The sequence below is a fragment of the Stenella coeruleoalba genome, assembly GCF_951394435.1.
Source record: "Stenella coeruleoalba genome assembly, chromosome: 2".
In the NCBI taxonomy this organism is placed as follows: domain Eukaryota; kingdom Metazoa; phylum Chordata; class Mammalia; order Artiodactyla; family Delphinidae; genus Stenella; species Stenella coeruleoalba.
In genome coordinates, this window is record NC_137147.1 from 73,374,716 (window position 1) to 73,512,939 (window position 138,224).

General features: G+C 52.1%; 6 protein-coding genes across 13 annotated transcripts in view; 4 read left to right on the plus strand and 2 right to left on the minus strand.

Annotated features, from left to right (window-relative positions):
• The first annotated feature begins 12,006 nt into the window (after positions 1 to 12,006).
• JPH4 (junctophilin 4) lies at positions 12,007 to 19,192 on the plus strand. Its single transcript, XM_079913468.1, has 5 exons — positions 12,007 to 12,537; positions 13,281 to 14,052; positions 17,121 to 17,239; positions 17,595 to 18,127; positions 19,054 to 19,192. The coding sequence occupies exons 1-5, from the start codon at positions 12,159 to 12,161 to the stop codon at positions 19,135 to 19,137; spliced, it is 1,887 nt and encodes a 628-aa protein (XP_079769594.1). The 5' UTR covers positions 12,007 to 12,158; the 3' UTR covers positions 19,138 to 19,192.
• A 1,807-nt stretch (positions 19,193 to 20,999) lies between these two features.
• AP1G2 (adaptor related protein complex 1 subunit gamma 2) lies at positions 21,000 to 29,833 on the plus strand. Of its 5 annotated transcripts, XM_079913240.1 has the most exons (22): positions 21,000 to 21,064; positions 21,501 to 21,711; positions 22,128 to 22,252; positions 22,396 to 22,537; positions 22,662 to 22,758; positions 22,932 to 23,008; positions 23,127 to 23,222; positions 23,628 to 23,708; positions 24,002 to 24,100; positions 24,276 to 24,331; positions 24,502 to 24,615; positions 24,801 to 24,941; positions 25,026 to 25,080; positions 25,161 to 25,283; positions 26,876 to 26,965; positions 27,055 to 27,182; positions 27,666 to 27,770; positions 28,099 to 28,222; positions 28,304 to 28,439; positions 29,127 to 29,290; positions 29,515 to 29,613; positions 29,700 to 29,833. In XM_079913240.1, the coding sequence occupies exons 2-22, from the start codon at positions 21,502 to 21,504 to the stop codon at positions 29,799 to 29,801; spliced, it is 2,364 nt and encodes a 787-aa protein (XP_079769366.1). In that variant the 5' UTR covers positions 21,000 to 21,064; position 21,501; the 3' UTR covers positions 29,802 to 29,833. The 5 variants fall into 5 exon arrangements, with proteins under 5 accessions (XP_079769366.1, XP_079769367.1, XP_079769370.1 ...); XM_079913241.1 differs by lacking the exon at positions 23,628 to 23,708; XM_079913244.1 differs by lacking the exons at positions 21,000 to 21,064; positions 21,501 to 21,711; positions 22,128 to 22,252; ... (3 more) ...; positions 23,628 to 23,708; positions 24,276 to 24,331 and having other exon boundaries at positions 23,148 to 23,222.
• Positions 29,834 to 30,680: 847 nt separating this feature from the next.
• On the minus strand, positions 30,681 to 33,987 carry THTPA (thiamine triphosphatase). Of its 2 annotated transcripts, XM_079913247.1 has the most exons (3): positions 32,851 to 33,987; positions 31,931 to 32,482; positions 30,681 to 30,818 (listed from the first exon to the last, which is right to left on the minus strand). In XM_079913247.1, exons 2-3 carry the CDS (start codon positions 32,475 to 32,477, stop codon positions 30,706 to 30,708), a joined length of 660 nt encoding a protein of 219 aa, XP_079769373.1. In that variant the 5' UTR covers positions 32,478 to 32,482; positions 32,851 to 33,987; the 3' UTR covers positions 30,681 to 30,705. The 2 variants fall into 2 exon arrangements, with proteins under 2 accessions (XP_079769373.1, XP_079769372.1); XM_079913246.1 differs by lacking the exon at positions 30,681 to 30,818 and having other exon boundaries at positions 30,835 to 32,482.
• A 16,606-nt stretch (positions 33,988 to 50,593) lies between these two features.
• ZFHX2 (zinc finger homeobox 2) lies at positions 50,594 to 63,309 on the plus strand. Its single transcript, XM_079913987.1, has 9 exons — positions 50,594 to 52,702; positions 52,890 to 53,407; positions 53,966 to 54,206; positions 55,561 to 55,635; positions 56,062 to 56,120; positions 57,580 to 57,780; positions 58,210 to 58,336; positions 58,510 to 61,965; positions 62,226 to 63,309. The coding sequence occupies exons 1-9, from the start codon at positions 50,668 to 50,670 to the stop codon at positions 63,203 to 63,205; spliced, it is 7,692 nt and encodes a 2,563-aa protein (XP_079770113.1). The 5' UTR covers positions 50,594 to 50,667; the 3' UTR covers positions 63,206 to 63,309.
• Positions 63,310 to 63,318: 9 nt separating this feature from the next.
• NGDN (neuroguidin) lies at positions 63,319 to 103,177 on the minus strand (the record flags this gene model as incomplete). 3 transcript variants are annotated; one of them, XM_079913988.1, is made up of 11 exons in its annotated part: positions 103,129 to 103,149; positions 102,716 to 102,775; positions 102,023 to 102,094; positions 98,359 to 98,496; positions 98,025 to 98,109; positions 97,888 to 97,940; positions 97,513 to 97,636; positions 97,262 to 97,430; positions 96,333 to 96,489; positions 96,134 to 96,191; positions 63,319 to 70,656 (listed from the first exon to the last, which is right to left on the minus strand). In XM_079913988.1, the coding sequence occupies exons 1-11, from the start codon at positions 103,138 to 103,140 to the stop codon at positions 70,379 to 70,381; spliced, it is 1,206 nt and encodes a 401-aa protein (XP_079770114.1). In that variant the 5' UTR covers positions 103,141 to 103,149. The 3 variants fall into 3 exon arrangements, with proteins under 3 accessions (XP_079770114.1, XP_079770115.1, XP_079770116.1); XM_079913989.1 differs by lacking the exon at positions 63,319 to 70,656 and adding an exon at positions 93,282 to 95,680; XM_079913990.1 differs by lacking the exon at positions 63,319 to 70,656 and having other exon boundaries at positions 96,129 to 96,191; positions 103,129 to 103,177.
• A 20,969-nt stretch (positions 103,178 to 124,146) lies between these two features.
• Positions 124,147 to 138,224, plus strand: part of LOC307182857 (myosin-7) — a gene marked incomplete at its 5' end in the record, with an annotated part of 21,145 nt that continues 7,067 nt past the window's right edge. The window contains 27 exons of the mRNA XM_079914483.1: positions 124,147 to 124,347; positions 124,606 to 124,749; positions 125,040 to 125,196; positions 125,371 to 125,398; positions 126,024 to 126,132; positions 126,215 to 126,307; positions 126,411 to 126,474; positions 126,892 to 126,990; positions 127,221 to 127,324; positions 127,987 to 128,125; positions 128,232 to 128,350; positions 128,459 to 128,608; positions 128,887 to 129,057; positions 129,648 to 129,957; positions 130,228 to 130,295; positions 130,630 to 130,717; positions 131,351 to 131,468; positions 131,614 to 131,737; positions 132,020 to 132,156; positions 132,404 to 132,659; positions 133,288 to 133,530; positions 133,680 to 133,856; positions 134,700 to 134,845; positions 136,189 to 136,279; positions 136,983 to 137,372; positions 137,604 to 137,730; positions 137,889 to 138,007. Of these exons, the coding sequence (XP_079770609.1) occupies positions 124,147 to 124,347; positions 124,606 to 124,749; positions 125,040 to 125,196; positions 125,371 to 125,398; positions 126,024 to 126,132; positions 126,215 to 126,307; positions 126,411 to 126,474; positions 126,892 to 126,990; positions 127,221 to 127,324; positions 127,987 to 128,125; positions 128,232 to 128,350; positions 128,459 to 128,608; positions 128,887 to 129,057; positions 129,648 to 129,957; positions 130,228 to 130,295; positions 130,630 to 130,717; positions 131,351 to 131,468; positions 131,614 to 131,737; positions 132,020 to 132,156; positions 132,404 to 132,659; positions 133,288 to 133,530; positions 133,680 to 133,856; positions 134,700 to 134,845; positions 136,189 to 136,279; positions 136,983 to 137,372; positions 137,604 to 137,730; positions 137,889 to 138,007 (3,972 nt within the window). The remainder of the gene's footprint in view (positions 124,348 to 124,605; positions 124,750 to 125,039; positions 125,197 to 125,370; positions 125,399 to 126,023; positions 126,133 to 126,214; positions 126,308 to 126,410; positions 126,475 to 126,891; positions 126,991 to 127,220; positions 127,325 to 127,986; positions 128,126 to 128,231; positions 128,351 to 128,458; positions 128,609 to 128,886; positions 129,058 to 129,647; positions 129,958 to 130,227; positions 130,296 to 130,629; positions 130,718 to 131,350; positions 131,469 to 131,613; positions 131,738 to 132,019; positions 132,157 to 132,403; positions 132,660 to 133,287; positions 133,531 to 133,679; positions 133,857 to 134,699; positions 134,846 to 136,188; positions 136,280 to 136,982; positions 137,373 to 137,603; positions 137,731 to 137,888; positions 138,008 to 138,224) is intronic.

The following is a 138,224-nucleotide window of genomic DNA, read 5'->3' on the forward strand; positions in this document are numbered from 1 at the left end:
ATCATTATGCTGTACCCCTTAAACTTATACAGTGCTGTATGTCAAGTACATCTCAATAACACTGGAAGAAAAAAAAACTTTTTAAAAAGTATATACCTTAAAAAAAAAAAGTATATACCTTAATTTAAAAATACTTTATTGCTGGAACTTCCCTGGCGGTCCAATGGTTAAGAATCCACGCTTCCAATGCAGGGGGCATGGGTTCAATCCCCGGTCAGGGAACTAAGATCCCACATGCCCTGCAGCAGCACAACCTATATATATATATATATATATATATATATATATATATAGTTGCTAAAAATTGCTAACCATCATCTGAGCCTTCAACGAGTCATAACTTTTTGCTGGCGGAGGGTCTTGCCTCAGTGTTGATGGCTGCTGTCTGATCAGGGTGGTGGTGGCCGCTGAAGGCTGGGGTGACTGTGACAATTTCTTAAAATAAGATAACAATGAAGTTTGCCGCATCCATTGACTCTTTTACAGACCATTTCTCTGTAGCGTGCAATGCTGTTTGATACCCACAGCAGAACTGCTCTCAGAATTGGAGTCAATCCTCTCAGACCCTGCCGCTGCTTTGTCAACTAACTTTGTGTCGTATTCTAAGTCTTTTGTTGTCATTTCAACAATCGATTAAGTTCACTGTCTTAACTGGGCCCAGTTCATGTTGCCCCAGAACAATTACAATAGTAGCATCGAAGATCGCTGATCAGAGATCACTACAACAAAATAATGATTAAAAAGTTCAAAATATTGCAAGAATTACCAAAATGTGACACAGAGACACAAAGTGAGCCAATGTTGTTGGAAACGTGGTACCGATAGAACTGCTCAATGCCGGGTTGCCACAAATCCTCAGTTTGTAAAAAATGCAATACCTGTGAAGCACGATAAACGCGAAGTGCACTAAAACGAGGTAGGCCTGTAAACGGAAGAGTTGGGATTTAAACCCATTCTCTCCATCACAGGAATCTTCTGCCCCTGGAGACATTAGTATTATTTTCACACTCTAGATAACGAAACTGAAGATCACAGAGCTTAAGTGATTGGACATGACAAAAGTAGAATTCTTGATTCCCACCCACACCAAAACCTGGCTTTCCATATCTCCCCATCTCAGAAAGGAGTTCCAGCCAAATGCATGAGAGCTGCCTTTGAGTTTTCTCTGCACCTGAACTCCCACAGCCAATCCATCAGCCATGGGCTTCCCTGCTGGCGCAGTGGTTGAGAGTCTGCCTGCCGATGCAGGGGATGCGGGTTCGTGCCCCGGTCCGGGAAGATCCCACATGCCGCGGAGCGGCTGGGCCCGTGAGCCATGGCCGCTGAGCCTGCGCGTCCGGAGCACAGGCTCCGCAACGGGAGAGGCCACAAAAAAAAAAACCAAAAATAAACAATCCATCAGCCAGTCCTGTTGATTTCACGTCCAAAACAGTTCAAATCCTCTCTTCCTCTCCACCTCTACTGTCATCTCTGGTCTATACTATGAATGCAGTGCCCCTAACTGACCTCCTTCATTCTCTCCTAAACCCTCATAAGCCATTCTCCCTCCACCCTGCAACTAGAGTTTTTTAGTTTTTAATTTAAAAATTTTTTTATTTACTTACTTATTTATCTATTTGTTTATTTATGACCACACATGGCGTGGCTTGTGGGATCTTAGTTCCCCAACCAGGGATTGAAACTGGGCCCTCGGCAGTGAAAGCACAGAGTCCTAACCACTGGACCACCAGGGAATTCCCTAGAGTTATCTTCTCAAACATAAATCTCCACTGTTTAAAACTCTTCAGTGGCTTCCCATTGCACCTAGAATCCACTTAGAATCAAAACTTAAATCCTTTCCCTGACTCACAAAGCCGTGCAGCCCCCGGCTCCTGCGTATCTCTCAGAGCACCTCATCCGCATTGTCCCTCACCCCCGTGCTTCTTTCTGCCCCAAACCTGCCCTCACCGTCTTTGCATCTGCTATTCCTTGAAAGCTCTTCCCACAAACATTTTATGGTCGATAAACGTCACCTCCTCATAGAGACTTTCCCTAACCACCTGGTACAAGGGGACCCTCGGCAGCAGTCTCTCCCACCATTCTCTTTTATTTTCTTCATAGCACGTGTCACTGCCTCACATTTTTTTCTTGTTTATTAGTTTACTACCTCCGCTACTGGAGCGTAAGCTCCCTAAGCAAATAATAATAACACTTATGTAGCTCTTATTTTATACCAGGTACTGTTCAAAGCACTTTTACACAGGTAAATTCATTTAATCCTCACCACAATCCTAAAAAGTTGCACTATAAACATCTCCTTGTTTCAGAGTACTCAAGAACAGAGAGGCAGAGCAACTTGCCCACAGTCACACAGCTTGTAAAGGGTGAAGCTGGAAGGCAAGCCCAGGCAGTCTGGCTGTGGAATGTGTGCTCCTAACTCTCCTACTTTATGGCCCTCGTAAGAGTCCCATGTTCTGCTTGGAGAGCCGTCCAGAAACTTGTAAGAGTGTGACAGACAGGGCTGTTCAAGGGTAAAGCTCATAGAGACAAAGGCCCAGAAATCAAATCTGAACCAAGGCAAAGACAGAGGGCCTGGTGTGTCATCAGCCAAAATGAAAACTGTCAGACTCTCCTGAGTTGTTCAGGGCTCTCCTGGGAAGGGTTTGGGGCCACAAATCCTTTAACCATCCTTCCCGTCCGCAGCCTGAGGTCACCACTGTCACTAGTGTCTGAAGGCCAGAAATAGAAAAGAGACACTTGGCCTTCTAATGTGCTTAATCTAATGCCTGATTTATTAAAGATGAGACAGTGGCCTTTTGCAGTGGGAGCCTTACTAGGCACTGGAGCTGCCGGATGTGGCATCTGGGTCCCAATATTCACGTTGTCCCTGCGTGATGCTTTCTGCTATACTACAAGGTCACGCTACTCCCTCACTCCCACCCCAGGACTTTGCTCTGATCGGGGAGAGGTACCAGGATCACCACTAAATACTAGCAATAAAAGCCAACTTAGTCTGCTTTTCCTGTAGCTTATCAGCACAGGGACACAGTGGCGGGTAAGGTGAAGGGTAGCCCAGCTCCAAGGATGGGATTATGACCTTAGACATTTTCCCAGTGATGAATGTCCAGTCACTCTGAACATATTCAGGTCAGCCCCGGCCCTACCTTACACACAGCGCTCACTCAAGCAGGAGGGGACCTGCCAAGAGTCCAGTGAGCAGGAGGTCAGCACAAGAGAGGTCTGGCCACCAGGGACGCCGGGGAAGGGTCCTCGGTCCCTAGGTGGTCTGGAGCATGAAGTCACAAGGACAGACCTGGAAGCACAAAGGAACAACAGGATCACGGCAACACCAGCCACCGCGTGGCCTTGAAGCCAAGTTAGCCAATGAGCACCATCGCTCCTCCCATCTGCAGCGTAGGACCAGGATGGTTCCCAGAACTGAGAGCAGAGGAGAGGGTGGAGTCGTGCTGTTAGGCAGATATTCCCAACAGGGTGACGGAGCCACAAGGAAAAAGAGCTGGGAGGCTGGGACAGGTCTTTCCAGATGGGGAGAAAGCTATGGGTGTGATGAGGGAGATTAGAGAGAGGCTGACTGCCCTCCTCACCCAGTGCGTGCCCCCCCAAGGGCAGGGTTTCGGGGGAATCTTCATGGAAAAGTCTGCTATGAGGCAGTGTGTGCAGTGGCTAAAAAACTCAGGCTTTAGGGAATTCCCTGGCGGTCCAGTGGTTAGGACTTCGTGCTTTCACTGCCGGGGTCCAGATTCGATCCCTGGTCAGGGAACTAGGATCCCGCAAGCTGTGCGGTGCGACCTAAACAAAAAACAAACAAAAAAACCCCACAGTCTTTAGAAACCAAAGAAACTGCTCTAAAGCCATGACTCTACACTCAGGAGCTGTAAGGCCTAGGGCAGTGGTTCTCAAAGTGTGCTCCTTGGTCCAGTAGCATTAGCCTTACCGGGGAACTCAGGAGAAATGCAAATTCTTGGGTCCCACCGCAGCCTTCTGGATCACACTCCGGGGGTGAGGTCCCACACGCTATGTTTGATCAAGCACTCTGGCTGATTCTGCTGCGTACCAGAGTTTGAGAACCGCTAACCTAGGACAGAACTATCTGTTAGTTAGTACTGGTTAGTACTAACTGGTTAGTACCAACCGGTTAGTACTAACCGGTTAGTACTGGTTACTACTAACCGGTTAGTACTATCATCTCCCACCTGGTCTGAGAAACAAAAAGAATCCGGATCCTAATGTTGCCCTCTTCCTGGGTCACCTAGTCAGTGTCACTTTCAAGCAGCCAGTGCTAACAGGAAGATACCTAATGCACCTCTCTCTCAGGGGGGTGCTCACCGCGTATCGAGGGAGGGGAAGGGGCTGGGAGGTGCCCTGGTTCAGGCCCCAGCTCGAGAGCTACCAGCTGTGTGAAGCTGTCAGGTGTGAAGCTTCCCTTTGTACCTCCCACACCACGGAACCAGGGACACACTGGCTGCTCAGTCCTCACTGAAGGGTGAAATCGACCTCAACTTCTCCATGTCTCACATCATGATCAGCCTGCACCACCACCTCTTCCGGAGTTGCTGGAAAGCCATGACTCAAATTACAGATTGAATAGGTAAAGGTGCCTGTGCAGAGACACTGTTAGGCAAAGCGGAGGGGGGGAGGCTAAACTAATGGTGTGAATGCCCTTGCTCTCCCACCTAAGGCTACTACAAGGGCACATTCTACTCTCTATGGTTCCCAAGAACAGCCTGGTCCAGGAGGACCAGAGCGTAAACAGCAGGGACTGAGCCTGTGGTTGTCACGTCTGGAAGGAGGCATCGCACAAGGGCAAAGGGAGGAAAGGGTGGCGTACCTTTCTGCCAGCTCCAAGGGGCAGAAGGAGAAACCTCTTTACCTGAAAATGAATTTCACGGAGAGGCATATCTCCCTGCATTTATGCCTGCCACACGGTGTTTTGAATCGTCGTTCCCGTTTTATTTCGAAGATGTCACTTTTAAAATATATTTTCCATTTTTCTATTTTCATCAGAGAGAAAGAGTCAACTAGATGTTAATCTGTCTTTCACACATGCTAATTTCCCATTTAATGAGGAAATTCTGTGGGAAATAGCAGTTGCAGCTGCAAGAGGTGAAATTCCACCCTGGAGGATAAGATGAGGGGGCAACTGAGTGCGGAGTGAACATCAGATACTGAGGCGCCCGAAGCAGAAGGCCGTGTATTCACACCCGTGTGATAATTGTGGTTTAGCCACGAGGTCTCTACTGGCTGCCTCCTCCTCTGCTGCCAGAAAGGGATGTGGGTAATGATCATGATTTGCTGTATCCTCAGGTTACCTTTATGTACAAATATAAACCATTATTATGAGATAAACCAGGGTATTCGTGTGGGATTTAGGAATGCTCAGGGTTTTCTTCATATCTGATGTGCTGGATGACTCTAGCCTTGACTCTCAGCCTCTCCAAGCCCCCAGCTCCTCCCTCTGTGGTAGAGCCAGCCTGCACTGCTCTGGGGATCTTGGGGGTCCTAACCCCATCTCCCATCCACACATGTACAGGGGCTAGGACTTCGAGCAAGTTGTGATGAAATAAGACACAGAGCAGTGCCCTGGTGGAATGTCACCCGGCTGGTTTCTCTACCTCTTGGGCATCTTACCCTTGCCGCCACCCATGGCTCAGAGGTACAGGCTCCAAGACCAATGGCCTGGGTGATCCCAGGCCTTGCTTCCCCTGATCCTTTGCTCCCCGCACAGATCACTTAAAGCATACAATCATATGCCCCTCAGTGTGAGGCATGGTACCTAATGTGCACCCAAATCCAATTCAGTCCCAGTGACTGCCCGTCTCCCTTTGTCCTCCCCATCCCACCCCAGGGAAAATTCAGACTCTTTCTCTCAGCTCCATTGGATGATGTAGAAGGCTCAACCCCGTAGCATAACCCCCAGGACTACGTCTCTTTCCAATACCAGGCTGCTCCCTTCACAGCCACCATAGGAAACAAATGGGCTTAGGACGGATGAGGGGGGTACCAGAAGATGCTGGACTTTGCTGGGCATGGATGCCCCTTTCAGAATCTCATGAAAGCTATTATCCTCTCCCCAGAGGGGAAAAAATGGATATCCATGCTCCATTTGCTCATTTTCAGAGGGTTCACAGTCCCCAAGGCCCATCCTTGGGTCCCTCAGTTCATAGACCTTGGGTTAAAAATCCCTGCTCCGTAGAGAACCCAGTCCCACAGAGAGTGTGGAGAAAGAAGCAGAAACGAGTTCTCAAACACCCTTTCCCTTCTCAGCAAGCCAAAACCGGGAGCGATGAGAGGCAGGGGTGGTCACGCAGGGAAGAACATTCTGGAACCATGATCTGATAGGCAGAGGGGAGCTGTGTGTCCTGCCAGCAGTGGCCAAATAGAGGAAATGCAGTGTCTGGCCACGCAGGCCACTCTTACCCTCTCTCCCACCATGGGGATCTCTGGCCCCACCCTGACCCCTGGTGGCTGCCGGTGGGATGAGGTGGGAGAGCTTCCCAAGTTCCTCCCTGCCCTGCGGGGGAGAGGGGGCAGCTCAATTGGAAGATGAACCCTCAAGCCTACAGGCCCTGGCTGGGGTCCCCACGAGGTATCAGCATGTTTCTAAGGGTCCTTCAGGGAGTTCACTCCACTGCAGTGCCTTCTCAGTCTAAGCCTGGCAATCAAACAGATGTGCATGAAAAAAAGCACTTTTCACCTGTCAAGTTGGCAGAAGGGGTGTGTGTGTGTGTGTGTGTGTGAAATACAGGTCAGGGTGCAATATGCAATAATACCAGCACTCTCACTGGGGAGAGTACAAATTTGTACAACCTTTCTGGAAGCGATTCTAGCAAAATAAATCCAAAATCTTACAAAGTGTTTCTATCCTCTCACCCAGCAATTCTGGGTCTGTTAATACTGTTAGAATCCAACTTCAAGAAACCACAGACTGAAATAACATGATACCTAAGTTTTGAAATAAATGGCAGAAGAGAAAATAAGATTAGCCAAAAGTGATAACTGCTGAAGTTGAAGGATGGGCACATGGGAGTTTTTATTCTACTTTTGTCTATCTTGGTATATCTTTGAAATTTTCCATGATAAAGCATTTTTATTTTTATTTTTATTTTGGCTGGGCCGCACAGCTTATGGGATCTTAGTTCCCCCACCAGGGATTGAACTTGGGCCACCACAGTGAAAGTGCCAAGTCTTAACCACTGGACCCCCAGGGAACTGCCAGAAATTAACATCTTTTATACAAATCTTTGTATCTCTGATGCTTTCTTTTAAAAATGCTTTGGGAATCTCCTGGCAGTCCAGTGGCTGGGAACCTGCACTTCCACTGCCGAGGGCATGGGTTCAATCCCTGTTTAGGATCCCGCAAGCCCTGCTGCGCAGCCCAAAAACAAAGATGTTAATTTTTAATAGCAAAAACTGTGCAAATGGCATAAAAGTGCTATGCTAGAATGGTTAAACAAATTATGCTGCATCCAAACAGTGGAATATTATGCGGCCATTAAAAATTCAAGGGTGTTTTAATGACATGAAAAAATGCTTACAGTGTAATGCAAAGCAAATAAGTAGGATACAAAATTGTCTATGAATCATTTAGCTGATTATGTTAAATAAAAAATGCGTCAAAGAGAAGACGATATGAAAATACGCTCAAGTGTTTGTCAGGCGGTGAGACTATGCGTGATTTTTACCCTTGACATTGTGCTTTATTTTCCTATTTCTACAATCAGCATGTTTTACTTTTAGAAATAGGCCCCCAAATTGCATTTGTTAAAATAATACTGACTTGGGAGTCTGTTAGATGTTCAACTCCAAACACTGCCATATATTAGCTGTGCAACATTGAGCAAATTAACCTCTGGGTCCCAGATTCCTCACCTATAAGACTGGCATAATGCCACCTATTTTTCAAGCCCCATTTACTGGGCATTTACTATGTACAAGGCACTAGACCAGGTGCTTTTCCCTCTATATATAATCACACGTGCTATTCCTACATGATCATTTCAATCCTCACCATAAGCTGGGGGATAGGTTAGGGTGTTCCCATTTTAGAGATACACAAACTGCAGCTCAGAAAAGTTAGAGAATGTGCTCAGGTTTACCCAGCTAGCAGGCAGTAGAGTCAGGATTCAGACTGAGGTCTGTCCATCTTTGCAAGCCCAGCTCTTGGCCTCCAGCCTGGGCTGCTCACAGCTAGGTTTTGTTGTGAGGATTGAATGAAGGAATGCAGGTGGAGGACCACCCACAGTGCAGCTCCAAGACCAGAGCTGCTTCACTTCATGTTGCTTTCCTTTTCTATGACCCCCAGGCATTGGTAAATTGTGGCAGAACAAACCAGTGCATCCTCTGAAAGGAAAAAAAAAAAAAAAAAAAGCATCTTTACCCTAAAAGAAGGGATTATAGGACCTGTAGGGACAGACCAGAGAGTGGTTGGAAAACTGCCTCTCTCAGGGCAATATGGGGGGGCTAAGACTTGTGAGCCCCACAAGTGCCAGGGTAGTTTTGCCAGTGACTTCTTCAGGGTGTCATCAGACCTATACCTTGATTTGCAGCTTAGAATTCAGTACCGACTCACCCTACCAACAAGCATCGCTCCCCACCTTCCACTTACCCTGCCATCCTTCTTCCCTAAAGAACAGGGCACACATCTCCTCAGGTCCATAGCTTTGTTTTTCTTTTCTCGTTTCCTCACAGCCCCCCCTCCCCCCACCCCCACTCTGTCTTTTTGGAGAAAAGGGGAATCTTAGGGTCTGAATAGTACAAGGCACTGTGTGGAGAAGAAAGGCCTGAATATCTAGGGGTGAGTGATGCGATGCAGCTGGGCCTGCCCCAGTACTCCTTCTGGATTCCTCTTCAATGCTTCTTTCCCTAGGGAGCCAGCCGAAGTTAGGTTCCATCCCTATTCTCTATTTCTACCCCTGTCGTAACACAAACTACTCTAGAGTTGCTTGTTAGTTGTCTGTCTTCTCTACTAGACAGTGAGCTCCACGAGAGCAGGCACTGCAGTGTTCACCGCTAGATCTGTAGCCCAGGGCAATGTGCCTGGTACACAGTCAACTATATAAATGTTTGATGAATGGAGAAAGGAAGGAAGGAAGGGAAGGAGGAAGGAAGAACCTCTCCACCACCACCCTTGTCCCAAGTAGACCCACAGTTGCCCTGTTCCATGCTAGGACATGTTCCATGTGCTGGGACCACATCCTTAGAAGATGTGGTCCCAGCCCTAAAGGCTTAAAATTTACATGTTTCTCAAACCTCATATCCACCTTTAGAAAAACAAAGTGCAAGGGAAATTCCTGTTTATTCCAAACCTCATGCTCTTTATTTTACCACCATAATCAAAAATAGATCTCCTGAGTTTAAGAGAGGTTCCCAAGTACAAGGAATTCTGGGAAGAATTACAGGGTTCAAAAGGTCTGAAGTCTGTTCTAATCCTAGCTCTGCCACCTCTACTGTGTGACCTCGGGTGAGTGATCTCCCCTCCTGGGCCTCAGTTCTCTTCCAGTAAAATGATGGGGTGGACCAGACCTTGTATGAAAATAAACACACTTCAGAGAATTCCTTGGCAGTCCAGTGGTTAGGACTCGGCACTCTCACCGCTGGGGCCCTGGGTTCAATCCCTGGTCTGGGAACTGAGATCCTGCAAGCGGCCAAAAAAGAAAGAAATAAAGAGAGAGAGAAAAAGAAACAAAGAAATGAAGAGGGGGGGAGAGAGAGAGAGAGAGAGAGAGAGAGAGAGAGAGAGAGAGAGAGAAGAAGGAAAGGAAGGAAGAAAGAAAGAAAAGGACCTGAGTGCATTTGACTACCTACCCTGTTGTAATTGGATGGTGTCCTCCTTCCTAAATGCTTAGGGGCAGGGTAGATGCAGCATCTAAGTAAGCTGAGGGGAGGGAAGACAGTATGTGCCTACTTCTGTCTGTAAACGGGAAGGCCCAGGATGTGCTGCCCCTCGGGTGAATGGTCAGGCAGCGGTGGAAGGCTGAAGAGGGCCTTGCCACGATAAGGCCCTCCCCAGATGTGTCTTTGCCTCTAGGTTTGCAAAAGAGACGACTCCAAAGCCCCAGCATCTTGATGGCGCTGCCAAACATGACCCCCTGTTCCCCATTCAAACCCAATACACCCCCTCATGTCTGCCCACCTCCGTCAGAGGGAGAACCCAAGGAGAAAGAGCTGGTGGGGGGCAGAAGGTGGTGCAGCCTGGAAAAGCACTGTGGGTCCGGGCTTCCTGGAAGGGTCCCATTTCAAGCTTGCTCAGAAAGCACAAGTGGGGAGCCTCCTGGTCCCCTGCAGCAGTTTCTTAGGGAGGACAGTGGACTTGGTGGACACAGGCGTCCAGGCCCAAAGGCTTCCTGGCTTCAGTCCAAGCAGCTGGCAGGTTCATCCTTCTCCCCAGGGCCCCGGAAACACCACTTCCGGCCCTCCAGCCCCTGCTTGGGCTCTTCCTGGCTAGATGTCTCTGCCCAAGCCCGCCTTCCCTGTGCAGAGCTTTCTCCCTCCCTCACAACCCTTATTTTGCTCTCTCAGTCTCCATATCTATTTCTTCTCCCTCCTTCTCCTCCTCCCCTGCCTCTCTTCTCCTTGCCATCCCTCACCAGCCCCAGAATGGGTCTCCCTCCCTTTCTCCCTCTCCAACAGTATCTCCCCCTGCCTTAGCTCTCACCCCTGCACCTCTTTCTTTGTATTCCTCTCGCCCTCTCCCGGCCTCGCCAGCATCTCTCCTCCCCCCGCTGGCTTCGACCTCCCCCAGCCTCCCCATCTTCAGCTCAGTCTCCTCCCCCTGGCTCCTCTCCCCTCCCCTCAGCCTCACCCCACTCCCTGCCAGCATCCCAGGGTTTCTTTCCACCCTGGGGGTCTCTGTGCCTCTCATCCTCCTCTCTACTTGCCTCCTCCCTCATCGCAGGTTGAGCAGGCACCCATCCTTTTCTGCCCAGGCATCCCCGCCCCCCAACGCTATCACCGCCACTGTCTCTTCCTCCTCGTCTTCTCCTCTCCCCACCCTCTCCTTCTCCCTGCCCCTTTAAATCTGCCTGGCCCAGCCTCCCCCGTGATGCTGGGATGGAGCAAACATTGATTTGCGCTGGGATGGAATCAGAATTTTGATTTTTTTTTCCTCTCCCAACCATAAGAAGAAGAAAATAATAAAAACACCCCCTCTTGATAGCCCCCTCTCTCTTCCCATCCAGCTCCCAGCTCCTTTTCCTGACCTCCATCCAAGGCAGATTTTTTTTCCCTACACTATTCTCATCTCCCCCTACCCCTGCCACCACCTCGCGCGCCCCCCACTGCCTGCTCCTCCGGCTGGGGAGAGAGGGGACTCTCTCCTGCGGCTCCCCCACCTGGGCTCTCCGGGTTGGAGCAGTCTCTCCGGAAGGGGAGGGGGCTTGTCTTGCCTGGGCGAGGTGGGAGTGGAGGTGTCCTGCCATGGATGCTGTGCCTGGGAGGCAGCCTGAGCCCCAGTCCACATGGTGAGTAACCTGCCCCCTCCCTTCTGCCCGTCTGCCCATCCGCACCCTCGCCTTTCCCCTGCAGAGCCTCCCCCATTCTCTCCCCCACCAAATCCTCTGCCCACCTTGCTCCGATCTCCCCCCTATGTTTTCAACCCACCCACACCCCCGACCTTTGCCAGGGAAGCCAAAGAACCGGGGTAGAGGGGTCCTGACAGCAGCCAGGGAAGCGGGTGGCTTACGATTCTGCCCAGCCCCCTCCCAGGACCCCCCCCCCCGCAACTGTCATCCTCACTCGATGCTTTGGGGTTCCAGGTTGGAGAAGTGGCACTCCTGCTTGGGGTTAGGACCCCAAGCCCTGGGAGGGGCCCTCTACAAGAACGGAGGATGGGGGAGCCCCGTGCCTCCAAAGCTTAGGAGCTGCTGGAAGATGCTGCTGAAGGGTGGGGGGTTGGGGGGCGGTGCTGAGGCTCCGGAGCCACTGGGCCAGGGAGCGACGGGCAAAGAGGAGGGGCCTCGCTCGCCACTTCCCCCCTCTTTCTCCGCAGCCACTCAGGATGAGGGTCCGGCCCTGCCTGCCCGCGCTGGGCGCCCCCTGCCTGGCCCCGGTCTAACTGCCCCCGCCCCCAGGCCTCGCCCGGCTCCCAGGCCCCCAGCCGGCTTCTCCAGCCCCAGGATGCGCTGAGCCACCGGGGGGCTGAGGCCGCGCCAACTACATGCATGTCCCCCGGGGGCAAGTTCGACTTTGACGACGGGGGCTGCTACGTGGGGGGCTGGGAGGCGGGGCGGGCACATGGCTACGGCGTGTGCACGGGGCCCGGCGCCCAGGGCGAGTACAGCGGCTGCTGGGCGCAGGGCTTCGAGTCACTGGGCGTCTTCACGGGGCCCGGCGGACACAGCTACCAGGGCCACTGGCAGCAGGGCAAGCGCGAAGGGCTGGGCGTGGAGCGCAAGAGCCGCTGGACGTACCGCGGCGAGTGGCTGGGCGGGCTGAAGGGGCGCAGCGGTGTGTGGGAGAGCGTGTCCGGCCTGCGCTACGCCGGGCTCTGGAAGGACGGCTTCCAGGACGGCTACGGCACCGAGACCTACTCCGACGGAGGTGCGGGGCCCTGCCCACTACTGTCTGTCTGCTCGTCCGCGTGCGCCTCCCCGCTGGCCTGCCCCGCGTATGCCTTCCCCAGCCATACAACCCCCGGTGCCCCGCTGTTATCCTACACGCCTTCCCTATCAATATGCGCCCCTGCGCCCATCTTTCTGCCCTCTCCTCCCATCATCACACACGCCTTCCTTATTTGTCGGTCCCCTGCCTGATTTTCCCTCTCCCCAATCTGCCTGCCCTCACCCCTTCCCTGTCTGCCTGAGCCTCACACCCCGCATCTACCTAACCCTCACACACACCCTGTCTGCCTGTCCCACACACCTCCCCTCTCCACCTGCCTGTCCCTAACACCTCTGCTCTGCCTGTCCCCTCACATTTCCTCAGTCAGCCCCTGACAGTTCTCTTTGCTTGTCATATGCCATCGATACACCCCCGTCAACCTGTCCCTCACACCCTCTGGACTGTCTGTCCTTCACACACCCCAGCCTGTCTGTCCCTCCCCCTTTCCCCTGTCTACCTGCACGGCCCTAATCCACGGATCTCCCACTCCCTGCCTGTCTTCCCTCTGCTCTTCCACACCTTCCGACCCCACCTGGCCTGTCCCCGGCTCCTAGTGCCCTTCCCCGACCTCCACGCCAGTTGCTCCCACCCGACTCTTAGGCTTCCAGGGGCGCATGGGGCTGGGGGTGGCAAGGAGCGGCGGGTCCTGACTCTTTCTCTCCCTCCTACCCCGCCCCGCGCAGGCACCTACCAGGGCCAGTGGCAGGCTGGGAAGCGCCACGGCTACGGGGTGCGCCAGAGTGTGCCCTACCATCAGGCGGCGCTGCTGCGCTCGCCCCGCCGCACCTCCCTGGACTCGGGCCACAGCGATCCCCCGACGCCGCCCCCGCCCCTGCCCCTGACCGGCGACGAAGGAGGCAGCCCGGCCTCCGGCTCCCGGGGAGGCTTCGTGCTGGCCGGGCCTGGGGATGCTGACAGCGCGGCCTGCCGAAAGCGCACCCCCGCGGCCGGCGGGTTCTTCCGCCGCTCGCTGCTGCTCAGCGGGCTTCGGGCGGGCGGGCGCCGAAGCTCCTTGGGCAGCAAGAGGGGCTCCCTGCGCAGCGAGGTGAGCAGCGAGGTGGGCAGCACGGGACCCCCAGGCTCCGAGGCCAGCGGGCCCCCGGCCCCGGCGCCGCCCGCCCTCATCGAGGGCTCGGCCACTGAGGTGTATGCGGGCGAATGGCGCGCCGACCGGCGCAGCGGCTACGGCGTGAGCCAGCGCTCCAACGGGCTGCGCTACGAGGGCGAGTGGCTGGGCAACCGGCGGCACGGCTACGGGCGCACCACCCGCCCCGACGGCTCCCGCGAGGAGGGCAAGTACAAGCGCAACCGGCTGGTGCACGGGGGGCGCGTGCGCAGCCTTCTTCCTCTGGCCCTTCGGCGGGGCAAAGTCAAGGAGAAGGTGGACAGGGCCGTCGAGGGCGCCCGTCGAGCCGTGAGTGCTGCCCGCCAGCGCCAGGAGATCGCCGCTGCCAGGTGGGCACCCGGTGCAGAGGCCGTAGCGGGGTTAAGGGGAGAAGGTACCCTGGGGATAAGGAAGGGGGCGATGCCTAAAGGAGGACCAAGACACAAGGCCTAGGGCCCGGTGGGGAAGAGCAGGCCTAGGGCCAGGCATTTGTAGCCCTGGGTATTTGAGGTGTTTATATCTGAGGCTACAGGTGGACGTGGGTGTAACTGTGGGTGGCTGGGTATTTGAGGAAAGCCCTGTTAGACTGTAAGCGTGTCTCAGTGTCTTTTGTGGGGATGTGTGTCGTTGTGTGTGGGAGTAGCAATGAGCGCTGCCTTGTGCCGGCCCAGGAAACCTCTTGGAACTCAGACATGTCGCTAGTCTTCCTCTTCTTGTAGCTGATCCGGCCTCCAGGACTCTGCTGCTGGGAGCAGCAGCCCCCAGCAGAGAGACAGGGAGCGTACATTAGTAACCACATCCAAGCCAGCCCACAGTCTGCTATCATTTCAGCCTTAGGCCTTGGGAAGGTCTAGTTTGTACAGCTGATCTATCCACCTGAAAAGATAGTCCCTCTCAGCTTTGTCTCTTCTGCCTCCCTTAACCCAACGGATAAAGGTTGAAGGGGAGGAGACTTGCCTATAAATGAAATTTTCTTTCTGCAAATCAGATTACATTTCATGCATCAGGAACCTCATTATCTAAAGCAGTGCAGTCCAGTAGGAATATAATGTAAGCCTAGTACATAATTTTGAATCTTCTAGTAGCTGTATGAAAAAATTACAAAGAAACAAATGAAATTAATTTAAATAATATATTTTTATTTAACCCAATATATCCAAAATATTATCATTTCAACCTAAAATCAATATGAAATAATTAAGGAGAGATTTTACATCCCCCCCCCCCCATTTTTCTTAAGTCTTTGAAATCTAATATGTATTTTGCACTTAGAGTACATCATTCAATTTAGACTCGCCACATTTTAAGTGCTTAATAGCTGCATATGGCTTGTGACTAAAGAAAACCAAAAATCTATTTGTAAGGAGTTCATAAGCCCCTGATTTATACAATTTACACATAGGAATTTTTAGATATTGGTTTTTCTTTAAAAGGGAGGGCACAGTTGAAGGATCTTGTTTGAATTTGAGAGTGTTTCAGAGGATGAAAAGTCAAGATATGTCCAAATATGCTTCAGTGAGTTTGTAAAATGGGTGACAAGGGGTGTGTGTGTGTGTGTGTGTGTGTGTATGTGAGTGAGTAAACAGGTCATATCCAGAGTAGATGCCTGAACCAGAGAATGTCTATCTGTAGATATATCCGAGTGTCTGGATGGTTAGAGTCCAGGGCCTTAAGCCAGGCAAGGGGGAGGGCAGAGCACCAGGGAGCACTTCAGGCTAGATGGGGAGTGGGCATGTGCAGGAAAAACTGATCTCAGTAGCCAGAAAGATCAGGCAGTGGGAGGAGGCTGGTTGGTCTCCCCAGCAACAGGCCTGGCAAACCTGATTGGCTGCTGGTTGCCATGGAAACAGCAGGGCCCCAGCAGTAGGTGCCTCTGCCAGGTAGCCTGAGCCTGGCCTGATGCCTGAGCACTGACTGGGTCTACTGGCTAGGATTTGAGCAACCATACCCTCCAAAGTCAAAAATACAGGACCTTGTCAATGTTGCAGTTTCTTGGCTGCCAACAGAACTCAATGCAACCCAAAACTGTGATCCTCATCCCCTGCCTTAAGCTCTGAGACCAGCTCAGTTTCAGGACAGGGCTAGGCATATAGATCCTGAAAGCCCTAAGACAGAAGGGCAGGGTTATCTGAGATCCCTCCATGCAGGTTCTAAAGGTCTTGACCCACCAGGTTTGAGGGGAGGAGGCTGACCATATCTCCCAAGGTATATAGAGAGGAAGTAGACCTAAGATGACAGGGGACACCATGACCCTTCTCCCTACCCCCATACCCAGATTGGTTTCTTAGACCAGATACAACAGGCCCAGGGCCAGAGGGAGTCATGGGTCTTGATGCATTCAAGCCCCTGGCAAGTATAGCTGACTACCTCTACCTCTGATCCTTTACGCCCCACCTTCAGTCAAGATTACAGAACTAATTTAGTAATTACAAGGCATCGGGGTGGGATAGGGAGGGTTGGAGGGAGACGCAAGAGGGAGGCGATATGGGGATATGTATATGTATAGCTGATTCACTTTGTGATACAGCAGAAACTAACGCACCATTGTAAAGCAATTATACTCCAATAAAGATGTTAAATAATAATAGTAATTACAAGGCATCTATGATTAACAGCAGAAGGTAAAAGGGAAGGGAAAATTGAGGAAACATCTGACATCAGATGGAGAATTGAGAAAAACCAGAGGGGAAAGGATTGATAATGCTTCAAGGTTACCTGTAACTAAGGAGCAGAGCAGGGTTGAAGGGGGGTTGTGGAAGGGAGATGAAGAGCTCACCTCTTAGAAGGTGTAATCACAATGGTGAGAAAGCATGCATGTTAGCAGGGAGAGGGAATAGGTAGTAGCAGAAAGGGGAGACCCACCCTTACTCCAGTTCCAGAGCTCAGAAATGAGGAAATGGGGCGGGGGGCAGTGGCAGTGATCGGGGGCAGGGAGAACGATGTGATAACAGAAGTGGCTGAAGAAAACAAGATGTAAAATTCTCATAACAAGAGGTAGCAACACAGCAAAGAGGCATAGCTTGTGAGCACCAAGCAGGTGCAGCCGCAGAGAGATGTGCTAAGAGAGTGAGGCCTCATTTGTCACTGGGAGGGAGCAGGACAGGGATGGAATAACAGAGTTGAGGGCAGTGGGGAGGGCCTGGCCCTGCAGCTGGAGGAAGGGAAGTGTTACTACTGGATGGAATGGTGGAGGGAGTGAGAGAGGAGCAGGAAGGTGTGATGACAGCAAGCGTGGCCCAGATCTAGGGGAGGAAACCGAAGGCCGGCTGCCCTGCCGGGGAAGGGGAGCAGCTGGCAGAGTGTGAGCAAGGGTGAGGAGTCCAGAGGTGAGCTCAGATCTGGGGGGTGTGATGCAGTGGGGACCTGGGCCAAGGGACTGGAGTAGGTCTGTTAAGACAGTGTCCCTGGAACCCAACAGGGCAGCAGACGCCCTTCTAAAGGCAGTGGCAGCCAGCAGTGTCGCCGAGAAGGCTGTGGAGGCAGCTCGAATGGCCAAACTGATAGCCCAGGACCTGCAGCCCATGTTGGAGGCCCCAGGTGAGGCGTGGGCAGCCTGGGGCGGGGCCGGGGGAGGGGGTGGCTTCCTGGGGAGCTGGGGGGCCTGGGCATGGAGAAAGGGGAAGGGAATCCCTGCAGGGGACGGGGGCGGGAAAGGCCAGGGTATGAGGATCTACGGGGACAGGGGGTGGGGACCAGGCCCAGCTGTTTGAGGAGCGAAGTAGGAATTTATGAAATAGGGTCATAGGACTAGGGGGTTGGGGTCTGGCAATGAGAGGCTGTAAACCTGGGGGTACCAGAGTCCTGGGAGGTGCCCAGGCAGGGGGATACAGCTGTAGCTTCTGCAGCCCAAGGCCAGTTCGTCCCCTCTGATTCTTAGCTATCCCTGCCCCAGGCCGCAGACCCAGGCAGGACTCAGAAGGTTCTGACACAGAGCCCTTGGATGAGGACAGCCCTGGGGTGTACGAGAATGGACTGACCCCCTCAGAGGGCTCCCCTGAACTGCCCAGCAGCCCTGCCTCCTCCCGCCAACCCTGGCGACCCCCTGCCTGCCGGAGCCCACTGCCTTCTGGAGGGGACCGAGGTCCCTTCTCCAGCCCCAAAGCTTGGCCTGAGGAGTGGGGGGGCCCCGGTGAGCAGGCAGAAGAACTAGCTGGCTATGAGGCAGAGGATGAGGCTGGGCTGCAGGGACCAGAGCCCAGAGATGGCTCCCCACTCCTCGGAGGCTGCAGCGACAGTTCCGGAAGTCTTCGAGAGGAGGAAGGGGAGGATGAAGAGCCCTTGCTCCAGATGAGGACCCCAGGGCGCTCGGAGCCGGAGCCCACAGCCTTGCCAGTCCTGAGGGGCCTGTCCTCGAGGGGTCCTGAAGCCGGGTGCCTGATGGAAGAGGCTGAGGAGGCTGCTGCGTCCGAGAGGCCCGCCCAGCCGGTGAGAGACCCTCCCCTCCCCGACTCTGCCCTGTGCCCTCTGAGTCTCCCATCCTTCCTGGTCCCTCTTATCAAAGCCTGGCCTCTCATCCTTTCCAGACTTCTCTCTGATCCCCTGAGGGGCTTTGATTTGCACTTAGCTTCCTTTTTGCCTGCCCAGTCTTGGACTATATCCCACCTCAAAAAAATAGAGAATTTGCAAGCTGGAAGGAACCTTAGAGACCTTCACGTCCAACTCCCTCATTTGACACACGGGAGGACTGAGGCACTTACAGTAACTCACCAAGGTTACGAATAATTAACAGTACAGCCAGAACATCTTTGCCTGCTCTCCTTTCATATCATTTCCGGCTCCTGGTTTCCTACTCCACCTCCACCCCCACCTCCACACTTTCTCTCTTTGGTGCCCAGAAATAAAAAAGGAAAAGCTTGTTCCCTCCCTACCCTGACTCTCCCTCCCTCTCCTGGGAAGAAGAGAAATAGGGAAGAAGGCAGAAAACAGGGAGGGGTGGAGTTTCCCCAGTACCCTCCACTCTGATTGGACTCCAGGCCTTCTCCTGTCTCCTAGCAACCACATCCTCACCCCTTCATCCCCTCTCTGCTTCACTGCAGTAAAGGCTGCTGCTGCCAACGTCTGATACTAAGGCCAGGCACCTTCTGCCTGGGCCACGTGCTGCAGGGAGGGGAGTGGAAGGAGAAGGGAGGATGGGCTGACTTGAGGGAGCCAGAGGGAAGGTGGGGCCCTGCCTGGGAGCAGAGGAATGTTTTGCCATCCAAAGCAAAGGTTGGAGATTTCCCTGCTCTGGCCTCTGAGGAGAGGTGCCTGGGACCCTTCTGCTTTGCCACCTCAGCCAGGGCAGGAAGGTGGGACCCGTCGCTGGACCCGGTCCTCAGGCACTGAGACTGCATTTCCCCCCATCTCTCTAGGGAGCTGCCAACCCGTTGGTGGTGGGAGCCGTGGCCCTCCTGGACCTCAGCCTGGCATTCCTGTTCTCCCAGCTCCTCACCTGAGGCTCCTGCCTGGCCTAGTTCTGGCTTTGGTTTGCTGCCTCTTCACTCCTCTGACCTGCCTTTTTCTCTTTTCTTCCTCCTGGTTGTTTTTTCTCTTTTCTTTCTCTTCTCGCTTCCCTTTCTTTTCTGTCCCCCTCTGGTTTTCTCTCTTGTTTTTTCTTTCCCTCTCTCCTTTCAGATTCTCTCATCCCTCCTGGCTCTGTCTCCGTCCTCCTCACTCCCTTCCCCACCCACCCCTTCTCTCTCCCTTCTCTCCTCTCTCTAGATTGTTTACATATGAAGGGCTTTTCTCGCTCAGAGTCGCTCTCTTCTCTGAGACACACAATTCTAAGTCAGACCATTGCCCCACACCCTCCCTGCCTTTTCTTTAGACCTGAACTTGGATGAGGGTTGGGGTTTGGTGTCCTGAGGAGTCTCCCAGAAGCTGAGCAGAAAGGAAGGAGAAAATGGAGAAGGGGTATACTCTAGACGGGAGAAGACTGTATCCTGGGCGAGGCACTGGCCGTGCTGCTGTGACTCCCTGACCCAAGGGGCCTGGCGTCCCTCTGAGGCCTAGTGATAAAGCTGGAGGGGGTGCAGCCTCCATCTCTGACGTTGGAGGATCCTACCTCACCTCCAAGCACTGAGCTAGGTTCTTCCCGAGCTCCATCCTTCCCTGAAGGAGATGAGGGGAAGGAAAAGTAGGATGGCTCCCCAGCATCTTCTCCCTCTTTCTTTCCTCAACAGCCAGCCCCTCATCCAACCCCCTAGGGTGGCATGCCACGTCAAGAGCAACGTGTAAAGGAAAGAGAATGTCCAATGCGGCCAAGCCCACCCTCTCCCACCTTTCTCTCTCCCCCTAAAAGTTTGTTTGGTTGGTCTGGACTCACGTGTGGCCTTTGATTAAATTTCTAAGGGACCTGAAGGAGGCATTTCTACTGCAGAGGGTTAGAGGCACCTGAGCAAGGACCCCACTCCCCAACTCTGGCAGTAGTGGCTGGGAAGGCATTTCTGGAGAACAAACCAGACAAGCTAATAAGAAATCACAGGGCAGCAGAAGCTGTTTAGTAGTCCCTAAGTGGGTTATATCCCTTCCCCCATCATATCAGAATCTTGTGAAATGGGAAACCAACAGAAGGAGGGGATCAAAGGAAGCCAGTCTCTCACACACTTTCCAGGCACAGCAGAGGTGAGAGTCAAACCCGGGCGAGAGGTGGGTGGAGAGCCCTGTTTGAGGTTGTGGCTGATCCCTGGTACTAGCTTTTCCCCTGGGGGCAGGAAGCCCTAGGAAGAGGGTACTGTAGGGTCCCCAGAGGATCTTTCCTCCCTCCCCTGCATGAGGCAGAGGCAAGCTGCCTGCCAACCCCCTCCCTCAAGGAATGGCCTTGCCTGGGAATGCCCACCACACACAAACTCTTCTTTTTTTCTAGTCAAACTCTGTTTACTCCTTGGCCTGCCTCCCTCTTCCTCCCCTCTCAACCTTTACTTCTAATTTGTATTTCATGGAATTTGGGATTGAAGTTAAACTACAACAGTGCCACCAACACCAAGTCTTGCAGGAAAAAAAATATACAAAGAAATTTAACAAAAAAAAATATATTAATAAAAAATTTCAAAAAAAGGGGGGGGAAATTGTCCTCTCCTTTGGGTGTGATGGCTTCAAACCAAGCTCTCAGAGGCTCTCCGGGTAAAGGAGCCCTCTTGGGGACCCCCAGGCCTGTTATTACACTCTCGCCGGCCCTAAATAGTTAAGAGTTCCTTCCGCTCAACTCCAAACCAGGAAGGCCTGAGCTAGAGGATTCAAGACTGCTCTGCCGGTCGGCTCAGGAGGGGCGGGGTCCCGTGATGGGGGCGGGGAGAGGGAAGGACCAGACCAAGTCCCAACGCTCGACGGGGCTAGTACCAGGAAGCGCTGTGGGGAGAGGAGCGGAGTTGAGACTGAAGCCAGGTGAGGCTGGCGTTAGGGCTGGCGTCCTGGTGTGGGGAAGCTGAGGCCGCCTGAGAAGTGAACGGCGGTTCCGGAGGAAGAAATAGCGCTGGGCTCTAGAAGGAAGGGAATGGCTAACCTAGAGATGGGAAACCAGGTGTACACTGAGGGAAAAGAGGTGGGGCGGGGGGGGGGGGGTGGAAATAGGCGGGGTTCCGGCGCATGCTCGGTAGCAACGGGCGTGGAGTGGGGCGGGGACGCATGCGTAGTGGAGGTCTCCTCCCGCGGTGAGGAGGGGGCGGAATTTGGGGACCCGCGTGGGGAAAGGGCTCAGTTTTAAGGTAGCGGTGGGACCCAAGCCTTCAGGAACTTGGCACAGGGCAAGCCTGTGCAGAAAGGCCAGACGCTTCCAGCCAGAGGGTTAAAGCCCTCTCCGCTCCCGGGCTTTGCCCCCCAGGATGGTGGCGTCCTCGTCCTTGCTGAAGCTTCAGGATCTAATCCAGGAGATTCGTGAGGCCAAGACCCAGGCCCAGGAGCGGGAGGTGATCCAAAAGGAGTGCGCCCACATCCGGGCCTCCTTCCGCGATGGGGACCCTCTGCACAGGCACCGCCAGCTGGCCAAACTGCTCTACGTCCACCTGTTAGGCTACCCCGCCCACTTTGGACAGGTACCGGGCAGGGATGCCTCCCTTCTAAGTTTGATGAGAGAAGCTAGTGGAGCACCGTCTCGGACCCCCTCACCTATTTGTGTCCCGATTTCTTTATTCTACAAAGCTTCTGAGCCCTCACAGTATGCACCACAGACCTCCTTCCGCAGTATAACCCCAACTGGTCATCAGCTGGGCTGAACCCTTCATTCTCTGGCCAGCGCCATTCAGGGCACTTCCTCCTCTCTTCCCATCCTCCTGTTTCCTTGAAACTACCCACTAACTGAATCTCCTAGACCTCTCTTCTTGTTGACGGGAGGGTCATGGGATATGCTGCCCTCACAGATTAATCTGGTGTAAAGGAGGAAGATGGAAAAGGGACGTTAGTGCCTCTGGTTTCACCCCTGCCCCTTCCTGGTCTGCCCCCTTCCCTGTAGATGGAGTGCCTGAAACTGATCGCCTCCCCCAGGTTCACAGACAAGAGGTTGGGCTACCTGGGGGCCATGCTTCTACTGGATGAGAGGCAGGATGCCCACCTGCTCATTACCAACAGCATCAAGAAGTGAGAGAGTTCTGGGAAGCGCTTGGAATCAGGGAGATGGGAGAGTGGGGAACTGGGAAATCCCAGGGGGTTGCCTGCTGTAGGTACTGGGAAGGGCTGGGTTTTTCAGAGGCTTGACTGACCATCCTCCCAAAACTGTGCAGTGACCTGAGCCAAGGGATTCAGGCTGTACAAGGCCTGGCCCTGTGCACTCTGAGTGCCACGGGCTCTGCTGAGATGTGCCGGGACTTGGCCACTGAGGTGGAGAAACTGCTCCTGCAGCCTAGCGCCTATGTGCGCAAGAAGGTGAGATGGCAGGTTCTAGGCACTTGCGCCTCCAGAAACTGTCCCGTCTGCCACGTGGCAGAGGTGTGGAGGGCAGTCCATCCCAGAAGACCCCTGCCCCTTCTGAGACCCCTGACCTCTGCAGGCTGTTCTGACTGCAGTGCACATGATCCGGAAGGTCCCTGAGCTCTCCAACATCTTCCTCCCACCCTGTGCCCAACTGCTTCATGAGCACCACCACGGTAAGGCCGTGGGGCTCCTCGTCCCCTGCCTCAGCTCTGGCTGTGGACAGAAGGGAGACGTGGGATGGGAACAGCAGCTCCTGGGAGAAGGGTAGCACGTGCACACAAACACATGCACGCAGTAGACTCCCCTGTACTCCGGCCCACCACTCACTTCCCCCACCCTGACCCAGGCATCCTGCTGGGCACCATCACGCTGATCACGGAACTCTGCGAACGAAGCCCTGCGGCCCTCAAGCACTTCCGAAAGGTGGGCTGGTGAAGGGGCGGGCCCCGGGCCGGGAAGAAAAGGGCAGTAGGGTTGGAATGGGGCTGAAGATCGAGAGGATTAGGAAGGATGCTCAGACCAGGCACTGCCCTCTCTCCAGATGGTGCCCCAGCTGGTGCACATCCTCCGGACTCTGGTGACGACGGGATACTCCACAGAACACAGCATATCTGGAGTCAGCGACCCCTTCCTGCAGGTGGGCTGACCCTTCCCTGCTATATCCCTAGAACAAAGAGCTTAGTAAGCCCATGGCTAGTGGTCGCTTCCCAGAGAACACTTGGGCTCAGTCAGTGTCTTGGGCGGGAGGGTGGCAGGCACCAGGTTCTCCCAGGACCATTGTGGGGAGGGGGATGCCTGAAGGCCAGAAAATCCAGTTTGGTAACAATATGTTTAAAAAGCCTGTCCTCAAATCCCCTGGCCTCACACACCTCTGAACCCCTCCCAGGGCCCAAGGGACCAGTGGAGGTGGGGGGAGGGCCAGGGAGGTTCTCGGGAACCAGCCAAACCCCTCACAACGCTCTCCTCAGTGCTGGACTTTTCTCCTCAGCCCCACGACTCCTTCCCCTAAGAACCCCCCCCGCAACCTTTAACCCAATTTCAGGTCCAGATACTTCGTCTGCTTCGGATTCTGGGCCGGAACCACGAGGAGAGCAGTGAGACCATGAATGACTTGCTGGCCCAGGTGGGGGTGGGGTTGCCAGTTAAGTGTGTTGCTCTGTGATCCCACTGGCCCTGCGCATCCCTCACATGACCACTCACCATGCGGTGGCCATATGATAACGTCTCCATTTCCCTCTGGACCGGGATCTCCCTGAGGACAGGGACACAGTCTGTCTCAGTGCAGTAGCCCCTGGCACATAGCGGGAGCTCAGGGAACCTTGTTAGCTGTTTGAGGGGTGATATGATGGAGACCTTTCAGAGACCTGAGGAGAGGACGGAGCCCCTTAGAATGCATCTTCTCTCGCATCCACACAGGTAGCCACGAACACAGACACCAGCCGAAATGCGGGCAACGCGGTCCTGTTTGAGACGGTGCTCACCATCATGGACATTCGCTCTGCAGCAGGCCTGCGGGTACCCTTCCGTGTGCCCCTCCCCCCTGGGGCCCCTCCCACCCGCCCCAGCCAGGCAGAAAGGTCCTGTTCACTGGTTTCTCCTCCCCACCCTGGTCATCCTGTGCCACGCAGTCCCCACTCCTGAATGAGCAGGTTGCTCCTTCCCTGACTGTCCCCAACCTCTGCCTCCGTAGGTTCTAGCTGTCAACATTCTTGGCCGCTTCCTGCTCAACAGTGACAGGAACATTAGGTAATAGGCCCAGGTGTCTGGCTGGGCTGTGTCACTGAGCCCTGGGTCCTCTGCCCTCCTTCTTCCAGAGTCTCCGGATTCACCAGCCTCTTATTCCTATACCCAGGGCAGGACGGGGTGGGGGAGGGCTGACGGTCATGGCATGACAGGGCCTCTCCTGCTCTGGCCAGGTACGTAGCCCTGACGTCCTTGCTGAGGCTGGTGCAGTCTGATCACAGTGCTGTGCAGCGGCACCGCCCCACCGTGGTGGAATGTCTACGGGAACCTGATGTGTCCCTCAGCCGGTGAGCAGGACAGAGGAACGAGAGGGCGGGGCAGAGGGCCCAGCACCTGGTGGCCAAGACCCAGGCCAGCTCAGAGCAGCTGGAGAAAGGGGACTAAGGAGACAGGTGCCTGGGGAAGCGGGGGCCTGAGGCATGTCATAGGGTGACCTGGGTTACCTTGTATAAACACACCTCTCTCCTGCCAGGCGGGCCTTGGAACTGAGCCTGGCTCTGGTGAATAGCTCCAACGTGCAAGCCATGACACAGGAGCTGCAGGGTTTTCTGGAGTCCTGCCCCCCTGATCTACAGGCCGACTGTGCCTCAGGCATCCTGCTGGCAGCAGAGAGGTGAGGGGATGGGTGCCCAGGAGGCAGAGAGGGTGGAATCCAGGGACCGTCAGCACCAGGACTGAAGAGCCGTATGTCCCCTAGGTTTGCCCCAACCAAGCGGTGGCACATAGACACCACCCTACGTGTGCTGATGACGGTGAGGCGGGGGCTGGACTGAGAGCTGGGCGGGAGCATGCAGGGTTCACCACACTGACTCAGCCACGTTCACCCCTCCAGGCAGGCACCCATGTGCGCGATGACGCAGTGGCCAACCTGACCCAGCTGATTGGGGGCGCCCAGGAGCTCCATGCCTACTCTGTGCGCCGTCTCTACAGCGCCCTGGCTGAGGACATCTCCCAGGTACTGCTCCCACCACCAGGCCTGGGGCTGCCCAGCCCTTCCTGGGCCACCTGCTCCATATATCTGATTCCCAACTGTTTTTCCCTCAGGGTCACAGCTCTCTACTTAGCAGAGGAGACACTCAAAGACAGAGCCCTGTTTGTAGTTAGAACACCTGGACTTCTGTCCTGGCTCTGACACCTACTGTCTGTGCAACCACAGATGACTCATTTACCTTCGTGCTAGGTCCACTCCGCATTCTACCCTGCCTATCTCCCGGAGCTGCCTTGATCAAATGAGATAGATAAAAGCTCTTTCTGCATGTATTAGGTTTTTTTTTTTTTTTTAATGTGGGATCTTAGTTCCCAACCAGGGATCGAACCCGTGCCCCCTGCATTGGAAGCATGGCATCTTAACCACTGGACTGCCAGGGAAGTCCCCCATAGGTATTTTTTGGGCTGCGTTGGGTCTTTGTTGCTGCGCGTGGGCTTTCTCTCTAGTTGCAGCGAGCGGGGGCTACTCTTCGTTGCGGTGTGCGGCTTCTCATTGCAGTGGCTTCTCTTGTTGTGGAGCAGGGCTCTAGGGCACACAGGCTTCCGTAGTTGTGGCATGCGGGCTCAGTAGTTGTGGTTCATGGACTCTAGAGCACAGGCTCAGTAGTTGTGGCGCACGGGCTCAGTTGCTCCGCGGCATGTGGGATCTTCCCGGGCCAGGGCTCGAGCCCATGTCCCCTACATTGGCATGCAGATTCTTAACCGGTGTGCCCCGGTTTTATTATTACCTTGAATGCTGAGTGAATTCACAGATGCCAACCAGTATAGCCCCCTTTCCATATTACTTTAGTAGGCTAGGCAGAAACCACCCACCCCTTTCTCAAGGGAGGACCCCCCGTCACTTCTCCCCATCCTTGCTGCACCCCTTGTGGTTAGGCCATGTAGGTTTGTTTTTGTTTTTGCATTACTTTCTGAATTTTATTCTAGGATACTTTTTTTAATTGAAATATAGTTGATTTACAATATTGTGTTAGTTTTGGGTGTACAACAAAGTGATTCAGTTATACATACATATTTTAAGATTACTTTCCATTATAGGTTATTACAAGATATTGAATATAGTTCCCTGTGCTATACAGTAAATCCTGGCTTATTTATTTTACATATAGTAGTTTGTATCTGTTAACCCCATACTCCTTATTTATCCTTCCCACTCCCCCTTCCCCTTTGGTAACCATAAGTTTGTTTTCTATGTCTGTGAGTCTGTTTCTGTTTTGTATATAGATTCATTTTTATTACTTTTTAGATTCCACATACAAGTGATATCATACAATGTTTGTCTTTCTATGTCTGGCTTAATTTAGTACGATAATCTGTAGGTCCATCCTAGGCCATGTAGTTCTGAAACTTGGCCACCAGAGGGCAGAGGAAGCCCAGGAGCCAGGACAGAGCTGGGAGCGAATTAACAAAACTGCTCATAACTGCTCCCTGTGCTGAGGCCCCTCCCTTTCCCCACCCCTCCAAACTCCACCATCTCTGCACTGCCTAAAGGATGCCATGGGGTCTGGAAGTGAGGAGGGGACATAGACACAGGCCCATCATGTTTCTCATCCCATGCAGCAACCGCTGGTGCAGGTGGCAACCTGGTGCATCGGGGAATATGGGGACCTCCTGCTGGAAGGGAGCTGTGAGGAAACTGAGCCCCTGCAGGTAGGTCCTGCATTGAGGATACACTGAGGAGGGACATACCAGGGGAGGCAGGGCTGGCCCCAGGGTCACTCCCTGTGTCCCCCTGGAAGGTGGAGGAAGAGGAGGTGTTGGCACTGCTGGAAAGGGTGCTGCAGTCCCATATGTCCCTGCCGGCCACCCGAGGATATGCCCTCACAGCCCTCGTGAAGCTCAGCACCCGGCTCCGTGGGGACAACAAGTAAGAGTGGGTCCCAACCCCTCCCACAGAGCCTCTTCTTGGTGCCTCCATTGAGAGATGTCCCTTCACTGTGCCCCCCAGTTTCTGAGTTTCTGTCCAGGCCCACACCCCGATCCCCACTCCTCCGTCCTTAGCTTCTTCCTTTTTTTTTTCCTTTTTGCAATATGCGGGCCTTTCACTGTTGTGGCCTTTCCCGCTGCGGAGCACAGGCTCCGGACGCGCAGGCCCAGCGGCCATGGCCCACGGGCCCAGCTGCTCCGCGGCATGCGGGATCCTCCCGGACCGGGGCACGAACCCGCGTCCCCTGCATTGGCAGGCGTACTCTCAACCACTGCGCCACCAGGGAAGCCCAGCTTCTTCCTTTTGAGCCAAGAATCATGGGTATCTCCGTGGTCTGTGGGGCCTCTTCCTTTCTTGCCGCATCCTGAAGGTGAAGGGCATGGCAGACGAGCCTTCCCACTCACGCACCACCCTGCGGCCCAGCCGCATCCGCCAGGTTGTGTCCATCTACAGCAGCTGCCTGGACGTGGAGTTGCAGCAGCGGGCGGTGGAGTATAACACCCTCTTCCGGAAGTATGACCACATGAGGTGTGTGCGCCACTCTGCCGCAGTGTGGGACCCAACCCCTGGCCCGCTCCCCGCTGTCCCTTTCTGGGTGGAGGGGTCTCATCCTCACCTGTGTCCTTCCTCATCCAGTCAGAGCCTCCTACTCACAGTTCACTGAAGCTAAGTGGGCTTCCCACCATCCTTGTTCATCTGAAGGCCAGCAAGACTGTGCCACCTTAGGAAATCAGAGGGGCACTTCTGACCCACCATGTGCCCAGGACTCCCTGTGTTCTTACCCCTCCTCCCACGTGCCTCTTGCGCAAAGCCCAGGGTCTACCCAGAGGGATACACCTGCATTCCATCCTCCCAGGGCTGCCATCCTGGAAAAGATACCTCTTGTGGAGCGAGGTAGCTCTCAGGTTGATGAGGAAGCAAAGGAAAGCAAAGAAACAGCCCAGCTTTCGGAAGCAGCCCCTGTCCCCACAGAACCCGAGGTGAGGAGGCCGGGAGTCCCAGGGGGAAGAGCATGGTCCAGCTTCCATACCCAGCCCTGACACTTCTGCCCTCTCCCCTAGGCCTCAAAGCTCTTGGATCTGTTAGATCTCCTGGATGGCCCTTCTGGGGACGCCCAGCACCCTCCCCCTCTGGATCCCACCCCAGGAGGCGCTTTGATACACCTCCTCAACCTTCCCTGTGCTCCCCCACCCCCTGGTAAGCCTCAGCAAAGGGGAGATGTCTTAAAGAAGGGGCGGTGGAAACAGGCTGCTTCCCCTTCTAAGCCAAGGACAGGTTGATACCCTCTTCCCTGCTGTGTACCCCCATCACATCCCCATCTTAGTAAAAGGCTTCATTACATCATGCCAGTCTCCTCCTGGACACCCTCCAGTATCTTCCCTTTGTTCCAGACTTCTTACCCTGGCCTGCGGGCCCTGCTTCCTCCCTGCCCACCTCACATGCTTTCCCACTACCCGCTCCACTGGCCCCCTCTCAGCTCCTCAGGCCCTCTCACCTCAAGCCCTTGGCGTTCCTATTCTTTTCACATGGAATGTCCTTTCCCCAGCACATCAAAATGACTGGCTCATTCTCAACCTTCAGGCCTCAGCTAAACTGTCAGATGCCTTCCCCTACCTCTCCTATTTCAGTTAGTTCCCCCCAGTTATCCTGGCATAGTTTGCTTCCTTCAGAGCACCAATTACAGTCTGTGATTGTCTTTCTTGTTTATTGTTTCTCTCCCCCCGACTAGGCTGTTAGCTCCATCAGAGGCCGCATCTTCTCCACTCTGTCACTAGCATCTCGAGCAGGGCCCTGCACCCAATGGGTGCTCGTTTAATTTTTATTGAATGAGTGAACCGTTATCTTCAGCCCATACGCTGAGCCACTTCTTTCTCCCTGCTGTAGCTCCCATCCCACATCTCAGAGTGTTTGAGCGCGAAGGACTACAGCTGGATCTTTCTTTCGTTCGACCCCCTGGAACCCCTACTTTGCTGTTGATCACTGTCACTGCCACCAACACCTCAGGGGGTGATGTCACCCACTTCATCTGCCAGGCCGCTGTGCCCAAGGTTTGTAGAAGACTGGGATTCAGAGGTGGCCTCGGTACTCTAGGAGAAAAGGCCACTAAGTAGAGGAGGTGGGTGGGGGAGAGGATGAGATGAGAAGGGAGTGACTTGCAGAGACAGGCACGTGGGGAGTTATGGGAAGAGGGTTGAAAACTGTTGGGTGTGGAGGGGTTACCTGAGCCCAGCCAGCTCCCTGCGGTGTGCTCCATCCAACCTCCTGTGTTCAGAGTTTCCAGCTGCAGCTACAGGCTCCCAGTGGGGACACAGTTCCAGCTCAGGGTGGCCTTCCGATGACCCAGCTCCTCAGAATCCTCAATCCTAAGAAGGTGAGCTCCAGGAGCCCCTCGAGGCTAAGACCCAGTGAAGGGGGAGTCACTGGCGCTTACCCTGGTCTCTGCTCTCCTATTCCTAGGCCCCCTTGCGGCTGAAGCTGCGCCTCACCTACAACCACTTTGGCCAGTCGGTGCAGGAAATCTTTGAGGTGAACAACTTGCCTGTGGAGACGTGGCAGTAACTCGGCCTCCACTCACAGCCTGAAACCCTCCTGCGTCCCCAAGCCCAGGGGAGCCGCTATCTGAGGACAGCCAGCAGGTGGCACTCTGGTCCTGTACTTGCCACTGGGGTGGGGGGGCTGCCCCCAACCCTACAAATAGTGAAAGCCCAATAAAGCCTGAGGGGGGAAGCCATATTTGAGGTAGAAAACGTGTGTGAAGCACAGCCAGGGAAGAGCCTTCTTACACAGGAAGTAGGTATCTTGCCCTAAGCCTTTGGAACTGGTTTCAACAAAGAAAGGTTTTCTTTTTACCCCTTTCCAGGCTGGGGGGCAAATGTGCCCCTAAACTTCCACAGGAGGCACTCTACCCTCTGGGCCAGAGCAGGGCACAGGGGCAACATCAAACCAGAATTTCTAGATTTCTAACAGGGAGTCCCACCCATTTCCCCAGCCTTCTGCTATTCCCCATGCCCCAGGGCAGGGAAATCCCTGCTGCCTCCCCTCATCTCTAACTCAGCTGTAAGGCGGTTTAGGAGCCGCTGGCAGAATCAATGGCATCGACCAAGGGAGGGAGGGTGGCAAGGGATTTTCCTGTGCTTAACTACTGATCACGGCTAAGTGGAAATCCTATAAACACGAGCGGAAATCAATGGAGGCTGCTTAGCGGCCAGGGGAGAGGGGCGGCCCACAGATTGCATCTGACGGATGAGGGAGAGGGGGCAGCCAGGGAGGGCTCCAGGAAGGATAGCTGAGGGTAGGGGGAAGGAACAGGCGGAGCTGGAGAGAGAGGAGTCACCGTGGGAAGGGGAGCCAGAGAGGAAGAGGCACAGTGAGCCCAGGAATGAACCTCATTCGACCCGGAGCTTTCTTCCCCATCGGGCAAGTGACACCCTAGCCCAGTGTCACGTCTGGATCTTCCAGTCCCCTAAGGCTTCTCTGTGGAGCTGTACACTTCTAGCAGGCGCTGATAGTCCTGAGGCCGGAAGCGCTGTAGGTACACAATCAGCTTGGCAGGTGCCGTCTCCTGCGCCAGCACACCTACAGGCAAAAGGAGAATGAGCAGAGAACCAGACAGAGCCGAAAATGCTTTGACTCTCCCTGCCCACGCAGCTGGACCCCAAAGTTGTTTCCAAGGCAGCACTGGGATTCCGAACACCGTCCAACCAGCTTCTCTAACTTGCCAGCCCACTCCCTGATTAGCCTAGGGAAGCGGGGCCTAAGAGGGCCACTTGAGGCAGCAGTGGGCCTGGGAAGCCAAGCATGAGCCTCTCCTCCAGCAAGAAGTGGTGAAAGGCACCCAGGCACCATGAAGACAGAGGGTGCCTCAATAGCGACTCATTTCAATTACTGCGTCTGCCCCCCAATCAAGATTAAAGCCTATCCAGCCAGGCCAAAGCTCATTAGCTTGGTAATGAAGCACATGCAGAGATGCACACAGAGAGAGAAACCAAGGGATGTAGGAAGAAGAGACGCAGCTACAGCCATGGGCTGGGATTCACGGGGAATTCTAGCCTGTGTGCTGTGGAGTCACAATAAGCCAGTGTCTGAATGTTAGTGCCTGGCAGCATGCCGGGCAGATAGCAGGGAACTCGCTGTGGGTTTGCTGGGGAGGCAAGAGCAGCGTTCCAGGGCTGTAAGGCCCGACGGCATGCACGACACTATACTCCTGTGGATGAACTGTGTACAAGGGAGCTAAGCCTGGGAATGGAAAAACTAATCTGCTAACGTTTGCCCCACAGTCACATAGACACAACGTTCTCGCCTTTTACTCAAGCCAATAGGACAAATTAAATGAGGATTTAGTTGTAAAAGTGAGAGGACAGGAGTTGGGGGAAGGAAGGATGGATGGAAAGATGGAAGAGGAGAACTGACAAAGAGAACTGAAGGACACTTGCAGTGACTAGAGGTATGAGAACTACATGAGACAACGACTGGGATGGATTAGAGACACATGGAAGGATTCAATCCAGGTTAGACAACTACTGCAAAAGAAGAAACCGGATTTGATAGAGCCCTAAGCAAACCGGGTCCTCTAGAAAATTGCTGAAGTAATTCCCCAGAAATAGCCTCGAGACCCTCCCCACTAACTGGCCCAGCGGGTACACCCAGAAGAGGAGCAAGGGAAGCACAGAAGGGCCTGTCTCCCTCACCAAGCATGCTGCTGAGGCTGTTGATCTTCTCCAGGGCAGCTGGGACTTCGGCCTCCTCTTGCACCAGGGCCTCTACCTCACCCACAGCGTAGCCAAAGTCAGCTGTATCCAGGTCCACCCTGAGCGGCCGCTCCTCTTCATCAGCTCCGCGCGGCACCAGTTTCCAGGCACTACGCTTAGTCACAAAACTAGCTACTTCCTGCAGCCCCAGCGGGCCCAGCACAGCAGCCACGCCTCCAGCCCCCGGGACTTCAGCCCTCAGCACCTCACAGAGCTGGGCCACAACTGCAGGCTCAGCTGTGAGTTCCATGTACTTAGTGTGGGGTCCTGAAACACTTAATGCTCCGGGACATTTGAGCTCCCATCCACTGCCCTCTCGCTGTCGGAGCCAGTAGTCAGCCCGCATGAGGCTCAGCTCAGGGGTGTCATAGTAGCTGTCTCGGAAAGTGACTCGGCGCTCCAGGGTACCCCCCAATTCCTGCAGCCGCTCCTCTGTGCCAGGGCTGGGAACGAACTTTCGCTCCACTTCAATCAGGCCCTGGGCCATGCTACCTGCAATCAGTCAATCAACAAACATTGGCTGAGCTCCCAAAGACCCCTACCCCCGGAAGAAGTTAGGAAGCGCACACACTGTCACAGGGCTCTCTGTTGGGGGCCCTTCCTCCCTGCCTCTGTGATGGATGGCCCCTTCTTGTCTCTGATGTTCTAAGGTTCAGCAATAGGGATAAGTCTCCAGTTAGACCCCTTCCACTGCTGAAAATGCCCTCAATCCAAAGGGCTCTCTAGAAAGCAGGTGTAGCGGGTGTCCTTTCAACGCGCCCGCTAGACACCATGCTACCCCGGGAGGACGGCGGCTCACTGCCGGTGGCGACCCCGCCCGATCCCCCCACAGCAACGGCCAGCGGAGCCTCGGGTCTCACCTCAAAGCCCCAGGATCTCCCTCTCGCGGGACCTGGAGAAGGGGGAAGGGAGCCCACGCCACGCCCGCGAGGAATGCCGGGAGCAGTTCCTGGCCCCGGACCTCGGCCCGGTTCTCTGCACACCCGGGAGATCCCGGCACAAGCGGCCATATTAGGCCCGCTGTGGCGAAGCCGACGGCAGGCCGGGGCCCGAGAAGCCTGCTAGCTTATGGGAGGCCGCAACCTCCGCGGTGGGCCGAGAGAGAGGCCATCTCCCTGCGCTCTGCTTCTCTTCCCAGACCCCTGCCGCTCTCGGGGGTGGGAGCGGCCCGGCTCTCAGGCCGCCGGCTGAGTCGGCACCCTGCGGCCCGGGTGCATGATGGGAGTTGTAGTTCCAAAGGGAGACTTTGCTTTCTTGCCCCACCCGTCGCTATGGTGACAGGAAAGCTGCGATTAACGCCAGCGGGACTCGACCTAAAGTTGAGAGAGTCGGATGGAAAAGGAGCTGAGGCCCCAGTCCTGTCTCCAACCCCCTCACCCCGTTGGCCGATGGGCCTGGAATACAAGCCACTCACTCAGACGCTGTCCAGCAAATATTTTATTAACTAGTATGCTGTCCCACTGAATGCAGGCCAGTGGGAATGAGCTAGGGGAAAAAAAAAAAGGATAACTAAGACCAGTACAGCTATTCTAGACTCTGGAGTTTTAAAGGGGAGTTAATACATCCCCATGAATGTTCAGGAGAAGGGTGGATGGGAGACTTTCTGTAAGAGGAGGAAGTGATATTTTGGATGAAAACTAAAGACATGATGGAATTTCAACGGTTGGAGACCAAGATGGTGACAGGAACAGCATGAGCAAAGGCTCAGAAGATGGAGAGCACCTGGCCCATGTGTAAGAGGAAAGAAATGAATCTAGAAATACACTTGAGGGCAGGCTGGAAAAGGTTTTGAGTGTCAGACTGAGGAGTTTGTCCAGCGGCCCCTGAGCAGGCTTTGTCAGGAATAGGAGAAATACTTATGTTCATTTAAAATATAGGAAGACATGAGAATGGCCCTTTGCTTTGGGAGACAAAATAGAGAAGGCTTCTTCTCCTTACTCCCTCCCAGGGCTATGATTAGCTGGAGGCATCAACTGCATGTCTGATTCTTTGAGTAAGGTAGCTTGCTGAAGAACAGTGGCTCTTGTCAGCTCCTGGGCCTGCTCCTAGGATGGGTGCGAAGTGCTAGGTTCTCAATACCTGTCCTCTCCCCAGTATGTTTCTGGAAACACGTGACCCATGGGAGGTACTGTGGAGAGGACACTGGTTTACAGACATGGCATCCTGAACTTGGGATCTCTTTAAGGCGTACCCCGCCACATCCTATGACAGGTACCAATGTGCAGAGAGGGGAGGGACCCCAGCCCCTAATTCCTTTCACTGGCCTGCTTTTCATCTGTCCTTTGCTTATCAGTTTTGTTGCCCAGAGGAAGAAGACTTAATCTCTTCTGTGAGTTATAAAGTCCAGTCCAGTAGGGCCAAGGCAGCAGTTTAAGGAAAAGGAAAGACCAGACTCCAAAGCTAGACAGACCTGGAGTTGAGTCCCATCTTCACTTTACTGGTGTTTGGCATTGGGCTAGCAACTCCACCTCCCTAAACCTCTGTTTTCTCTTTGGTAAAATGTGGACTGTCTCACAGTTAAGTGTGAGGAATTCAGTGACAAACTGTCACATCACAGAGATTCAAAATGTTAGTTTCTTTCTCCTTCCTTTTTTCCTGTGAACTCCAGGATTTTTTTCTTTTAAGAGAAGTAGGCTATAGCAGCTAGTGTGAGGTCTGCAGTCAGACTATCAGGATTTGAATCCTGGAGAGGTCACTTATTGGCCGTGTGACCTTGGGCCAGTTAATTAACTTGTTTGTGCCCTGGTTTCCTCAACTGTAAAATGAGACTAGTTGTGAGGATTGAATAAGTTAATATATGTAAAAGTGCTTGGAACTGTCCCTATGCGGTCAATTAATTTTAGCAGCTATTGTTATTAGAATATAGGAGAGCTTATAGGAGCTGATAAACTGAAGATGAGGATGGGGAGCCAGAACCTCCGCTCCCCCCACCCAACTCTGGGGACTCTGTGACCACGTGGAGGAGACAGAAGCTCCCAGGGACCAAGACTAATTGCTGTGGAAGATAAGGTTCTAGTGCCCAATTGGAAGGGACAGGAACTAATAAAGCAAGAAGAAGGGAGTGAAGAAAGAGAGATAGGCCTCGAGTGGCTCCGGGAAGCTGGCAGAAGCCAGGACTTGCTCTAGAGCTGATTTAAAACAAAATTACAAAACACGTGTGCGATTTCTGCAGGCAGAAGGAAGAGGAGGAGAAGACAGGAAAGTGTTTAAAGGAGCCTGCCCTCTTTGCAGGCACCGGCTTGGACCTGGCCCCACAGTCAAGCAGGTGGCCAGGACCGCTATCCGCCTGTCCTCGGGCCTCGGGTCCCGCCCACAGTCCAGCCAAGCAGGCGGACACAAGCTCTAGAAACGGGGGGCCGGGGCGGGGGCGGGCGGACTACAACTCCCGGCATACTCCGCGGCGGGCGGGCCGCTGCACCTGCTCAGTGGGGCCGCCCCGGGCGCCTGGGTATTGATTATTCCATTGTGTGGGACGCCTCGGCTCCAGCCAGTGAATGAGGCGGAGGAGTGAGGGCGAGGAGGAGGAGGAGGAGGAGGAGGGCGAGGAGGAGGAGGAGGAGGGCGAGGAGGAGGAGGAGGAGGCAGGGAGCGAGCGAGTGCCCAGGGTGAATCAATGGAAACCCCCTCACGAAGCCGGGAAAACACTTCAGCCGCAGCCAAATAGCATTGATTATTTTCCTTCACTTCCCTCACCGCCGTGAATTTATTTATTTATTTTTTCCATCTCCGTCCCCGACGCCCCGGAGTGAGCGCTGGAGGGAGGGAGGAGGAGGGGAAAAAAAGGAATCAACACATCGGAGAAGTCCCTTCCAAGAGCCACCCCCTCCCCTCCCCGCCTCGCGCTGCTGGGCGGCCGCGGTTCGACTCCCGTCCCTGCTTCCAGCTGAGGTGTAAGTGCATCGATTTCCGATGCTGCTGGGTTGGTTTTTTTTCTCCTCTCCCTCTCTCTTCTTCCCTTCCTTGCTCTTTGGAAGCTTGAGACGGAGGGGAGAGGAGGCGCTCGGAGACTGCCGCTGGAGGGCACGGAGAGGGACGGGAAGGGACTGGGGGAGGGGACCCGGACGGACAGACGGACACACCGAGAGCCTGAGGAGAAGGAGGGACAGGGGTATGGGAGGGAAGGAGAGGGCCTGCGAGCGAGAATGGGGCGAAGAGAGAGATGCCGGGGTGGAGGTAGAGACGGGGAAGGGAAAGGTTTCGAGGCTGGACCAGGAGCCAGCCGGACAGATGGAGGGTAACGAGAGCCTAGACGGGCCGCGCCGAGCTGTGCAGGGAGCGGGGGTCCCGGAGGGAAGGGGAGGCCGGGGAGTGCGGGGGCTCGGAGCTGTCAGTCTGGAGGCGCCTGGGTCTCGGTGGCCCCCCGCCGGCCGCAGGATGGGGGAGGAACGGCGGCTAGCAGGCAGGCAGATGGATGGGCAAGCGCGCTGGGGGGGTGGGAGGGTGGGAGAGGACGTGGATACCCTTAATCTTCGATCTTAGGTTTTGCCAGAAGTTGAGTTGTTTGTTGGTTTGGGGGGGTTGGGTTTTGTTTGTTTTGTTTTGTTTTGGAAAGGTGTGAGTAGTAGGTGAGGGGAGGCCTCTACTCCTATTCAAGGTGAAGTGTGTCTCTCCTGGCCCCCAGCTCTCCATCTGCTCTTGTCTGTCCCTCTCTCTGAATAGCCCTATCAACGAGAACTCGACCACGCGTTTTGCTGCTCCTGTTGCCCCGCTGGTCTCTGTCCATGTGTCCCTACCTCTGGATTTTGACATTCTACACCTCATTCATTCTCCCCACCCATCCATCTCCGAGTCTGTCTGTGTGTCACTATCTCCGGATGTGACCTCCTACCCGGGTGATCCTTTCCCTGTGTGTCCCTGTCACTGTGTGTTACACCTTGGCTGCCTGACTGTTCTACCCACCTAGGACTCCATGCCCTTTCCTTCAGGGTCTGAATGGATATCTCTGGCCTTTTCAGGCCGCTTTGGAGTTTGCTTATCAGTCATGACTGATGTTTGTGGTAGTCACTGGTCAGAGGCCTGGAAGAGTGGAGGGATGGAGCAGATGTGTCTCCCCCAAGGATTCGAGTGCCCTTTCAGCATGGCCAGGATGGCCTCCTCTTCCATCTTCACCCAGGGAGCTTTGGAACTTCCTAGCATTGTTGACTGTCCCCTTTGCCATGTGCCTGTGTCCCCCATCAGGACCTCACCTCTGGTCTCCTGTGTGTCATCTGCCTCTCCAGGAGCTTCCCACCACAAACCTCTTCCTTTCTGACTTGGTTTTCCTCCCTTCCCTCACTTTACCATTATATATCATTTCATTTCCCCATTTTGTTTCACCCCCTTTTTTCCCCATCCCTGTCTCCCATGATCTCCTTTGCCTCTTCTTCACCCTTGTTCCCACAATCTGCACTCCTCCTACCGTTTATCCTTGGTCACCCTAAGTTTCTTGTATTCCTTACCTTCTCACCCAGCATTTTAACTGCAGCAGCGAATGTACCAGAGAGCAAAGGGGCTGGGGGAGTTGGGAAGTATGGTTTGTGAAAGCACATAAACAGGCCAAGAAATCAACTTACTGGACTTCCAGGGGCATAGAACCCCTTCATCAGTCAGGGCCATTATGTTCATTCACTGTCAACTTTGATTTTGTAAAGGGACGTTCTCTGGGATTCTAAGCTCCACCCTGCTTGGTTGCCCCTTATCTTTCAGTTCATTCTAGACATCTGTGGCTCTTTCTCTACCTTCTAATTCATCTTTTTCCTGGGTCCTCACTCTTTATCATATTTGGATTCAGCATGATTCTTTACGAGGCAGTTTTCATTAGTGTGACGGAAGCGATTGATATCTTATGCAAGGGGCCAGGTTCATTCAGCCTGAAGAATGGGAAAGGTGGATAAAGAGTCTGGAGAGTTTACCTTGTTTTACGCCCATTATTGTTTTTCCAGACTTCAGGAGCTTGAAGGGTAAAAGGAGGAGGTAGATATGGGCAGAAAATGGAAAATTTCAGAGGTGAATAGAGTGACAGAAAGGAAAGGGAGGCCGGGTGCAATAAATGCATGGGGTAGAGAAATGCATGACATGAGGAACGCGCAAAGGAAGGGATGAAAATACATGTGGAATGGGGGGGCAGGGGAGGAACCAAGGGGTGATTAATGAAAATTGGGAGAATGAAATAAAACATGAATTAATAGTGATACAGAAGGAGAGAGGGAGAGAAAGGATAGATTATTTCTCAAGAGGAAGGTCATCAGAAAAAGCAATATGAACTGAATAAATACAGTGGTAAAATGGGGGAAAGGAGGAATGGAAGAATAAGATGAGGTGGGAAAAGAGTATGGTACAAAGAAGGGAAATGGAAGGCAAAGGGAGGAGTGCTGAAGCAGATCAGAGCTGCACAGAGCTTGGTAGGGGGAGAGAGGAGAGATGAGATATCAAAGGAAACAAATGCCTCTGGTGTGAGAAGGACACAGCATGATGGATGCAAAGAGAGCACAGCAGGAGGGGCGATTTGGAAAAAAGGCAGAGCAGAAATACCACTGGGCAAAGCCCCAAAAGAGGGAGATGCCAAAGGAGAGGAGAGAGAGCGCAGAGATATCTGGTGAAGAGAAGGAGAGATTTGGCTCGTTCCATTGGCCAAATTCCTCACTACCCCCCCGGAGGCCTTTGCTTTTCAACCCCAAGCCAGGGCAACGTGAGCAAAGACATGAAAAAGTAGAATTCCCATTTACTTTAGCTGATAGGAACTGGAATCTTTCTAGCCCCCTGAGCACCAAAGACCTCCAGCCTCTGATGTCATAAACTGCTGGTGTTGCCTTGGCAACCTGACAGGGGTCCTCCCTCCATGATGTCAGAGCAGCCGGTGTTACCTTAAGACCCATAGAGGAGCAACTTGCTGCTTTGCTGGGGAGCTGCACACATATGGGGCTGGGGCCAGAGTCAAATCTGTAGGATTCCTGCATCTGGTAGCTTGACCTTGCCGCCCTGGAGCTGTTCTTAGCTCCAAATGAAGTCTTGTTTGTGAGCACCTGAGGTTCACTAGAGCCTGCAGGAGCAAGGGAAAGGGACCTCAGGAGACAGGGGCATTGAGGACGGGATGGTGGGACTGAAAAGCAGGAAAGAAGGAAGAGAGCTGGAAATGGCATTTACAGAATGTGAAAGGAGAAGGGCTCTGTGAGCAGGGAGGGGAGTCCCTGAAAATGTAAGATGAACCTTGCTTTGGGTTTAGGAATGGAGCCGGAAGCTGGAAATGCAGATTAGAGGGGATAGGAGCTGTGTGAGAGCTGTGTGAAGCAGGGATACAGAATAGGGAAGGATTCTGAAATGCCAGAGGGCATGGTGGAACTTGGCTGTGGAGGGAGGGGAAAAAAAAGGGGGGACTCTGAGAGAAGCTGTCAGGTGAGAGATCCAGGGTGAGTCCTGTTGGCCATATGAGCAGGGGCTGCATCTGTCTAGTTTCCCATCGTTTTCCAGGACCTAGCACAATGTCTGTCACACAGAGGATGCTTAATATCTATTGATCAAGAGGTCAAATTAATAGGGAGAGGCTAAGGAAAAGACTTGCCCACCTTCCTTTCACCCCGCCCCTCAGGCCTAAGTCTGCATAAATGGGCAAGCTGGGAAAGCAGACACTGAAGGAAAAGGCTGGAGGGGAGCAACTGTGAGATCTGAGGCAGAGAGAGGAGAGACTGGGTTAGGGGCCCACTTGGAAGCATCCAGGGCTGACTCTAGGGGCTGATCTGGGGAGTCTTTGCAGAGATAATGGGAGGAAAACATGAATGAACAGTCTTAGGAGCCCAGAAGGAAGATATGGAGGAGGCTAGAGAAAGGAGGTGGTTTCCAGAAAAGGTTGAGAGTTGTTTCTAAAGATAGAGTCGGAGATTTTGAATTGGAAGTAGCATCCTTACCCCACCCCATTCCCAATCGTGAAACCACAATTGAATCTGCCATATATAAATTAAGTACACACACACACACACACACACACACGTGCGCACGCACGTGCTGATCACAAAGAGTTCATAAATCAATTCCAGGCCCATCCTAAACACCCTGTCCAAATCCAGACAATTACAAGGAAGTCAGCATTGGCCAAGTGGGCCAAAAGGCAGAAAGAGGCACAGACTTGGATGTAAGAAACCCTGTGAGGGATGGCCTTGACATCTGACTACGCAATGCGTTGCTGGAGTCGAGAGACATAAAGTAAAAGAGGGAGAGGCAGGAGATGCGGAGCTCATCACAGCTCTGAGGTCTGAAGGGCGGGGAGTCTAAACACGGAAGCCATAGAGGAGAAAGATGCACCCAATCAGGAATTATAACTTAACCTGTTCCTGTGGCAAATGGATCAAAGGAATCTAGGAAAGAAGCTTGGGATGAGAGGAAGCGAGCTGGGAGCCCTGGGGGAGAGTCTAGCTATAATAAGAAAGGCCAGGGCAGCTGGAGAAGGGGCCAGTGGGCGGGGGCCTGCAGGGAGGACAGCGGCGGCTGGATGCACTGTCAGCCACCGCCATGGACTTGGGCAGCACATATTTTGCAGCAGGCGACAGGCTGTCGACACGGCGGTCCTTTACCTCACTGTTAGAAACTCATTTCATTGATTTTTCCATCTTTCTTCTCTGGCTTCTCAGTCATCCCACCCCTCACTTTTCTAGAGCCCCTTGCCTCACTGTGGAAAGCCCCAGGGGACTGCCTGCCCACCCGTCCTCCCCCCCGCCAGGCTGGTGAGACAGGGTGAAGGATTTAGAGGTGCCTTTCAGCACCCTGAGGTAATCCCATTGGCTCTCAGTATCCCCCTCTTATAAGCACTCGTGCAGACCAGGGCCTCTGTGTCCAGTTGTCTAGGGTGCCCAGTTAAGGGGTAACAGGGCTGAGATCCACCTGCTCTCCTGTCACCGAGCTGCACCACTGCCGTGCACCTGGAAGAAGACACCTTTTCCTAATCCCTCCCAAGACAGCTCGGCACCCCTCAAAATCTCTCTTTCAAAGTCAAATGAGAGAACAGGAGCTGCCTCTGTATTGGGGCAGGAATATGGTATTACACTGAAGCCAGGGTTCCAGCCTTGGAATCACAGCAGGGCCACCCAGTGGTACAGTGTTGGCACAGGGGCCTGTGAAATTAGAGGGCCATAAGTAGCAAGCACTCTCTGTGGAGAGAAGAGGGCATTCATATGCTGTGTCTGGTCCTCTGTGGCATTTTGATGTGCAGAGTAGGTGGGACAGGGGTGGGTGAAGAAACGTTTACTTCACGTGTGGACATTTCCCTGGTGCCTCCTCCAGTTACAGCCAACTACCCTCAGCCTCTCCCTTTGGGGCTGGCATTGGGCTAAAGGTCAAGAGTCAGTTGCCAATCATTTGGCTTCTCAGTGAAGGAGGGCAGAGGGTGGGACAGGGGTGTTAGGTTGTGTTTCCCTGAGGAACTGATGGGGTAAACGCCATTTCCATCCTCAGATTTTTCACTCCTTGTTTTGTTGGTGATGCACCCCTACCCCACCCCAGCCCCCAGTCTCAAGCCCAAGGCCCTCTGGCCCACCCTCCTTTTTCTCTGGTCTTGGCAAGGTTGTTTCTCTGGGGCCCAGTGTGTCTTGAGTCTCAAGTGTCTGAGTCTAGATTCTGCTGCTTGCTTTGACTCGTGTGCCTGTCACGCCCCCCCCCCCATCACAGTTGTCTTCCTTTCTATCCAGCCATTTCCACGTTCTGTACCACTTTTCCTGCTTGGACCACAAACTGCTCCTTCCTCCCATCCCCAGCTTCATCAGGCTATGTGGTTTTCAAAACCTAGAGATAAATCCCGGTGATTTAGGGAAAGGAGTGTGCTTGAGGTTAGGAAGAGGGAAGACCAAGATACTGGTTCAGGATGGACGGGGCAGGGAGGAGTGGGAAAAGCGGAAGCAGGCTGAATAGGACGAGAAAGAGGGAGTCAAAGGTAAAAACCATGTGACTTGGAGCCGGGAGAGAGGTGGAGAGAAGGCCACGGCTTAAATGAAAAAGGAAGGAAGGCGGTAGGCTGAGGCTGCGAGGACTAAGAAACGGAAGAGAAAAAACCCGGAGCCTGACCCCCTGCAGAGAAATGACGGCCGAGAGGAGGAGGGAGGCCGAGCGGTTGTGGAAGAGGCTTAAGGCGGAAAAGGCAGGCGGCCGGCTCAGCCCCCGCGTCAGTCCTGAGTTCAAGCCGTGCCGGCTTTGACCCTTGTGGGAGGAACTGAAGTGGCAAATTAACGACGATAATGAAGTCACTGCACCTTGTTTGTCTTTGCTGGTTTCCCCTTGAGATTTGTCCTTTGGCCAGACGGGGCACCGTGGGGGAGGGGAGGGCCAGCAGCAGGGAAGGGCGGGGGAGGGGCGCGGAGAAGAGGGCGCGGAGGACAGACGGACCCGGGGAAAAAAGAGGGAGGGGGATGAGGAAAGGGGAGAGGAAGCCAGGAATGGAGGAGAGGAGGGACGGGGGACGAGGGAAGAGGAGGGCAGGGGAGAGAAGCGCGGAAAGACGGGAAGGGAAGAGAACAATGGGGAACGGGAGAGGGAAGCCTGGAAGGAGGAGCAGAGGACCGGGAGGGAGAGGAGCGGTGGCACGGGGAAATGGCGAGCCGGAGGGAAAGGATGTGGCCGGGGTGCGGGAGCTGCAGCTGGCGGGGCCGGGGGCGGGGCCTCATCTCCATCTCTAACGGCTGTGAAATGAGGTTAGCTCCATTAGAGGCGGTGAGAGTGTAACGAGATCACACTCATTAGGGCTGGGCCATCCCAGTAATTACCACCACCCCAAACACGCCCGCGCCAGCCGGGCCACCGAGCACAAACAGGCACGCCAGGCACGTGGCAGCACACCCGCACAGGACACCACTTCTCGCTGAACGGGAAGCCCAGGGCCCACGCGGGTGTAACCGAGAGCCTCGGGGAGACCCTTCACTAACCCCGAAGAGGTGCCGGGACAGGGCTACACCCAGGCCCTCAGCCACACACACAATAAAAAGCAATAAACATACACGTACACCCGAACTCGGGGAATAAGACACGTGGACGCGCAATTATCGTTTCCATTTATTGATCACATGCAAAGTGCCAGTCTCAGTAATGATCGTCTCAACGGGCACAACTCCAGGAGGAACTATTCCCCATTCTACTTATGAAGCAACAAGCTTTAAGCAACCCACCCGAGGACATTTACATCATAGGGAATAGAACTAGAATTTGATTCCAGGTGTCTGACCTTAAAGGCTATGTTTTAAAATAATACCATACCGTTTTTTCTGAAGTTCATATGCTATTAAGAATACACATGTGTAGACTTCCAACTTTCAGAGAGGTTATCAGAAATCTGATACCCACCACAACCCCGCCCCCAGCAGAGAGAGAGAGAGAGAGAGAGAGAGAGAGAGAGAGAGAGAGAGAGACACGCGCGCGCGCGCGCGCGCGCACACACACACAGAATGGCCAGGGCCCGTGCATAGACTGCAATGCGAATAGCGCCCCCTGGAGTCGCACAAAGCAGTGGCCTGTTCTGGCCCATCTTAACACTAACTGGGAGAAGGCCATCTAACACTTTCAAGCTCAAAGGAGAGCATGACAGCACATATGCTCAAAGCAACACACATAAGAGCAGAGTAACACACTCAGACTCAAGGATCTCATTCAGAATGCTTACCAGCCAGAGCTCAGAAGCTTACAAATTAACTTGAGAGCAGAGCACTGGGGTCAGGCTACCTGAGGCCAATCTCAACTCTATTTTCCAAGTGTTAGACCTTAAAAATTACATAACCCATCTAACTCTTTCTATGTTTGTAAAATGGGAATGAGTAGCTGTATGTATTTTATCAGATTGTAGTGGAAGATTCGGTGATGTGATGCTTCCAGAGGGCTCAGCACAGTGCCTGACACAAGGTAAACATTTAAAGATACTATTATTATTATTATTAGTTGTTGTTGTTGCTTTAATAGTATTTAAACAGAGTCATTACTATCACAAGGGTTCATGCAGAATCAGAGAACCAGAAGGATTTATTTATATACACAGACACTTACAATGGTATCCTTCCAAGTAATTCTAGAAGAATCGCACGTAATTCTTTTCAAGCTCAGGGAGATCAAAGGTCTTCCGCAGAGGTCCCCCATGCCAGGATCAGATAGGATCCTGAATCTAAGTTCAAGGGCACAGCTCCCTGTCCCCTGGCTCTGGAGTGCTCATACAGAAGAAGGGTTCAGAGCTGGCTTTGCGTGGTTATCTAAGCCTGGGTCTCTCCAGTGCACCTACAAGATCACACAGCTCCACACTGCTGTCCTAACACTGTGGCATCATTGAGGGAGATGCACTGGCAAGAGGCTCCACGCCTCTCCACAACATCCTCTCCTCCAGCAGCAGACATACTGCAGCACATCTCAACAAAGCCACACAAATGTGGATGGATGTTCTCTGGTTGTGGTTTTAATGCACAGCTTCCCTTTTAGCCCTGTCTACTCCCTCCCACCCCCATCTTCTTCCTCTCAGCCTCTCCTTTCTCCTCACACCCCACCCAGTTCCCCTCCCACCCACCTTAAGCATCTCGCTTGCTCCATCCCTCTCACTGGGGACAGGCCACCTGCCCAATCTGCTGCCAAAACTGGGAGCCCTCAACGAGATTCAAGATTCTCCAAGATTCGGTATTTACATGTACAGATCGAGATCCAGCTCCCCGCTCCTTCCCTCCCTCTCCCTCCCTTCTTCCTCCATCCTCTTCTCTGCCTTGGCTGTCTTTCTTTACCCTCTATGATACTCCTTTTCCTGCCTGTCTCATTTCCTGCCATTCTTATTTTCTCTCTTTAGGACAAAAATTCTCTTGCACAAAGTAAACACTCCCCAAGTATTGGGGTGCCAGGGAGATGTCTAGGAGAGATAGGTAGAATTAAAATGGAGGAATAGGAGTACCTTTTTTTGTTTTCTTTTTAAATACAGAAGGTAAGCTTTAGAGACAGAGAAAGTGATAGTTTTAATGCAAGGAGAGGCCATAATAGTTCTGATGCAAGTGTGAGCCTGGGCAAAGCTTCCAGTCTCTGGTTTGGGATAATGGGATGTCTCTAGACGCAGCAATCAAGAGGGCCTGGTGAGAAATGAAGTCTGCTGCTGGGCAGACTAGATTTAAATCCTGCCCGCCAAAGAATCTGCCCTCAGTCGAAAAGGGCAGAGATGAGAGGATGAGTCCAGGTCAAGAAGGGGCAAGACAGAAGGAAAGCGTCAGCCTAGCTGCACATACCTTGCTCCCCTCTTGGGGTGGCGAGGGTGGAGAGCCAGAGAGAAGGAAAGAAACTGACCTGATAGACACCAGTATGGGCCCTTTTCACATGTTACCTGTACTAGTCTTCACAACAGCTGGGTAAGGACAGCGGTGGCAGCTATGTGATCTTGTAGGTGTACTGGAGAGACCCAGGCTCAGATAACAGCACAAAGCCAGCTGTAAACCCTTGTCCTGTAAGAGCACTTGGGAGTGAGGGCCAGGGAGTTTCCAGGTGAGAAAACAGAGTGGATAAGTAACTTACCAAGGCTGCACAGCTGGTGAGTGGCGGGGAGCCAGGACTGAACCTGGGTCTAAGTGAATCCATAGCCCATGTTCTTCCACTGCCTTAGAAAAGAAATCTCACCTGGTTAGAGTTTATTTGCTGTTGGTGCCGACTGATTCCCCCTAATGTGGGCACACACACTCCATCTTTCCTGCTTCTCTTCCCCTCCCCTCTGTGGCTGCCTCTTATAAGCAACAGGTTGAAACCGAAAGGGGAGAAGGGCAGGGCAAAGTTAGTGTGGAAGAGGGCAGGCTGGAGGCAGGGATTTCAGAGAGAAGAAAAGGTCCCTAAAATGGGCTCCAAGGAAAGAGGATAGGTGGAACAATTGGAAAAGTGAAAGGCAAAAATGTCTGGAGGGCTGGGGCTTGGAAATCACTGTATGCAAATTGTAAGCAAATGTGCCAGTGTCCTCTGGCCGACTTTGCTGGGGAAGACTTTGCCCTGTCGTTGGGTTTGAAGAAAAGAAAGGAGAGGGGGTTTTGTTTTTTATTTTAAGAAGGGGAGCTGGGAGGAGAAAGCCAGTCTGTCCCTGCGGGCCTGTCCTCTCCTCGGTGATGTTCCCTCCATAACCACTAGGGGGCAGTCGTGTCACTTTTCCACTCCAGCTCTGCCAGAGGTGGGAGGGGGCTCCAGCCCAGGGGAGTCCTGGTCTTGCTGGGGCTCCAGCTCCAGAGGAAGTGCCCCTGGCCAGCTTTGCCTCCAGTTCTACAGGCCCCACGGCCTGGCGCCTCCTCGGTGAGGGGCACATTCTTCCTTTGCTCAGGCCTCACTTCTTTGGTCCTTCCTTTGCCCTAGCTCCTTTGGCTCCTGTAATTCTCGGGTTCTGAAGTCTCAGAGTGTTGTCTTTTGCGGTCTCAGAGCCCGCCTTTGCAGCTTTCCACTTCACATCCAAGCCTTTCTGTCCCTCTCATAACGTCTTTCTTTGTAGCTCTCTGGGTCCTACTGTCTGTCCTGAAGCCTCCTGGTTCCCTGGCGTCTTCCTGTTCTAAGTACGGTACATTTCAAGAAGTAGGAATTCTTGTCCAGCTACTTACAGGGTGCTTTTCTGCCCACCTCCCATGGAAGAATATCTCAGTGCAGGGATTATGTTGATGGGGCAACAAGTCCCTAGCTGAGCTTTGAAAGAAGTAGCACTGCCATCCTTTCCTTCTCTCCTTGAGGAATAGCAAGGGACCTGGGTCTGGACAGAGGAAGAGGGCAATACCCCCCAAAAATCTCTTCTGTTTCCCCATAGCTTTCTCTCCATTTTCCCTTTCGCCTCACGCTGTGAGGGAAGGAAGCATTAGGGAGGGTGATGGAGTGAAGGGGCAGCAAGGGAGCTCTGGAGGCTGAGGGCCATTTTGGAGCTAGATGATTCATCTTAGGGGATGACTACACCCTCAGAACTCTCCACCCTCCCCTGGCTCCAGGCCTGCCTCCTCCCATCCCCCTCGGTGGCAGCAGCCTTGTAATTTAAAGCTCTTTCTGTCGCCTCTAATGTGATCCTCTCGTTTTATTGACTCTCTCTGCCGTCTGTGGCGCCCCTTCACATCAATCTCCGCTCTAATCACACCGCCACCACTGCCTGCTCTGTCTCCCCTAACCCCTCTCCTCGCGGGCCCCCGGCCCTCGCCTCTACCCAGGTCCTTCCTTTTGACTATCCCCCCACCTCCACCCTACACCCGATCCGCCCTCTTCCTCCTTCCCTCCTCCACACGCAGGAATGCCAGGGCCTTTAAGGGCTTGCCTTCTCCCTTTCCCCACGTCTAAGGTGTACCCTGAGGGAGAGGAGATGCCCTTAAGGAAAGCCTGGAACCACAGGAAGAATGACAGTGGTCTGAGGGAGAATAAGACTCTGGGCCTGGTCGTGGTGCGTGGGAACCTGTCTCCAGAAAGAGATGAAAACTGAGGTCAAGGTAGGAAGGGCAGAGAAAGGGACACAGATTCAGAGAGGGACAGAAGAAAAGACAGAGGCGGAGGAAAATGGAAGGAGGGGGGGAAAGTGAAAAAATAATTGCTGCAGTTCAAGGTTTGTAATAAATAGTGGGTGATGGGAGAAGCACAGAGAAGAGGGGAGGGGAGTTGGTGGCAGTGGGGGGAGCGGGAAGAGAGGCACTGAGGCAGAGATAAATTTGCAATTGAAATTCTTTCCTGTAGAGGGGGAGGGGAGGGGGAGGGGGGGAAAGAGATTTGCAATTTTAAACAGCTTCAGACCTACCCTCCCTCCGCTGATCCAGGTCTCACCCACTAGCTAGCCCAAAGCTAAGCTCCTTTGGTTTCTAGCTAGGAATCAGCTGTCTTTTTTCCAGTCCTGGGAAGTAAAAGCTTTGGAGAGAGGATTTGGGGCTTAGGTCTTCCTAGCCCTCCTCTGCAGTTTGATCTACAGTTGTGATTCGGGAGCCAGAGAGAAGTTGCTGACGGATGTGAGGTGGGCCAGCACGGGGAGAGCACCCACCAGGTTCAGCCCTCAGTGTCAAGGCCCAGGAGGGGCCGCTCTTGCCCGGTCTCAGTTCTTCCTACCAGGTGAGCCCCCATTATGGGGGTGACAGTGGAATGTCAGGCCCTCACACTCCAGCACATGTATCTCCCCACTTCCCCCGGCACCCCAAGGATTCCATAGGAAGAATACCTTTATCCCACAACTTCAGGGCTTCTGCTTTCTGGTTATGTAAGATAACTGCCCCCCCCCCGCCCCGCCCCCCGTCCAATTCCTTTACTTCCCTGTTAGTTCTCCACCCACCTCGGCCCAGGTGCTGATTTGCATTTTCATTAGCATGCAGAGCCAGCCCCTCGCGGAGCGCCTTAATGGCTCCTCCTTCGACTTCACGCCTGGCTGGCCCCCCAGGAGGAGGAGGGAAGTGGGAATGGGGGCCTCCAGGCTGAGTGCGGCCAGACCAAGGACCCATTCCAAATCAGGGAATCTGAAGGTGAGGGTTAGAGGCTGCCCAAGGCGGGAGAGGCCACACCACTTCCTGGCAGCACTCTGGCCTGAGCGCTAAAGGTTTAATCGTTCGATATCTGCTGATAATTGAGAACTGAAGAGGAGTCAGGCCACCTGGGACACTGGGAGAAGCATGGGATGGTGAGGCATGGGGGAACTGGTGAGTTTGAGGGGAGACCAAGGTAAAAAAGCGGGTGGGGCTCGGTAATCCTGGTCAGCTGGAGGCAGCTCGGGAATCCTGACTTCTAGACTTCGGGAGGCTCATTTCGCCAGTACTGTGTCTGCGGGGCAGTCCGGGTAGATGGAGGAGCCCAGGCCACAGCTTTGGGGTCCAGCTCTGTGGCCGCCAGTCCTTTTCTAGTCTCACCGCCTTGGAGCTTGTGACAATCAGCTAATTCAGCCTCTCTTTCTTGGGTGCCTCACCCATAAAATAAGGTTGTCGTGAGATTAAATGAGATAATTGATTAAAGCAGTTAACACAGTGCCAGGGCCATGCTATACGTACCTTAATGTTATTGCTGTTACTTTTTTTAATCCCTGGGGAGGAGGAGGGGTGCGGCTCATCTCACACAAGCCATTGTCTTTCAATTGGCCAGAAGCTCTTCCACCTGTGATGAGAGATGGCTATGGAACGCATCTGAGAGCAGCATGGTGTCTGCAGGCCAGAGGAAAGTCACTGTGGCCTCTCTGGCAAGAGGACCTTGACTTTGGGAAACTAACTCTTCAGGGTATGGAAAATCTGAGGGTCTTTCCCAGAGCTGATTTATTCAACAGACATGTATGGGTATGTGGCAAGCATCTTTCTCGGTACCAATGATAGGGCAACCAATAAAGCAGAGTTCCTGCGCCCATGGAACTTAGTTTCTAGAAGGGAGAAATAAGGAAACCAGGAAATATCAGGTAGTGATGAATCTCTGAAGAAAATAACCCTCCCCACCCCCATCCCCCACCCCCCGCCCCCCCACCCCCACCCCCCACCCCCACCCCCGCCGCCGGTTGTGTTAGCTTCTGTAGAGAGGCGAGGCCTGTTGGAAGAGGTGCTATTTAAGCAGACACCGAATGACAAGGAGCCACTGGGCAGAAGTCTGGGGGAAGAGCACTGCAGGCAGAGTAAACAGCTCGGGCAAGCTGCTAAGGTGGGAATGAACTTGGTGTGTTTGAGGAACCAAGAAGGTCAGTGGGCTGGAGTTAGCCAGCCAGGTGGGGTGGAGAGTATTAAAGATGTGTCAGAAGTAGGCAGGTGCCAGATCAAATAGGCCTTTTTTGTAGATCAGGGAGCAGAGTTTGGATTTTATTTACAGTGCAGTGAACTCACTGATGGGTTCTCAGCAGAATATAGTATGGTTTACATTTTGAAAGGTGATTATGATGCCTGAAATTTGCTTTAAAACAATACAGGAAAAGGGGAAGTGGGTGAGGATATAGATGAAACAAGATTGGCCATGAGTTAACAGCAAGGTCCTACTGTATAGTACAGGGAACTATATTCAATATCCCGTGATACACCATAATGGAAAAGAATATAAAGAAGAATGTCTCTGTGTGTGTAACTGAGTCACTTTGCTGTAAGCAGAGATTGCCACAAACTGCACTTCAATTAAAGAAAAAAAAAGATTGGCCCTGAGTTTGGAGACTGTTGAAGCTGGGTGATGAGTACAAACGGGTTCCTCATATTGTTTGGTCTATCTTTATGTATGTTTGGCATTTCTCATAATTGAGAATTAAATAAAAGATCATTCTGAGCGGAAGGAGGGGCAGTAGTGTAAGTGGAGGCCAACGTGGAGTCTGTTGCACTCGTTCAGGCAAGCGACAGTAATGGCTTGGGCCAGGCTGGTGCTGACGGAGACGTGGATGAATGGAAGGCGGAGACGCTCGCATGAGAGGGTGCTGTCGAATTGCCTGCCTGTGGGTGAGAGGGAGGACACTTTGGGTTTCTAGCCTAAGCAACCAGATAAATGGTGGTACCAAGTTTTGAGATCGGGAAGATGGGAAGAAACAAGTTCAGGGCAGAAATAAAGAGTTCTGATTCTGGACATGTTCACTTTGAAGTCTGTTAGACGCTAAGGTAATGAAGCTTCAAGCTGGCAAATGGGTGCTTGAATCCGGCGCTCAGGGAGGAGGGTGGGGCCGGAGGATCCGGAGAATCTACTGCCTGACTGGGTGTCTCCGCTGCCACCTCACAGCTCCGCTCTCTCCGTGTCTCCCCCACAGGGTCCTGGCTGTCACGCTGAAATGAACCCCCAGCTCTCCTCCGTCTGCCATGGCCACCCTTAACTCGTCCTCTACCGCTGGCACCACCCCCTCCCCTGGGCACAATGCCCCGTCCCCGCCTCCGGACACCTCCTCCCCCCGCACCCCCTCTGATCCTGTCACCAAAGATCCCCCTGCGGCCCCCTCCGCCTCTGAGAGCATGAGGTCCTCAGAGCCCGGGGGGCAGCCCCTGGAGCCAGGCTGTGGCCTCGTCCCACCAAAGGAGATAGGGGAGCCCCAAGAGGAGCCTGGCCGTGGTGCCTCCCCGCCAAAGGGCCTGGGGGCGGAAGAGGGGGAGGGAGGAGGAGGGCTCCCTCCTGTGGACCTGAGCGACCACTTAGTCTTCACGGCTGGCGGTGAGGCCTGCCTAGTGGCCAAGCTGTCCCTGCCAGGTGGCAGCGAACTCCCGTTACCAAAGGGCTTCCCCTGGGGTGAGGCAGGCATCAAGGAAGAGCCCAGCCTGCCCCTCCTTGCCCACCCGCCCCCTGTACACCTCACTGCCCTTCACATCCAACATGGCTTTGACCCAATCCAAGGCTTTAGCTCTTCTGACCAAATTCTGTCCCACGATACCTCAGCGCCATCTCCGGCCACCTGTGAGGGAAGGGATGGAGCCTTCTGGAGCTACCAGCTGGCTCCAAACCCACCTGGAGATCCCAAAGATGGCCCCATGGGGAGCAGGGGAGGAGACCCCAGGGCACTCTTCTGGCTCTGCCTCCCGTGCCGCCTGGGTTTCGGCAGGCCCCAGGCCTTTGTGGGTCACACACAGTCTCACGGGGTGAAGCTAACCGCTGCTCAACACCAGGGCCTGCCAGGCAACCCAGCCGTGCTCCGGGAGGGGGACGAGGGCTGCGTGGCCCTCCTGAGCTTCCTGGAACCACAGCTGCCTGCTCACGCCCCTTTAGAAATACCCCTCGACAACAGCAGCGCCGTGAACATGGAGGCCCACGCGGCTCAGACCGAGGATGGCCCCGCCGCGGCCGAAGCCCAGGCCCCTGTCCTGCCCGTGGAAGAAGACGTGGCCCTCAGCCCGCCCTCCCCGCTGACAACCCCAGCCGCCTGGAACCCCAGCCCAAGCCAAGCCAAAGAATCGCCGACGCTGGCAGGCGAGGCAGGGCCAGGTTGGTTCCCCGAGGGGCAAGAGGAGGATGGAGGGCTCTGCCCCTCGCTCAACCAAAGCTCACCCACCTCCAAGGACGGGGGCGTTCTCCCTGCCCCAGTGGGCTCCCCCGAAGACCCCGGTGACCCGCCCCAGCCCTATCGCCCAGCCGACGACTACACCCCGGCCCCTGCGGCCTACCAGGGCCTCAGCCTGTCCAGCCACATGGCTCTGCTACACTCGCGCAACTCCTGCAAGACGCTCAAGTGTCCCAAGTGCAATTGGCACTACAAGTACCAGCAGACCCTGGATGTGCACATGCGGGAGAAGCACCCTGAGAGCAACAGTCACTGCAGCTACTGCAGCGCTGGGGGCGCCCACCCCCGCCTCGCCCGGGGGGAGAGCTACAACTGTGGCTACAAGCCCTACCGCTGCGACATCTGCAACTACTCCACCACCACCAAGGGCAACCTCAGCATCCACATGCAGTCCGACAAGCACCTGGCCAACCTGCAGGGCTTCCAGGCGGGGCCGGTGGGGCAGGGGAGCCCCCAAGAGGCAGCGCTCCCGCCCCCCGCGGGGGACAAGGAGCCCAAGACCAAAGCGTCCTGGCAGTGCAAGGTGTGCAGCTACGAGACCAACATCTCCCGCAATCTGCGCATCCACATGACCTCCGAGAAGCACATGCAGAACGTCCTCATGCTGCACCAGGGGCTGCCGCTGGGGCTGCCGCCGGGGATGGTGGGGCCAGGCCCCCCTCCCCCAGCAGGGGCTGCCCCTGCCACCTCCCCTGACCTCTTCCAGTACTTCGGACCGCAGGCCCTAGGGCAGCCTCAGGCTCCCTTGCCTGGCCCCGGGCTGAGGCCAGACAAGCCCCTGGAAGCCCAGCTGCTTCTCAATGGCTTCCACCACCTCGGAGCACCTGCCCGCAAGTTCACCACAGCTGGTAAGCTCCCTGGGTGTTCTCTTTTCCCTTCCTCGGGGCCAAACTCGGTTCCCTGCTTTCTCCCCAGGGCCAGCCCCGCCGCTTAAATAACCCCAGCTCCCTCAGCATCCACCCCTCCCATTCCCACACAGCAAGCTGACCCTTCCCTGTTCCTTCCTGGGGCCACTAACCTGTCTCTGTCCCGTAGCCCCCGGCAGCCCCTCCCCGGATGCCCACCTGCCTCAAAGTCAGCTTCTGGGCCCCTTGTCCGACGGGCTGCCTGCCTCGCCGCCCCCAGATGACAGCCCATCCCTGAAGGTGTTCCGATGCCTCGTGTGCCAGGCCTTCAGCACAGACAGCCTGGAGCTGCTGCTCTACCACTGCAGCGTGGGCCGGAGCCTCCCGGAGGCCGAGTGGAAGGAAGTAGCTGGGGACACCCACCGCTGCAAGCTCTGCTGCTACGGCACCCAGCTCAAGGCCAACTTCCAGCTCCACCTCAAGACCGACAAACATGCTCAGAAGTACCAGCTGGCGGCCCACCTGAGGGAGGGTGGCGGGGCCATGGGCACCCCCTCCCCAGTGCCCCTGGGAGACGGGGCTCCTTATGGGTCTGTCCCCACCCTGCACCTGCGCTGCAACATCTGTGACTTTGAGTCCAACAGCAAGGAGAAGATGCAGCTGCACGCCCGGGGTGCGGCCCACGAAGAGAACATCCAGATCTATAAGGTGAGAGCAGGGCAGGAAGGGTCTGGGATTTGAAGGGCACAGCACAGAGCCTGAGGGGGAGAGGAGAAGGGGATGGGGCTGGAGCAAGGAGATGCAGAGTGGGAAGGTGATGCGAAAACCCAGGGGGGCGGGATTGGAGAAAAAAGGCCAGGGCACCAGGGGAAAAACTATTTGGAGACAGACGTGGAGAAAGACCAAAGGACGGTGGACTCTGACCAAGTGACTCCGGTACTTTATTCAACTTTTCTGGCGTTTGGGACTAGCGGGAGGGTTCTGTGTCTGCTCAGTCCATCTTGTCCCCAGAAGTTCAAGAGGATGGAACCAGATTCCATTCATATACTAGGAGGGAGTCCAGGATTGGTAGTAGGAAGAGGAGGAGACGGTGGAGAAAAGGCAGTCACACTCAGGTGGCCAAAGGAAGGAAGAGGAGAGTCCAAGAGGGAGGAAGGGGTGTCGGAGTGCTGCTGGTCAGGCCCCCCGGGGAGGCAAAGGGGCCCCCAGGACCTGGGGGCGTCCATCTGTCCTTCTGTGCCTGAGCAGCCTCCCTCCCGTTTCCAGTTTCTGCTGGAGATGGAGGGGGCAGCGGCGGGGACGGAGCTGGGGCTGTTCCGCTGCCTGCTGTGCGCCTGGGAGACGCCCTCCCGCCTGGCTGTGCTGCAGCACCTGCGCGCCCCTGCCCACCGCGATGCCCAGGCCCAGCGGCGCCTGCAGCTGCTACAGAGCGGCCCCGCAGCCGACGAGGGGCTCTCAGCTCTTCAGAGCATCCTGAGCTTCAGCCACGGGCAGCTCCGGCCTCCCGGTGAGGAAGAGGGGACTGGAGAAGAAGAGGTGGGCGGGGAGGGCAGCGAGGGCGGGAGCTGGGGGCCCAGGAGAAAGTGGCACGGGGACGAGAAATGGGGCCGTGCACAGTCCAGAGCAAGCGGAAAGGCGCTGGGAAGGCTGCTGAAACTGGCTTTTAGGAACACTGGGGCAGCCGAGGGAAGTGGGGGACAAGAGGCTGTTGGAGGAGGAGGCAGAGAAGAGCAGGGATTTTGCTGGGTGGAGAGGTAGAGCAGGAAGGGAGGTGAGAAGGAACCACCCAGTGATTCCGAGTGGTGACTGTGTGCTGGCAAAGCTTGGGGTGGGCGGGAGGCGGGGCGTGTGTGGGGTGTGGCAGCAGCTGGTCAGAAGGAGAGGAAGGGAGAAAAACAGAGATAGAATCAGCTTTGGGCTGGGCCAGGACTTGTCAGAAGGAGGTGGGAGCTGGGGGCATGGCCCGAAGGCAGCAGGATGGGAAGCCCTTGATGAGCTCCCCAGCCTCTTCCTGTCTCCTAGGAGGTCTTCAGTCCGAAGGCTGGGCTTAGGGTCCCCCTTAGGCAGCTGAGGTTGTACGAGAGAGACTGGGCAGAGCCCGCCAGGCACCAGTGACCCAGAGGGTGCAGAAGAGCCTGGAAGGGGCTGTGAGAGCTGGGCACGGGTGTCCGGGCTTTGCAGAGGCTGGCGGTGGGCAAGGGTGAGGGCAGGGGCAGCAGGAACCAGGAACAGGCAGCATTGACTGGTGCTAATTGAATTGCCAATACACTGGCTGGAGTTAAGTGCCGGAGGGGCCCAGATCAATAGCTATAGATCCTGGAGCAGGACTGAATGGAGTTAAGGAACTTTAGCACTTTAATTAGGCCGCCACTGAAAATAAATTCCTACACATCTGTCAATTCTTGCTTGAGTGGTAATCTCCTCTCCCAGCTAGACCTGCCGCCTCCTGCTCGCTGCAGCTGCTTCCTTTCAACCTCACCTGCCCTCTTCGGCGCCCCTCACTCTACATTTCTGGGCTCCCTTCTTCCAGGATCAGTCAAGACAGGGAGCTGAGTTTGGTCCTGTTTCTATCGCCTGCTGCTGGACCTGTTCCCTCATCTTTAATGACGGGGCTAGACTCGCAGAGATGATTTCTTAGGCTCTACCAGTTCCAACACTGTAATTTCCCCCCTCATCCTCTGTATTTCTTTTTGGCGGCTTTTTATCCTCTCCTGCCTATTGACTCATCTATCCATCTTCTCCCTTTACTGCCTGGCTGCTTGTCCTGCTTCTTCTGCCCTATGTCCTCCCTCCTCTGCCCTATGTCCTCCCTCCTCTGATGCTTCATCCTTTTAAATTGACTCTCTCTTCATCCTACACAGGGAAGGTTCCTGTCACCCCCTTAGCTGAGCCACCCACCCCTGAGAAAGAGGCCCAGAATAAGACAGAACAATTGGGTGAGTTGCTCATCTGATCCATTTCTTTCTCCATCCCTTGCCCTCCTCACCCCCCAGTCCTAATATTATACATTCTGAGATGCTCATGGGACCTTGTGGTAATCCAGACACCCAGCAAGGCCTCCTGTGCAGAAGGAGCTAAAGTGATCAAAAGAAAGGGCTCATCAGAGGGAAGGGAGGCGGAGCCACAGAAAGCTGGGTGCTTTTGCCCTCTGGCCATCCCGCTAACCCGGGCTCAGCCCTGCCAAGCTCCACTCCCTGTACTGAGCGCAGTTCTGTGCTTCCCTGCCCTTTCTCCCTTTCCCCAGAGCCCACCCCTACCTTGGAAGCCCTCTGCTACAAATCAGGTCATCTTAAGGGCCGGGGGTCTGCGAAAGGAAGAGGGAGGGGCTGCCAGAGTCTCTTAATCTCTCCTTTCATCTTCAGCTTCTGAAGAGGCAGAGAACAAGACTGGCCCTCCTGGAGACAGTGCCGGCCAGACCACGGTCAGAACCGGGGTAACTGGGAAGATCTTGGGGGAGGGTGTCTAATTTTACTGAGATCTGCTCATATCCTAAAGGCTGAACTTCTAATTAGTAGGTCTTTACAGACAAGAGATTTCAGACCAAAGGCAGATCTAATTTTATCATGCTTGTGACTTACGTCACTCCAAATACATTTCAGAAATTGCACCTAGGTCCAGTTACCGGATGTGAGCACCAGCTGAGCCGGCCCTGAGGGGTGGAGCACAGAGGGAGACAGAATGAAAAGAGAAAGGCAAAAATAAAACACTAGCTGCTGCCCAGCTCTTTATTCCTGTTGGGAGCAGAAAGACGTGAAGTTCGTCTTCTACAGAGAACCCCGAGCCTGGGTGGAACTGCCCTGGCACCTCCTTCCTCAGGCTAGAGGAACTGACCCAGATGATCCACGCAGACAGGAAGCTCTGCAAGTCTCCGAGTGGCTGACCTAGGCAGGGCCCAAGAGTAGCTTAGCTCTGTGGCCTGAAAGGGTTCATTCTGAGGGGATTCCCAGCCTTTGGTCTTGAGGTGCCACCCTGTGCCTCCCAGCTCTCCAAACCGGACTGCAATATGCCGTGTGTACTACGACTGCAAACTGCTGCAGTGACGGCTTATGTCCTCAGCTCCCCTGCCTCCTAACTCCTGTTCCAGCTATCTGCTCCCAGGGCTACGGGTGCGTTAAGATGAGCGTCCGAATACCTTTCCTTTACGGCCACCCCCTCCCTGACATGCGGGCCTGGACCAGTGGCACAGGCGACAGGAGAGGAAGTGCAGGCTGACAGAAATGCAGGCTGCAGGTCAGGCAGTCAGGTGACTGAGGCGGAAGTAGGGGGGCCTTCACGCCCCACCCTCTGGAGGTACGGGCGGGAATGCGCCAACAGCGCCAGGCCAGAATTTTCCAGGGCCACTGGGGGAGCTGTGGTGTTTGTTTACATTAAAAAGGGAAGGGGAGAAAAAGGCAGGCAAAGAAAGTAGGAAGGAGGGAGAAAGAGCCGGCTTCCGAGCAGACAGGTAGGGAGCGCCCCGCTTAGTCCAGGGACCTTGGAGAGGCAGAGTGGCAGGGATTCAGGAGCCTCTGGGTCCAGGAAGTGCCAGAAGCAAGGGGAGCTATTTCACGGAGGAGCACAGGCAGGGTGGGGGCAGGTAAGAAAAGAAAACTAAATCAGAGGAGGTAGGTACAGGGCCGTCCTGTCGGCTGGAGAACGGAGTAGGGCAGCAGCGACAGGGGAAGAGAGAGGCCAGGATGGAGGGAGAGGGCAGGACAGAGAAGGCGGGCCAGCCGGGGCAGCCCAGCCTAGGCCTTTGTCCCCGTCCAAGTGAAGCGAGGGAGGAGCTAGCTTTCAGGACTGGGACTCCTCCTCCAGCAGGGGTAGGACCAGGCTGTGTCCGGGTGAGTGGTGAGTCCCACCCCTCCCTGACACCTCCCCCCACCGCCTGTGTGCCCCAGGTGTTCTGCTGTCCATACTGCAGTTTCCTGAGCCCAGAGTCCGAGCAGGTGAGGGCGCACGCGCTCTCCCAGCACGCAGTGCAGCCCAAGTACCGGTGCCCTCTGTGCCAGGAGCAGCTGGTGGGCCGGCCTGCCCTGCACTTCCACCTCAGCCACCTGCACAACGTGGTGCCCGAGTGCGTTGAGAGGCTGCTGCTCGCGGTGAGTACGGGCTGGGGGGCAAGGCAGGAGGGGAGGCAGAGGCCGCGGTGTCCGGGCAGCTGTGTGTGCTGAGGGGAGCGGCTCTGCGTGGATCTGAAGGTGGAGTTTAGAGCTGGAGGGAACCTCAGAGCCGAAACCTGTCCAGAGCCTCTACTCGCTGGGGAGGAAGCGCCCTTGGGTCCTGAGAGGAGCTGTTCCACAGCAGGCACGGCTGCCGGACAGGACAGGCAGCAGCCCAGGCCCTCCCCTCCGTGGGGAAGGCAGAAGTTAGGTGGGAGGTTTGTCCACAGAGGAGGCTGGAGCTGGGCAGGTGGGAGGTTTGTCCACAGAGGAGGCTGGAGCTGGGCTGCGCACAGACACAGGTGCAGAGCTGGGGGGTCTGGGGTAGCGGGACGGTGGGGGAAGTCACTGGGATCTCTTCCATCGCAGGCCACAACTGTAGAGATGACCTTGACGACCAAAGTGCTGCCTGGGCCCACTCTAAGCCCTCTGGGGGACGGCCCAGAGCCCCCCGCTCCCGGGCCAGAGTCTGTGCCCAGCAGAGACCAAGCAGCAGGTAAGGAAGGGAGGGCAGACCTCCCAAGGTGGCAGGAAAGGGGACCTGGATTCCTCGGACCAAGAAGGTCTAAAGGCAACTGAGGCAAGGATGAGTTGCCCTAGATATTGAGTGGGTGGGGTCTGACTTAGACAAGGTTCCCTTCTCACTGCGCCCCCTTCTCTCTCCCCTAGAAGGCCCTCACCTGACCCCGGAAGCCAGTCCCGAGCCTCCTCCTGAGCCTCCCCTGCCCTCAGCCGAGGCCCCAGACAAGCCCATGGGAAGCCCTGACCAGCCCCCTTCTCCAGCCCCGTCTCCAGCCCCTCGGCCTGATGCCCAAGCTGACGAGGTAGCTCCTCCACCCGCCACGGCTGAGGAGGAAGAGGGGGCTGGCGGGGAGCCCCGCCTGGCAGAGCCAGCTCCGGCTGACTCTCGCCACCCTCTGACCTATCGGAAGACCACCAACTTTGCCCTGGACAAGTTTCTCGACCCTGCCCGGCCCTACAAGTGCACTGTGTGTAAGGAGTCCTTCACGCAGAAGAACATCCTCCTGGTCCATTATAACTCGGTCTCCCACCTGCACAAGATGAAGAAGGCTGCCATTGACCCCTCCGGGCCTGCCCGCGGGGAAGCCGGGGCCGCGCCCGCCCCCGCCGCTGCCACAGACAAGCCCTTTAAGTGCACGGTCTGCCGCGTCTCGTACAACCAGAGCTCCACCCTGGAGATCCACATGCGCTCCGTCCTGCACCAGACTCGCTCGAGGGGAGCCAAGACGGATGCCAAGGCCGAGGGGCCAGAGCGCGGCCCAGAAGAGCCCAAGGAAGGCGAGACTGAGGGGGAGGTGGGCACTGAGAAGAAGGGCCCTGACCCTGGTGGCTTCGTGTCTGGTGGACTGCCCTTCCTGTCCCCTCCCCCACCTCCCCTGGACCTGCACCGATTCCCAGCCCCACTCTTCGCCCCACCAGTCCTGCCCTCCTTCCCTCTGGTGCCCGAGTCCCTGCTTAAGCTCCAGCAGCAGCAGCTGCTCCTGCCCTTCTACCTCCATGACCTCAAGGTAGGGCCCAAACTGGCACTGGCTGGGCCCGCGCCCCTGCTGTCCCTGCCGGCCGCCACCCCTCCTCCCCCGCCCCCTAAGGCCGAGCTGGCTGAGCGAGAGTGGGAGCGGCCACCGGCGGCAGAAGAGGGGACCGAGACGGCGCCCAGCTCACCCCCCCAGCCAACACCCAACGAGGCAGCCCGCACTGCAGCCAAAGCCCTTCTAGAAAACTTTGGCTTTGAGCTGGTGATCCAGTACAATGAGGGGAAGCAGGCTGTGCCCCCTCCCCCAACACCACCCCCACCCGAGGCCCTGGGGGGTGGGGACAAGCTGGCCTGCGGGGCCTGTGGGAAACTCTTCTCCAACATGCTCATCCTCAAGACACACGAGGAGCACGTGCACCGCCGCTTTCTGCCCTTTGAGGCCCTGAGCCGATATGCCGCTCAGTTTCGAAAGAGCTATGATAGCCTCTACCCACCCCCGGCAGGGTCCCCCAAGCCTCCCGATGGGCCTCTGGATTCACCTGCTCCCCACCTGGGCCCAGAGTCTGAGGCAGGGGGGGCCCGCCCCCCTGAGGAGCGAGGCCGGGCAGCAGGACGCTGGCCCCCAGAGGAGGAGGAAAGCTCCAGAGGGAATCTTCCTCCCCTGGTGCCTGCAGGCCGCCGCTTCTCCAGAACCAAGTTCACAGAGTTCCAGACCCAAGCCCTGCAGTCTTTCTTTGAGACCAGCGCCTACCCCAAGGACGGAGAGGTGGAGCGGCTCGCGAGTCTCTTGGGCCTGGCTAGCCGTGTGGTGGTGGTGTGGTTCCAGAATGCCCGCCAGAAGGCTCGCAGAAGCGCCGGCGACGGTGGGCCTGTGCCCAGCGGGGGAGGCACTGGGGGAGCCTCTGGCTGCCGGCGCTGCCACGCCACCTTCTCCTGTGTGTTTGACTTGGTGCGGCACCTCAAGAAATGCTATGACGACCAGCATCCGGAAGAGGAGGAAGAGGCAGAGAGAGGGGAAGAGGAGGAAGACGCAGAGGAGGAAGACGCAGAGGAGGAACAGGGCCCAGAACCCCCAGCCGGGCCTGAGGGCCCATCACCAGAACCTCCAGACAGGGAAGAGCTGGGCCAAGCAGAGGCCACAAAGCCAGGAGGCAAAGAGCCTGAAGGGAGGGCCCCTCCCTCGCCCTCCCCCGTCCACGCCTGTGACCAGTGCGCCATGTCTTTCCCCAGCCAGGACCTCCTGACCAGTCACCGCCGGCTCCACTTCCTGCCACCTGTGCAGCCCAGCACTGCCCCCCACCTCCTAGAGCTGCCCTTGCTGGTGTTCGGGGAGCGAAACCCTCTGGTGCCAGGCACTCCACCAGTGCCAGGGCCACCCCTCAAACGGAAGCACGAGGACGGTAGCCTGTCACCCACGGGCAGCGAAGCAGGGGTGGGTGGGGAGGGTGAGCCCCCCAGGGATAAGCGCCTGCGCACCACCATCCTGCCCGAGCAGCTGGAGATCCTGTACCGCTGGTACATGCAGGACTCCAACCCGACGCGCAAGATGCTCGACTGCATCTCCGAGGAGGTGGGGCTCAAGAAGCGAGTGGTGCAGGTCTGGTTCCAGAACACCAGGGCCCGGGAGAGGAAGGGCCAGTTCCGAAGCACCCCCGGGGCAGTGCCCAGTCCGGCAGTCAAGGTCCCCATCACACCCAGCCCTGCACCCTTCCCCAAGTTCAACCACTTGCTGGGCAAGGTGGATGATGGGGCTGGGAGGGAGGCCCCAAAGAGGGAAACACCCGCTTTTCCCTACCCCACGGTCACCCCTGCTGCTGGGCCTCTGCCTTTCCTGCCACCTGGGAAAGAGGCCCCCACTCTGACACCAGAGCCACCTCTACCTCTCCCACCGCCCCCTCCACCCAATGAGGATGAGGGCCCAGAGGAACCGTCTAAAGCTTCTCCAGAGAGTGAGGCTTGCAGTCCATCTGCAGGGGACTTAAGTGATTCGTCAGCTTCCAGCCTGGCTGAACCAGAGTCCCCTGGGACTGGAGGGACCAATGGGGGCCCAGGAGGTGGGGCTGGGGTCCCAGACGGAATGGGGCAGCGGCGCTACAGGACCCAGATGAGCAGTCTGCAGCTAAAGATCATGAAAGCCTGCTATGAAGCCTACCGTACCCCTACCATGCAGGAGTGTGAGGTGCTGGGGGAGGAGATTGGGCTGCCCAAGAGAGTCATCCAGGTCTGGTTCCAGAATGCTCGTGCCAAGGAGAAGAAGGCCAAGCTGCAGGGGGCAGCAGTCGGTGGGGCTGGGGGCAGCAGTGAGGGCCCCTCGGGAGCCCAGCGCACCGACTGCCCCTACTGTGACGTCAAGTATGACTTCTATGTCTCCTGCCGAGGCCACCTCTTTTCCCGCCAGCACCTGGCCAAGCTCAAGGAGGCAGTCCGAGCCCAGCTGAAGAGTGAAAGCAAGTGCTACGACTTGGCCCCAGCACCCGAGGCACCCCCCGCTCCCAAGGCTCCACCTGCCACCACACCCGCCTCTGTGCCCCTCGGGGCTGCCCCGGCTCTGCCTCGCCTGGCCCCGGTCCTCTTGTCCGGCCCAGCTCTGGCCCAGCCCCCGCTGGGCAGCTTAGCTCCTTTCAGCGCAGGTGAGTGAGAGGTTGGGAGAAGCTGGACTTCAGAGGGCATCTCCCTCTAATGAGGTGCCCTTCCTTTTCCTTCTTGACTCCTCCCATCTCCAGTCTCCTCCCTGGCCTCCCTGTGTTTCCAGCTGGTGGGGTAGAGAAGGGAGGAGAGGGAGCATGGAGGCCAGGCGGTGGGGACGCAGGAGTACGTGGCTGGAGGTGGCCTCCAGCAGGAAGGATGGCAGCGCCAGGAGGTGGCTAATCCGCACTCTTCATCTTCCTAGGCCCTGCAGCCTCCTCAGGCCTCCTTGGCCTCGCCACTTCGGTCCTGCCTGCTACCACAGTGGTCCAGACTGCTGGCCCAGGCTGCCCCTTACCTCAGAGACCTATGCCCGACCACACCAACACCTCCACAGTAGGCACCACTGACCCTGCCCCAGGCCCGCCTACTGAACCCTCTGGGGACAAGGTCTCCGGTGAGCGAAAGCCAGCTGCAGCCCCCACCAACTCCTCTACCGATGCCCTCAAGAACCTCAAAGCATTGAAGGCCACTGTCCCAGCCCTGTTGGGGGGCCAGTTCCTGCCCTTCCCGTTGCCCTCTGCAGGAGGGGCCACGCCGCCAGCTGTCTTTGGCCCCCAGTTACAGGGGGCCTACTTCCAACAGCTCTATGGCATGAAGAAGGGACTGTTTCCCATGAACCCCGTGATACCTCAGACCCTCATCGGACTGCTCCCCAACGCCCTCCTCCAGCCACCGCCCCAGGCCCCCGAGCCCATAGCCACAGCGCCTCCGAAGCCGCCTGAACTGCCCGCTCCGGGGGAGGGGGAGGCCGGGGAGGCCAATGAGCTGCTGACAGGCAGCACGGGCATCTCCACCGTGGACGTGACCCACCGCTACCTTTGCCGCCAGTGCAAGATGGCATTTGACGGGGAGGCCCTGGCCACTGCTCACCAGAGATCCTTCTGCTTCTTTGGGCGGGGCTCTGGGGGTTCCATGCCCCCCCCACTGCGGGTGCCCATCTGCACCTACCACTGCCTGGCATGTGAGGTGCTGCTGAGTGGGCAAGAAGCCCTGGCCTCGCACCTGCGCTCCTCGGCCCACAGGCGCAAGGCGGCCCCGCCCCCAGGGGGCCCACCTGGCGCCGCCACCAACGCCGCCACTGCCGCCACGGCTGCTGTGGCTTTTGCCAAAGAGGAAGCAAGATTACCTCACACGGACTCCAACCCAAAAACTACTACTACCTCTACACTTCTAGCTTTATAAACAGATAAACCAAGACACGGGGGCAGGGAGGGCCCCGGGGCTCCTCTTACCCCAAGGGGTGTCTGGTGGGAGCTCAAATCCCTAACCCTACCCTTGGCCCTGCCCACCCCCCTGGGAATCTCTCAGTTCCCACCCTCAGTGGGCTTCACACACCCCACCTCCAGCAGAGTCCTGCCTCCTCCTCCACCCCCAGACACACCGATCCTTCACAAATCCTTGCCCCTTGGTCTTCACGGCCAACACATCCATCTTGCCATCTCGATTATTCATTCACATCCACCCTGCCCACCAGACACAAAATCTATCCTTGGTTTCATCTTCCTACAGCCTCTTTCCTACTGAATTCCCAGTCACCCTTCCAACTCCTATAAACACACAAATATGTTATCCCATGCTGTTCCACTGACTGAGAAAACACCAAAAAAAAAAAAAAGAAGAAGAAGAAGAAGAAGAAAGGAAAAAGAAAACCCAAGACAAGGAAGGGGGAAGGAAAATAAACTTTGCCACTCCCCCTTCTCCTTCCTACCCGCCTCGTCTAGAGCGCCATACCGCTCACAAACTCCTTCCAAATACTCAGTTGGCTCCCAAGGTTGGAGCCTGGGATGGGTAGGGAGCCCACGAAACTCTAACCAAACTGGAGGTCAGCGGGGAGAAGTGCTCCCAGCTCACTCTCCTCACACCCCTCCCTCCTCACCTGACAGGGGAGCCCCTGTGGCCTGAACTCTAGGGGAAGCCGCGGCCAGGAACCCCTCTGCCAGCCCCGACCCTGCACCCTGGAAACTGCAGTAACTTATTCTCAAAGGCTTTAAACACAGAGATCCTCTCAGCAGCCGTCGGCCTGCCCCTTGTCCCAGCCCTGCCACGTGGCGGTCCAGCCTCCAGGACCGGCGCTGCCCACCAACGGCAAATCCAAAGTTCTTTAAAGAAAAACTGAAACACACAACCAAAAAAAAAAAAAAACCACGAGTGCGAGAGAGAGCACGCACACACGTGTGGGAGAGAGAGATGGAGAGACCAGAGGAATGAACTAATGAAAAACAAACTTGGAAAACACAGGAAAAAAAAAAAAGAAAAAAGCCTGAAAACTCTCTCATCAAACAAGTGGTTTTTTTCCTGTTTGTGTCACTCCCCACCCCACCCCATTTTAAGGGTTCAAGTGTCTTTGAACCACCTTGTCTCTGGAAGATCAAATGGCTTTAAGTCCTTGCTTGGGTTCAGTGGTCCACAAGACTAACGGGAGTGCAGCCCTGCCCTGGCTGTGCCCGGCCTCAGAAGCAGGAGCTGGTAATGGGGAGAAGAGCCTGGAGGCTGGGGAGAGAACCCCATCCTTGCCCCCTGAATTGAGTATTTATCAGGACAGGTAACAAACATCCCCTCATTCTCAGTTGTGAGTTACAAAAGTCAGTGTCACTGAAAGTAGCTTGGCTGTCTCAGGAGGAAAGGGGTGGACTAGGCCGGGCAGTCTGGTTTCTGGATCTTGGGTATGCTTCCCTTTCATGTAGCTGCCACCGTTTCCTCTCATTCACTTCTTTCACAAACCTCTCCTCCCATTCCCTTCCTGGCGCCCCCTTCAGATTTCTGGCACTTCTTGAACCTTTTTGCCTTTGTGGGGACCCTTATTCCCTGTCTGTGTTCTTCCCACACCACCCCATCCTCTCCCCCTGCTTCCTCCGGCCTGGCCCATCTCCTCCAGGAAGCAGCAGCTGCTGCTGGAGGTACCCCCGCAACACACACACACAAAGGAGTCAGGGCCTCCCTATGAAGCTCATGGGGTCTCGAGCTGATGACAGCTAAGGGGATGGGTGGGCAAGGAGATGACCGAAGCACAAGGTGAACCTTTGATAGAGTGAGATCACCAAGGGAACCAACAGATGAGGAATGCGCTAGAAGAGGGTTCCCACCTCTAACCTCGTTGTCTCTGTAAGCATCAAGTAACTGTGGCAACTCCAAAGCCCAGCCACAGTGGCACTGGGTGGAGACGCAGGTGTTTTAGCAAAGAAAAGCCTGCAAAAATTTCCCAGTCCTCCAGGTAGTCTCTCCTACAACCCTTGCCCCTAAGACCTCCCCCTTCTAGGTAGTCTCCTTCCAAACTCTCTGGCTGCTTCTACTACCAGGATCCATTTCATACACGCAAACACACAAATTCAGCCAGCCCTGGGATTTAGGTTTCCTGGCCTGTCACTCTGTTCCTTGAACATGTTAATACTGAAGCAGTGGCTTATGTGCAGAAAAGATAGGAGGAGAGAAAAGGGGAGGGAAAACTTAGCTCAGTTCCTAGTCTCCATATGCTCTGTGAATCTCACTTCTGGTCCCATTCATTTCTAAAATGAAAAGCTCCTAACCTAGCACATCAGGGGTGGAGTGGATTACTTATTCTGATGATGCCAAAAATGCCAGTTACAAATACAAGCAAGAAGAATGAAATTGCCCAACCATGGGCTTGCTGTTGCTGCTCCCACCTTTCCCCCACCTCAGCATCTCTCGTGCACCCCTCCCTCCCTCCCTCTCTATCCTTTTCTCTCTCCTGTTGAAATTCTGTGTATAAAACTATTTTCTTAGCAGCATGTGTATGAGGAAAGAAGCTTTTTCACTCTGTGCTTTCTGGGAATGTGATATGTGTATAAAAGTTGAAAACAAACAAAGAAAAATTAGAGAAAAAAAAAACAGGAGAAAAAGAGGGAACGTTTTAAAGAAAACCTTGGCAAACACCTTGCATGGGATGATTAGAGGTGTGGTTTCATGCATTTTAGGGATTTACAGCCAGGGTAGGTTGGCTTTAGTTTGAACTATGAATATCTTCACCAGGAGTTAATAATCTCTTACACCCAGATTCCCTGGCGTGGAGAATCCCATGTACATTCACAGTCGTGGACTAGAGCTGACTGAGTAGCTGTCCTTACCAGGAACCCTATAACCTGGGGGACAGAAGAGCCTGGCCAACTGCTGACCTAGGTCAGTCAACGTGCTTCTGGAGGGTGTGCCGTTCCATGTTCCCAGTGGCTGGAGCATTCCTCCCTGACCCCTTCCTGAGACCACAATCCTCAGCAGCAGCACTTCTGCACTGGAGATCCAGTGAGTGGGTGGCTCCTGTGGACAGAGGCTGAGTCGGCACAGGCCCACGCAGAATGCTAGAGGTGAATGCCAAGCCGCCCAGGTTAAACTGTGTTGCTTCTGTGGAGCAGTAAACCAACTCGAGCGCATGGCACATCCATACCTACCTTGTGGTACCCGCCCCTCCCCGCCAGCTCTAAAGTGAGCCTGAATCAAGGGCTCATAAGACTGGTCTTCCATGGCTCGGGGCAAAGGCTTAGGGTTTCTGACATACCCAGGTCCTAAAGCGTCCAAATTCTGGTCCACCCTACTTACTGTCAGGGTCAGTACCAGGAGGAGGAGGTGGAAATGATCTTGGCTGTCTTTGCTCTAAACCAGAGCCTGTATGGGGATGGCTTAAGGTACCCAGTTCTCAACTAGGAACAAAAATCAAAGTCTGTGGAAGAAAATGAGAAAATCTGAAGCCGTAGTGGCCAAATGGGGCAGAGTCTGCAATAGGACCACCGTCTAGCCCCTGGAGTAGACACATTCGCTCCTCTAATCATTCATCCCTGTATAGATACTCACATCTGAAATACAGAGCTCTGCGTATACGACTGTACCAACGAAGCAAGCAAGCACACCGTCAGAAACAGCAGCAGAACCATGTATAGAGAGAGCTACATGGATACACACAAATGCCAGAAAGAACGGGCCCCACGGGCATATAGGCACAAGGGCCGTGCCCCAGAGTCATCAACTACGCTCCCATTAAGTAAAAACACCCTCCAATACGTAGTAATTTTCTTCACACAACAGGAAGTAGGAAAAGCTTATAAACAGAGAAATGTAACCAGTGTCAAGAAGGGTGACCAAATGTTGACCATTAATCCATGGGAAAGGACCTTAAATTCCTCGGGTGTGGAGACACCATGTACATTCACAGTCGTGGACTGGAGCTGACTGAGTAGCTGTCCTTACCAGGAACCCTGTAATCTGGGGGACAGAAGAGCCTGGCTAGGGAGGGGAAGGAGGTAGAAGAGAAACCAGGAAGAAACTCTGAGGAAAATTTATATGAAATACAGGGATGAACTGTGCTGGGACCCTGTGTTACATGAAGGGCCAGGTATTGGGGAGCAACTAATGAGAAACCTGTAAGCCCTGAGGATGTCACTCTCAGTGAATTGAGTAAGGAAGAAATGTCCCAATTCCAACGAAGTTCTGGCTACAATAAGAAAGGCTATAGGCCCATCCTCAGGGGTTTACAGCATTACAGCGTGGATACAATTGTGAAAAGATGAGATGAAAAAAAAGCCAGAGAGGATGTTCGTAGAAGACCTAGGCCAGGACTCGTTAAATCTGGGGAAAGACGGGAAGGGATCGATCCCCAGGGAAAGCCTCCCGGGGAAAGACAAACTCCCAGAAGAACATAAAATTGAGTGAGGACCCACCCCATCATTCTCCTTCATATAGAGAATCCCCACAGCCTTCAGACAAAGGAGAGACAAGGGGTCAATGGCATTATTCCCTGCCAGTAGTCTGAGCCTCATGTTTCTTGCAGCTTCCAGTCATGGAGAGGTGTCTGGCTAGAGGCTAGTGGGGAAGCAGGTTGATTACAGGTGGACCAGAAAGACAGTGACGGGGGAAAGGTGACCAGGATGGACTCATACTCCTCCCCAGCCATACACACACTCTTAAACAAACAGTGGCTAAAAGACTGGAACAAGTCATCAGCAGGAGCTCAGCACTGCCCCACATCCACAGTCCCTCCCTGATATCCCAACCTGCAGCATGTCTTCTCAACTGGCCTGGCCTCCGCTGTGCTCGCTCCTGGAGAGCCCTGCCCAGTGCTCAAACAGCAGCACCGGCAGCAACTCGCTAAGCATCAGCAGCAGGCCAGGCCCTGGACTCTGCCAACCCCTGCTTCCACTCCCCGGGACCCTGACCTGCCTCCAGAGAGAAGTGTAACCAGGACCCATCCCGTACCGAGCCACAGAATCCACACCCATCTGACCGGACCGCAGAGAGCAATCTCCCGACAACGCTCCTAACCTAGGGGTTCTCAGTGGTCTGGTTACAGAAACAGGGCAGCCATCCATCAGAACCTGGAGGCCGAAAGTGTCCCGTAAGGGGTTCTTCTGTGATAACTCCTGCCAGTGAGAAGCACAGTTCTAACAAGTTAAATCTGCCTGCTTTGACCTCACAATCTCTCCTTTTCCTCCTGCTGCCCCCACCTAAAGACACACATCCCCACACCCCCCAACACATATATCCCATGCATGACCGCATAAAGACATGAATATGGTTGGGGGGGGATGAAGAAAGATGTAAAAGGCGTGGGAAATCCAGACCTCATTAACTGTCCTACAAGGTGACCGTCATCTCTTAGAACAGTGTTTCTCAAAGTTTTGCCCACCTGCATCAATGGTCACCTGAGAACTTGTTCAAAATGCACACTCCTGGACCACACCTCAGACCAACTGAATCAGAAACCCTTGAAGTGATTCAGTGCTTTCTGGAGTCTGAGAAGCACTTATTTAGATCGCTCAGCCCTGTCTACATCTGTGACCTGCCCCCAACTCTCCAGCACCCAAGGCCTAACCCTGCTACGGCTGGGGCTGCCACAGGGGACTAGCTTCACCCCCAGATTATCCTCCTCATTACCTTGACATTTGGAAATCTGACTATGTCTTCTGCTTATGGTGCCTATTCTTCAACAGAAGAGTTACAAGCATCACCCTTGACTGAGTGCCTCCCTGTTTTCTCCTCTGCTGTGGAAACCACCTTGCTTCTTCTGAAGCTGCATCCACTTCCAGAGGTGCTGAAGTAAGAGAGACCCCAGGCCGGGCAATGGTATTACTCCCCTCTGAGCAGGTCCTACCCCGATCTGAGCTGCCCAGCCTCCCCTGACATCACCCAGAGCCACCAATTCTTCTACCCGAGTATCTTCCTAGTCACTAACTCACAGCCTCTGGCCACCCAGGAAGCAAGGAAAGCCCAACCTGCTAGGAGTTCTTCCACATGGAGGCCCAAGGTCCAGTTTAGCAGGACTGCTGATGGCACTGCGTCTGGAGGTGTAGGGCTGGTCTGTGTCACCACAGATGCTGGGGTTCCGCTCCTAGGGGCCTTCCTCTCTACCAGGGAGGGCTCATTGCTGATCCGTGGTCTCTCTTCCAGAGGTGGATTTCAAAGACAGGGAAATCCGTCCACCTCGAATTGGGAAGCCATAGAGAAATTCTTAAACACAAAACCTCCTTGAGTGGTCTTTCTGGAAGGACAAGTCCAAGTTGCCTTTGTCTTCCTAACACCTGCCCACCTCTCTAGGCCTAGAGCACATCTCCACCTTTCTAGGACTGTTATTGAATATGGGCCTTTTCACAAGGGAGAAAGAACCAGTTCAACTCAACCACAGCTCAGCCAATCACAAGGCACAGGGAAGAACGAAATACACACAGGCACCAACTACCCCACTACCCAGCAGCAAGGCCTGAGGGGCTCTCCTTCTTCCTACTCTTTCCCTTCCAATCTCTTCTGGCACCATCTTTGTGGCAGCATAGCTGGCTGGCCTCTCTGTAGGATCTCATTTTGCCCTCTTACGATTTTTTTTTTTTTTTTGTCCTTGCTCCCCAGAGAGGAATAGAGTCCACCAGCCTGGAGCCTTGGGCGTGACTCTTAAACGTGCCCTTGTCCCTCTGTGCTCCAGCTTCCCTTGGAATTCTGCTCAAACACAGAGTGGCACCATCTTAATCCCTTTCTTGGGCGTGGCGAGGGGTAGGAGGAGGGAGGTGGTGTCTGGTTGGAAGGAAGGTGGACTTGGGGTTGGCTGGAGAGCAAGGATTCAGCCCCTCTATTGAGGGTGTCCTCGGCTCCTCCCCAACAGGGCTCCACCCGGCGCGTGGCACGCCTGCGTGCGCCACTCTCACTGCCACCAAGTGGCGGTCATGAGCATGTTTGGTGGCTTTGGGTTTGCCGCAGTGCCAGGATCTGAGACGGCGTTCACGTGCCAGTGCAGTGCTGCCAAGCGGGGCGGCATCTAGTTGGTTGGGTGCCAAGCGGCAGGAGCCAGGTGGTGATAGAGATGAAAGAGGGCTGGGGCAGAGGGAGGGGGAGGGGAGAAGGGCACCAGGGAGAAAACCAGACACTTCACTTGTTAGAGTGGAGAGTCCAAATGGGATCCGCAGAAAGGTGCCCTTTCCATTCTAGATCCCAGCTCACAAGCAAGCCCTTCCCTCCCCCGCAGACGCCCGCAGAGTAACTATACAGACCAGGCAAGGGGATCTGGCCATCTTTAGCAGGAAACTGGCTGGGGGCCAGGCAGGACTGCCAGCCTCTCCATCCTCCTTCCTTGGGGTCTTGGCAATGGCGTGTTTCCTCCTTTGTGTCCTCACGCCTCTCTCCGTCTGTCGCTCCACTCCCCACACCTAAGAGGGAATGGGAAGGAGGTCCCGGCAGAAAAAAGTCTGTTCTCCCAAACAACTCTCTCTCTCTCTCTCTCTCTCTCTCTCTCTCTCTCTCTCTCTCTCTCTCTCACACACACACACACACACACACACACACACACACACACACACACACACACACACACACACACACACACACACACCATCTCTCCTCCTCCCTTCTCACTCCTGGCACAACAAGCCTCTCAAGCAGATTGGCAAGAGACACCGCCACCCTCCCCACTTCACACAACACCAGAGCCTGTGCCAGGCTGCCTGGGCAGTGCCAGCACCCGCCCACCTCCTGCCGGGTCCCCTTGCTTCTTCAGTGCTCTGACAAAGGGCCGGTCTGCCAGGTCTGCCAGCCCAACGAGCTCTCCCTGGGGAGCGGTGGGCACACCTCTCCTCTTGGCACTTCCCTGGCTACTCTCTCCACCACTTCACTTTCCCAGACTGGAAGAGGACCAATCACCTCAGAGCCCGACCATTTCCCAGAGCTGAGCTCTAGAAGGACAGCGACACCAGGAACTCATCCCTGCCCCTCCTCTCTGCCCCCTGGGGCCCGTTCCCACGGACCCCGCTTGGGGCGCCAGCCTGACGGATGTGATGCCAATGGCTCCCGGGTCCCGAGCCTTCCTCCCAGAGCACCAGGACTCCTGTCGCTGCCCCCTCCCCATTCGCCTCCTTCCATCTCCGCGGGCACGAGGGTGGCAGCCGCAGTGCCCATGCCTGCAAGCAGGCAGCATGAAGCAACTCAGGCACCCTCCTTCTGTCCTCCCAGGCCCCAAACCTCTCCCCTCCTTCTTCCACTCCATCCCTCTGTCATTCTGGTTGGACACTAGGTTGGCAGCCGCAGTGCCAACCCCCATCCATGCCCAGGAGGCTCACATACAGCACGCACTTAGGCGTACATGTACACGCGCACATACATACACACATACACACACACGGCCCCTTGAGTGCCAGGCAGCAGTGGCAGACACACAGCAATGCATAGTGACTGGTATACCCGAGAGGCAGCCAGATTCGGCACCTGATCCAGCACCCATTTGGGATTGGGTGGGGAGGCGGGCGGGCAGGCGGGCGGAAGGAAGGGTGATGGAGGCAGGCGATGGCCCTAGGTTGGCAGCCGATGGAGCTGGGAGAATGGAGGGAACAGATGCTCTTTGCCCAGCATCCCTCCCTCTCTCTCTGAGATCAGTGCCAAGCTGGGGGGATGGGGAGAGGGAGGATGGGGGAAGGGTGGCATTTGGAAGCTGGCAGGCGGGGGGAGCTGGGTCCGCCCAGGCTGGGCAGTGCCGGCACTGGCTGCCGCCTCTCCACTCTGCCATCTGTCTCGCTTCTCTCCCCACCCCCTTTCTCTCTCTTTCTCTCTCTCTCTCTCTCCTTCATCCGCAGCAAAAGGAAAAGAGGAAAACAGGGTCCTCATCCGCCCACGCCCAACCTCTGCCGGACCCCTCTGCTGCTCCCACAACTCACCACACCACACCACCACCAAGCCATCTGTGCTCTCTCCTCCTGGCTCAGTCACCTTCTTTCCTTCGCCTCGCCCTCACACCAAAACGGGTGCAATGTTTTTAAAAAATAGATACATATGTATTTTACAAAGCAACTTAAAAGGAAAACCATTTTCTTTGGGAATGTCGTGTCCTTCTGAGTCTGGGTCCTCGGTGCCAATGTTTATGGCAGGCAGAGGGAGGGGACCCTGTCCTCAGCTGGTGCCCATGAATCCCATGCCAGGGAGGAGGGGTGGCTGGGGTGGGGTGGGGGCGGGGTGGGGTATCGGGAGAGCTCTCTTCTCGCTGCGCCTGTGGTGCTTTTTTTTTTTTTTTCCCTCTTCCACTTCCGGAGCAGCTTCAAATAGATCTAGAGCCTTCCCCACCCCCAGTTCCCAGGGCCCCTGTGCCCTTCTCTCCCTGCTTTTGATTTTATTTCTCGATCACCCTTTCCTTTTGTGTGTGTGTGTGTGCGCGTGTGCGTGTGGTGTACGTGTGCGTGCGTGTGAGTGTTGCATCCACGGCAGTGGGCACCGTGCCAGCCACCGCACAGCCATCTGCGATGCCTTCTGCAGCCTCCGCTGTTTCTCCCTGCCACCTCCAGCCCCCAACTCCCCTGCACCCCAGCTCCCCACCCCCAGTCCCCAATCATTAATTAGCTACTGAATTAATTAAATCGGGAATGCTAATTAACATTCCTAAAGGGCAGGCTGCCAGGCTGGGGGGGCAGAGGGAGTGTGAAGAGGAGACTGGGATGGGGGAGGAGGAAGGAGAGTTTGTCTGCTTAGCAGAGCAGCTGGGAGACAGAAAGAATCCAAAAGAAGGATGAAGGAGAAGGAGGGCAGAGTGACAAGACAGAGGCATGGAAAAGGGCGTGTAAAAACTGAGTCCAAGTGAGAGTGACCCAGCCTTTCCTGCCCAAATGAGACACAGCCGACTCCTCGTCCCCGCCCAGCCTGGACAAGTATATATTCCTAGGGGGCGGACTCTGGCAGCTTTCTTCCCTGTCTCTTACAGAAAACCAACCCCAAACCTGAGTCAACAGCTACTACCTGGTCCATCCAGCCCCAGTGACCCTCAGACCAGGTCACCAAGACCAGACTCTGGGCTCAGAGGAGCCCTCTTGACTTGGCCTTCGCTACCCCTTGTCAAGGTCGGGGGCACCCTGTGAGTGTCTGCTGCTGGGACAACGGGGCAGCGTATGGGGAACCGTGAGGGGTGTCGATTCAATAGCAGTTCACTGAGGATGACCGGCACTGCCTGCAAGGCTGCCCTAGGAAGACCGTGACACAAGACAGTCTGTCTTTAGGATTCCAGCGTAGGAAAAGTGGACACCCCTACCACCTTGAAGATCAAGGATTTGGGAAAAAGCGAGTAACGGCATCTAACTTTGAGTTGTTGTTTTTAAAGAAAAAGAGATGTCAGTATAGTGAAACTTCATTCTCGGGGTGCTCTATGACACATGAATCCGATGAGATGCTCCTTAGAAAAATGGATCTCGGGACTTCCCTGGTGGCGCAGTGGTTAAGAATCCTCCTGCCAGTACAGGGGACACAGGTTCAATCCCTGGTCCGGGAAGATCCCACATGCCGCGGAGCAACTAAGCCCACGCACCACAACTACTGAGCCTGCGATCTAGAGTCCACGAGCCACAACTATCGAGCCTGCGGGCCCCAACTACTGAAGCCTGCACATCCCAGAGCCCGCGCACTGCAACTACCGAGCCCACACGCCGCAACTGCTGAAGACCGTGCACCTGGAGTCCATACTCTGCAACAAGAGAAGCCACTGCAGTGAGAAGCCCGCACGCCGCAACGAAGAGTAGCCCCTGCTCGACACAACTAGAGAAAGCCTGCACGCAGCAATGAAGACCCAATGCAGCCATAAATAAATAAGTAAATAAATAAATAAAAGAAAAATGGATCTTACAATCAAATTATTTGGTATATACTACATATTCTCCCTCTTAAGAGATTCAAGATGCATACTGGTGTGTTAAAGGCTCTGAGAAATCTTGTAAAAAAAAAAAAAAGAAACTGTTGAATGCATTTAACCCTGATTGTCAAATTCACTGGAACCTGGAACCCTCATTTTAAAATTTTCTAATTTAATGAATTTTATTCCCACAGAAGCAGTGTCCCACTTATACGGAAAGCTCTGTCAAGTGATCAGGGGTGGTCCTGGCCTAGAAGCTGGCAGATGGATGAGCTGGCCCGAGGTATCACATTCCATAAACAAAGCGCAGCACCCAAGCTCTCGCCTTCCAAATGTAATACAACAAGGTACCAAACCACCTTGTGGCAGAGAAACTAAATCACTCTTAGAATCACAGACCTGTATTTTCAGAGCTGGAAAGACACCTTAGCAACCATTAAGCCTAATCCCTTAATTTTAGAGTAACTGAGGAACTGAGGAACTGAGGAACTGAGGAACTGAGGAACTGAGACTCAGAGAGGTGAAGTGATTTGTCCAAGGTCACAAAGCCACTAAACAGTAGCGTTGATGTTAGGACGGAGATTTCTCGACCTTTAGCCTAGCTCTGTTCCTCTATTTTCTGTTGTTAAAACTTCAGGACATGGATTTCCCTGGTGGCGCAGCGGTTAGGAATCTGCCTGCCAATGCAGGGGACATGGGTTCAATCCCTGGGCCGGGAAGATCCCAAATGCCACGGAGCAACTAAGCCCGCGAGCCACAACTACTGAGCCTGCGCTCTAGAGCCCGGGAGCCACAACTACTAAAGCCCACGCGCCTAGAGCCCGTGTTCCACAACAAGAGAAGCCACCGTAATGAGAAGCCCGTGCACCGCAACGAAGAGTAGCCCCCGCTCGCCGCAACTAGAGAAAGCCCGCACACAGCAATGAAAACCCAACACAGCCAAAAATAAATAAATTTTTTTTAAAAAGTCAAGATAATATTAAAAAAAAAACAAAAAATCTGCAGGACAAGGCCAGCACGAGGTTTATCACAAACATATACTATTTAAAAGCTTCACCCAGACTCCCTTTTTGCTCTGGGACTAAGGCCTGGGCCTGTCTTTTCCACCCTGCCTTGGCCCTCACCCCCCCCCCCCTTTGGAACCCTGCAGCATCTACCTGCCTCTGGAGAGTCTATTCCCAAAGGAGTGGGGATGGGGGCAGGAGTTCGTGCTTTACAGACTCTCCCTAAGTGTTCCTGATATCCTGGGTTCAGAACATCAGCACTAAGCCATCTCTGCCCTCCCTTCCAGGATACCCCCGACCCCACTATGTATCACTGGTATCAACACAAGGCTTCTACTCCCATCCCAGCCTCAATCCCAATCTGGTCAGGAAACCCCAAATGTCTCCTGGGACACCTCCTGCTGTATTCCTAGCAACTTTCCCTTTTCTTGTCCTTCTCACTTTGGCATCTGGAGTCCCTGAGGTTGCTTAGCCTGGCCATCAGAGTCCTCAAGAGGAGAGGCTGTCTTCAACCTGCAGGGACACACATCTCATGAGAGTGAGGAGACCCTCAGAGACCTCAGGAACCATGGCTTCCCCGAGCTTCTGAACATCCACCGTCCCGCCACAGCGTGGGCCCATCTTTTCCAGCATAGCCCTTTGGGGAGCTGATGGACAATGGAGATGGATGGAGTCTAGCTCATTTCAAAGGTTGAGAACGCTATTAAATTGGGTTTTTTTGGCCATGCCATGCAGCTTGTGGGATCCTAGTTCCCAGACCAGGGATCGAACCTGGGCCCTCCGCAGTGGAAGTGTGGAGTCCTGACCACTGGACCGCCAGGGAAGTCCCCCTGTTAAATTGGTTTTGCTCTCTGGGTCCTGCTGTGTGAACGCGGCCCAGTTCACGGCCACCCTCCCAGTACAGAAACACACCCACAACTTCACAAGAGTGATGACTCTCTTCACAAGATAGCTCGCCACACCATCGGAAAGACAGAAGAGCTCTGAAATACAATTCTGACTTGCGGAAGAGGTCTACGTCCAAATTTGCAGGAATCACAAGGTCCGTTGGAGCTCCAACCTAAGAGTCAGTAAGAGAACTGGCTGACCCCTCTCCTCCTTCCCTCCCGTGTACCTGACAGGATGGCCTTTTGTCACTGGGCTCACAGAGCCGCTTCATAGCGTGCCCCCACTGTCCACCTGCTGACTACTCCCGCGGCTGAAGAATGATCTGATAAAGGGGGGGACAAAGTGGAGTCAACTACCCAACCAGGGAGGGCAAGAGGTATGACCTAGATGTGCTCACAGGTCACATTTTTTAAAGAAAGCATTTTAGGGCTGCTTTTATCCCTGGGGAACATCTTTGCTAAATTGTCCCCTCTCAGAGGTCAGTGAGAGAGGCCAAAGTCCAGCCTTCCAGGGTCATGGATTCCAAGCCAGTTCACTTTCCCTTCTAGAGTCTGTTTTATCTCCCCAACACCCAGGCACTGAGCCGTTATCAGTAGCAGAGGCACTCCGAGCTGCAATATAAATGATGATTATTCTATTATCAAATAATGTTGCCAAGCCTGGCCGCTCCCTCCAACGGTGGCGGCAGAGGCGAGCTACAAAATTCAACATTGATAAACCGTATATGGTCTTCTAGAACCACCCCTCTGCCTGAGAGCCACTCTCTAAGGCTCCCACCATTAGCAGCAAAGAAGGGGGAGAGACTGGTTAGCGATGGCCTCTGGGGGGTGGGACCCTCGGGGAAGATGAAAAGTCCTCCAAGCCCACCACTTCCACAGCCCAACGTGAACCCCCCTACCCTTCAGGAGGGTTAATCTCAAACGAAACTCCCCAGAAAAATCTAACACTAGTGAGCATGAAGGGGAACCACAGTGTGATCCCATCTCTGCCACTCCTTCAGTGTGGCACTGGACTTCCTGTATTCCTTCTGGCGCTGACCTTTTCCAATTCTGCAGCTCAGCTCATGTCTTCTAAGGCTACTGTCAGATTTCTTTTTGGTCCTGAGCACTAAAAAAATTAGGGTCATGGTAGTAACTTTTCTAGGGAAATGGCTTAAGACCTTGAGCCCCAGACTGAAGGGCACACCAGATCTGCTCCCCACTGCAGGACCTTTGCACTGTCTGTTCTCTAAGGCGGGTGCATTTCCCTAGACAACTGCACACCCAACCACCCCGCCCTCCCTCCTGCCCTTTGCTCAGGAGGTCTACTTGACCTCACATTTAATACTGACTCCTGACCCCACCCAGCCCCTTTACCCTGCTCTGCTTTTCCTTTTTTCCATTGCATTTATTACCTTCTATCTGACTTACTTGTTTTATTGTTTATTTTCTACTTCTCGCCTCTGGCAGGTAGGGATCTTGGCTTTGTTCAAGAATGTATCCCACCTATAATAGTGCCTGACACATAGGAGGAGCTCAATAAGTATTGGAATAAATGAAGCTAAGGTTAAAAGGGTACATGTTTCGGTCGGCCCCATCTGACTAATTCCATCACCTGGGGCTGGGTTTCTACCTTCTGGCAAGAGGGCTGATGAATACCCCACATCCTCCTCTGTCTCCATCACTGCCTGCAGAACATGCCACTCAGGAAAACCTGGATGTTTAAGTGGGATGTTTCCTGCTGAACCTTGAGCAGTGCTCAATGAGGCTGCTGACCAGTGCTCAATGAGGCTGCTGAGCCCTCCTCCACAGACTTTAGTCCCCTACTCCAGGCCACCCCATACTAAAACACCAACCTCTACAGCCCTGATTCTCCAACTGGAATAAGCACAAGAGTCACCTGATACGCTTCTTTACAATGCTTATTCCCAGGTCACCTTTCCAGAGACTCTGATTCAATAGGACAGGGGAAAGACCCAGAAATATGCATTTAACAACTCTCCCCATTCCCCAAGGTGATTGTAATAACAGGTATTGTTTGGGCCACACCTTGAGGAACTCTGGTGCAGACCAGAGCTAGGTGACTTACTAAGTCACCATTTTTCTGTCTCTTCTCTAAATCTACCTAACTCTAGTATGTGGCTCTGCCTAGGATTAGGACCAGAAGAAATGGACCTGTGAGGTGGGCGTGCCACTTTCTTTCCCACCAGAAATCCAACAAATTAAAACTGCACTTGGAGAAACAAGAAGAGAAACTGAGGAAGTGGAGGAAGGCAGCAGTGTGGAGCTAAGGTGAAGCACGTCCACAGGTAAGGGCACATACCAGAGTGTCTTGACTCCGTACCTTACTTTTTTTTATATATAAATTTATTTATTTTTGGCTGCATTGTGTCTTCATTGCTGCATGCAGGCTTTCTCTAGTTGCGGCGAGCAGGGGCTACTCCTCATTGCAGTGTGTGGGCTTCTCGTGGTGGCTCTTCTTGTTGCGGAGCACGGGCTCTAGGCGCGCGGGCTTTGGTAGTTGTGGCGTGTGGGCTCAGTAGTTGTGGCGCGCGGGCTCAGTAGTTGTTGCGCATGGGCTCAGTAGTTGTGGCTCGTGGGCTCAGTAGTTGTGGCTCACGGGCTCAGTAGTTGTGGCTCGTGGGCTCTAGAGTGCAGGCTCAGGAGTTGTGGCGCACGGGCTTATTAGCTGCTCCGCGGCATGTGGGATCTTCCTGGACCAGGGCTCGAACCTGTGTCCCCTGCATTGGCAGGCGGATTCTTAACCACTGCACCACTAGGGAAGCCCTGTACCTTACATTTTGACAGCCTCTTTAGCAGTTAGGTGTGAAGTTTAAATATCTCATCTTGGAAAGTAAGCAGATAAAAATGAGCATGTCTTCTACAGCCCGTGCTCCGCAACAAGAGAAACCACAGCAATGAGAAGCCCGTGCACCGCAACGAAGGGTAGCCCCCGCTCACCGCAACTAGAGAAAGCCCACGCGCAGCAACGAAGACCCAACACAGCCAAAAATAAATTAATTAATTTGTTTTAAAATGGTCTTTTGGGAAGGGGTGGTATGAAAAAATAAAATATGATCCAGAAAGGCAGATAAAGGTCTAGAGCACAGGGTGCCTCAGTGAAGAGGGATCTGGCAGCCATGTTAGTCAGCACAAGATACAACAGTTCCCGACAGAAGGTCGGGAAGGAGAGGGGGTGAGTGTGGCCAATTTCCTCCATCCAGGGCAATCTCTGCACAGAATTTAGCCATAAGGGAGCCAAGGATTCCCAGGCATTTGCATCTCTTTGCTGAGGCCAGAGCCTCAGCCTTGTACCTTCCAGTTTTACCCCCTCCTCCCTTTTTCCCTCTGCAGATTGCAGAAAAATCCCAGAGCCCAACCAGACATTTTCCTCCCAGCAGCTCCTGGTTAGGAGGAAACAGAGTTGGCCAATAGGATGCTGGCTCAAATCAGCCTCATCCATTTGGGAGTCCTGGCCAGCCAGAGCCGGCAAGCACAGTTGGAAATAAGGGAGGAACTCAAAGTACATTCCTCCCTGCTCACAGCCAGAGTTAGATCCAGGATCACCAGTTTGCTGCCAGTTTTGATAAGCTGGTCAATTAAGTCTCTCCAACTGAATACTGCCTCCTATCCTGTACCTCTGTAGGGTTTCTGTCCCAATTATCACTCTATACACAAAGAAGAACAAAGAAGAATGTGTATGGAGGGGAGGGAAGTAGGAGGTGGTGGCATGTTTTTTCTTTTCCTTTTTAAGATAAAGAATGAATGAAAAAAAGCCTGCATTGTGGGGTGGTAGAAAGGAAACTGGGCTAAAAGTCTAGAAATCTAAATCGGGGTCTGGCTCTGCTACTCACAACTCATGAACTTGTGCTGTCCATGTCACTCCCTGAACCAGTCTCTTCATGCAAATGAGGGTGCTGGCCCGTGTGATAGCCACATGTACGAAGTACCTTCTACATGCCAGGTACTATGAGAAATGCTTTATACTTATTTCCATTCCTCGTAAAATTCTATGAAGTAGTTATTATCTTCATTTTGCAAACGAAGCAACTGAGGCTCAGAGAAGATAGGTGACTTGCTAAAAGCTATGCAGCTGGGGAGTTGAGTTTCAAGGTCAGGTTTTTTCAGATCCCAAAACCCATTAAGCCATTTGCTATTGCTAAACGACCTCCAAACTTCCTTCCAGATCTAATGCTCTGGAATTTCTTGAATGATCCCTCACTGTCACTTTTTTCTTCATTCATCAGTTCATGCCATCAAGATCTGGAAGCTAGGGACTTCCCTGGTGGCACAATGGTTAAGAATCCACCTGCCAATGCAGGGGACACGGATTCGAGCCCTGGTCCGGGAAGATCCCACATGCCATGGAGCAACTAAGCCCGTGCGCCACAACTACTGAGCCTGTACTCTACAGCCCATGAGCCACAACTACTGAGCCCGCATGCCACAATTACTGAAGCCCAGAGCCCATGTTCCGCAACGAGAAGCCACTGCATCAAGAAGCACGCGCACTACAACGAAGAGTAGCCCCTGCTCACTGCTACTAGAGAAAGCTCAGGTGCAGCAACAAAGACCCAACGCAGCCAAAAATAAATAAATAAATTTATTTTTAAAAAAAAAGAAGATCTGGAAGCTAAATTACCCAATTGTACTTTCTATGGCCACAGAGGCAAACACTCCAAATTATTCAAGGACCCCAGATCCCCAGGGCTTCAAGAGGCTCTTACCCCTCCACATATTTATTCTTCCATTACTCACATAGGAGAAAAATCAAGCCTTAGGAATAGAAGGCTTCCTGAATTCATCCTTCTTTTTCCTCTGATAATTACTAAAGCAACTGAACTTTTTTTAATTTTTATTTTTGGCTGCGTTGGGTCTTTGTTGCTGCACGCGGGCTTTCTCTAGTTGCACTGAGTGGGGTCTACTCTTCGTTGCGGTGCGCGGGCTTCTCATTGCGGTGGCTTCTCTTGTTGTGGAGCACAGGCTCTAGGCGAGCTTCAGCAGTTGTGGCTCGCGGGCTTAGTTGCTCCGCGGCATGTGGGATCTTCCCGGACCAGGGCTCAAACCCGTGTCCCCTGCATTGGCAGGCGGATTCTTAACCACTGAGCCACCAGGGAAGCCCAAGGCAACTGAACTTTTTAATGTATCAAACAATGTTTATTTCTTCTCATTTAATTTTAGAATTGTTTGTTTCTCATTGTTGTTTACTTATTCCTGTGTATGCGATCCAAAAGACGGCAGGGCAGGCCCATTTTCAGTCTGGGTGCCAGCCAAAGCTGCCCTATGATCAAGAGGCCTCTTGATGAACTGATGATGATCCCGCCCTTTAGTGGCTTCCACTCAAGGTAGCCTGACCCACACATTCTGAACAGATCACAAAAATGTGGAATAACAACAGCTAGTAAACAAAGAAAGTGTTAAAGCAGAAAATAAGCAGTTGGTTGAAACAAAGTGTTATGTAATTCTTCAACTTGCCTCTCCCTGTGCCAATAGGTAATTGAGATAAGTCATTCTGGCTGTAAGCAGGGTTATGCCTGAACCACTGCAGACCTATCACTGATTGCAGGAGGGAGATGCAGACAGGCATGAAGATGTTCCAGAAGAGACACAAGATTTAGCCTCTTAAAAAAAAAAAAAAAAAGTCTATGTATGTCAGAGAACAGGCCCAGGACAGAGGTCAAAAATAATAGGGGAAAAGTTACCCTAGAGTTTAATCAAAAGAGATCTGTCAATATTTGGCTTGTTCTGCAAGAGACTATCCAGAAGAAGCAATTAACATAAAGCAAATTCAGGGGAAGAGCTGCAGCGTGTCCTGTGCTGGCAAGGGAAATGGCACTCTCACAGGCTGCCGGTGGAAGTATAAACTGGCTTATTAGCCTTTTCGGAGGGCAACTTCAGTCTCTATTAACATTTCAAACTTCTATCCAGCAATTCTACTTCTAGACATTTATGAGAAAAATAATTTAATACTCTTTACAACAACAGTGTTTAGAATAATTCCCATCATTAGGGAAATAGTTACATAAACTATAGACATTATGTAGCAGTGAAAAAATTGAGAAAGACCTTTAGGCAGAGATATGGAAAGATTTAAGATATATTATTAAGATAAAAAAGCAAGTTATAAAACCCTATGTATAGTGTGCTCCCATTTATGTAAAAATAAAGTAACTATAAAACACTCACAAAACCATGTATTTCTGTACATACATAAATACATGGAAAAGAATCCATAAGATATACATGAATTTGATAATAGTGGTTGTAAGAACTGCAGTGAAAATCAAAGGGGTTTCCCTTATCTGTATTGTTTGAAACCTGCTTTAGAAATGTATTCATGTGTAGTAAATAATGACCAACACCCTCTAAAAATGAACTAAATTATGTATATATAGATATATACACCTTTATATATGAAATGAAAGATGTTCAAGGTATGTTTTTAGTGTAAAAAGCAAGTTACCAAACACCAGGCATAGTATAATCTAATGATGAGGGTGGAAGGTAGAGGGTAATGAACATCAGCCTGGAGTAAGAGGCCTGAGTTCAAAACTTCAATCTGCCACTTAATGGTCCCCTGGTCGTGGGTAAGCTGCTTAATCTTTCCAAAGCCTTGGTTTAAGAATTACCTAGTACATGGAGTGCTATGGGGTTTAAGTGAGAATGTATAAAAAGTACTTTCCACAGAGCCTGGCACAGGTAAGCACTCAATAAATGGTGACCATTATTTGTATTAATAATAATAAATTCAGTATCAAAAATTGGATCTCTGAGATCATTCCAAAGAGCATCTATGATACTTGATGATTTAGTTGTAACATTAATCATTATTTTTTTTAAATTACTAATTCTGTGAGTTTTAGTCATTAAATTTTAGACCTGAAAAGAATCCCAAGAATTCATCTAACCTGATGGTCCCAAATCTGGCTGCATAGTAGAGTTAGCTAGAACGCATTAGGGGAGGAAAAGAGACATTCCAAGGTTCCACTTCAGACTAGATTAGAATCTCCGGGAGGTGGGATCAAATGATCTCTTTATTTACAAACGTTCTTTATCTATACATGTGCTTATACATGCATAGAACACCTCTGGGGAGGGAAATGAGGGACAAAGGTACAAAGGAAATTTCATTGTATTCCCTTTTGTAGTGTTTACATTTTTTACCTACTCAAAAAATAAACTCTTTTAAGAAATACAGGGACTTCCCTGGTGGCGCAGTGGTTAAGAATCCGCCTGCCAATGCAGGGGACATGGGTTCGAGCCCTGGTCTGGAAAGATCCCACATGCCACGGAGCAACTAAGCCCATGCGCTACTACTGAGCCTGCGCTCTAGAGCCTGTGTGCCACAACTACTGAGCCCGCGAGCCACAACTATGGAAGCCTGTGCGCCCTAGAGCCCTGCTCCGCAACAAGAGAAGTCACCGCAATGAGAAGCCGCGCACCGCAACGCGGCTACAAGAGTAGCTACAAGAGTGGCCCCCACTCGCCACACCTAGAGAAAGCCCACAGGCAGCAACAAAGACCCAACACAGCCAAAAATAAATATTTTTTTAAAAAAATTAAAAAAGAAAAAATAAAAATAATCATAACCTCCTTCAGGTGAATCTTATGCAGTCACTCCACAGACCAGAATGGTGGTCTTTATCCTTTGGCCCAGAAATTCCATTTCAGAAAATTGCAAAGACTCTGTATGAAGATGTGGGTAGCTGTCACAGAAGGAAAATACAACGACAAACCTGCAAGCATCATAAATGTCTAACACAAAGAAATGATCTTATAAATTATGGTATATCCATGATGAGATATTACGTGTTGATTAAGTATTTTTTAATCTGATTTTTTAATAGCATAAGAAAATACACCACTATGCTAAGTGAACAAAACAGGGTACAAATGTGTACAAATGGCCTAACCATAATTTTGGAGTGGGAAGATGGTGAGAAATGTCTATAAAAAAGTAAAAGGAAATACAGTACGTATAAAAATAAGCCTATGTCCTTTCCTCTGCACTCCACTGCCACTCCTCAGCCCCGGCCCCTCTTTAGGAACTGGCTTAGAATCCTATTGAGGAGCCTAAGCACTATTATACTGTGTAGTGACCTCCCTTGGGCATTACATAATTATCTTACTCATCATCATACTTATTGTAACTTTTTGTGTCCTCCCTCCAGAGAACAAATATTTACCACAACTAGGAATGTCACAGACTCTAAAGCAACTATTATACCTTGATATATGGCTCTATGCCAATTCAACACATTTGCCGAACAGCTGGGAATGTGTAAGGCTTTAGGCTAGTGCTACGTGTACCTCACTTTAAAGACCTGGATTTCTGCCCTCAAGGAGCTAGCATCCCATCTCTGTGGACAGCTAAGACACATATATAAGAAAGAGTAAGTAACAATATAAGAGGACACAAAAGCAGCACAGGGAATAGGTGCTACAAGGAGTTCACACCCATTTGCACATAGACACACAAAGTGAGTTACTGCCCTTTATTGTATATTCTTTATTTCCCCTTTGAACCAAAATATAAACCCCTTAGATGTAGCAGTTCTATCTCATCCCTTATTTTTATATCTAAACCTAATGCCTAGTGTGTCTGGCAGATAGCAGATGCTTAATAAATGTTTCTTAATGACACTCTTTACTCTGCACAGTTTAACATGCAAACTTTTGAGTGAATTAATTACTGCGGTATGAATAACAGTGGGGAATGCCGTCTAAGTGAACGGTGGTTAGGAGAGCAGACATGATAGAACTTGCTCCTGGTGTATTTCAGACTGAAAACGGTTGGGAAACACTGGGATAGCTGCCATCAGGAGGCTCTGCTAACCCAAGGGACTCCTCCCAGACTTCAGTTCTTTGGTGAAGGGCTAGACAGGGAGGAGTCTCAATCTGCATTGAATATAGTCCCTTTACTTTTCAGAGGAGAAAAACGATGACAAGCAAGATGTTCCTCTTTTTTTCAGGTCGGATCACAGTAGTGACCTTAACAGAATCCTCAGTGCCAACCACACCCTTGTCAATGCACACCCCAGCCTCCCTTCTTCTGCTCCATATACATCTGCAGCTCTTCTCTTGTCTCTCCAGCCCTCGGTCAAGGACAGAAGCCATGCTAGCCATCAGACAGTCATCTCTTTGAAATCCTAGCTAGGAATCAGTGCACTAAACACCCCAGGGAAGTAATTATCTGATTTGAAGAGAAGGCTCATCCCGAAAATGTTGACCGGACCACAGAGATCAAACTCAAAGTTCACCCTGAATGCAAGGAGGAAAGGGAACTGAGAATGAATCCTGAATTTTCCTATCCTGGATGTTCTTGGTTCTCCAGGACACAGTACACATTTAAGGATTAATGTATCTATCTAGAAAAAACCTTCAAAGTTCATCCGGCTTTGGGCAAACTTTAGACCATTCTAGACAGATAAGAATTTATCTCCCAAAGAGTTCCTTCACTAGAGCATGTCACTGACTTGCAAGGAGGAAGTTCTCCTTCATTTCTAACCTAAAGCACTCTTATTAAAATTGAGATTTATTTCTTTAGAAGACGTTCAAGGCAGCAAATTAGCATCCTCTATATCATTATTTCTCAGGTTATTCATGCATGCTAATGTTTGAGACCCACAGCTCTACCTCTAACCTTTAGAAGCTTCAAGACACTCTCATTTCTCCAATGTTCCTAATTCTAATTATTCTCCTCTTCAATAGGCTCCACTCTCCATGATTTCCCTTCTCTGTCTCTTCACACCTCCCTCAGATTTCTTTCTGCTCTTAGATTGTTCTTTCCTCTTCAACCCTTCAGCCCCCTTTCCATCCCTAAGTCTCCTATCCTAAATGGACAGAAGCTTTACCACCTCCTACTTTTCTGACCTAGCATTCTTCCCTGTAGGAATGTTAATTAGCGTGTGGGATTTAATTAATTCAGCAGCTAATTAAAAATGGGAGAGGAAGAGTGGGAGAGGAGGCGGGCGGGAGAGACAGAGCCCGCCTCAGTGCAGAAGGCACCGCAGATGGTTCTGGGTTGGTTGGCACCATGCCACCGCCCTCCAACCCTCCCCCCAACAGCACGCACGGCGACGGGGGAGGGGCAAAAGTGAGGGGCACAGCCTGGCAGAGCCTCTAGACAGACACATTCAGTCCTGCTGCCGCTTTGTGCTGGGGAGAGACAGAAAGAGGGAGAAGACGAGAGACGAGAGAAAGGGTGGGAGAAACAAGGACAGATCACACTCAGGAAGAGCCAAACAAGGGGGCACCAGAGCCGAACGACCGGGAGAAGCGAAGGGGAGAGCTGTTTATCCCCAAAGACAGCCAGCGTCTTGGGGTTCCCTGGCTCCTGAGGACAAGATGGGGAAAGACAGCCACTGATCCTCTGGAGAAAAAGGGACCGCCTACTCTGACAACCAGGGACCCACTCTGCAGCCATTCTTCCCATAGCATGCTGCTTCTTCAGTATGGGCAGGCGATGAGGAAGACGGCTACTGAAAATGAAAGACGGGGTGGGGGTGTGTGTGCGTGTGTGGAGAGAGAGCGGGTGCAGATGGGCGACGGTGAGCAAGTGGACGTGAGCAAGTGGACGAGAAGGAGATTTAAAGGAAGAGGAATGAAGGGTATTCATGAAGGGAAGGGAGAAGTGGGACAAGGTGAAGGAGAAGAAATAATGGAGAAGAGGAGGAAGTCAGGGGCAGAGCCATGCTTTGTTTGCCAAGAAGGATAAAGAGGGCTGGAGTGTCTGTGCAGAGGACTTCCACATTTGATCCCGCCCAGCCTAGGCCAGGCAGGGGGGTACGGAGGCACTGCAGGGAGGGGGCACGAGCAGATCCCTCTGAGGGTCAACAAAGGTGCCGGAGACAGGGGACTCATCCCATAGGATCTTCCTAAATTCTGGATACTTCTGCCACACCAGGAATTTATCAAAAGCAATGGAGAAAAGCTTCCAAATGAACACAAAAGGAGGCTAGGATGACAGGAGGCTGCAGAATCTGATTCCAGGAGCTCCAGCGGGGAGATGGGTGAGGAATGGGATTTTTAGCAGCACCCAGCAGGCTCTTTAAGGGTGTCACCTGACACTCTGAGGGAAATACAGCCATTAGGGGATCAATTTGAGGACTTGAGGGATGAGAAAGAGAGGAAAGGCTGGGTTTCAGAAAGCACCCTTTTGGTGGGAGGCATCTAGGAAGCTTTGGAGCTTAAAGCCTTGGGAGGGAATAAAAGGGCAAGAGAAGCCTGCCATCAGCAATAGATTACTTAAGACTTGACTGAAAGAAACTGAGAAGGAGGGTATGAAGCCAGATGAATCTTCTCTGGTGTTAACTGCCACAGAACTGAACGCAATGGCAGACAAGGGTCATTGTAGCTAAGAGACAGGGTTTTCCTGGCTAGGAATTCTGATTTGATCTCTTTACCACCTAGTGCTTTCTGCAAGAGCTAGCAGTGAGTGAATCGAAATTGGGGAAGAGGAAGTAGACACTCAAGGGCTTTTTATTCTCCAGATCTCACCCGTGGGGCTAAACCCAAGGCTGGCAGATGAGACAAAGCAGTTCTCAGAGTAAGTTGCTACAGGCTCAGTCCTAGTGGAAATACACGAATGCTTTCTGAGCTTATTTTCTAGTCTAGGCTTTAATTAACAACAAAAATTGTAAGAACATTTATTAAGTCACAATGATGCCTTTACAGTAGAGATAAATTCTTTAAGATTATTTAAAAAAAAAAGAAATTTAGGATTATTAGCACTAATAGGAGGAGGTGGGTGGTCCACAGAGCCTTTTATTATTTTGTTGGTCCCCGGACCCAACAGTTAGTTGCAAATGAGCTGCAAGGCAAAAAACGGAGACTCCAGAGTTTCTGGCATCCACCACCAACCATGTGCTATCCGGCCCTGAAATATTTTTAAGGGGGGCGGGGGAAGGCTTAGGGCAAGGGGTATATTAGTTAGCAGTAAGGTCAAATTAAACCTGGAATGGGCAAGAGCAGCCAAGACTTCAGAAATTCTCTACCTTGCTACTGTCAAGGCCCCCTCCAAGAGGCTGGACTGTGTAACACCTGAGGGGAATGCTAGCCCTTCCCAGGGAGTCGGGTACCTTCTCTGCCTGCACACCCCAGCTCTCGCACTGCTGATGCTCGCCCTCAGCAGGCCAGCCGAGGGTGGCTTAGGTACAAAACCCAACTGTGCTGCTGGCTTCAAAGCTGTCAGTGACTGTGGGGATGAAATGGGAACACTGGCTTCCATCGAGGTAGTCAACAAAAAGTCAGACCTAGGTGTCCGAGAGAATGTGGGTTCTAACACCAGCTCTGCTAATGACTTATCTGTACAGTTTTGGGCAAACCACTTTCCCCTATAGCACCTAGTGGAAGAAAACAAAAATTTTAACCAATACAATTTTAGCTACAGTACCGTAAGCATCTAGAGAAGAAATAGTTAAAATTTTATAACTCTTGTAGAAGGTACTAAAGCTGAAAAGTCCCTACCATTCAGGCAACAAATATTTACTGAGCCTTCCTTGGGAATTCCCTGACAGTCCAGTGGTTAGGACTCAGCGATTTCACTGCTGGGAGCCCAGGTTCAATCCCTGGTCAGGGAACAAAGATGCCATCCCACAAGCTGTGCAGCGTGGACAAAAAAAAAAAAAAGAGAGAGACCTTAGCAGGTTTCTAAGTTACATGAGTCCACGACCCTAACTAGAGTCCCCCGAATAGGATGAGAGGTCTCTGAAAAGGACAGCAGGAAAATAAGCTGAGGAAACGAAGCAGCCACTGGCCCATTTGTCTCCACCAATATACACACCTTAAGACGGCAGGAGAGGCGGGCAAAAGAGAGGTTTCCATAGGTACCTCCAAGGCTCAGGTAATAAAGTGAAGGATGTGGTGTTTTGCACTGTGGCTCTTTCCAGGGCTCTGCCTCTCTCCATAGTCTAGGAGTCAGCCTTGACTCACACAAGCAAGGAAAATGGAAGCCAGTCATTCTGAGGCTGCCACTTATGCTAAGGAAGATCTCCTCCCACCAGGGAATGAAAGAGAGGCCACACCATCCATCTTGTGGGCAATTCCTAGGCCATACACAAGGCGAAGACTCAGCACTATTATCCAGGGAGTTACCAGGATGCTATTAATCCACAAAAGTGATTTAATAAGAGGAAAATTAGCCATCCTAGAAACTGGGTAACTTTACAACCAACAACACTGCTGAGTTAGCTGAGGGGTTATAGTAGTCAACACAATGAATGAGCAGTTTCCAGATAAAGTTAAGAAGCAAGGTGGGGCAAGAGCAAGGGTACTCTCTGGTTAACTGGGGTTATATTCTGGAAGGACTAAACAAATAAAGGGAGCTATGGCTGAGTGGGGAACCCCATGAACTTGGCTGAGATAAAGGAGACATGGAATGATAGGAGGAGGAAGTAGTCCCAAGAGAAAAAGGAGGTTCTACAGCCAGAACTGTGCTCAGTAGTGACCAGGGGGCCAGGGTACCCACCAAGTAGGCGTCACACCTGCCCTGGCAAGGACCATTTGAGGACGCAAAAGATCAAAAACAGGACATTTCCTAAGGGACCACAGGACAGGTTTCAGGGCATGGTTTTCCTCCAGATTCTACAAAATACAGGATAACAAAAGCACAGCTATCCTTAGCAATCTAAACCAAAAGTTTTGGGATGAAGCCCTTATTATCTGAATTCTTGTGACTCTCCATCTTCCATTTTCCCAGCAAGTGGAACTAAATTCTACAGATTCAGGTTAACACCAGGTCCCTTGTCAGCTGAACTCTATCTAAAATCCAGACACTGAATAGACTTGGACAGCAAAGGATATGCGTACTTTCCCTTCTCCACTCATTCTCCCCAGAGCCTCGGCCTTCTCTTCACCTAGCCCTTAACACTGACCCCTGAGTTCCCCAACCCTGTCCTCTTCTAACTCACTCTCACCCATGGCCCCTTTTAATTACAAGTCATCAGAAAGATGCCAATGGCAGAAGAGATAAAGAAAAAAAAGGGAAGTAAGGAAGACTGTAGATTTTAGATAGGGGAGTGAGATGGAAATCCTACAGACAGAGAGAGAGAAATAGAGACAGAGAAAGCAAGGGAGCTGGAGCAAGGGGGAGGGGAAGAAGATGGCACTGCGGAAAAAAGAGCGCCACAAAATTAATTTGAGAAAGGGAACAGTAGAGGAGACGTTGGTGGAATAACAATCAGGCAGTAGAGGACTGGAGAAAGGGGGAGGGCGCCAGGGGAGGGGAGGACTGGTGCTGGGGAGGACCCTACATGCAGAGCAACAGCAGCACCACCTATGGGCATGGCGGAGGGTTACAGACAGCAACAAAAGAGGCCCCCGCCTGGGCACGGGAGCCTGGGGTGCAGGTGGGGAGGGAGAAGTCATGGCTTCTGCCCTTCAAGCCTCTCAGTAACACAACATGCGGGCTAGAAGACTAAATTCTATATGGCTCTCCTGGGAAGACAGTGATTTAACAAGGTAAGGGAGGGGGACAGAGAACTCCTGGCTTTTTCCATTCCAAGGGGGGTTTCCCTCTCAGAATTCAGGTAGTAGAAAAGAGAAGGGTAAGGAAGGGGAGGAATGCCAGGTACTGAAAGGCATGTGTGCGCCTGCTTCTTCTTTCATTAGCTGGAGGAAGGATTTTCTCTTTATTTCCAAGTGATTTCCTTTCCCCACGGGATGCTGGAGTATAGCTCCCTCCCTGGGGCAATGGATGCCCCTCACTCAGCTGCTTCCTCCCAGCATTGCCTTGAAATTCCCAACCATCATTAGAAACCCCCAGGGAGCCACCAAGCTCTGAGAAGGAAAGGGAAGGGTCCCCCCCCCAACAAACAGACCTGGGGGGTGGGCGTGGGGGGTAGGGTGGGAAGGAGAGAGAGAGAATGCAAAAGCTCTGCAGATGGAGGGGAGAGAGAAATGTGATCAGTGGTATTTGTTGTGCTTCCTGGGAGGAAGGATCCTTCACATTTTTAATAATAATAAATACATGAAGACAGATTTGCCAGCATTGCTCTGGCTCCTTGGGAAGTGTGGGGGAGGGGAGCCAATGCAGCTCAGCACAGACCAATATCTCCCTGGCCCCTTCCCCCATTAGATAGGTTCAGTATTGCAGCAGCCTACCCCTCCCCCTCTAACTGCAGTCCTCCCCATCAGAGCCCACCCTTTCCGTGGTCCCTTCATACAGCCCTGCCCCTCCCTCCTCCACCTCTCTCCCTCTCTCTACTCCCCCAACCCTAGACTCTAGCACAAGTCCTCATTTAACACAGTCTCACTCCAGCTCTCAGAAGCCCTAGTACCCACCTAGGTCTCGCCCAATCTGAGGCCCCGCTCTTTCCTGCCAGTGCCCTTCACAGCTGACATACAACACCTCCACAGAAGTAACCCAGCACAGCTCAGCATTTCCCAGATCCCACCAAAAAGGACTGCTTTTCCCCCATTTTTATTTCAATGTGACCTCCTTTCTCACAACCTTAAATATAACGGCCATTAAATGTGCTTGTACTCAGGGGGTGTCAGGGCCTCGGGACTAGGTGACTACTGCCACCTATTGACCCAAATTTGTTTGAGACAGACCTTTAATACACTTCTTACACAGCGACGCTCTGTTATTTCAAAAGCATCAATAGCTTAAACATGCAAAGGCATGGCTCTTGGGGCTTCTCTGAGACCCTCTGAACAATGAGATCAAAGAAATACAAAAGCAAGACTGGGCAGAGAGCCAGATCAATGATGCCTTTCTCCATGCAGAGGCAGAAAAAGAGGCCAAGCCCAAGGAATGAAAAAGCAACTTTCAGTCTCCTCAAGGGTCTGAAGGCAAAGAAGAGCGGGGGACGGACAGAGTTTTTCTCATGGGCTGTTAAAAACCTCGTGCATCACAATATGAATGATGTTACCAATAGAGCAGAAGGCAGTATTTCATTCATATGACTCTGTCAAATTAGCCAAATCCTTGGATAAGTCTCAACATGAATCAGAGGTTTATACACCTAATAGATCCCAGGGAGGATGGGGATACTCAGGACTGCTGCTGACTCACACTCAATCCATACCAATCAGAAATGGAGATGGAACAGATAAACTGCGCTATGCGTAAGGGCAGGTCTACACCAGGCAGCTCTATGGATTGGTTTAGCTCTGTACCTTCCACCAACCCAAGGCAAGGAACAAGATGAGAAAGCTTGAACTCTCCATGGTGCTGAAAATGGACATAATTGAGTCATCCTTCCCTCATAAACATGTTTTTCTAATACAGTAGCCATGAAGACTGCTGTGAACTCCTGACAGACAGTTGCCCAAGCCTTCATAAAAACATAACAAAACAAAGCTTCAGAGACAAAAAAAGCCTTGATCAAACCCTCTTCCCACCCCCTCAGATGACAATACTAAGGCTTATCAGTACTGGAGAAAAGATTTTCTCTTTATTTCCAAGTGATTTCCTTTCCCCACTGGATGCTGGAGTACAGCTCCCTCCCTGGGGCAATGGATGCCCCTTACTCAGCTGCTTCCTCGCAACTCCCAACCATCATTAGAAACCCCCAGGGAGCCACCAAGCTCTGAGAAGGAAAGGGAAGGGTTCCCCCACCAAACAGACCTGGGGGCTGGGGGTATGGGGTAGAAAGAATGACAGAGAGAATGCAAAAGCTCTGCAGATGGAGGGGAGAGAGAAATGTGATCCGTGGTATTTGTTGTACTTCCAGGGAGGAAGGATTCTTCACATTTTTAATGACAGATTAAATAAATTAAAACAGGGCTTCCCTGGTGGCGCAGTGGTTAAGAATCCACCTGCCAATGCAGGGGACACGGGTTCGAGCCCTGGTCCGGGAAGATCCCACATGCCACAGAGCAACTAAGCCTGTGCGCCACAACTACTGAGCCTGCCCTCTAGAGCCCGTGAGCCACAACTACTGAAGCCCAGGCGCCTAGAGCCAGTGCTCCACAAAAAGAGAAGCCAGCGCAATGAGAAGCCCACCCACCACAAGCAAGAGTAGCCCCGGCTCACCACAACTAGAGAAAGCCCGCGCACAGCAACGAAGACCCAACACAGCCATAAATAAATAAATAAATTAATTAATTAATTAAAACAGGTAATAATAAATCCCAAGACTCTCCTTACCATCACATGATAAAACTGAACAAGTGCCCATGAGCACTAACGATATACGTTACTTAGTGAACGTTGGAAGTGATCTGCCGTTAGCACTGCACTGATGAAATCTGACATTCATGTGGTCTGAACAACCAGAGAACTAAATCTGAGTAGGAATAAGAGAAAGAATAGCAAACGACAGCCATAAAGAAACCCTGAAATCTTCTCAGTTGCCCTGCCCTACTACTGTAAAAGTGAGTTTTAAACTACATTCTATGGAGTTCTAAAGGTTCCTAGGAGCTCCTCAGAAATCCTGGGGAAAGTGGGCCATGAGAACTCGAAGCTCCAGGATCCCTCATCCTCGCTTCAACCACAGTAACCTAGCCTTTGCCTGTTTTACAGGTTGAGAATCCACGCAAAACTTTGTCAACAATGGACTCTAAACATTGTTTGATGACTCTGGTGCAAATATTCTCAAGATTACTCATTTTTTATTGGAAACCTCTTTCAAATATCGCCTGTCATCTAGAAGGGCAGGGATAGCAAGATTTCCTAAGATTAAAGACTGGATTCAATTAATATAAGGTCCACAAAGGCAGGGATTTTTGTCTGTTCAGTTCACTCCTATAATACAAAAAGGCCAGAATAGTGTCTGGAACTTGTGGTTTCTTTGAAGGCAAGGGCTTGAACAGAAATGGTGCAGTAAAGAGGGGAGAGCTACAGGTCATAAACTGCCTACCAATACATTTTTAAAGGAAAAAAAAAGGAAAAACAAAATCCTGAAGACGTTCATGAACCCCAGGACACTTGGCAGTCCTCCATCCTCTGTGTTCCCCAAGCACTGGTTCTCTAACTCATTAGTCGTGTAACCTTGGGCAAATAAATAACCTAAGTTTCTCAGTTTCCTCATTAGTAAAATAGAGATAACATATATTTTGCAAGGATTAAGTATAAAGCACTTAGCTCAGGATGTAACACAAAGTTAAGATCTTTTTTAAAAAAAGAGCATCTCCTTTTCCTTGTCAGTTCCCACAATCCAAAAATCCTTAATAAATTAGATGCAAATGCAATAGCTAGTCCTAAAAAGAGAATGTAGTAGTCCTAACCTTTTGTCCAGTTAGTTCAGCCAGAAAGGAAAAAGAATCTCTAAATATGTTCTTGAGGCTCTTTGCTTAGATTCACTCAAGCAGATGGAAGTATGAGGGCTCTGGGCACATCAGGGTCACTCAGATCTGCCAGGGACTAAGTCAGAGGCCCCAGGAGTAAGCGCATCTTGGTTACCATCCATGAGAAACAGCTCTAGGCTCTCTGGTTTGGAGGAAATCTGAGAGACTCAGTCTAATACATTTATTTTTCAGCTGAGGAAAATTAAAGGCCAGAGATGTCACATGATTTGCCCAGGATCACAGAGTTAACAGAAGATAGTACTGGGTTGTCTCTCTTAACTACTTTCTACCAAGCTACAGCTGACTGAAAACAGACCCCCCACCCCAACTGGGCAGACCAGTATAAGTCCAAATTCATAGGACTTATAATCAACTAGGTTTTACTGATGTAATGATCCAAATTATATCCCTCTCCATGACACATCATTAACTCCAATGAATTACTTCTAGACTCAACTCTCTTCCCGTCCCTCTTTCCACCTTCTACATTATCCAAGGCCAGAGGGATCTCTCACTAACAGAAGTCATTCTCTGAACAGTATACAAGATCTCAGATATGTAACTCCCACCAGTCTCCTGACTTGGGCTGATATGACTGAGGGGTTTTCATTCTCTTGGTGTTCAGGAATTTTCTGTCTGCCTGCTTGTTGGCATTCTTTCACAAGCTCTTTGTAAAAGGGCTGGCGTTTGCTCACTGGTAAACTGAAGACTTTGTTGAAAGAGGGTCAAAGAGGCTGAAAAACACAAGACTATACTGATTCTTCACACTCCTCTCATTCACTCTACTGTTCTCTCCAGATAAACTCTAACTCTCAATAACTGACCTAAGATCAGCCCTACGTCCATGCTATTTTCGAAAGAAAGGAAAAATTTTCAGAGAAGTGGAGACAAGAATAACTCTTGGTAATGAGAAAAGGTTCTATCTAGCTTTTGATTATAGTCAAGCACCAAAGGAGGTTTCCTAAGCCACTAATGCCACCTGGTGGCCAGCAAGATACATTAATAAATCTTAAAATCCATATATTTCAGATGATCTGTATTATAATTATAACAAATCATACAGGAACTTGGGGCAACGTGGGGTTGAAAGAGTGGATTATACTACTCTAATCTCTCAATATTTTTTGATTAAATAACCAATTTTTAGTTTCTGGTGAAAATGTATTATCAAAGAAAACCATATAAAGCCAAACTTTCTTATTCCCCCCAAAACCTCATCCTTCCCTTTTCCATCACCCTCTCACCAAAAATACCCCATACCCAGTGATTCCAGTCATATAATACATGTGCAAAAGGGGCTTCAATTCGTAAGTATAATCAATTTTATTAATAAAGATCTTTCCACATGTCCAGAGCAAATAATTAATGAATTCCGAGGAAAAAACCTACATACAGTGAAATTAGAAGTATCCCAGGATGACAAAAAATAAATTAAATATGTACACCCATAATCACCGCCGCCTCCGAAAACCTGAAAGGAAGGGAAACCAAGAATGAGGCAAAGGACAGTTGGGAAAAGCCAAAGGGACAGAAAAAAAGGACATCTAGAGAGAAGGGCTCGATAGGAGTGGGTTCCCTCAGCAATACTCTCTATATCCTCCCAGGACAAAAGACTAGAAGCAGGATAGAAACTGAAATGGGATAATGGTTCCTTCAAGTCACACTTTCATAGTTTACTTAAGGAAACCTGAACAGGAACTGTGGGGCCTTCAGAAATAGAATCCAGAAATCTCTTTTGTGAATGATGCTGATTTTCATCTTGGGAAAGAAAAAAATAAATGCCCACCTCTGAAGAGATTAACACCCAGTATGGAAGAGATACTCTAAAGGTTGGTAAAACCTAGGATGGCAGATCCGGAGCTGGCATCCCAATTCGTAAACCCCATCCTGCACTTGATCACCCAAGTCCTAGTCATTCACTAACCTTTTTTCTTCTGACCTTTCTTAGGTATCTTCTTCCGCTTCTTAGTAGAATTCTGATCCTGGAGACACATGGAGAAGGGAAGGAATGGCGGTGAGCTTCCAAGTTTAGTGTCCCTTCCGAAGTTCCTCACGGTAATAAGCCCACATACATTTAGCTGAAAGCATGAAGGTCACCTCCCATCACTGTATCACTTCCTCACCTCATCAAGATGAGGGGTTCCTCCTGTCAAAGCACTGATGTCACTGAAGTGCGTGAGGGAATGAATTTGTGAGCTCATGACATTTGCTCGTTTTCGCCGTCCTTTCTCCCGCTTACTGACACTTAAACGCACCATCATGCTCTCCTCATAGTTAATCCTGCCAGAGAAACACAGACACCACTTGCAGCATGCTCAGACCATAGAGGCAGAAAGTTGCAGCCAAGAACCTGGGCCCAGGTGTTTACTCACCCCACGTTCAGACAGTTCTCAAGAAATTTCATAGCAAGTCACTATAGTATTTAGTGAGGTGATACTGTGTGCTCAACACTCAATGCTCAATACTCAATGAAATGTTCTTTGCACTAGAACTTCCCTCCTCCCCAGAGATGAACTCACAGCCCATCCACAGGAATACTTAAACTATAACAGGAAATTCTTTATATTCCAGTTCCATAAACAGGATCCTCTACATGAACCTTCTCACTCAAACCTACCAACTGCAGAGATGGACACCTGGGCAAAGTTGATGAGTCTGTGTTCAACTTATAACTGCTTTTCTACTTTTCTTCCCTGAACTTATCTAGCACTCTCCATGCCATTATAAAAACGTGACTTTCTTGCTTTCTGCAGAAAATAAACAGCAGTGATAGTGAAACACAGAACTTTAAAATCCTACTAGGTGGAACTGCATATATTCTCCTCCATGTAGCACTTGCTCAGCCTGAACCCCTGGGGGAAAAAAAAAGACATTTCCCCCGCTAGTTCCTATTCTGTACTTCAAACCGCTAACTCTTAGAAACCGTCACACCAAATTTTGCACTCCACTTTCTAGATAATGTGGGTTCTCTTGGAATTAGACTTAATCATCGTCATTCAAAGGCCAGGTCTCTACAGCATAGAAAACAATTTCTAACTGCAAGGACTCGGACCTGTGCTGATCCTCCTGGCTCTGTCGAGTAACATGAGGATGCCGAGCATCACGGATTTCCTCTGGAGCATCTGAGTACTGCTCCTTTAGTTCACGAATGACAGAACTGCTCAATGCCCGTCTCTTGGCTCGTTCTAGGCGCTTCTTCTCCCGCTCAGCTTCTGTTTCATCTATGTGATAAAAATCAGCAAGGGTTATCCCAGAACAGAGAAACACAATTCATGCTGAGGAAGCAGCCTCCACAGTTCATACCGTAATGCACTGGAACCAAGCGTGGTGGAACATATTTCTTAGCTGTCCCTTTTCCAGATTTCTTCCCTGAAGCCCCAGACTGGCCTTCCTCTGCTTCATCTTCCTCCTCATCCTCAGAGCTCAACTACAAAAGGAACATAATGTCCACAAACTTAGGAAGCGTTAGTCAAACAAGTGATAAGAAAATCCAAAGCTGAAGTACTCTGGGAAGGTGGGAATACAAACAAGAGGGAGAAAGGGGAATCTCACATTCAACATTCTAAGGCACAAGCTGGGAATCAACGGTAGTAAGAGAATCCCAGGAGATCCAGGAGCATTACAAGGCTCATTCAGGCTTAGATTCCTGAGGAAAATCGGGATAATGCTACCTCTTACCTTGCTCATCATATTGCTGGGATGAGGCTTAAAACGGAGTGGGTCACTCTCACCTAAAATAAAAGACCCAAGAGATTTTACAAGATCTGGAACTTTGTGAACGGCCCACACATAACCTTACAGCTTCCCCCACTTACTGAGGCTGCCTGTCACTGCCGTCTTCACCAGTTTGTCAATTTGATACTTCAGTTTTTGGTCCAAAGGACGAAGCTTTTCCAAAACCTATAATGTGGTTAAATAGGACTACATGTCCTCCTCAAAATTAAGCATACACCAAAAGTCCCTATGTTAAGTTGCCAGATAAAGCACCTAAAATATGCACAAAGTAGAGCAAATGAAGACAAAAATGCTTTTTTTCATTTGGTTTCCTCCCTTAAACATGAGAACACCCACTTAAATGAGAGCTATTGTGTCAGTCCTGGAGTTCAGGATATAGAAATGCAGAACTCTAAGATGACAAATGCCTCATACCGTGCGAATCTCCACCAGTCTCAAAACTGCAGGATGTCCCTGAAGAGACCCTCCTGAGGCTTTGTCCAGAATGAGATGGCTCAGATCCATCAGGTACATTAACAACAGCTGATCTTTCACTTCCAAAAGGCTGAGACCCTGAGTTGAATCAAACAGTAAGAGATGCAAATTCAGTTTTAACCACAGAATAAGGAGGAGAGTCTAGGGAGAAGAGGATAATTTTTTCCAAGTTCAAATTTTTTTCCATGCAGTTCATATAAGGTATCTGGAGTAGTCTCAAGGAAGTGGCTGTACCTAAAATGGCCACAGAGAAAATTATGCTAATACAACAGAAGCACAGCTTAGAGAATTACTGTATGACAATAAGAGCAGGAAAATCAATAAAGTATCCCCCAAAATGACTAGAGCAAGGTTTCTCAAACTCAGAGCTATTGACATTTGGGGGACAGGTAATTCTTTGCTGTGGAGCGCTGTCTGGGCACTGAAGGATGTTCCACAGCATCCCTGGCCTCCACCCATTGATGCCATCCCCCAAGCTGTGACAATCAGAAATGTCTCCATACAGTAATGAATTTTAAATTAATTTAACCAAAACAATCACTGATTTTATCCCCATACAATGGAATTATATAATATAGGTAAAAACAATGACCTGTACATACTGACATGGACTTATCTATGTCGACACACTTTCTACACTGTATAGAAAGTGTGAATAATGTGGTTCCAATTAAGGGGGGGAGGTGAGAAGTATAATACACACATTTTATATGTATAGAAAAATATGCGAAAATAACATAATTAGCAACTGCTACCCCTGAGGATCGAGATGAGGAAAAGCAAGAAATGGAGTGCTTGTACTGAAAAAGTGGGTTCCCATCAAGCATATATTACTTTTACAATCAACGAAATAAAAAATGTACCCCAGTGATTATCTCAGAATGGTGATTACACTGATTTTTAATTCTCTTCTTTGTGATTTTATGTATCTCCTAAACTTTCTAAAATTAAAAGTGTATTAGGGGCTTCCCTGGTGGCGCAGTGGTTAAGAATCCGCCTGCTAATGCAGGGGACACAGGTTCGAGCCCTAGTCTGGGAAGATCCCACATGCCGCGGAGCAACTAAGCCCGTGCGCCACAACTACTGAGCCTGCACTCTAGAGCCCGCGAGCCACAACTACTGAAGCCCATGTGCCACAACTACTGAAGCCCATGTGCCACAACTACTGAAGCCTGCGCGCCTAGAGCCTGTGCTCTGCAACAAGAGAAGCCACTGCGATGAAAAGCCCTTGCACCGCAATGAAGAGTAGCCCCCGCTCGCCGCAACTAGAGAAAGCCCGCACGAAGCAACAAAGACCCAATGCAGCCAAAAAATAAATAAAAATTTTTTTTTAAAAAAATGTATTATACTTACAGGCAGAAAATCATAAATTATAAGTGTATTCTTTTAAATAAAAAAAGTAACGTGTGTAAGCAGACCTAAGCTATAGTTATTAAAAAAAAGTCACCGAAAAAAAAAAAGTCACCGTGACTGCATAAAACGAAAATGAAAAAGTCCACAGCCCTCGGAAGACCTATTTCAGACAGATTAAATACTCTGCCTAGGATTACATAGTAATAGGAGTACATCTGGGATTCAAACTCAGCCTGACTCCAACACCCAAGCCCTAGGTATCTGTAAACCAACATGCTAAGCTATTGAGATCAACACTAGCATGCTACAGGAGGATGAGCAAAGGATTTAAAGACAGACAAATTGAGTTCAAGTTTTGAATTAGGCATTTAGCAGTCAAATATTGGGTAAATCATGACCTCTGTCTCCTCATCTATAATATGTACAGTAATTCCTTCCCACCCCCAAAAGTAATTATGAGGCTCAAATAAGATATGAAAGTACTTTGTAGCCTAAAAAGCACCTACCAGAAGTCTTTGATCCTGAAGGTTAATAAATATCTGTTCGGTGAATAAATATATAATGATCTAAGATACACGTGCACAGCCCATCTCAAAAAGGCATTAAAATGGATCAAAGCATGATACCAGAATAAAGATAGCCAAGAATTTGAGAAATAGGCTCTTCTGACATGCTTGGGCATTGTCAAGTTCTAATGGGTTACAAGCGTATGAGAGAAAGACAAAATAAAAAGCGAATATTAAAAAATGAGAAATAAGAAAAGAACGAAAATGAATGATGCGAAAGAAAAGGCAAAAAGAAGATACATTAAAAATTCGGGGACTTCCCTGGTGGCTCAGTGGTTAAGAATCTGCCTGCCAATGCAGGGGGCACATGGGTTCGACCCCTCACCCAGGAAGATCCCACATGCCGTGGAGCAACTAAGCCTGTGCACCACAACTACTAAGCCTGCATGCCACAACTACTGAAGCCCACGCGCTCTAGAGCCCGTGCTCGGCAACAAGAGAAGCCACCGCAGTTGAGAAGCCCGCGCACTGCAATGAAGAGTAGCCCCCGCTTGCCCCAATTAGAGAAAGCCCGCACGCAACAATGAAGACCCAACGCAGCCAAAAATAAATTTAAAAATTTTTTTAAAAATCACGTCTTTTTAAAACACAATCCGCTGTAAATCTCATGCTTAAAAATCCTTCAATGATTTTTATTAACCTACTATGATTTGCATATTTCTGTTGACCTATGGAATGTTTTGCTTAAATGATATCTTAGGACAAAAGCTCAATACATAAAACAGGTAACACCCAAGTTTTCCAGCTCAAGCAGGTATGAGGGATCCAGAGACCATTGTTTTTTTTTTTAATGATTTTTTGGAAGTGATCCATTTTTAAAGTCTTTATTGAATTTATTACAATAAACTTCTGTTTTATGTTTTGGTTTTTTGGCCGCGAGGCACGTGGGACCTTAGCTCCCTGACCAGGGATTGAACACACACCCGTGCATCGGAAGGCGAAGTCTTAACCACTGGACCGCCAGGGAAGTCCCCAGAGACCTCCTTCTATACTGCCCCACACTCAATGGTCCCTGAGAAGGTTCTATAAGACCTTAATTTGAAAACTACCATATTTAATTTTAAGATAGACATCATTTTTATATTTTAACATCTCTGAAGTCAGGATACATCTTTAAATCAATGGTATCTTAGCATTATGTCATAGATTAACAAGCAACATTGTATACTCAATGTAAGTCAGTGATACGTCGCCAATTAACAGCATTTTATATTAAATGAAATACAGTTGGCCTACAAGGCTCTTCACACAGAGTGACTACTTCTCTGTCCCCAACACACACACAAAATGTACACCCAAGCACACTACACGACTTACCTCCTTTCCCAGAATATCACCACGCTTTTAGGTCTTTGTGCCTTTGCACATGCTGTTTCTTTCTATCCCTCTGACTCCTATTTATTCCTCACAATCCTGTTACCCCTCTGAGACGCCCACGCTAATTCCCTCTGCTCCGTGATATTTAATCTTGCTCCTCAGCTCGCACAGCCGCTCATCATGACTGCTACTGCTTATACCTATTGCTTTCACCTGCCTTCTCTACTCGACTTCAGCTCAGAAACTGGATCTTATTCATCTTCAAAGCTCCAGCACTAAGCACATACAAGACACTCAATATGTCTACGATGGAAAGAATTGTTGAGAACGTCAAGTCAAGGGGTGCTTACTCTTCAGTTATGTCCTACCTTCTCTGTAGGATAGGCTTTAGCTTGAACTTTTTTGGTCAGAGCTTGCACCTGTGCAGTGACAGCCATCACCTGAAATTAATCCAAGTAAACCCACTGATTAGAATACATCAAGTTATCTCTGTGAGCTGTGAAGTGCAAAAGCTAAACAATGCCACCTAAAAATTATCTGAAACACTGCCTAAAGTACACCACTATTTTTTCAGTTCTGAGAAAGTATAGGAGAGATGGTTTCTGATACTTCTTCAAAAGGTAGAAAAACCTTTCCACCTCTTCTTAAAGCTAAAGAGACCATCTTACCAAACCAGGGGGAGGGGATGGGGGCTGGGACAGTGGTGATGGGGGCATTGTAGCTTTGTACCGGTTGAACTTGCAATGCATAGAACTATATAAACGTATATGAGCTAAGCACCCAAAGGGCAAATCGTGTCACCGTTTTCGGCATCGGTTTCCTTAACTCTAAGAATAAAGAAAATTGATTCAGATGCTTTTTTTCTGGAGTTTTCTGTATTCCTTTGGACGCAGAAATCAATTACTCTGAATTGTAGCCTGAAAAGGTTTTCATTATATCATTTTGCTCTTACTGTTATCTGGTCATTCAAATATGTGCCCCCAAATAACCAAAGTTTAGAGGTGCGGCAAAGTCAAAGCCGATTCGTGACTAATCTATTCCGAAGGGGTGCCATTACTCACCTGCTCCTGGAGGTTTTTCAAAAGTGCTACGGCATTTGGCAGGTCTGACTCCAGCACCTCCTATGGAAGGGAGAGAAGAGAAAAAAACATTCTTTCCTCAGGATTATAAGAAGGAACATGTGAGGTGGAAAAGCCCCCTCTCTCCTTCAAACACCCGGACTTCCTGCCTTCCCACTCCGGTGCACATGCAACCTCGCCTCAGAGCCCGCCAGCCTCTCAGGTCACTGGAAAGGAGCGGTAACTCCAGCCACGTCTCCCTACTACTGCTTTTGCCCCGCTGTGGCAGGGAGGGCGCCTCCCTGGAGTTATTTCCATCACCACCCTTCCCTCGCCCCAATAATTTGCCTCGAGGCACTGAGGAGAAAACAAACGTCCACAATACCAAGCCGAAGAAGCACACACACTACACTCACCGGCGCCGCCATTTTCACAAAGGCCGCCCCTTCCGGAACTGTACTTCCTGAGAGCTGACGTTGTCTTTATAGACGAGAGGCCGCCGCCGCTTGCAAACCTAAGCCAATAGGAATAAGGGCTCTCTCACTTCCGCCCCGAACAGGATGTACGAGAGGAGGGGCCGGGTCCAGCCAATGGAATAGAAGAACTGGCTAAATTCGTCAGACTTAGGAGGAGCTTTAACGACGTAAAGATGCTATTGGAAAGAAGCATGTTATTAGTAAATTGAGTAGAATGAGTGGAGCTAAGCCAGTAAAAACTCGGCAACTGATTGATTGACAGGTAGAAAGACCCAATGGAAAAAAGGAGTTAACTGAGCGAACTGAGAACATATTGGCTCCTGGACGCCGCAGTACCCGGAGTCTTTTTCAAGAGGCTTCTCTTGCATTGCCTGAACCCGCCGCTAGGTGACGGGCCTCGGCATCTCTCTGAGAAGGCGGCCACGTTATGAAGCCGCCATTGCTGGCTGCTGTTCGAAGGCGGGCTGCGCTAGATTCCTCACAGACCCCAAGGCCCTTGTGTGATCGTGGAGAAGTCATTCGATCTCTGAGCTTTTTTCATCTATAAATAGGAGAGTTGGGCCAGAGAAGCCCAGAGCCAGTTTAGACACGGACAGTAAGGACACTCACGCGCCTCATACGCACCTGGGGGCGCTGCGGAGAGACGCCCCCAGCTGCAGCCCCAACACTTCCTACTAGTTCGGCGACGTGAAGGGAGGGACGTTTAACAAATGAAGCCAGTTAAGATTTACGTGACTTGCCCCTGGTCACACAGGCCCCGGCAGAACTTGGTTTAAACCCAGCCTGTGCATATATAGTATTTCGTTATGCTCTGTCTCATCTTTCCCCAATACTTGAAAGTATGTCAGCTCACTCCTGCTCTCACAGGCTGATGAAGTCAGTTGGGTGGGTATTAATCGTTCCTATCGTCTGCCTTGGGAAGTAAGCACTGCAAGGGGAAATGATGGTCTTGAATTTTACCTGCAACTGTCGAGCAGAGCTAGGACTAGCAATCAGATTTCCTGACTTGGAGTGGTCTTCTGGAATTAAACAAGGAATAACTCCCATATCTCGGCAACCAGGGTGGGAAAATCCTGGTTTCTAAATCTTTTGAGGGATTCAGGAAGAAAAAGGCAGGGCCTAGGTATCCAGTCCTCATGCCTCTGCCTCAAGCATTTATTTGCTGTTTCAGGCCAAGCATGGAAGCTCAGTGTGCCTTGACAGCCTACGCAGTCCATTAACCAATTATTTTATACCGTTTATCAGGATTTGTATTATGAAAAGTTTCCATTTCAACATAAATTTGTGACCTATTCAGATCCTCTGCCCATTTTTTAATCAGGTAATTCTTTTGCTATTTAAGTTGTATGAGTTCTTTATATATTTTGGATATCAACTGCTTATCAGATATATGATTTGCATATATTTTCTCCCATTCCGTAGGTTGCCTTTTCATTTTGTTGATGGTTTCCTTTGCTGCGCAGAAACTTTTTAGCATGATGTAGTCCCACTTGTTTATTTTTGTTTTGTTGCCTTTGCTTTTGCTGTCAGATCCAAAAACAATCATTGTCAAGACTGCTGTTAAGGAGCTTACAGCCTATGTTTTCTTCTAGGAGTTTTAAGGTTTCAGGTCTTCCATTCAAGTCTTTAATCCATTTTGAGTTAATTTTGTGTATAGTGTAAGATGGGGTCTAGTTTCATTCTTTTGCATGTAGCTGTTCAGTTTTTGCAACGCCATTTATTGAAGAGACTGTTCTTTCCCAATTGCATATTCTTAGCTCCTCTGTAGTAAATTAATTGACCATACATGTGTGGGTTTATTTCTAGGCTCTCTATTTTGTCCCATTGATCTATGTGTTTGTTTTTATGCCAATATGATATTGTTTTGATTACTATAGTTTTGTAATATAGTTTGAAATCATGGACAGAAATAACATTTAACCAACTATCTGGGCACTTCATGACTCAGTCAGGTTTACACATAAAATTAACCATCATGCTATACGTAAAAATACTCATAATCATTGACTCAGAAATCTATTTCTTGGAATTTATTCTGACAAAATCTTTCAAAAAAAGAAAAGAAGCCATGTATATATATATATATATATATATATATTTACAGAGACAGTATTTATAAGTTCAAAAAACTGCAAACAAGGGGTTAGAGAGTGATTGTTAATGGAAGGGGGTTTCTTTTAGAGGTGATGAAAATGTTCTAAAATTAGGTAGTGGTGATGGTTACACAACTCTGAATATACTAAAAACGACTGAATTGTACACTGTAAAAAGGTGAATTTTATGGTATATGAATTGTCTCAATAAAAGTGTTATAAAACTATAAGCAATCTAAATATCAAACAAGTAAATTTTCATATATTGTCACAGAAATAGCAAATAGCTCCATTTATTGAGTGCTTACTATATGCGAGGCATTATTCTGAACACTTTACATGTATAAATTCAGTGGTTTTTCAAAGTGTGGTATGGTACTTGATCTAGTAGCATCCAGAATGCAGATTCAGGCACCCCACCCTGTCCTACTGAATCAGAATTTCTGAGGCCAAGGCCTAAGATGTTTTATTTTAATAAGCCTTCCGTGTATTCTGCAACATGGTCAAGTTTGAGTGTCTCTGTTTTAACTTGTTTAATTCTCATAGTAAACCCATAAGATGGGCAATATTGTTTTCTCCATTTTATAGATAGTAGTGGAACATCTGCCATCGTAAAAATGATAAAATCTAAGATTGCAGAAATATGGAATTCTAATGGCTAGAACATGAGATTATGTACATATTGTATGTACCCACAGCAGCCCTATATATATACCATATATGTACTTTTGTATGTATGTATATAATAGAAACACACACACACCTTGGAAAGAAGCTGAGAATTGAAAATAGTTAATGTGATTTGGTAGGAGATCTTGGGTGTTATTTCTGTACTTGCATAGTTTCAACAAAGTTTTGTTTGTGTTTCAGGAGCAGCCCTGCTGAATCAAAAAGTACTTTCGTAGAAGAGCCACTGATACTACTACATATAAAATAGATAACAACAAGGACTTACTGTATAGCACAAGGAATTATACTCAATATTTTGTATTAACCTATAAGGGAAAAGAATTTGAAAAAGAATATAGATAGATAGATAGATAGATATCTGAATCACTGTGCTCTATGCCTGAAACTAACATGACATTGTAAATCAATTATACTTCAATTAAGAAATGCACATTAGAGGAAATTCCCTGGTGGCACAGTGGTTAAGAATCCGCCTGCCAACTCAGGGGACACGGGTTCAAACTCTGGCTCAGGAAGATCCCACATGCCGCGGAGCAACTGAGCCCGTGTGCCACAACTACTGAGCCTGCACTCTAGAGCCTGCGAGCCACAACTACTGAGCCCACGTGCCGCAACTACTGAATCCTGCACACCTAGAGCCCATGCTCTGCAACAGGATAAGCCACCGCAATGAGAAGCCCGTGCACTGCAACAAAGAGTAGCCCCCGCTTGCCGCAACTAGAGAAAGCCCTCGCACAGCAATGAAGACCCAACACAGCCAAAAAATAAAGAAAGAAAAAAAGAAAACAAAATTTTTTTTCTAAATGCACATTAGAAAGAATCATCAGAGGATCTCATCCATTCCGTCAACATTTTTGTTAGTTATATATATTGTGGTATTGCTGAATGTTTAATCAGAGCCAGCTAGGCCTTTAAAAACTTGAATTTCCACATTTGAAAATGGGAAAAATATAATTTTGCTACTCAGTCTTGAGAATCTACTGATTCTCAATCAGTAGATTGAGATTCTCAATCATTGTGGACTTCACAAGTTAATGATATTTTTTTATTTTAATTTTTTAAAAATATATTTTATTTTACTTTATTTTTATTTTTGGCCGTGTTGGGTCTTTGTTGCTGCGCGTGGGCTTTCTCTAGTTGTGGTGATCAGGGGCTACTCTTTGTGGCAGTGTGTAGTCTTCTCATTGTGGTGGCTTCCCTTTTTGTGGAGCATGGGCTCTAGGCACGTGAGCTTCAGTAGTTGCAGCACACAGGCTCAGTAGTTGTGGCACGTGGGCCCTAGAGCCCGCGGGTGTCAGTAGTTGCGTCACGTGAGCTCAGTAGTTGCAGAGTGCAGGCTCAGTAGTTGTGGTGCATGGGCTTAGTTGCTCCGCGGCACATGGGATCTTCCTGCACCAGGGATCAAACCCGTATCCCTTTCATTGGCAGGTGGATTCTTAACCACTGCACCACCAGGGAAGTCCCTAATGCTATTTTTAAGTGATTCTGGGATATATTGCTGACAATTTCTCTATTAATAGTGGAATAGTTTAAAAAAAAAAAAAGAAGAGTCACTGAGCAGTGCCTGGAGAGGCAGGCAGCAAAAGTCCCAATAACTTTAAAGAGGTGGGAAAGCCCAGCCTGGGGTGAGGGTACTGTTAGGAGACCAGTCATATCTGGAGATGGGAGGTTGTGAAGGGCTAAGTTGGGACAATCTGGGGCCAGTTTATGAAGTGTCTTTAAGTGCCAGTCAGGAATTCAGGCTTTGTCTCTGAGACAACATGGAGCCCCGGAAGTTTCTATGAATGACAGATATGTTAGAAGTGGTACTTTAGAAAATTGAGTCTGCCAGTCATTTGGTGAGATGAGCAGATGGAAGACTAGTTAAGGTGCTATTGCAATTATCCAGGCATGAGAAGGGGCCTTGCCTCATGACGTTAAAGAGAGAATGGGGAAGAAGGGAGGAGGCGGGACCTTTTGAAGGTGGAATCTACAGATGAATAGAAATGTGGTTGGCTGCCTTTCTCCTGAGCCCCCTCCCCTTTCTCATGTCTAATTCTCAGCTTCTCTGGGTAGTTCCCTTCGTTCCCTACCTGTGACCACAAATCTAGAATCTCCTCTGCAAATGAAACAGAAATGAATCGGAAAATGAATGAATCCGAATGAATGATGAATCCGAAAACTCAATGTCACTTTTCCCAAGAATGACTGGTTATACCACCAATTCTATAAAATCAGATAATATAACCACCCCCCCACCCCAACCCTGCCACACACACACACACCAGCACCTTAAAACACATTAATTGAAAAAAAAAAAAAAAACATTAATGGCTGCTCGGTGCCTGTAGGTTAAAATTCACACTCCCTTAATTTGGTTCATGAGGTCCTTTGTGACCAGCCTTCACCTGCCTCCCAGGCTCTTCTGCGGTCGGATCCCCTGATAACTTCCACTCTTTAGCCACACTGAGTTCACCTCAGTTCCTCTCAGGCCTTTGGACAAGCTGGTCTCTCTGCCCAGCTCCTTCTTTTCTTGATCTACTCCAGCTCATCTTCAAGTCTGACCTTAAAAGTCATTTCCTCCAGGGAGCCTTTCCCGATCTCCAGTCCAGATTAGGTGGCCTTGCTTTGTGCTCCAGGATTTCTTCCATCAGAGCACCTGGCACTTCCTCCATCACAGTACCTGCCACACTATACTGTCACTGCCTGTCCACTTGTCTGCCTCTCCGTAGTAATCTGTGAGCTCCTGAAGTCAGGACTGTGCCTGCTACAAAGTTGGTGCTTGATCAGTGTTGGTGGAATGAACGTTCGTTCCTGGGCTATGGTAGGGCACGCTTCCATTAACATTATCATTCTCATTAACATGAGTTGAACAATCAAACTGGAAGAAGCTGGGATCTGGAATTATTAGACAGGGCCCACTGAGATGGGGCGGATCCTGGGGAACATTGTCATTGCAGATGCTGGAAGAAAGTACAGACCAGCCTGGCAGCAGATGAAGGGAGTTAGTCTATTAAAGCAGTCAGAATCAGGAAGGTATTCTAATAAGAGGGCACTGGAACAGGTTTGGAAAGCCAAGCAGGCAAGTGGAAGTAATATTAATAGATACCACTTATTGAGCATCCACTGTTTATTGGGAGCTGTGCCTATAACTTTTTTTTCCCCATCTTTATTGAGGTATATTTGACAAAAAGTGTATATATTTAAAACGTACAATGTGATGTTTTGATATATGTATACATTGTGAAATGTTTTCCACAATCAAGCTAACAAGCTAATTAACGTATCTGTCACCTAATATAGCTACCTCCACCCTTTTTTTGTGTGTGGGGGGGTCAGAACAATTAAGAACTACTCTCATAGCAAATTTCAAGTACACAATACAGTACTTTTTACTATAGTCACCCTGCTGTATGTTAGATCGCTAGAACTTACATCCTTCATATACGAAACTTTGTATACTTTGAGCAACATTTCCCCCACCTCTCCAGCCACTGGAAACCACTGTTCTACTCTCTGCTTCTAAGGGTTTGTCTTTTTTTAGATTTCACATATAAGTGAAATCATGCAGTATTTGTGTTTCTGTATCTGGTTTATTTCACTTAGCATCCCACTCTCCACCTTCATCCATATTGTCACAAATGATAAGATTTCCTTCTTTTAGGGCTAGATAATATTCTTCATCCAGTCATCCATCACTGGACATTTAGGTTGTTTCCATGTCTTGACTATTGTGAAGAATGCTGCAGTGAACATGCAGGTATCTCTTCAAGACAGTGATTTCGTTTCCTTGGGCTATATATACCCAGAAAAGGAATTTCTGGATAATATGGTACTCCTGTTTTTAATTTTCTGAGGAACTTCTCTACTGTATTTCATAATGGCTGTACCAATTTTTTTTTATAACTTCATATACATAATCCTTAAGTCAAGTATATGGGGTGGGTATTACCATCCACATTTTACGGTTAAGACTGGGGTTTAGTGCTGGGATTCAAAAATAGTTCTTCCTGGACCTGTCCTCTTTTCTCTACATGAGTGCTTCTCCAATTTTAATATGCATTAAATCACCTGGCAGGGGTCTTGTTAAAATGCAGATTCTGTTAAAATGCAGAAAGGTAACTCAGGCCTGGGTTGGGGCCTGAGATTCTGCAATCCTCATAAACTCCCACTGATGAGGGTATATCAGTCCACGGGTCATACTTTGAGTCACAAGACTCTGCACGATACTTCACTTTTTTCTCAGAGAGGTTAAGTAACTCACCTAGGTCACACAGCTAGTCCATAAGCCAGGGTTTTTGATCACAGGCCTATTTGATGTCAAAACCTATGCTCTTAGTCATTAAGATATACTGTCTCCCTCTATTCGAAGGAAACAGGGCCCCCCGCTTCCAGTCTGGGGCTTAAGGGAAAAAATCTAATCCCTGAGAAGTAGACAGGCACCAGAGAAACTAAGAGGGTTACCAAGACAGGGCTTCTGGCAGAGGGAACGAAACCAGGGCTCAGTTACCAGACTGTGGCACAGGGTGGGGCCCAAGTCTTAGGAACAAGACAGAAGCTGCATTTCCAGAGCTACAGCACAGAAGCAAGGGTGACTTGATGATGACACTCCAAAGGTGGGCAATAGCTTGTTCTATCCCTCCTGCCTGGAGCCTGAAATGGGGCCAGAGCCTGGGGCAGGACTGATCCTGCCAGTGTGACAAGGTCACATGGGAGAGGAGAGAAAGATCATAGGGGTGGGAGCCACACCACCTTCACACCCTCCTCCCTGGGATCCCTGGCACTGCCCAGAGAGGCTAGGCCTTCCTAGGGCTCACCAGCATCCTTTGGGGCTGCTGACCCCATCCCCTGCACTCTCCCTTTCTACCTTCTCTTCTCTTGATTTCAAGCCCTCCTCCCACCTCAATCCTCTACATACCAACTCCCTGTTTGAATGACAGGATGGTTCCATATTTCAGGCCCCTGTCCTATTGACCTTGTTCTATCAGGATCCATAGCAATTACCTTAAATTTTTCTTTCTTTTTTCCATCACCTTAAATTTTGCCTTGTTCCTTTTGAATGCCCAGGGTATAGGTATCTGGGAAGTGGCAGAAACCAGGGACGCTTAGTACTGGCTAAGTCTGGGGTCTTCAGTGGGGGGGCCCACAGGAGTAGCACAGAGCAGGGTGAGAATCAGGTGCGGGGTATTTCAGATGCTTCTGGACTTATGCTTCCACAGCAGGAAGCCGGCCATCCATGTTACACCAGCTGTCATCTCAGGAGCTGCATCAGAGTCATCAACTATATTAGGATCTTGGTCAGAACTTTTGATTGACTTCTGGCTAAAGGTCAGCAAAGGACAGGTACAAATGTGACCTAAAGGATAAGTTACAGAGCCCCAAACAGAAAAATGACCAGATAAATTTCTGAGCATGAAAAATGTGACAATTCAGAATTGGCTTTGCAAAATAAATTAGCAGACATCTTTATGTCAGTGTTAGGGTTGTGCAGAGACAGATATAACCTCTGCTGTATTAGGATAATTTCCCATGGCCCCAAAGCCCACCACATACCTCCTGCACTTCTGCACCCAGGCAGAGTCCCTCTGTCCAAGTGACCCCTCTTCCAAGAGGAGGATGTCCAGGGACAAAGACAAGCTGAGACAAAAGGGGGATGTTTGTTGGTATCCCTTACATATCCTCCTGAGCCTCTTGGATTCATTTTCGTTTGGGTTCTTTTTTTTTTTTTTTTTTTGCTGTACGTGGGCCTCTCACTGCTGTGGCCTCTACCATTGCGGAGCACAGGCTCCGGACGCGCAGGCTCAGCAGCCATGGCTCAGGGGCCCAGCCGCTCCGCGGCATGTGGGGTCTTCCCGGACCGGGGCACAAACCCGTGTCTCCTGCATCGGCAGGCGGACTCTCAACCACTGCGCCACCAGGGAAGCCCCAGTTGGGTTCTTTTTTAAGAGCTAATTACTGTTTAGCCTCTGGAGACTCTAGTAATCGTCCAAATGCAAGTTACTTGAGGAGGGACCCCTGGTAAACCTCCAAAACTACAAACATTTCATTTTTGTGTATCCCAGTAAAAAAAAAAAAGAAAAATCCCAAGCATGTATTTTATACATACATATAAAAGTGTATCTGGATGGACACTCTCCAACTATTAACCATGGCTGCCTTTGCAGAATGGGACTGTGAATAGTGGAAGAAGCTTTACCTCACTTGCCTTGTAGAAGATATATTGTTTGAATTTTTAAAGTAACAAGCATTACTTTTATAATATGGGAGGAAGGAAAGAAAGAGGAAGGGAAGGAGGAAGAAAAAACGATTTGAGAGAGAGAATAAAAGTAGAAAGACAAAAAAAGAGGGAGGGAGTGAGGGAGGAAGGAAGGAAGGGGGGAAGGAAGGGAGGGAGGAAGGGTGAGAAAGAGAAAGAAAAAGGAACAGAAAGAGAAGCCTCCTCCACTCTCTCCCTGAATAAGATCCAGGGAATCTCATCTATGTCCCTATCCTGCAGGAGCAATTGGAGCCCTCATAGGAAAGAGAAGAGCAGCTGTTCACCTTCTTTGGTACATTATTCATCATGCATTTATTTTATTTAGATTCATCAGAGTTGAAAGAGCTCAAGATAAAAATATACATAATAACTTCTGGCCATTTAAAATATCAAAACAATGAAAAATATTTAAAGAGACTAGAGGCAAGAGGGAGGGCAAGGGGAAAACAGAAAAAGAACAAGAAAGAAACAGCAGTTTCAAGTAAATAGCAACAAATACCAGTGTGCCTAAAAATCCTGGAGGCTGCTGCTCCCCGTTAAGCCATGACAGCCTTGTTCCCTGGAGGCTGGGCCAAAAAGGTCGACATAGAAGCCTTTGTCGCCCTTATTTCCCCCGATGGACACAGCTTTGGACAGTGGCCATGGATGGCGTTGCTCAAGATCCAGCCTTTTCAGGACCCACCTCCAGCTTACCTTCCGCAGAAACCTTCCTTCATCGCCCTCTCCCCTCACTGCCCTGCCTCTGCGTTCCTGCATTTATGGACTCAAATTTTCAGTTATTATACCCATGTTAAGTGTTGCCACTCCAGACCTGTGATCATGTTGGCCGTGTGTTCATTGATCTGAAAACTCTGAGGACAAAGGGGCCTCTGACCTGCCTCTTTACCCCCTCGGAGTCTAGGTGCTGCCTGGTCCACAGAGGGTGTGCAGTGACCTTCCTGTCCCCTTCCCTCCACCTCTCCGCGCTCTTCTCCAGTGACAGTGCCAGAAGCCAGGAGGACCCTGGTTAGCAGATGACCATGCAGGCACGTCTGTCTAATTCTAGCCAAGGGCCTGGGGGAAGGGACAGAGCCCAGGGCCCTGTGGCCTCTTCTCTGAGAGGACGCAGGGCTAAGAATAGGACGGGAGATTAGGGAGGGATTTGAACTGCATTGTTATCTCACAGGAATGGCGTTCATTTGGGAGTGTCTGTTTTCCAAGCTCTTCCAAGAGCCGCCCCACCTCCTCCCCTGCCCTGTGTCTCTGTAGGGGTGCCCGCCACTGTTCTCTCACCAATTCTTTCTCTTCTCTTTCCATCTGCTCTTCTCTGCGAACGCCCATCCATTCCCGTCCCCTCCTCCTGTCCCCCGTTGCTCTCCAGCCCCATCCTAATTCCTCATCCCCTTTCTTCCTAAGTTCCTACCCCTTCACCTATTTTCCCTCCTTCTCTGCCTAGATCTGCTTCCTTCCACCAGGTTCCACAAGTCCTTCCCACTTACCTTTCCCCCTGCTTCTGTCTCCCTCCTGGCCCCTTTGCCCACCACCTCTCCTCACTCCTCACTCTTCAGCTTCATGTGCCAGATTTGTTTTCCAAGCTGGTGGCCTCTGACTCCCCTTTCCTAACACTTTTGGACCAGTGTCTTGTCCACTCCTCCCTCTGTCCTGCTGCTGTGTCCCCTCCCTCAAAGCTGAGCTGGACAAGCACAAGTAGCAGAGATTGAGGTGGGCTGACAGCCTCTACTCCCCTAACTGCTAGAAACCATCAGCACTACACACCAGGCAAAGGGATACCTCTGAGGACGAGACCCAGGCCATGCAGGCCATAAGGGACACCTCCCGCAGCCCAGCCAGAGCTATTCTTAGGAACCCAGTACCACAAAAGGGCCTTTTGCTTTGTGTCACACCACCCCCATGGAGCTGCTCTTGGCAGCCGAGGCTGTAATCTCAGAGACAAGGGGCCCAGACGTGGGAGGCTGGGCTGGAAACTGCCCCCTGCCCTGACTTCTCAGAGCATAAAGGCTCTGTCCTTGGGGCAAGGTCATCTCCCACCACAATGCACAGACACCCAGCTACACAGCTCTGCTGCTCTTTCTGCAGTCTTGGTCTGTTCACAGCTGAACCTCAGCTCTGCCGCCTCACCCCTTACTCCTCCGCTGTATCTCCTGGTCCCCACGCACCCTTTCCTGGGTTCTTCCCCACTCCCAGCAAACCAACTCCCCATCTTACTGCCTCCCCATTCTTCCTGCTCAATATGGGTCAGGCTTTTTTTTATCTAGTCAGTCCATAGTCCTCTGATAAAGGCTCTTCTTTCCTTGCTGCAGGTGGGGAAGCTAAGACCCCGGCTCCGGTCTCTTGAGACCTTGAGGACTGTGACCAGCTCTCAGTCCCTAGTCTGGTCCATGGATCCGAGGTGAGCTGGCAGTCAGGTTGCCTGCTGCCCCTGAAAAGCTCCCCTGGGAGAAAGCAGCAGCCAGCCCCCCGGCTCCTTTGTTCCAAATCAGACCCAGGGAGGTTGCTTAGCGCCCCTGCCCCATGACAGGAAGGACCTGCGTGATGGATGGATGTGTCTCTTTGTGTTCTTAATCAGTTTCTAATATTTGTGTAGAACTTTGGGGCATATGTGGCAGAGGACGGGTATCAAAGTCCTGCACTAAAACTCAGGCTTGCAAACCCAGCAATAGGAAGGCTGCCCAGCACTGCAGCGCAGGCAGATCAGAGAAGAACCGGCCTCCACCTTCCATCCTCTTGGAACACCAGCGAGAGCCCTGCTCCAGGAGACCAGCCGTTCTCCCACGGCGGGTTATGGGTTGGGACAGGCAGAGGTACCTGGGTCGTCAAACCAGGAGCATCATCTTTCCAGGTGCAATAAACATACTCAGGCATAAGGAAGCAGAAGAAGCTGAACCACGGGTGCTACCCATGTTTCCAGATCACTCTGTAGGGCTACTCTCTGCCCTCCAGCCCTAGGCTAGTACTCATACCGTGGAACACAGGAGGCCTCAGTCGGTGAGGGCCACAGGATGACAGCACGGCTGCCCCCGTGCTCTGCTGTGAGCTCCCTGCGTGCATCTCTGGGAATGAGGAGCGAGCCAGCTGAGTCTCCTCCCGTTTGCAAGCCCACTTTATGGAGGCAGTCACCTCAGCCCTCCAAGTATTCCCAAACCACCCCTCCAGCTTCCCGAAAGAGAGAAGGAATAAGAAACTAGAACCAGAAAATGTAAAAGGGACTGGAGAACAAAACAAGGGCAACTTTTATCACCCCCTCTTCACAAGTGCAGGACTGCCCGATTTTTTTTTTTTTTTTTTTTTTTTTTTTTTTGCGGTACACGGGCCTCTCACTGTTGTGGCCTCTCCCGCTGCAGAGCACAGGCTCAGCAGCCACGGCTCACGGGCCCAGCTGCTCCGTGGCACGTGGGATCTTCCCGGACCGGGGCACGAACCCGTGTCCCCTGCATCGGCAGGCGGACTCTCAACCACTGCACCACTAGGGAAGCCCAGGACTGCCCGATTTTTAAAACAAAGCAAATCGTGTTACTCGGCCCTCTTCCCCTTCTAGTTGCTGTCTAATCTCTCAACTCACTGCCAAGCTCCTCAAATGCAGGGGTCACACCCTCCACTTCCTGGCCACTCATCCTTTTCTTAATACCTTGCTGCAGCCTGGCTCTGCCCTGTGACTGCGGAAGGTGCTTGCTCCAAGATCACCCGAGTTCCTCCTCTCTGCCACCCTGACATTCAGTCTGTCTTTGGCATCTGACGCTATGGCCACCTGCTCCTCCTGAAGAACTTCTTCTGGCTTTTAGGAAACTGCCCTTTTCTCGTGCTCCTCGGTGCTCTTTGAGTCGCCTTCTCCAGGCTCTCCGATCTCATGGCCATCCCCCGAGGCAGTTGGTCTCATGTACCAGCCCTGCCCGCCAGTCCCATTAATTCCAACTTCCTACAGGGATGCAGACCATCTTCGTCAGATGCCCCACTGTGACCTCCAACTCCCCTGAACCAAACACGTTGTCCTCTTCCTGCCCACCGAAGAGCTTGTTCCCTTTTGCTGCTACCCCCATCCTTGCCAACATCACACAGTCATGAGTCTGTCTTCCTTATCTCCTGCGTCCAGTCTGTCAGCAGGGCATTTTATTTCTACCTGAGAAATCCTTCCAGTCTCACCCTTTCCCCTTTGCATCTGCTGGCCCCGCTGTTCTCCTGACCTTGATCGTTACCCTACCCTCCTCTCCAATCTCCCCGCCTCCAGCCTCTTCTCCCTCAAAGTGTCCAGTAATACCTGTGCTGGGCCCTCAAACTGTGCTGTCATGACATCACAGTGACTGCTCCCAGGTCTACAGAGCTTTAGTCATTCTTCGCTGCCTCTAGGACACTGTCCGTTTTGCTGGTCTGGGACACATGGCAGAGTCAGCAGAAAGCACCCTGGAGTAAGACAGAATGGGGCTTGAATCCCAGCACTACACTTCCTGCTTGATTTTTTTAAAAATAAATTTATTCATTTATTTATTTTTGGCTGTGTTGGGTCTTTGTTGCTGCGCGCAGGCTTTCTCTAGTTGTGGCGAGCGGGGGCTATTCTTCTTTGCGTTGTGCGGGCTTCTCACTGTGGTGCCTTCTCTTGTTGCAGAGCACGGGCTCTAGGCACATGGGCTTCAGTAGTCATGGCACGCGGGTTCAGTAGTTGTGGCTCGCAGGATCTAGAGTACAGGCTCAGTAGTTGTGGCGCACGGGCTTAGTTGGTCCGCAGCATGTAGTATCTTCCCGAACCAGGGCTCGAACCCATGTCCCCTGCATTAGCAGGCAGACTCTTAACCACTGCACCACCAGAGAAGTCCCTCTGCTTTATCTTGAACAAACCTCTTAGCTCTCTGGACCCCATTGCTGAACCATAAAATGCAATTTAATTGATTGGCAAATGTGAGCGTTAGGGAGATGATATGCATCAAACACCAGGCGTGATGCTTGGCACAGATAGGCACTCCACGTACGAACAGCCCTTTCCCCTCTTCTACAACGTGAGCCCACCTGAAATCTCCAGAGCCCAGAGTCTGGCCAGGCGTATGTCCTCTGAGTCCTTACTACCTCACCATGCCATTCCCCTGCCATGCCTCTGGTCATGCTGGGATTCCCACCACCTGGACCACATCCCTGCTCCCAGTGCTTCTCAAAGTCCTACCTTCCCTTCAAGCCCCACCTAGAAACCTTTGTTCCAGCCCACACTGAACAAGAGCTTCTCTGCCTTGGGGTCGTCCTGGATGTGGACCACACTGTGTAGCCCTGAGCCATCTTCGCTTGGTTTCCAGTGTGCTACCTGTGGCTTCCTGATGGGAATGCCCGTGAGTCAGAGGCCATGTGATCTTCCTGTGGCCCCCACAGACCTGGGCATGCAGCAGGCTCAGCAAGGTGCCTGATTAAGTGACTGACTGGGACCCAGATGGAGGGTGGAAGGAAGAATGAGACAGGCTGGCAGCTGGAAGAGAGGCATTCCTGGCGAGTTCATCAAACGCTAATGCTCTGTCTTGAGACTGGCTACAGATACGGCTCTGTCTCTGTACCATAGGTGTTTTGCAGAGATGTATACATACCCATGTATGTGTAAAGTGTGTAGGCACATGTGCTCATGGCCACTCACCTGAATTTATGGTAGGAGTAGAGGTGGGGAGACAGGCGATGGTACCAGGGAGGCTTGCTTAAGAAAAGGAGGTCTCTGACTAAACAAAAATAGAGAACCCCTTCTCCCCTTGGGGAGGGGCAGCCGATTACTCAACCTCTTGGTTCCTCACTGAGCAATTACCAGCCACTCCTATGAAATCCCATGGTCTCTCTATATCCTGGGCTGATCCAGGCTTGGCAGCCAGGATACTGCCCCAGAGATGCCTGGGAACAGAGCAGAGGTCCTCGGGTTGCGGAGCCGGGGACCTGGGCTGGGTCCCCAGCTAGAGCCCAACACAGAGAGAGCAGTGTGCAGGGCTCCAGGTCTAACACCGAAGTGCCCAGGTGACTCCAGGTTGCTGGTTTTCAGTTTTCCCGATTATTTCATAGCACAATACCCTGGCCATTCTCCTTCCGGAGGTTCCTAGGCCCTCTACATGCTAAGTCTGGCTCAAGCCCAGGGATGGTTAGAACTGCTGAAGGAACCTCGGTCAGTCCCCTCGCTGAGGACCTCAGTTTTATCCGCACCCCTCCACACCCCAGCTCCCATTCCCTAGGGCCAGCCCAGCTCCATTAGGCAACTCCACCCAGGATCACTAAGAGCTTCAGGCCTGGACACACACACAAAATCTAACCGATGGTTGGTTCTAATGGTCAAGCAGCTTCCACCTCAGGGCATCTGGTCCCGTCAGGTGTCCTTGGCCAGTGTCACCACTTAGTCTGGGTGACTCCTGGTGGGACTCAGCACAGTGGCCTGTCAGTCACGCAGTGGTGTCTCTCCCGGCCTCAGGGCTGGGCTGTGGGCCTGGACTGGGCCTAGGACAGTCCGAGGACTGCCTCTTGATCATGCTGCTCCCAAGGGCGGCCACAATCTGGGCGAAAGAGACCATGGGCCTGCTGGATCTCTGACCTACCTTGGCCCAGACCATCCCCTGAACCAAGTGGACTTAGTGGGACTGAGGGAGATGTGGGGCACAGAACCTATGGCAGGGAAACCACCTTACCTGCCTGCAGTCAGGTCTGTGTTCCTAATGCCCAAAGCTGCCATTTAATATGTCTAGGGACATACAGTGTGTTGGAACTGTGTTGGAACCTTTATCTGTGCAAACTCTAATGGTCTTAATTGCCCGTGACTATCCCCGTGTTACAGATGATGACACTGATTCAGAGAGGTTCCGTGACTGACATCAACCACACAGCTGGGAAATGGAGGGGCTGGGTTTCAAAGTGGACCTCTGTGACTGACTCCAAAGCTTGCCAGGTTGCCCCTCGAATGCTCTCTGAGGCCTCCAGCCTAGATCCAGACAAGTCACACCCCCCCAAGCCTCTCTTTTAGTGAGTTGTGCCCCTCTAAACACTCCCTGAAGGCAAGATCTACCTTCCCCAGCACCCCAAACTAAACTGGGCCAGCCCCATCCCCCCAGGCCCCTCTGTCCAGCTGTCCACTGTCTATCGGAAAGCAGAGACTGGACAAGGGAGTGGGGGCAGAGCGCAGGGGGTCAAAGATTTGGAAGCCAGCAGGAAGACAAAAGAATGTCAAGAAGGAACAGCTGTTTCTAAAGGGAAACCTGAGACAGGCACAAAGCTCAGGCCCTAAGCCCAGGCTCGTGTGGAGCCAGGGTAGGGATCCCCCCAAGGTCAGGGACTCTGGGGGCAGGCAGATAGGAGTGCTGGGCCCACTCCAGGGTAGGTCCCCTCTCCCATGTGCACAAACAACCCGTGCCTCCTTCCTCTTCCTGGGCCAAGACCCCTGCCTCTTTCTACCCCTCTCCTGCTCCCATCCCTTTGGGTTTGGGGACTCCTTTCTGATTTCCCTCTTTTCATGCTGAGGTCTCCTCTGACTTGTCCTAGTGCACCCCTCCTCCTCCCATTCCTGGTAGTAATTTTAGCAACTTTTTCTCTGAACTCCCGCTGGCATGTTCACAGCAAATGGCCCCTGTTTGGGCCTGACACTTGATCAGGGTGGTGACAGAGCCCAGACAAAGCAGTCACAATGCTGGGGAGGGGAGAGCAGGGGAGACAGATTACCTTCCTTCCACTCCAGGCCTTATTTGGTCTACCTTGGTGAAGCGGCCCTCCCTCGGGCCCCTCTTTATTTATAGCATTTCGCTCTGCTCTCCTTTGTCTTGTCGGCTATCACTCCAGTACACTCTGCACTCTCCCCACACACCCGCCACACAAGGGGCCCCTGGCCCCTCGCTCCTCCCACCACAAACGGGCATGTGAGCAAAGGCACTGGCTCTAAGCTCAGGCCTGGATTTCACTTCTACAAACAGTTGAAGAGAGCTGTCTGGAGGAAGGATCTTTGTATTGGTCACTGTTAGATGCTTATTGACTAGAACAATGTCTGGCGCATCGCTGTTCCATAAATACTCGTTGAATGAAGGAATCAGCTGCTCTGTCTTCAAACAGTAGCGAGCTGAAGGAAGAGAATCATGATGGAGTCAGGAGTAGGTGCCGGAGGGCTGGAGAAACAGTGGGCATCTTTAGGACCTCAGACCCTCCAGTCTGTCTCCAAATTGGGGCACTGGAGCAGAGAGCCTAGAGGCAGACAGGCGAGTACTATTCTGAAGTGGGGTGTGGAGAACAGTAACACCATAATACCTCAAACACAACGGGAGGGAAACAAAGTACGATTGATTTACTATTACTAACTGTAGAAAAGGCTTTCCAGTTCCACGCCACAGAGGCTGGCCCATGATGAAGATACTGCCTTTGAAATGGCTCAGCTATCTCCCAAACACTCTTTGTGCATCTCAACTGCCTGCATCTATGTCTGAGCCCTGGGAGACCAGGGAGGGGCCGCAGCTTTAGCTTGGAAAGATGGAGGGGTGGATGAAAAGAGATTTTGCCCTTCATCACCAGTCCTGAGGTCCCTACCAGTGGACCTAATCGCTCAGCACCTGGCAGGGCCTGGTCGGGAACCCCCAGAATTTGATCTGCTGAGCAGGGCCTGTGGGGACTACCCAGCAGCTGCGTACCTTGACACTGCGGAGCTGCGGCTGCATTGGACGCGCAGCCCCTGCGGTTCACGGTCCGCCCCCCACTTGCCTGCTCCCTGCCCCTAATGCTGCTCAGCGCCCTCACACTGTGTCTTGGTTATCAAGCAGCCCTCACCGAGGCCCCCACTTGGATTGGCCCTACCCTGCGGCACCGCCCCCCCCACCCCGCTTTCAAAGTGTACCTGTGCTGCACCCCACCCCCCAGCCTGCGGCTCTCCTTCCAAGCAGACTAATCAGATGGAGTGACCCACGTGCTCTGAAGAGCTGTGATTGGGAAGGAGGGGGAATTTCAAACCAAACCATGCAGTGGTTGCCTGGACACGGAGCCAGCGAAGCTTGCACACCCAGTTGCCGGAGGAGTGGCATCGGCTACGTTCTGTGCTCACAGGCTGAGCCCCAGCTCCCTTTCCTCCCCTCCTCTGTGGCTTCTCCTCAGGCCCCCAGGGAGGTGGGAGATCTTTCCTGTCCCTCTGCCCAACTTGCCAGAATACCAATCTCACCAGAGCCGGAGAGATATCACCCCACAGAACACAAGATGGGTGTGGGCAGGCACCGCTGTCTTGGTTAGGCATCTCCTTCTAGATCAGGGCAGCTGTATTATCTATGGCCCTGGGCTAGGGCATTATGTACCTGTGGGCAGAGCTAGGAAAACGGGCAAAAGGCTCCAAACTAGGACCATCAGGCAGCCGGGTCCTGCCCTCCGCGCACAGTGGGTCCTCGAATTCTTGGACTCCCAGCCCTCCTTCCCAGGCCTCCCTCCACAGGCTGGGCTCCATCTCCATCTGCTGAGCTCCTCTCCACCGCCCTTGAATCTTGCTGCCCTGACTGGCTGCGTGACCTTAAAGAAGGCATTTCCTCTTTCCATAAAGTGAAGGACTTGGACCCATCACTAAGACCTGTCTGGCTCTGAGGCTTGGTGACCTCAACACATTGCCCAGCCATCCAAAGAAATCAGTGCCCGAGCCAGAGTCCCCATCTCTAAGCTCCCTGGTCGTCGTTCTTGCCATTTGGCTGGGAAACCTCCTTCTAGCTGCCCCCATCTAGCCCGTACCCTGGGCCCAACTCTGCCCTACCCCTCTGCTGCTGACACTCAGCCCCGTCCTATCTCACAGTTGGATGCAGGACCCAGGCCAAGGAGTAGGAAGGACACTGTGCAAGAGGAACCAGGCTGGTCCTGGGGGCAGGGGCCCTGAGGGCAGCAGTGTCAGGGGCCAGGAGAGCACGGAGTCAGGGGAGACGGGGAGCAGAGGGCCAGGGCCCTGCCTGCCTGAGGTCATGGTGGTCGTGGTCAGTTCCCTCTCCTGCCAGCTGTGGAATGTGAGGCCTGGCCTGGGAGATATTTTGGCTGTACTTGGAGCCATCCCCGCCCCCTGGAATCAGACCCTGCTCACTCCATGCCATAACAATGACAACCACTTCCAATTGTTTCCTAGCTGGAGGTGGCGGGGAGGGGAGCACGGTTTGGGAAGGGGGGGGGAGCCTGGGGGAAATGCTTCTAGTGACAACAGTCCTTTCTAAATCTGGCTGGGGACTGGGTGCAGGTGGGGGTGGGGGGCGCCCTGCTGCCCCATATATACAGCCCCTGACCAGGTCACTTCCACAGCTCTCTCCTGCACTCTGTCTTCTTTCCTTGCTGCTCTCAGGTAAGAGCGTAGAGCTGGGGGCCTTTCTCTGGGAAAAGGGGCCCCAGGTTTCGAAAGGAGCTCCCTAGGAACAGCAAGCTGTATGCAGGGCTTCATGCAGAGTGCCAGGTCCGGTCACTGAGCACACATGGGAAGGTCTAAACATGCATGTATGTGCCAGGGGAGTGGGGGGCTCATGTGTTACAGGGGGAGGTGCGTGTATCTGAGCATGTGGGACCGGAATGCACAAGAGGGGTGTGTGTGTGTGTGCGCGCGCGCGTGTGTGGTGTCTGAATGCATGGTGAGGGAGGCTATGTACCTCACTGCCTAAGACACAAAAATATCAGCTGGGAGACATGTTTATGATCAGGCCCGAGGACAGGTAGGTCCATCTGTGGGGAGGGGCAAGAGGATGGCGGAGGACCATTGTTTAGGAAGTGTGCGCATAAATGCTAGGCTTGCGATGTGTAGCTACCCACGTCCATGCACGTGGAGGGGCTCGTGTGCACAACTAGGAGTCGAGCCCACTGCCGTGTGTGTGCCCCCTGCAGAAGTTGTCCCCAGGCACAGGCACGTGGTGTGGCTATTCCTGTCTTCGTACCCTTGACACTGTACTTGTGCTTTATACATACTGAATGTGCACGTCTGTTGTGGAGAGCGTTCGGCTGTACCATGGGTCTGTCTACAAGAAGAGACCCACAGCGGCTCCTCCCTGACAGTGTTCACCACAACTGACGATAAAACGGGGACAGGAAGGATGAGAACTGGCTTTGGAGTCCTGAGACTGGGGTTCAAGTCCTGGCTCCACCACTTATTGTTACGTGTTCTTGGACAAGCAAGCGGGTTAACCTAGATTTCCTCCTCTGTAGAATGGGGTGAGGACTGAGTAGGAGCACGTGCATAAAGGTGCTCTGTAGGCTGTAAAGCCCCAAAATGTGACCACTGGTTGTACATCAGGTGGCTCAAAAAGGCAAGCTTCACTAGATGGGGGTAGGCAAGGGTGGGGTCATCTGCCAGGAGTGAGGAGTGAGGGGCTCATTGAGTTGACATCAGGAACCTGGGCGGGGAAAGCAAGAGAGAGGACAGGACCAGAGAAGCCACCACCACCGCCCACCCACGTTCATGCCTGAGACGGAGGGAAGATGAAGGGCGGGGCCAGGGCGAGGCAGGGAAGTAGTCCTCACCAGCCAGCCTTCCTTCTCTCCAGGCCCCAGCCAGCTTGACCCCCTTTCCTCTCGAAGGCACATCCGAGAAGCCAAGGTAAGGAGAGCTGAAGATGGGGTGTGGGGGATCTGGGAAGACACACAACTCTAGTTTCTGCCTTGCCTTGGGAGCATGGCTTGGTGGCCAGGAGTTCTTACCTGTGACTAGTGAGGGAGCCAGGGAGGGATGAGGCTCAGAGACGGGTACGGTGGGTATAGTTAGCTTCCTGCTCGCAGAAGCCGGGGACACTCCTCGCTCCTCTAGGAGACCCCCAGCCAGGACAGACGTTAGCCTCCCCGCTCTGCCCCGACAGGTTTGCTAGGGAGTTCTCAGGCTAGAGGATGAGCTCAAGGAACGAGGGACTCTCGGTGACCCCTCCTGAGCCCTGAGCACAGTGCTAGGCTTCGGGGCTCCTGCTGAAGGGGAGAGCCCCGAGAGGGGAGTGGGGGGAGGGCAGTCAGCTCCTTTTCCCTCCCGCTGCAGGCCCAGCCATGGGGGATGCAGAGATGGCTGCGTTTGGGGAGGCCGCCCCCTACCTGCGCAAGTCGGAGAAGGAGCGGCTGGAAGACCAGACCAGGCCTTTCGACCTCAAGAAGGATGTCTTCGTGCCTGATGACGTAGAGGAGTTCGTCAAGGCCAAGATTTCGTCTCGAGAGGGTGGCAAAGTCACCGCCGAGACAGAGCGTGGCAAGGTAGGTGGCAGGGCCGGTGTGAGAGGCCACCATAGATGCCCCCCACACCTGGGTGGCCAGAGAGGGGTGCCACCAGGATTGCCCTTCCTCTGGGTAGGGACCTACTCCCTCCAAATAGCCCTTCTCGTCCCCAGCATCCGGTCTTTCTTCTCTGGGACCCTGGGTCCTTATCTCATGAGCATCGTCGTCCTGTAACTTGCCCAAATCCTATCCCTGCTGAGGGGGCTGACAGCAGGGCCTGCACATGGGCTGTTGCAGACGGTGACCGTGAAGGAGGACCAGGTGTTGCAGCAGAACCCACCCAAGTTCGACAAGATCGAGGACATGGCCATGCTGACCTTCCTGCACGAGCCCGCGGTGCTCTACAACCTCAAGGAACGCTACTCAGCCTGGATGATCTACGTGAGTGCACCCCGGGACATCCCTCTGAATCTAGTGGCTTCCTGCTCCACGTAATTCCACCTCCTGGAGTCCCGAGAGTTTCTGTCTTTTGTGCCCAGGCAGTATTGCACTCTGTCCCAATCCTTGCATCCTTGGTGCAGTTCTAATACCCTGAGGGCTGGGATTGCTCAGATTGAGCGCGTTCATATGTTTTCCTTTCTCTTCCTCTCCTAAGACCTTTCTGTAACTCCGAAAACCGCCAACCCTCCCCCTTCATCACTGGCAACTCACTCCTCGTTTTCCTCCCCTAGACCTACTCGGGCCTCTTCTGCGTCACCATCAACCCCTACAAGTGGCTGCCGGTGTACAACGCCGAGGTGGTGGCTGCCTACCGGGGCAAGAAGAGGAGCGAGGCGCCGCCCCATATCTTCTCCATCTCTGACAACGCCTACCAGTACATGCTGACAGGTGACAGGCCCCAAGCAAAGGGTTTCCAGAGGGCCCTTCCTCCTCTGGAGGGGTTCAGGCCGCTGGGAGTTGCCGAAGAGAGGCAGGGAGCTGGGGCGGGTTGGGGGGTGGGGGAAGCCAGATGGAGCATCTTATGTGGCTCCTGACTTTTCCTCCCCATTTTCCCCCCACCAGACAGAGAAAACCAGTCCATCCTGATCACGTGAGTGTGGCTCCTACCCGTTCCCTTCCAGAATCTCCCTGAGCCCAGCCCCTATGAGGACCACAGCCCCTGTGCATAGACCCACAGTTCTCTTTCCCTCCACCTTCATGCCAGCTCTGATTTCTTCTCTGGCCTTCACCCTGACCTCTCCTTGCTCTCCCCCTTCCTTTCTGCTTCCCATCCCTCTCTTATTTTTTCCTCTCCCATCTCCTTCACTCACGCCCCTCCAGCTCATCACTCCTTTATCCATAATCCCAGTAACACCACATCTTCTTCACCTCTTCATTTTCTTTCATCGTTCCCTTCGCAAACCTTCCCCATTCTTCCAGCCCCACCCATTCTTTTCCAAAACAGCCCAGGCCCATCTCCTCTGATTGACCTTGCCCAGCTAAGACCAGGTTCCACCTGCCCAAATCCACACCTTCTTTCAGCATCCTTCCTGGTTGCTACCCTTGACCATATGTACGTCAGAGTACAGCTGTGTGTTTGAGATGCATATTACCTGGTGGCTTCCTGCTTCAGGGCTCCCCCTGCCAAGTAAAACTAGGCAATCTCTCCTAACTTCAGGCTTGTTGGTCTCAAACAATGTTTGTTCACTGCCTAATAAGCCCAACTGTCCCAACAGTGGAGAATCCGGGGCAGGGAAGACGGTCAACACCAAGAGGGTCATCCAGTACTTTGCTGTCATTGCCGCTATTGGCGATCGCAGCAAGAAGGAGCAGGCCTCAGGCAAGGTAGGCCTACTGTCCTCCAGGGGCCTGCACTGCAAAAGGGAGGAGGAGGCCTCTCACCCGCCACCCTTCTTGACCTCTGCAGGGCACCCTGGAGGACCAGATCATCCAGGCCAACCCCGCCCTGGAGGCCTTTGGCAACGCCAAGACCGTCAGGAATGACAACTCCTCCCGCTTTGTGAGTGGTCCCTGACTTTGGACTTGGGATTTGGGCTGGTCAAGGGATGGTGTCAAGTATGAGCCTTCCCTCAACTCATCACCACTCTTCTCCACCTCTCCAGGGGAAATTCATTCGAATCCATTTTGGGGCCACCGGAAAGTTGGCGTCTGCAGACATAGAGACCTGTGAGTGCCAGGGATCTGCTAGGGCTCAGCCTGAGCTCATCCTCATTCTAACCATCTCCGTTTCAACCTCCCTCTTTGTCTTTCTCTAGGGCCCTGCCCCTCAGGCTCTCTCCCTCTCTCCACCTCTGTGTCTCTAGGTCTATATATTCGTCTCCTTCTGAGACTTCCTCTGGTCTTTCTCCATCACTGTCTCTGCACATCTGTGTGTCTTTCTCTGGGACTTTTCTTGGAGATCATTTCTCTCCTTCTGGGACTCCATCTCCATCTCTGTGTGTCTGTGTATGCGTCTCTCTCCCTCTCTTGTCTCCCTCTCCCTCTGTCCTTTTCTCACTACATTTATCATTCCTTTTTCTCTATTTCCTTATACTTAAATCCCAACCTTTTCTTCCTCTCTTTCTTCTCCCCTACTATTCACAGACCTTCTGGAAAAGTCCAGAGTTATTTTCCAGCTGAAAGCAGAGAGAGATTATCACATTTTCTACCAAATCCTGTCTAACAAAAAGCCTGAGCTGCTGGGTGAGTCACAGCTACCAACCGAGACCAACTATCTCCATGGCAACCTGGTCACCTCGGCTTGTGGCTGCTTGTTGACAGGCCCTGGGTTTATGGCACTGCTGGATTCAGTTCTGTGGGATGTAGGACCCTGTTAAGCCCTGTTCATGTGCTTTTCTGTCATGTGGCAGATAGCCCCAGGGAGGGCCAGGGGTTTGCACTCACATTCTAACCACGTCTTTCTCCCCCGCCAGACATGCTGCTGATCACCAACAACCCCTATGACTACTCATTTATCTCCCAAGGAGAGACTACTGTGGACTCAATTGATGATGCAGAGGAGCTTATGGCCACTGATGTAAGTGCGTGAGGACCCAGCTGAGAGGCGAGGGGATTGGCAGTCAGGGGTAAATGGGGCCAGTTCACTGGCCCACGAATAGAGCTAAGACACTGGCTGTCTGTTGTTCAACGTGGTACGGCCCTCCCTGAGGACCAGAATGTGCCCTATGACCAGGAAGTGCTGGGGTACAGGTGTGGTTAAGACAGGGCAGGCCAGTACTTGGTGTTTTCAATCAAAGCAGAGAGGGTTGAAAGCCATGGGACAGAGAAGCAGACAAGCGAAAAAGCAAGGCATTACCAAGGGAAACGGGGTAGTGGTGGTCACGCAGATGCCGTGGGCCTGGGGCAGGCTGTCAGGTAAAGAACGGGTATAGACACATATGAAAGGTCCAGGCGGGGAAGCAAGGGGAGGGCCTAGAAGAGGGGTAACAGTAGGAAACATGAGTGGGCAACCCTCAGCACCTCCAGCGCACAGCCTGACCACTGACGCTGGGGCTGAGGCAGTCCACACCCCACCCAGCTCTTGTACCTCCCGTCTCAGTTTTGGAGTTCCCCACTGGGGACGGGAGTCTCAGAGCTCACAGGGATTCGGGAGACAAGATCTCTCTCCAGTTCAAGAGGGGTCTCACTTACCTGCCATACTCCCATTTCTGGCTTCCACCAATACGGGCCTGCCTACAGAGTGCCTTTGATGTGCTGGGCTTCACATCAGAGGAGAAGAACTCCATGTACAAGCTGACGGGAGCTATCATGCACTTTGGAAACATGAAGTTCAAACTCAAGCAGCGAGAGGAGCAGGCTGAGCCAGATGGCACCGAAGGTGGGAGTCAGGGATGCGGGGAGCAGCTGTGGAGCCCCTGAAGCCTACCTCTGCAGAGGAGTCATCGCATCCTTTACCAGCTTTGCTACCTGCCCTTTCCTTCCAGAGGCCGACAAGTCCGCCTACCTCATGGGGCTGAACTCAGCTGACCTGCTCAAGGGGCTGTGCCACCCTCGGGTGAAGGTGGGCAACGAGTACGTCACCAAGGGGCAGAATGTCCAGCAGGTGGGTCACCTTCAGAAGTTAAATGGGGGGTTAGCATGGTGCAGTGGGAGCTTTGCAACTCACTCTTTCCTACCACTCTCTCATCGGGGCCTCTCCTCCACCTTCCAGGTGGTGTACGCCAGGGGGGCGCTGGCCAAGGCCGTGTACGAGAAGATGTTCAACTGGATGGTGACGCGGATCAACGCCACCCTGGAGACCAAGCAGCCGCGCCAGTACTTCATAGGCGTCCTGGACATTGCCGGCTTCGAGATCTTCGACGTGAGTGGGGAGCCCCGGGGCTGGGAGAACAGTAACTCACTGGTTCGCACAGGCAGCCACCGCTGGCTGAGCCGGCTGCAGGCCAGGCGCGGGGACGGCGGTGTGCTCTGGTGGAGACGGTCATGTGTCTTCAGGGCGCCCTCCCTCCCCGCCCTGACAGGGGAGGGGAGGGGCCAGCTGCACCCCTTGCCGGGCTGGACGCGGCCCTGGGCGCACCGCATGGGCCACGGACAGCTGCCCGCCTGACCCGCTCCCCTCCCCCACCCCCCGCTCTGTAGTTCAACAGCTTTGAGCAGCTCTGCATCAACTTCACCAACGAGAAGCTGCAGCAGTTCTTCAACCACCACATGTTCGTGCTGGAGCAGGAGGAATACAAGAAGGAGGGCATCGAGTGGGAGTTCATCGACTTCGGCATGGACCTGCAGGCCTGCATCGACCTCATCGAGAAGGTGCCGCTTCGGCCCCTCCGCCTGAACTCTCCACTCACACCCCACATGCATGAACGGCCCAGAAAAGTGGCAGACCCCTCTCCCTTCTGGGAGATCCAGACAGCAGAAGAAGCCCGAGCCCTAGTTCCCAGAACCTTGCAGGAGAGGGTGGTGCCTGGGAGAGCTGAGTTTCCAGAGGCTTGAGAGTGGACACACGGAGGACGGGCACCTCAAGGATGGCCTCCCATACCAGTGTGCTTGCGGCCCTGGTTTACCCATCAAGGAGCAGGAAGTTTGAGGGTGGCACAGGGGCGCATAAGAGAACACCTATTTTCAACCCCATCATCTCAGGGATCTGGGCGATGGAATGGTGTGTAAAGCACCTGTAGCATCCACATTCCCAGACTTTCACAAAGGTCCCTCCGAAATCAAACAAAGTCCCACCTTGGGAAGGCTTGAATAGGTGTCAGTCAATAGATAACTGTACTCAGAGCTGACACTGATACCTAATACCCAAAGGAGCATCTCCATTTGCAAATACTGACCCTAGAGCAGGGTCCATCTCCATCTGCTTAAAGCAGGCTCAGTGATGCTCTCCCCTCCACCCTCAGCCCATGGGCATCATGTCCATCCTGGAGGAGGAGTGCATGTTCCCCAAGGCCACTGACATGACCTTCAAGGCTAAGCTGTTTGACAACCACCTGGGCAAGTCCAGCAACTTCCAGAAGCCACGCAACATCAAGGGGAAGCCGGAAGCCCACTTCTCCCTGATCCACTATGCCGGCACGGTGGACTACAACATCATAGGCTGGCTACAGAAAAACAAAGACCCCCTCAACGAGACGGTGGTGGAGTTGTACAAGAAGTCCTCGCTCAAGATGCTCAGCACCCTGTTTGCCAACTATGCTGGGTTTGACACACGTGAGTGGAGACTGGGACCCAGGGGACTGGGAGAAGGACTTCTGCCGTGGTTCTGAGGCAGGTCATGTGCTACACCCCACCACTTCCATGTTAGGCTGGGCCCCAAGCTTTACAGGTTCAGTGAGATAGAATTGGGTGGAGAAGCTGAGGCACCCACAATGAAGACCCTGGCCTGCAGGCTAAATGTGAAGAGAGGTTGTGATTCCTCACCCCCTGTCCAGACTCCCCACGTGCACACTCGTCCCATTTTCTCGACTCTCCTTCCCACAGCTATCGAAAAGGGCAAAGGCAAGGCCAAGAAAGGCTCATCTTTTCAGACCGTGTCAGCTCTGCACAGGGTGAGCATGTGGCCCAGCACCACCCCAGTCCCGCTTGCCCCCTGCCTGGTTCATCCCCAGCTCCTGCCCCTCAGTCTCTTCAGGCCCTTCCTGATCCTGTCCACCCTGTCTTCTCTCCCCTTCATCTGCTGGCCTCGTCTCCCACTCCTTTCTCATCTCACCTCACTTCACTGTCGCTCCTGCCTCCCATCCTCTCCCTCTCCACGCCTCCCCTAGCCCTCCTTTATCCTCTAGTTCCTCGAGTTCTCTCTGTCTCTCTTTCCCTTCCTTCCTCTCCGCTCACTTCTCTTTCTTTCCCTTTCTTTACTTTTCCCTCTTGGGTTCTGGGCCACAGGAGAATCTGAACAAGCTGATGGCCAACTTGCGCTCCACACACCCCCACTTCGTGCGGTGCATCATCCCCAATGAGACAAAGTCTCCAGGTAAGCCCAAGAAGTCGGGCCCAGCCCAAGGTTGAGACGCGTTGCCCCGGGGTCAGGGCCTTCTAGGTCACCTCCTGAGCTCCCACCATGGAGTTTTCCAAATCACACTCTTCTCCTCCCACTGCCCATGGAGTCTCACACACTACCTCCCAACTCGGCCACAGTGCTGCCTTACATTTGGAATGTGTAGCTCAGAGTAATGTGCAAGGCACTCTGATGGACATTACCTCACTAGTGCCTTACAACCGCTGGTGACACGTGTAAGGATTGTTTATCCCTTTCTGAATGAATCATAAGGAGATGGAGGAGTTCAGGTGCCTAGGTTCAAGGCCTGGCTCTCTTCTGATCAGTTCAGTGACCTTGGTCAAGTCCCTTAACCTGTCCGGGCTTACTTTATTCTCTAAAAAATGGGCTATATTTGCCCTGGCTATCACCTATGATAATAGGCATAAACCATCTAAAATAAGGACCGTGAAAGCCTTTCGGTTATTCTCAAAACACGGCTAGGAAAAAATACTGACTTGCTAAGGTTATAGGCCAGTACGTGGCAGAGCCAGGATCAGAACCCAGAACCCTTGGCTGTTAGTCCCGTGCTCTCTCAACACACTCCTCTCTCTTCCCCTCCCGCCACAGGGGTGATGGACAACCCCCTGGTCATGCACCAGCTGCGCTGCAATGGCGTGCTGGAGGGCATCCGCATCTGCAGGAAGGGCTTCCCCAACCGCATCCTCTACGGGGACTTCCGGCAGAGGTGGGTACCAGGGCCCCCCAGGGCTCAGGGAACAGGGGGAGCATAGGCAGCCTCAGGTGGGAGGGGAGTCTTCAGGTGGCCTCAGATTCTCTGGGCAGAGCAGATCAGTGCAGAACGTGGGTAACTACGGGCACCTCCCTCCCAGGTACCGCATCCTGAACCCGGCAGCCATCCCCGAGGGCCAGTTCATTGACAGCAGGAAAGGGTCAGAGAAGCTGCTGGGCTCCCTGGACATTGACCACAACCAGTACAAGTTCGGCCACACCAAGGTGAGGAAAGGGAAGAAACAAACTGATTACAGGAAGACCTGTCTTGTCCTTTGACTCCTCACCTCATGGCTCCTTTCCTTTTACCAACCATCTCAGGAACATTACTGAACCACGTGCTAGCCCTCCCCATGGACCAGACAGCACTGCTCCCCCATGCCAGCTCCAGCTGCCATTGACCTCCTTCCTCCAGTTCTTTCCTGCATTGTTAGCCTCTCTAAGATAAGCACCCCCTCTTTTCCATCCTGCCTGTCCTAGTCATGTCCACACACACCTTCTCCACAGGTGTTCTTCAAGGCGGGGCTGCTGGGGCTGCTGGAGGAGATGCGGGACGAGAGGCTGAGCCGCATCATCACCCGCATCCAGGCTCAGTCCCGGGGTGTGCTCTCCAGAATGGAGTTCAAGAAGCTGTTGGAACGCAGGTGAGAGATCTCAAAAGGAGGTTCTCAGGTCTCTAAGGCCCAGGTTGGTTCAGGACAGTATAAGGAGAAAGAGCACACCAGGTCTTCAAATGACAAAGGGGGCACGACACACATACAGACACAGGGTGGGCCTTGCTGTCGGAGTGTGGGATGGATGGAGGACAGGGCCATGACCCAGGAGCCAAGGACTCAGGACAGGGAGGAGGGAGGAAGCTCTCTCACCAACCTTCTTGCTGTGCCCCGGCAGAGACTCCCTGCTGGTAATCCAGTGGAACATTCGGGCCTTCATGGGGGTCAAGAACTGGCCCTGGATGAAGCTCTACTTCAAGATCAAACCGCTGCTGAAGAGCGCAGAGACAGAGAAGGAAATAGCCCTCATGAAGGAGGAGTTTGGGCGCCTCAAAGAGGCTCTGGAGAAGTCGGAGGCTCGACGCAAGGAGCTGGAGGAGAAGATGGTGTCCCTGCTGCAGGAGAAGAACGACCTGCAGCTCCAAGTGCAGACGGTGAGGCTCCCGGGCCTCTGCTGGCTCTTCTGCCCTACACCTGCCCACATCCCCCACACACCCTGCACTTCCCCTCCCAGGGGCTCACCATCTTGTGCCCTCATAGGCAGAGGATTCTGGAATCAATACTTCCAAAGACCTCCAAAGAGGTCTCTTGAGGGAAAGAAAGGGAAAGGGAGAAAGAACTAACTTAAAAACATGGGCTTTCCACCAGGGTTCAACCTGGATCCACAGCTTAATAATTTTTCAACCTTGGGCAAACCATGCATTATCTTTGAGTCTCAATGTCCTCATCTCTAGATGGGAAATAAAGCCACCCATCTCACTAGGTTGTAAATATGTAAAGTGCTGGCATCAACAAACACAGTTCCCTCCCGTTGATGGAAGAACCAGAGGAAGAGGGCCAGATAAAGAGACTTCTGGTTCCCTTCCTCTCGGCTCTCATCCCCCAGTGCTCCCATCACATTGCCCTAAAACTCTTCCTCTCCCCATCCTTCTGAGGTTCTTCTCAGCTGGGGAGATCCTAGAGCTCCCCTCCTATAGTGAGGGTGGAGCCTGTCCCTCCATGCACTTGCCAGGGCGAGGACCCCATCCACCAAACAGCCTCCCCTCTGTACCTTGCGCTCAGGAACAAGACAACCTGGCTGATGCGGAAGAGCGCTGCGACCAGCTGATCAAGAACAAGATCCAGCTGGAGGCCAAGGTGAAGGAGATGACCGAGAGGCTGGAGGACGAGGAGGAGATGAACGCCGAGCTCACGGCCAAGAAGCGCAAGCTGGAAGACGAGTGCTCTGAGCTCAAGAGGGACATTGATGACCTGGAGCTGACGCTGGCCAAGGTGGAGAAGGAGAAGCACGCCACAGAGAACAAGGTGAGGGCAGCTCCCTCTGGCTCCAGCCCGTGTCTCCTCAGGATTCCCAGACCTGAGTGTGGCCCAGGTCCTTGGCATTGGAGGTCTCCACAGATGTCTCCAGGTTGGTGACCTTTGACCCTAAAGGGGATGGGGTTCTTGGTCAACAGGTGAAGAACCTGACAGAGGAGATGGCTGGGCTGGACGAGATCATTGCCAAGCTGACCAAGGAGAAGAAAGCTCTGCAAGAGGCCCACCAACAGGCCCTGGATGACCTTCAGGCTGAGGAGGACAAGGTCAACACCCTGACCAAGGCCAAGGTCAAGCTGGAACAGCATGTGGACGATGTAAGTAGATTGTCACAAGGGCCTAGATATACCATGTCCATCTGTGCTTGTATGTGTGTGTGTGTGTGTGTGTGTGTGTGTGTGTGTGTGTGTGTGTTTGGGGGGGTGGGGCTGGACAGTGCTCCCTCTCCTGACACCTTTCTAGAAGGGAGCTGGGGAATAGAAAAGGGGAGGGGTGATCAATTCTGATTTATATATCTTATCTTGCTGATGTGATCCACAGTAGAGATGGGCTTCCTTATTTCACTTGATGTTCAAGCCTAGATGTCTCTCCCTTCAACCACGGGATTTAGAGGGTTAACTTGTAAGAACATGAAACATTTTCTTGGGAATTTTGTGAAGCTCCTCAAGGATGATCTTTGGACTTCTAATATTTTAGCCAGGATCTGATCCTTAGTGATCATTGTTCTCACACGTAGTCCTTTGAGCATATCTCTACTGAATCACTCTTTATCACTCTGTGTTATCATTACTGAAGTATTCGTCCCAGCCATAGACTGGAAGCTGCCTTTAGGTGGGAACTTGGATTTATTCAATTTTGTGTCTATAGTGCCTAATAGGGGGCCTGGTATCCAGTAGGTGCTTATAGGATGCAGAATGAATGAACATAGCTTTGGAATTTCATCCCACAGTCATACATTCAATCATTTATCAAATAGTTACTGAGCATCCCTCCATGCTAGGTGCTCTCACAGTCCCCTGGCAACAACCGGCCCATTCTGGGGAAGCTTTCCCAAGTCTTGACACCTCTCAGGATTCCTCAACCACAGAGGGACTTAGCTCCCAAATCACCAAATAAGGATGCTTGGCCTAACGGGGCACATTGGTCCTTTTCTCCGTCAGCTGGAGGGATCCCTGGAGCAGGAGAAGAAGGTGCGTATGGACCTGGAACGAGCCAAGCGGAAGCTTGAGGGAGACCTGAAGCTGACCCAGGAGAGCATCATGGATCTGGAGAACGACAAGCAGCAGCTGGATGAGCGGCTAAAAAAGTAGCGTGTTCCCCGCCCCATCGCCCTTCCTCCTCCCCCACCCAGCAGACTGTTCCGCCCATGGCAATATTAGCTGAGCCAAGACATCCAACCTCAGAGGCAACAGCCTCATGCAGCCTCCATAAGTAGGTGCAAAACTGTGGGCAAAGCCTCCAGGAAGAGGGCTTTCCTCCCCCAGACACGTACATCAGGGCCCGGCAGGCCTCCCTGGCAAAAGTCTAACCCGGATCCCTCAAGCCCTCTCTTCCTGCTGGGCACTCAAAAGGGATGGAAAATAACAGCTCACCCCCTTTATACACAAGTCTCTTTGGAGACCAGTTGCTTAACACGGAGGAAAGCTCCACACAAAAGCCTCTCAGGTAAATCCTTTCAGGTCCTTCACGGAGAGCCCAGAGGACCACAGAGAAACGGCTCAGCCACCACGTGTGAGCAGGGCACGGTCTGGCTACTTCTTTGTTCAGTGATCTTGTGGTTCCAATTCTTATTGCAAGATCTTCAAAAATGTGTAGGTCCACTTTTCACACCTGGCAAACAGTGAGTCTGTGGGGCATTTCTGGATGATCAAAGATCTTACGGTGCTTTAGGGTCAGGACTATGAAAGGCTGTGAAACTCATCCTGGTCTACAGTCTCACCAGGAAATCTTCATACTTCCCCAGGCACAGTACTTGCTGAATGAATGAATAAATATATGATCCCAGTGATCCTCAAACCACCTTTTAAGAATGGTACTTGGGGCTTCCCTGGTGGCGCAGTGGTTGAGAGTCCGCCTGCCGATGCAGGGGACAAGGGTTCGTGCCCCGGTCCGGGAAGATCCCACATGCCGCGGAGCGGCTGGGCCCGTGAGCCATGGCCACTGAGTCTGCGCGTCCGGAGCCTGTGCTCCGCAACGGGAGAGGCCACAGCAGTGAGAGGCCCGCGTACCGCAAAAAAAAAAAAAAAAAAAAAATGGTACTTGAACCCCACTTACCAAAGAGGAAAGGAAGGCTCAGAAAGGTTACCAAGTTGCCCAAAGTAACAGTGACAGAATTAGAGACCATCAGAGCTAAAAGGGGCCTTTGAGTCGACCTAGTCCAACGCCTTCATTTTATAGACCAAAGAAGGGAGCATCTCGGAGCCCAGGTCCTGTCACTCCACCTACAGTGCTCTTCCTGTTATATTTCCTATTGAACTTCAATCCTTCAGCAGGTGTTACACTTTCAGGGACCTTACAACAGCCCTGGAAGCTGGGGTTTTTTTGATGAAATTTTGCTCCTCGTTTGTTTCATTACCATCTCCAACCACGGGCAGGCCCTCCTGGAGCCCAACCAGCCTCCCTTGCCTCACCCTCCCTCCTTCCCCGCAGGAAGGACTTTGAGCTGAACGCCCTCAATGCAAGGATTGAGGATGAGCAGGCCCTGGGCAGCCAGCTGCAGAAGAAGCTCAAAGAGCTTCAGGTAAGGTCCCTGGGCTGGTGCTCAGCCCCCCAACCCTCCTCCAGGCCGTTCTCTCCCAGCGTCACAGGCACTGGCTCTGTGTCTGTGAAGGGAGGTGCTGGGCCATCACAGTTCCCCTGTGGAGCACCTCGAGGAGGGCTGGCTGATCCAAGGATGACATAGGAAGAGATCTTGAAACACTCACGGGTCTGGGGACAGAAATCCCAGCTTCCTATATCAGCTGTGGTTCAGCTGGTGACTGTGGGTAGTCCACTGCCAATCTCTGGGTCTATATGTCCTCCCTTGTTCCCTGTGGCTTTTAAGGTCCCTTCAGCCCTGATGGTCTGTGACTTCAGTTCTTACCTCTAGAGTGAACGCTGTGTTGGGTCTTTAGTTGTCTGGTCAGACGAACGTGGCTCTCTCATTCCAACTTCTATTATTTTTGCCACAAAACTGCTTAAACTATCCCTGGAACACAGGTCTCTTTGTCCTTCTTCAAGAGCAAGCTTCAACCGCTTTCCTTCCAATAAAGACAATGTACAATGTTCCGGCCCAAACTCAGCTGTCCAAACCATCTCACCAAAATCCTGTTATTTCTACCTGTCCACTGGTGGAACTAAGCTGCCTGCTGTTCCAGACAGGCCAGGAGCCTTCTAGAGCCCTGGGGAGGGGGTTGTGATGGAGGGGTCAGGCGGTGGGTCTGAGCCCCCTGTACCCTGCCCAGGCGCGCATCGAGGAGCTGGAGGAAGAGCTGGAGGCCGAGCGCACTGCCCGGGCCAAGGTGGAGAAGCTGCGCTCAGACCTGTCCCGGGAGCTGGAGGAGATCAGTGAGCGGCTGGAGGAGGCTGGCGGGGCCACGTCCGTGCAGATCGAGATGAACAAGAAGCGCGAGGCTGAGTTTCAGAAGATGAGGCGGGACCTGGAGGAGGCCACGCTGCAGCACGAGGCCACGGCGGCCGCCCTGCGCAAGAAACACGCCGACAGCGTGGCCGAGCTGGGCGAGCAGATTGACAACCTGCAGCGCGTGAAGCAGAAGCTGGAGAAGGAGAAGAGCGAGTTCAAGCTGGAGCTGGACGACGTCACCTCCAACATGGAGCAGGTCATCAAGGCCAAGGTGGGCCTCTGCTCTCCTCTCCCCTCCTCCCATTCCCTCCACCTGCCTCCACTTTCTGTCCGTGCCTCCTCTCTCTTCTTTGATGGTTCAGCTTCCTGCTTCCCTTCTTCGACCCAGTTCTTGGACCCTTTTGTTCCTCCATGCCTTTTTCTTCCCTTCTCCTTTAATTGCATCACTCACACCCCTTCAGCACCCCCTACATAGATCGTATGACTCCCCTTCCTGTCTCAGGCTAACCTGGAGAAGATGTGCCGGACCCTGGAGGACCAGATGAACGAGCACCGAAGCAAGGCCGAGGAGACCCAGCGTTCTCTCAACGACCTCACCAGCCAGCGGGCGAAGCTGCAGACCGAGAATGGTGAGCCCCATCCTAGTCTCCCAACTTCCTGAGCCACCACAGGCTTGGGTGCACACACATATCTCTCCAGAGAATGGGACCTGAGGGTTAGGGGAGGGGTTGGGGGAGAGAGGACTGACTGACCTTTGAGAGTTGAGCGTGCCTCGGTGCCTCTCCAGGTGAGCTGTCCCGGCAGCTGGATGAGAAGGAGGCGCTGATCTCCCAGCTGACCCGGGGCAAGCTCACCTATACCCAGCAGCTGGAGGACCTCAAGAGGCAGCTGGAGGAGGAGGTTAAGGTGAGGCCTGGACTCAGGGCACTTGGTCCAGCATACTGGCTGGCCTCGCATCCACATCACTTTCTTTCCTAAGAATGAGGCTTGCCATCTACCCAGTATTTTCCCATTTTCCAAAAGGGATAATAGCCCAGACTCTACCACGCGCCTCCTTAATCTATTCCCCATGCGGAGGCCCTCTGTCTTTCTGCTGCTGTCTCTGGAGGGCATGAAGTAAGGG

Excerpts from the sequence above, each read along its gene's own strand:
- ZFHX2 (XM_079913987.1), top strand. The coding sequence starts at position 50,668 with ATGGCCACCCTTAACTCGTCCTCTACCGCTGGCACCACCCCCTCCCCT. Across the intron at positions 52,703-52,889 it reads CCGCAAGTTCACCACAGCTG|CCCCCGGCAGCCCCTCCCCG; the intron begins GTAAGCTCCCTG and ends TCTGTCCCGTAG. Across the intron at positions 58,337-58,509 it reads CAGCAGAGACCAAGCAGCAG|AAGGCCCTCACCTGACCCCG; the intron begins GTAAGGAAGGGA and ends TCTCTCCCCTAG.
- AP1G2 (XM_079913240.1), top strand. The coding sequence starts at position 21,502 with ATGGTGGCGTCCTCGTCCTTGCTGAAGCTTCAGGATCTAATCCAGGAG. Across the intron at positions 24,942-25,025 it reads ATCCTGCTGGCAGCAGAGAG|GTTTGCCCCAACCAAGCGGT; the intron begins GTGAGGGGATGG and ends TATGTCCCCTAG. Across the intron at positions 29,614-29,699 it reads GAATCCTCAATCCTAAGAAG|GCCCCCTTGCGGCTGAAGCT; the intron begins GTGAGCTCCAGG and ends TCCTATTCCTAG.
- JPH4 (XM_079913468.1), top strand. The coding sequence starts at position 12,159 with ATGTCCCCCGGGGGCAAGTTCGACTTTGACGACGGGGGCTGCTACGTG. Across the intron at positions 12,538-13,280 it reads CGAGACCTACTCCGACGGAG|GCACCTACCAGGGCCAGTGG; the intron begins GTGCGGGGCCCT and ends CGCCCCGCGCAG. Across the intron at positions 18,128-19,053 it reads CCGAGAGGCCCGCCCAGCCG|GGAGCTGCCAACCCGTTGGT; the intron begins GTGAGAGACCCT and ends CCATCTCTCTAG.
- THTPA (XM_079913246.1), bottom strand. The coding sequence starts at position 32,477 with ATGGCCCAGGGCCTGATTGAAGTGGAGCGAAAGTTCGTTCCCAGCCCT.